This window comes from Trematomus bernacchii, unplaced genomic scaffold (genome assembly GCF_902827165.1).
Source record: "Trematomus bernacchii unplaced genomic scaffold, fTreBer1.1, whole genome shotgun sequence".
Taxonomy (NCBI): domain Eukaryota; kingdom Metazoa; phylum Chordata; class Actinopteri; order Perciformes; family Nototheniidae; genus Trematomus; species Trematomus bernacchii.
Window position 1 is genome coordinate 3,772,570 of NW_022987720.1, and position 144,179 is coordinate 3,916,748.

A 144,179-nucleotide genomic window follows, 5' to 3' on the forward strand; every position below is an offset into this window, starting at 1 on the left:
AACGTTTTTTCTTTTGAAAACCAGCTACATTTTTTATGTTTGACTATGGTTGTGGCCAAACATGTTTGAGTTTCTATTATCAAAGGCCAGATTTAGCACTGCTAAATGTTCATAGTAAGAAATATGGACCCCTTTATGTACAGCGGTACATAAACAAATATTAAATAAATTGTTTGACTGCTGTCTTTTGCCTTTATTGTAAGCTATACCCATAGGAATAATGGGCACTTAGCAGCCTGTGTGATCATTTCAGAGAAAGCACAAGCTGCAAACATGCCAAGTGTCTGTGGTTTCATGAAAGAAATTCTAGGCTTATCATTACTCATCATCTCCAGCTGTGTGAACCGTGAAGCCACAAAATGTCTTTCAAGAAATGTAACACACATAGTACAGTTTCCAACAAGCATCATTTAAATCGATGTTACATGGCATGATAAAAGCAGGTGTAAAATAAATTAGGAGGTGGAGAGCTTGAAGAACAATGCCAGCTTCAAAGAAGTGTAAATTATGTTCTTCAAACTTAAAGGTGGGGTAGGTCATTTTGGAGAAACCGGCTCGAGTGCGCTAGAATTTGAAAATACACAGCCGGAAAAAATCTGCCACTTCCTTACAGAGCCCCTCCTCCAACACACACGAACGCGCACATGACCAATGAGGGCACGAGATAAGTTTGTGCACAGATGGAAGGCTGACAGGCAGGTAGGCCATCCAGTTACTTTAGCCGGGCCGGCTAAAATGATTGGTCGTGCTTTTTACAGTATTACAGCTTCCACAGATGAAATGTTTTAATGTATTTATTGTCAAAGCATTTAATATATTCATTGCTATCGGGATGTTAAGAGCATTCCATGGAATATAAAACAAAGTGTATAAATTACATACCCCACCTTTAACCACTTTTAGATACAATAATAAAAAACTGACAGCCAAATAACATTAAAAAAAAAATGGAAATCACAGACACCTGCCAAGCAAATGATTTACTGGTCGTTCATTGCATGTATGTGTATCGTGTGTCTCAGCTTCTCTTTTCATGATCCAACACAACGTTTATGTACGTTTTATTAGACCATTACGTTGAACCTTTTTTTGTGCAAGAACTAACTTGTGATCTAAACTTCTAATTGAAGGAAACAGCATCAATTATTCTGCATGCTTTCCTGCTTCCTAGCTATTGCCTTCCCATCTTCCCAGAGCTTGAGGCACTGTAGCATAACCTTTGAAACGTGCTGGAAGAGGGAAGACGAGTATTTCAGTCAAATACAGTGGATCATTGTTTTCGAAATACACAGTCTATGTTCTCAACCCATCTTACTTCGCGTCATTCAAACACACACATACACACAAAGTTGAGACTGAGTGGGAGGTTTTCTCACTTTCTTTCAAGAAGATTTATGAGATACAAGTCACCTCGTAAATTTCCGGGGTGTCACCCTGTCCTGTCTACTTGCAGTATCCGTATCAAAAGACTTCGCTGTGGTGTTGGTGTTCCTGTTAAGCATATTTGTATAAGAACAAAGTCATGTTTCAGTTCATGTGTATATGACATCATCAGAATGTGCCTGAGTGTGAAAGAAACGTGGTGATGCTAATGAGCATGCGCAGATGCAATAAGCGGTCAGTTCTCCAGGCCAAACTCAGTGCGATGTGGTCGTGTGTTTTTTCTGTCCGTTACAACTAGTAAGATGATGCTTACAAACTACTTTGGTTGACTGCAAACGTGGAGACGTCTGCTGAATATAATTGATTGATTGATTGAAAAGTTTATTAACAGCTTGTATATTGGGTACAGTACAGTACAGCTCAAAACATACAATTGTTAAGGGGATGCAGACCAGAGAAAGACTTTCGTCTTGTTTACATCAGGGTCCCCCATTTCCAATTCATCATATCATTTAAGACATATAAGACATATTTGACATACAGATGGCTTATTTACAATTTACATACAGGTGGTTTTTTACATACAGATGGCTTATTTACAATTTTCATTTTAGATTTCGTTCTAATACATCCTAACCGGACATTTAAGACATACCAAGTCTACAGATATACAGTTAGTAACAGAGTCTAAAATGCGAGTATATACATAGATGGGGGGGGGAAGCTGTCCATTGTACGACAGGTTGAGATTTGTACCATTACCGGGGCCAGTTTTGCAATGCTTTCCCCCGAAGGTGCTCTTTAAGAGTGTAATATGTCTCACGCAACAGTTCCACTTTGCACTTAAAAGCAGAATTGAGATACACCTAAGACCAAAACAATAATTCAAGGGAGTTCACCAAAGACGTGCAGTGTCATGTAGGAATTTAAGGGGGGGAACAGGAATTGATTTACTTCAGTTGCAGAGGAAGTGTTGTGAAATTCTGTTTTGAAACAAAAGCATCTTTATTCAGCATGCAACAGATGGTTCCTACCTTCCTACCCAAATTACAGTGGTTGATTTTGTTAGTGGTGTCTTCAGCTTGTTGAAGTTTCCTCAAATTAGTTTTCACTGCAATCGCCAACGATCAGGCATAATTGAATGAGCTTTAGGCCCTAGCCACACGGAAACGAAAACGAAAACTAACCGAATTCGATATCAAAAAAGTCTTCCATCCACACGCAATAGGCACCAGAAACGTGTCCTTCCACACGAGACCGCTCGAGGTGGGGAGAGGCAGGGCTCTGGCTCTTTTTCTCCCTCCCCGAGGCAAGCGTGTGCTCCTGCTGTAAATCTCTCCGGTAGTCCACCAGCAGATGAAAAACACCCACCTCTCCGCCTCTTCCAAGGGACGAGGGAGCCATGCGGCAGAGTTTCCGTTAGAATTTATTTTCGCCGGTCAACATGTCCGTTAAAGTTTAAATCTTCCGGACAAAATTATAAAAGTGCCGGTCAAAGTTCTTCTTTGTTATTTATTGAGCTTTAAAACAAATGAATAACAACTCTATATAATAATATAAGAATAATACACGGAGCCTCTCTTTTCCTCCCCCTCTCCTGACAGCCCATCAGTATTTTCGTTATCAGGAAATGATCGTATAGGGCGTAATCACGGAGCCGTTTGGCCCCCCAGAGCCTCGTGTGGCCGAACCGTCTATAACAGCGGTTTTCAAAGTGTGAGGCGCGCCTCCCTGGGGGGGGGGGCGCCAGAGAGCTTCAGGGGAGGCGCAGCGTGAGAAAAAAATTACGAGAAAAAGACGAGTAAAGTGTCACTTGCACACTTTTGGCTGTCTGTGGAGACCGAGTTCACCCACCTCGCCACACCTTCTGTGTGTTCTGGAGAATCACAGAAGTTTATTCCTGTCTACATTGCATCCCCGCATCCTCCGCCTGTGCGCATCAAAGACGCAGACTCATTGTTCCCACTAAAGTAGGGCTGAGTGTAATAAGGAGGCAAAGTTGACGTTCAGTGTGTTGCCGGGAGCATATATGGATTTATCCACGATGTTGAAAATGTTAAAAATGTTTAAAAAAAAATGTTTAAAACACAAAGATAAAAAGGTTTCAAAAAGTTATTGTTTAATATTTTAAGGAGGTGACGCTACTCAGCCAATCAAATCGGTGCAGTCAGTGAGTCAGCACGATGGATTCAAACACACACACACAGAGACGAGACAAGAGGAGAGAAACAGCAGTGAGTAATTTCAAATGGCGTGCACAAAAAAGAGAAAGGTAGACAGCGAAAACAGAGCATTTAATTACATTTTCTCTTACTGGACCTCTTTGAAATGCATTTGAATACCCCTGCATTATAACAACAACAACAACAATAATAATAATAATAATAGCAATAATAATTGGGAGGGGGCGCGGCTGTTCTTATGTTCTCTGAGGGGAGGCTCACCTTCCCACACTTTGAAAACCCCTGGTCTATAAGATACAGTAGAGAACTGTAGCGGATACCACCCGTTTCGTCACCGTGTGGCTAGGGCATTATACACTGTGTTAACTGTAGCCCCGACTGCACAACACAGAGTAATATGAGATATCTACGAATGTAACATCAAAGATAAACTTAACACAAAAAGTAAAGAAATGTGTGTTTGGTAGATGTTCTATGTTGTAACAATGCTTTTTGGCAATACATCTTATACCATTGGAAAGCCTGTTTTCTTACCTTTCCAATTGTTAGGAACATGCATTTGTGGGAAGAGCAGCAGACCTGAGTATGTGGGGTGCGCCCATGAAAAATGTGACAAATCTCCTCTGCCAATGCCTAACAGCTTTTTTCTGTTGACTGTTGTTTGGTGGATAGGATGATTAAAGTCTGATGAAACAAGACATATTGGCAACAATTTATTTATTAACAATTGATTCATTTAACAAGCAGCCTCAGTAGTGTGTGGAAGAACCAAACACAGCCACAACAGCCTCTCCTCCTCATGTATGGTCACCAGCCTGGTCACACTCTGCTGTGGGATGGCCTCCCATTCTTCAACCAGCATTTGTCCCAAGTCAGCCAACATGGTTGTGTTGGTCACTCTGGCACGGACAGCAGGGCCAAGTTGATCCCAAAATGGGGTTCAATGGGGTTGAGGTCAGGACTGCAGGCTATCCCATCCTCTCCACTCCTACTCTATTGGTGCAGCAATCAGCACGGCGCTCTCTGCGTCTTCTCTACATTGTGACCCTACGATCCATGTGCCGTAGGCAGATTTTGGGCTCATCGTTGAACATAATGTTCCTCCACATGTTGAGGCTCCTGGCAGCCGTACGAGACCGGAGAGTGGCTGCTGTTTGGCAGAGGACATTTGTCACATTTTTCATGACCGCACCCCACATACTCAGCTCTGCAAGTTCCTCACAAATGTGGCGTTTGAAAGGTAAGAAAACAGGCTTTCTACCGGTATAAGATGTATTGCCAAGAAGCATTGTTACAATAAAGAAATAATCTACCAAACACAAATTTCCTTACTTTTTGTGTTAAGTTTATATTGCACAGCTGTATCAGGATCAAACCTGTCGTCGCGCTGAGCAATAATCACAATTTGATTCATACCAGCGTACACATAATAATACCTGGCTTTAATCTACTAGCTCTCAGAGTAACTACTGTAACATCTGCAAGACCGTCAATAAAACTAAACTCAACAAAAACTGCATCACTGCAACTATTTTCCTATTATCCAAAGAATCATGCAATAAAAGTATAGTATAATCAGCTGTTACATTAGAGAAAACCGCCAACACATGTTGAATGAGATCTTCTATAAATTACCTTTTAGAGTGTTTTTGCAGGCCAAGCATAATATCCGTAAAGCAATGGTTTTCTTAAGAAATGGGATTTTCTTTCTGAGATTTGATTATTACAGAAAATAAAGTCTGTGGCAAATAAAAGTTTACGATACATGCATGTTTTTTGAGGAAGATAATCATCTCAAACGAAAACCAGTTTTATGAGTTTTGAAGCATAAATGTCCATTATAAAAAGCTACCGTTAGGCTATGAACAAACTACATCATGCATGAATTCAACTTAACCACCAAATCAATTCAAAGATTTCAGATAATCATGAGGAAACCCCCAACCACATAGATGTGCGTGTGTGTGTGTGTGTGTGTGTGTGTGTGTGTGTGTGTGTGTGTGTGTGTGTGTGTGTGTGTGTGTGTGTGTGTGTGTGTGTGTGTGTGTGTGTGTGTGTGTGTGTGTGTGTGTGTGTGTGTGTGTTACTCTCCTAGGTGTCTGAATGCTAGCCCTCAGAAAAAATCTGAAAAGTTAAGAAGTCTTAAAATAGCCGAACATATCTTGATTCTTTATTTACCATGGAGCCATTCTAAAAAATATATATATGTTTGCAAATGTACGTTTTGGGGCTGGAGTATTCAGACAGGAATTCAGAGTAACAGACTCTTTCAGGCATTTAACCAAAAAACATTCAAAAAACATTTATTTATTTCCAGGTTTCAGGACTAATTCCTGCAGCTCTCTACATACGACTTATTTCCAACAGAAAATGTGTTTGCTAAACCTGCCCAGAAGCAGGACTTTTATATGTTATTACCAGAAGAAAAGGTTGTTTGAGGCCTTTATCTTAAATCTTCCGGCCCAGGCACTAACCTGACTGACATCCGATGCTAATGTATCTCCTGTCCTGATGATATGTGCTGATGGACGGAGATGAAAGGAGTACCGTTATCAGTCTACGGCCCAAAGGCGATGATGTGCTTTGACACAAATTGATAAATGTCTGACCTGATCTGACACTGATCAAGCATTCTCTGCAACTTAAGCCTTCTTTCAGGACCCTGCAAGCTGTTATTTTAGATGTTTATATTAGTTAAAATCATCAACACCCACATTTGTCTTGGTAGTTACAGATTTGAACTCAAGTATGATAGGATGGGATGGGAGCTTTACTGTTTTATTTGTTTTGGCTAGTACTATCCCTAAAGTATTTATCAAATGTTCCAAAGGAAATAAGATCTTCTTAGTTTCGGTATGGGTGTCAGAGAAGTAGAAAGACAGATCTAACAGCCACTCAAATATTTTTATTGAGTGTGTGAGTGTATTTTAACAGAGATGGCAAAAGTACACACATCCTTTACTCAAGTAGAAGTACAGATACTCGTGTTTAAAAATACTCTGGTAAAAGTATAAGTACTGACTAAACGTAAAAGTAAAGAAGTATGGGCTTCAAAATGTACTTAAGTAAAAAGTACCCATAACTACCAGCTGTTTTATAGAGTAACTGACCTCACTTTATATTAATAGAACAATAATGTCATTGTTAGCTAATGAATGTTTCGATGCTGAACAACGGCAACATGACAACGTTTTCATTGGTCCCTCCTCTTTAGAGAAGACCAGGAAATGATGGATACACGGATCGTGTTCAAATCAATAGGCACGCAATGTCTCTAAATAATAATGATCACGCCACCAAACACACATTCAAACTAAAGTAACGAGCCTGTTTTGAAAATGTAAGAAGTAGAAAGTAAAAAGTAGTCAGACAAATAAGAAGTGGAGTAAAGTATTGATACCAGAAAAATGTACTTAAGTACAGTAACGAAGTATTTGTACTCCACTACTTCACACCTCTGGTCCAGAGTCACACATTCACCTTTCCAAGTATATGTTATAAGAAGCAAAATACTGAGATCTTGACACTTTTTTTACATCATTGACAAACGCCTAGACAGGGGGCCATTCAGAGGGCTGTTCAACTGTTGTTAGGCGTTTTGCCAATAATAGATAGTGATCTATTTCGTATATGTATTCTGAGTTTAGAGTCTAGGGTTCCTCTGTTCTTCTCATTATCTGTCTGTCATTGTGCGAGCTGACGTCAGAGAACAACACTGCAATGTGCCCTGTAATCCCCACCAGTGCAAGCCCCATGAAATGCCTCATTATATATTGATGAACAGGAGAAAAAGAGAAAAAAGGGAAGACCACAAACATTTCACCTCAGGAAGTCGGGTAAATGGCAACTGTTATGAGAAAATAAATTATGCAATGCAACAACAAAGAAGTAAAAAATGCATTGCTTGGAACAGAAATATCTCACTAGGCTGTCTTTAGAGCTTTCTTTTGTGTTGAGTGCTTTCTATATCATAAAGAAAATGGACAAAACTCAAATACAATACACACACAAACACAATCAATTGTATTATGCTACATATGTTTGTATAAAAGTACATCAAAACGACGTATTAAGTTGGTTTTGGCAGATATGAGTGAGATGTTAGCAGTGGTGTCATTTATTTAAAAGATATAGTCTTTAAAATTATAATATTTTGTATAGTAGAATATTACAAAAACAACAATCCTAAGATACTAAGATAAAACCATTCATTTAAAAAATAAATGGTTAGGCACAGGTCTGCAGTGTCCCCATGTTTTCAGTCCTTGCTATGCTAGCTGGCTTAGGGTAACAATTGAATTGAGCAAAGTTTGTTTTTTATTTGATTTGATTATTCAACGTTTCATTTGTAACAGGGCAATAATATGATTTTTTGTCTTTTACAAGTTGCAAAGTCTTGCTTTAAAGGTCAAAGACTGGTGAAGAACGGATGCCCTTGTGTGTTCAGGTCTTCATATTAATTCCCAACTTTTGGTCAACAATAGCAGATTTCTGGGTCAATATTAACTTTTTCTTTTGGAGCCAGTTCAATCTGCTGCAGATATTTGTACAAATGTTGCAATATGTATTCCCTTCTCCCCTGTATTTCCTTTCCATCTAGGTCAATCCGTCAAGTCTAGCTGAGCTGAGTCATGTTGAGCTTATAGATTAGAGGCCCTCTTATTATTGATCTGAATAAAAAATCAAGAGAAATTATGAAAAAAAACTTTTTTAAGAGAAGGCCCTCTTTCTCATAGTAGCATAGTAGCCTCTGATTTATCAATAATACTAATCAAGTTTAATCTGGATACTTTTAGCCGAATTGATTCTTGCCATTTGTTTAAACCGTTTTACCTGCAGTTTATCTGTTGGATAAATGACACACTTTATATATTGTAAAACAGAAGATGTACACTCAGATATTAACAAACAATGTTGATCCCATTGTGGCTTGAATCCAACATTTAAAGTAGTTCATTATTAATAATTCATACTGGTTAAAGTACAAGTCAACAAAATGCACCTATAGTGTAACGCATACTCTCAAGGCTGTGGTATGGAGAATCACTAAATGAAATTAAATGAGCAACAAACTCCTAGGTCTGGTTTATTCTTGCATTTCTAATGGAGGTCAGAGTGGTAGCAAGTACCCGGACTGCTTAAACACATGTTTTCATGTTTAACATATGAGGGGAATGTGCGTTTGTGTGTTTGTTTCTCTACAGTCACGACTTCTTCTCGCTTAACTCGGTCTGACTCTTCATATGAAAGGTTGCACAGTATCAAGATAACTTTGGCTTATCGCATTTGCAATGACATCATTCCTACTGCGTACATTCGTCCAAATTTGGAAAGAAATGTAAGGTCTCCGTTTTCCCACAAATGCTATTATCTTTGAAATTCTATTATACAGTAGTATCCGGAGGGGGTGAAGCACACAACCAATACTTGTCTTTTCCTCAAATGCTATTTATCAGAGTAAAAGTGTGTGAGTCTGTGTGTGTGTGTCTGTGTGTGTGTGTGTGTGTGTGTGTGTGTGTGTGTGTGTGTGTGTGTGTGTGTGTGTGTGTGTGTGTGTGTGTGTGTGTGTGTGTGTGTGTCTTTCATATACTGAGCATTTAATATTGCAACAAATCAGTCTTTCAGTAAATAGTTTTTTTTAATTTTATATATTTATTGAATTTTCACAGGGTAACACAATCAAGAAGGAGCATGATACAAATATGTACCCCCTTTTTTTCCACTTATCCCAAACACAGAACACATTCTCCACACATGCAATAAATTAATAGAAAGTATAAATAAATAAATGACGTCAAGGAGAAAAAATAAATACATTTATATAAAGAATTTACAAAGACAGCACAACAGTAGAAGGAATAAACAGATGTGTACACTGAGGGTGATAAGACACAACAATTACATAAAGGCTTGTTAGACATTGTAAACTATATAGAAATAAGCCTTGAAATCTCCGTCCATGCTAGTCCGTAGAGACCACTTCGGAGGGCTTGGGCCCCCTCATCTCCAATATAGTCCAGAAAAGGGTTCCATATGTGAAAAAAAGTTAAATGGTTTGTCCTTGAGCCAGAAGCTTATAGCCTCTAAAGCAGGGGTGTCAAACTCAAATACACAGTGGGCCAAAATAAAAAAATCGGTACTAGTCGAGGGTTCAATGTTTATTGCAAAACTTATTGAAATGAACTTATTGCACATATTAAACCTGGAACTAACAAAGCTTAAATTATTGCCTATAAAAACAACATTAAACATTAAAGGTAGGGGAGGTAAGTTTGAGAAACCGGCTCGAGATACACTTTTTGTTATATTCCATGGAATGCTCTTAACATCCCGATAGCAATGAATATCTTAAGTGCTTTGACAAAAAATCCATAAAAAAATGTCATCTGTGGAAGCCGTGGTACTGTAAAAAGCACGACCAATCATTTTAGCTGGCCCGGCTAAAATAACTGAGGCCTACCTGCCTGTCAGCCTTCCATCTGTGCACAAACTTATCTCGTGCCCTCATTGGTCATGTGCGCGTTCGTGTGTGTTGGAGGAGGGGCTCTGTAAGGAAGTGGCAGATTTTCTCCGGTTGTGTATTTTCAAATTCTAGCGATCTCGAGCCGGTTTCTCAAACTTACCTACCCCACCTTTAAATAATCAGTTGCATTCATTTCTTATGGCTCTATCTGCAGCTTCTCCGGAGTCATTTCTTATGATTACATTTTTCCACAGGCCAACAACAGCTTCAAAAAAACAATTTCCCTCAAAGAAAAAAACAAACATGCCCTGTTGTCGCAAGAAAAAAAGTGCAAGAGGAAACATCCATTGAAACTCAGTGTGCTGCTCTGTGATGCACACTAAGCCAGATACTTGGCATCTCATCTTGGGTGCAAGTTCATCAATGTTTGGGCTCAGGCTCTGAGCTGAGGAAGGTGTGCGTGCAATATACCGGCGGGCCAGATCTAATAGTAATTAGAAATTATCCTGCGGGCCGAAATTAAATCCACCAAGGGCCTGATTTGGCCCCCGGGCCTTGAGTTTGACACGTGTAATCTAAAGGAATAAGTTCCATAACACTTCGAATCCAACAAATCAGTCTTTAATAGGATTGATGTTATTTGGTGGTATTTTCTATCTTGCCTCAGAGGTCCCAACATCCCCCTCTCATCCGTGCCTTCATCTCCGTCTCCTGCCGGTGAACACCCTTTGTGTTTTCAGGAGGTGTTGTAGGTTATGTGTGTTTGTGTGACCAACAACACGTTGTCTGGTTGTGGGAAATTACCCCGGCGACAGAAATGTCTTTGCAGGGGAGGCGTCAGGAAGAGAAAGCCTCCTCATCTCAGACGGAAACCTCAGCAAACATGGCCGCTGACGCATGGAAGGAAGGAAAGACAGGGCTTCACGATTATTTTCAGACCAAAGTAAAAAAAAATCTCTTGTCAGACCTCTTGATGCTCCATCATTTGGATTTCAAGCAGAGGAGATTGGAACATGAATGAATTGATGGCAAAGGGCGAGAAGAGACACGGTGTCACCTCTCAGAGACCTGAATTGAATCTCAACAGTGATCCCCTCTGTGCCCAGACGTTACCTAGACATGTGGGGGTGTGGTAGAATATGTGAATAGAGTTTGTCTCCTATTCAGTGATGGACTGGCTAACTGGCCAAAGTTTAAGCTTGGCGTATTCTTAATATGTCTGGCTCATAAGGCAAGGCAAGTTTATTTATATAGCACCTTTCAACACAAGGCAATTCAAAGTGCTTTACGAAAATGAAGAGCATTAAGAAACTAATTTAACACTCATTTAAAAGAAAAGATAGTAAAACATGAATAACAAAGGTACATGAATAAAAGTTACAGTGCAGTGTGAGATACACACATCTGAAATGTTTAGGTCTGCATTGCTAACTTTTTAGCAGAAATAGTTTTCTATGACCTCACTTTCTTTCTACTTTCTTTCTTAACTTATCCTCTAGTTATTTCAAGTGTTTCGTGCTAAATGAACCCCCCTTTGGAACATTCTAATCTGACCCCATGGTACCTTTTAGTTTTTGCCGAAACTATTCTTCTTTTTTAAATGCACATTAGTTAAAGGTGGGGTAGGTAAGTTTGAGAAACCGGCTCGAGATACACTTGTTGTTATATTCCATGGAATGCTCTTAACATCCCGATAGCAATGAATATCTTAAGTGCTTTGACAAAAAATCCATAAAAGAATTTCATCTGTGGAAGCCGTAGTACTGTAAAAAGCACGACCAATCAAATGCTAAAATGATTGGATGGCCCACCTGCCTGTCAGCCTTCCATCTGTGCACAAACTTATCTCGTGCCCTCATTGGTCATGTGCGTGTTCGTGTGTGTTGGAGGAGGGGCTCTATAAGGAAGTGGCAGATTTTCTCCGGTTGTGTATTTTCAAATTCTAGCGATCTCGAGCCGGTTTCTCAAACTTACCTACCCTACCTTTAAGTTTACTTTGTCTTTCTAGGACTTTTTTGGAATCCTCCGCGAACCACGGTCTTGAAACCAAAACGGATTCCTGTACCCCATGGTACCTTTTAGTTTTCACCCAAACTATTCCTCTTTTTTAAATGCACATTATTTAAGTTGACCTTATCTTAAACAGAATGACTGACTGTCATGGATGGATTATTAAACAGACTAGCAGGCACTAGAGATGGGCTCCTCTGACCTTCACCTACACATTCTCATTCAAAGAGACACATACCAACCACATAGATCTACAAAAAGAAGACATTAAGTCGGAAATCCATACAAAGATACAGAAAACAACCAAAAAGACACATCACAAAAATACCCATAACCTCAATAAGAGGAAAAAGTACAACAAAGTCTGTTTCTTGCTCTTACGTTGGGGAGATGGAGGGGTCTTTTTCAATAATGAACCAAATCCAATTGGTAAAGATTGACAGTATTGTGGGATGAAGTGACCCCTCTCTCTGATCCCAACATCCCAAGATTATATTTGCTCTCTATTTCTGATGCTCAAACAAAGACGGCAGATGGAGCTTAGTGTTTTTTAGCACAGATCCTTGGAATAGTTTTCAAAAAGAACTAAAACTAATCTATGGAATACTTTAGATACAGTCGGAAAGAGCAGCCAGTAAGCTTACTTTATTAAAGGACAGAGGGTGTGGTTTTCTCATACTGATATTCTGCACAAACTGTGCTGTTATATTTGCTGTAAAGTGTCCTTACTGTAAGGTCATTATTATATGTGCAGCACTTTGGCTCGACCAAAAATCGTTTTAAAAATGTGCTATGTAAATTAAACTTGATTTGATTTGATTTGATTATAAAAAAGGAAAAAGCTAAATCTTGTTTGTTTAATAAATAAAAAATGGATTGAACCTTGACTTCTGTACTTACTGTAGCTTATAGTTTATATTTTGGATTTTGGATATTTAGGTCTGTCAGTTACTGATGTTTAAGTGTATTTACGATTGCTTTGTCTTATAAGGAAGAACAGCAGAAACTCTCCATATCTTCCGGCGCAAACTGAAAGCACTTAAACAGTTAGTTAAAAACGGTTAGTTTAGGCCTAGTAACTATTTCACCAGCATTTACAATGGCATGACTTGCTTGAAGTGAATATATCTGCACTTTCCTTGTTGTCAGAAGTTTGAATCTTTATGGTTTTTGCTCTTATATTAAGTCGCTTTGAATGAAAGCGTCAGCCAAATGAAATGCTATGAAGCCTATTTCTTTGTCTGTCCTGGCCAGGTCTTCTGGTTTAGCAGCTTCTAAAGGAAAGTACCATCTCAATGATGTTTATATCCGGGTGCTGTTTGACTACGGCCATTTAGCAAAACACATGTGACCAATTTTAATTAAGGATCCTGGTTCCCGTAATACCTTTTTTTTTTTTAAAGACAATGGCCACAGGTTTATTAGTAAATTGAATTGCTCCGAATACTTAGGACACAATTACATGAAATGGAAAACAGATGGAATGTGTAATCAAAAATGAAAAAGAAGGAAAATTATCAGGATAGGATATATGATCAATATTTTTACATAATTCTTTTTTCGATTACACGTACGCATCTCTGGGTAAAATACACCTTTTATAAAATGAGATCCGAGGGTCCCGTGTCCACACAACGTGCAATGAACAATACGGCCTGCCCTGAGAGGGTCATGGTGATCTGTATGTGAAGATCAAACATCGTGACAAGGTCCTGCTGGCTATCCCTGGTGATCAGTGGGGGGCATTCAGCTTTAATTCAGCAGTGACGGAGAATGTAATCAGACAGCACTGTGCATTACTCTTTTATGGGGAGAAGAAGAGCAGGCATCCAGCAGTCTCTGCCTGCGGTGTGGAAGAAAGGTCGTGTTGTGAAAGAGCATCCTGCCTTGATCTTGTTTTCTCCAAGCAGCCAATCATAGTGGTTGTACACGTTGTAAGATACTGAATTAAAAAGAAGAGTGACAAGATCATAGAAGAGACAGAACAGCATTTAGTTGTAAGCAACTGTTTTATATTAATATGTGCGTAGAATGAGTGCATCTGGAGACGTCCTGTCTGCTGCAAAGTGGCCTGAACATGATTAAGAATCCATTTGATTGTTTTTTTTAGTCATGTGCGCGCAGATCATAATTTAATATGATGCAGATAATACATATATTGTTTTTGTAATGCTAAATAAAGTGTGCATATTACCATTAAATGTGCTAATGCTCAACACAATGAAGGGACTGCAGGCTGTCGGCCCAGGTGCAAAAATGTGAAGTCGGTTTACAGAGTTAGTTTGTGGCATTTTGATGGAATACAACTTTTTTTAACCAGCATGCACAGTTTAAACTAAAATGTTAAAGTTGGCAAAACTGGAACTTTTGACAGAGGGCCGCTCTTCAAGACAAGGCCTGTTCCATCATATTAATAGCATCAGAAAGTAACAAAAGGAAACTGTTTTGCATTAACGTGTTTGTAGAATTGGTCTGTCACACATTTTAAACCTTTTTATATGAAGGCATGTAACATATGTTGTATATGATTTCTACATGAAGAGGTTAGTGTGAAATCCTCTTTCATTAATGATTTAGCCTGCGTACAGAGGCCATTGTGATAAACATCAGGTGCATTCAAGTACAAGTATTTGAGGTCCTATGAGGTTCTAAAAACACAAAAACTATACTTGGGAGGATGGGAAGGTGAAATAAGGAATGGCAGATGGGAGTATCTCGGTTCACAGTACAGTTTTACTGCTTGTGACATCTTTGGCAAGTTTTCTTTGAGTCTTTTAAACCATGATAAAGTCCACAGAACAGAATTGATAGGGCGCTAATCTCGCTAACCTGACAAATGTAATAATTTAACTTTAAGTGCTTTTGCAAGTATTTTTCGGATTTGGGATTTTGAAACATCAGAACACGGAGATATCTGTGAGTAATGAACCACAGCAGACTGCCAACTTTGATGCATCACCTCTGCATCTGTTTCACATTCACAAATGGATTTTTGCACAATATTAGAGGCAATATTTTAAAGTCTATGTGGGGAAAAGGAAGAACCACAAAGTATTTGATTAACATATACTTGACATGACACATTTTGATTTAGAGTTCCTCTGTAAATGTCACCTGAGGAGAACATGGATCAAATCGTAGGGGTTGAGAGGGATGTGAGAATTTGCTGGTGGGAGCGCCCTGACACGGCCATGGAGATGAAGATGATTATTCATTTGTCTAGTCAGATATACTGTAGGAGACATTTCTCAACATTACAGGCAAAGAAAAAAAAGCGAATTTGACATTTTAATAGAAAACGAGACACATTCTGACCCGGCTCCACCATCGACACCACCCTCTCTTTCTCCGTGTTACATCTTCAGCCAGATGTTATCCTTCCCAGCGCAATCAGTCACAGAAAGTCATTTTTTCCATCTCTCAAAGAGTTGAATGCATTAGTGAGAGCGTGTGTGTTCTTTGGCCTGTTTCATGGATAATTGTGATTTAATGATATTTGAACAATGGGGAGCAACATTTGGTTGTTGCCACACACACACACACACACACACACACACACACACACACACACACACACACACACACACACACACACACACACACACACACACACACACACACACACACACACACACACACACACACACACACACACACACACACACACCATGTCCCTGTCAAACATTGGCTTTTCTCAGCACATCTTCATTCATTCCTCTTAAATCAACACCACCACTTAAAATATCACTCTAAAACCACAACATCTTATTTAATAAATGCTGTCTTGCAAGTGTAAATGTAGGCAGGCTTGTAAAGCTAAACATATTCAGAATACAATAGTAAACCAAACCAAATCAGGTACATGTAACGTAGTATGTGTACGTCCCTCAATCAGCTGAGGAGAAAAGTGTGAAACATCACTTTTGAAGGCTTGGGGAAATATGTTTACTTTGTAAAATGATATTTCCATTCAATGTGAAGCTATGCGAGGAGATGCTTGGCATAAAGACGGCAGGTTTGTGCTAAGCTAACTGGCTGCAGACAACAGCTTCATGTTTCAGACATGATAGTAGTATCAAAATCTTCTGCTAATTCTTGACAACAAAGAGTTGAGTGAATTTTCCAAAATGTTGAAACTATAAAAAGTTTTTTAATGAAGAATTGTAATTTTATCCAAGTTGCTTTCCGTTGGCAGATTAAAAAGATAAATCTCTCAGGGTAAACAGTTGAAGATGCCAACACTTAGCTATAGTGATCTTTTCCCAGTAAAGTATCTTATTTGGCATAGGGCCTACAGTATGACTTTACTTGGAATATGAAAAAGGTAATGATGTACAATTTCCTCTGTGATGTTAAAAGTATGCAGTTTTCCTAACATCTGTGTGCAGTTGCGTGATTAGTTCCTAACATTAACATATTGTGTATACCAGAGTTCCCGTTAGAATATTTTTTTGCCGGTCAACATGTCCGTTAAAGTTGAAATCTTCCGGACAAAATTAGATAAGTGCCGGTTAAAGGTCTTCTTTGTTATTTATTGAGCTTTAAAACAAATTGATATGATTCGACATTAAACAAACTAATTATAGTAGATTAACTACATTATTCAAAAGTGTACAGTAATTTACAAAAACGCGGGAATAATAAACGGAGCGCTCTCTCCTTCTCCTGACAGCCCGTCAGTATCATGCAGCTCGCGGATCCAGTAATGAGTGACCCGACAGTAAAACTAAACATATCTATAACTAGTTTAGGTAGTTTGAGAGGTAATTAAAATAGCTACGTGTGATTTTCTAACCTGAAGTGTGTTTTGCTCTGCTCGCCGCTGCAGGGGATCATGCAGAGCTGCGTGTCGACTCGTCAGCAGCAGCCGATCTCTCTCTCCTGTCAGATTAGACTTTACTCGCATTTATGTCCATATCGATCAGATCTAGCTAGTTCTAGCTAATGATATGACTACCTGCTTGTTAAAAGACACCTAAACAATAAGCGTCGCTATGCAACCGGATGAGGCCACAAAGTATAGCGCAGCATTATGCATTTGTTTACATGCCCACCGGAACCCCGAGGCATTACCAACAGATCAACGCACAATCAACCCATACAGGACATCTCTTTCTCCACATTAAGTGTTAGACATTAGAATTGACAATTTTTGTCTGTCACATACTCTTTTGTCTGTCACATACTATTCTTGTCTGTCACATAAGTGGCGCAACTGATGCGGTATTGCGCTAAGGGAAAATTATTTTGACCGGACATTTTGACCGGAGAGATTTAGATTTGCCGGACTTCAGCATATTTTACCGGTCATTGTCCGGTAATTACCGGCTAACGGGAACTCTGGTGTATACCAACAAATAATATACAGAAACCTGGATAAAGTGTTTTTGCACAATTTTTTTAATTGTTTATTTGTACCTTTATTTCACCAAGAATCTTCCCATCGAGTTTTAAATCTCTTTTACAAGGGAGTCCTGGTCAAGAGAGCAGCATTAAACATGTCCTATTGATGATCAAACAACAGACTATAATAAAACAGGACACTGGAGGGGGAGAACAATAATTGAAAACAAACCCAATTAAAACAAATCAGATAAAAGAAACAAACAACAGACAGTGTATTTCATCAGACAATAAAAAAATCAGTTTTCAGTAAAAGAACATGTCGTCATTCATGTTTTTATTCTTATTATTTTTCCTATTTTATTAGGCGTATTTCAAAATGTCCAACACAAGGCTTACCGGGGAAACAGATCAACATGTAAACAATAATAACATAACAGACCTGTCAGTTAGCATTTATCAGCATGGCTATTTAAAATGTATGCAAAGACGCAATGGGGGCTACTGTATGTATCTCTCTACAGTCAAGACAACAAACACCACCTAAGGGTTTCATTCATAGCAACCCACAGTGCTACTGTCCTATCCCATTGGGCCTCATCGTGACATTCTGCAGTAAAGCGTTGCAGTATGCTGGGATGACCCCACTCAGCTCCTCTCTCTGCATAAGGGACGATGAGTCATAGCATGAACAGGAAGTGAGATGGTCATTAAATCAAAAGCATGTATATGCAGGAAGAATCTAGTTTTTCATACATGATATGAAAACACTGATCTATCAACAAAGGTTCGGAGGAAAGGTGAACTGGGGAGGTTTGTAAAGTGATGGATTCAACCTGTGTTTCCTGCACAGAGAAAATGAGGCATCTCACTCCAAGTGACAAAGTCCTAAAATTCATCCCAGTAATGGGCTATGATTCATGCGTTACAGATCGGAGCTCCAAATTGGCGTAAGTGACAATGGAGACACTGTCCCTCGAGTGTACACGCTGTCCAGACAGACGGATATGTGTGAGGATGGACATTAATAAGCGTATTTCATTCAGCAGACCCTCCATCCATGGCTCCATTTTTATGCACTCATGCTTTTATTCTACTTTAGGCCGGACAGGATTGCATGTGAAGACTGCCTTTAATTTTCCTTTGATAAATTCACTGCAGTTAATGACCTCAGATATTTGTACATGTTTATATAAGGGTGTTTGTATGTGTCCACCCTTTGATTTATGACATAATGTTGGGAGTGTCACACACTTGGCAGAATCTCATTGGGAAGATATTCAACTAAACGCCAATCTGCCTGTTTTGATAAAGTGCTGTTGAACCCAGTGCCTTGCTCTATGAACTTATTAATATCTAAACATTCACATCTTAAATTCTTACGATTATGAAAAGATATTTGAAAAATAACCCCTTTCCTCCAGTTCTCTATCACTTCATCCACATCAACTCAACACCCTTGTTTTTTTTTTGGCTCAGTCATATTTCCCTCCTCAGCACCTATCTGTAAGAGCCTGTTTTTAGGCGAGTGGTGGTTTTGGTTTGGAGTTCTGGTTCTTTTCTTTGGGACCAAACCCTTTTGTCTAGAGACACCATTAAATCAATGATTTGGCTTGATCCATGGGAAGTCTGGTTGATTTAATTTGGTGTAAAAATGGAAAGACAAGATGAAAAACAAGAAATGACTAGGTAGGCGAGCGAAGAGCACTGACTTCAAACGCAAAGGCAGTTTCCATTCGTAAAAGTGAGTAATGCTCCCACCCCCACACCCCCAAATGTAGATGTTACACCCTTGTACCAAGTTCCATACACCAAGAAGTGGCTCAGTAGTTTTCCCTAAATCCTGTTGACAAACACGTCTTCAGGCATAACATTTAACTTCATTGAATTAAGTTTAATGATGTTTGTTTCGTTTACTTTTTATCAAATGAGCTTTTCATTAAAGAAAATCAAGCTATTTTCCCATTAGTTATTATTATTACCAGATTACATTGGTGTTTGCAGGGTATTTCTAGGTGAAATTATTATCTTGACTATTAAGTTAACTTTCTTGGGAACCTTAAAATGATTTCTATAACACATCTGGCTTAAATAAACCAAAACGCATTTGCAGATTTTATTCACCTGGCTCTATCTAACGGCTCTTATTGGCTGTTGTAACCCGCATTGAGGAGATGAACGTTGTTTTATGTTCGAAGTGGACAAAGGTAGAAGGTTGTTTATGGATGTCCCATGGACCTGCAGCACAATGGCACCGACCGGCGCTGGCACAGACTATCTGTAACAGAGAGAGACCAGTCGCTGTGAGAATGCCAGAATGTTCATTAACAGGAAATAGTGAGTACGTCGAGGACCATGATTTTGATAATGATCTCACCTGAAACATAAATCTACTTTTATTGATTGTAGTTTACTTTTTTTTCTACATCTGGCTTTCCCAGAAAAGAATGAACCGTAGTACATAAAAGTTCTTTCCAATAGACCCATCTGCTTACAAATTATTTTGCATGCACTTCTTAAATCTAATTACTTAGGTGCAAACTCACATGATTTATTTCCTTTGTTTATTACATTTGAACTTGCTTTGACATGCTTCATAAAGCACTTGATTCTCAGCACTCATGTAAGTTCCCAACAACATTACCAAGTTATTGACTGGTACAGCTTTTTCAATTTGTTAAGTTCCTTGTTGTCATGTTGGAATTAAAATGTTTTAAACATTTAGGAGCTACTTCTAAAGTAAAGGATGTTGAAAGAAGGTGATCATCATCAGACATCGATACAGGTTCATCGATGACTCACTGAGTGAGCCACTGAGTTTACTCTTTGATGCTTTTAGTCCTGCACACACATTGTATTTCATAAATACTTTAAAATAATGTATATTAAATTAAGATCAGAGGTGAGAGGATGTGTGTGTGGGAGTGAGAGGGTCGGACATGATAGTACATTTTGAAGAAATCTATCATGGAATGAAAGGATTATATGTAATCCTCATCAGACCAGGCTTTACACATCACCAGTATGCAGAATATTTCTAATAAAATACATCTATATAATCATGGATATCACAGTGACTCATTCACAAGCACACACCGAGTGAGTCATCCATCAATCTGTATCACTTACTCGTTTTCTTTTCTCCCTCCCTCTCTTTGGCGTTTATTGTATTACAAAGCACCCCAGTCACCGTGAGTCAAGCTGCAGTGAAACCACCGTGGAGCTAAAGTATGCTGCCTTCAACTTGTAAATCTACAGGGGAACATTTTACTTAATTTCAACCTCGACACCCCCATTAAGTGTTTATAAGTACTATATAAACACTTCTTTAAACACACTTTAATTTTGTTGAAAGAACAAGGATATTTGAGGTTTATTAATTTGTGTAAAGTGTTAAGGATCTATTACAAAGTAGTGTTGTAAACGTGGATTGATAGTTAATGCATGCTGATATATGAGCGTTTGACACTTAGCAATCTACGCTTGATTTGTTTTCATGCAACTTTGGGCATTATTACATAGCTGTCTTTGGCTCTTTTCTGCTGTAACAATGTACATTTCCCCTCTGTGGGACTAATAAAGGTATTCTGATTCTCATACAGATGTTCACTTCTATGTCTAATGGGTACGTTCCTAGTATCACAGTGGACTGTTGCTTATTTATGGATCCAGCCATTAAATAGCAACATAAGTATTCCTTGGACAAATGTGGACAAATTGAAGTCCAAGTCTAGCTCTGTTTTTGTTCTCTACCAACTGCTGAGGGAAATGTTTTGTTCTGTAGCTGCCAGATGCTCCACTCTGTTCAGCAACTAGATGCTTAATTCATGTGTGTGTTGTTTGGTGCTGGGATGGTTGTGTGCAGGGGTTTTATTTTTCACTTGAAACAGCTGCCTGCTACAGCTGGAAACAAAGTTGGAAGAGCAGTGAAAGTGAACCAAAATAATAATGTTTTGGACTGGACCACTAAAGAAGAGGCTGAAACTCAATATGAAGCTTCAGAGGGTAGCTTCAGATTCAGATGATTATTCTCTGTAGGTTCATCACTCAAGCAACCCCTTTCACTTTGTTATTATTAAAATATCAATAATTTACTAATTAAATATGTTGATGGACTAACTTAGAATAAACTCACCCCCTTTTAAATATATTCATCGTACTTTATTTTCAACTTTTATATATTCAGCTTGAATTTCAAGTAAAGAAATCTATGAGAAGAGTGCATTTTATGATAACTATATAATATATATGTAAATATGATATGGAAGAGAAAATTGGTTTGAATATTCAAGATGCTGCCGTGCAGGAATGTATTTTTTACAAATGTATCGAGATTTGTGGAAAGTTGTTAAAAGGGTTCTTATCAGGATAATGTTGTAATACACACACACACACACACACACACACACACACACACACACACACACACACACACACACACACACACACACACACACACACACACACACACACACACACACACACACACACACACACACACACACAAACAAACAAAGGCCTGGCCAAACATATTTACCAGTAAATTATACTCCACAGATGTTGAGAACCACAGCAGCGGCCAACATAAACTGTATAGAAGCAGTGAGAGAGAACATTGTGACAGGCGGCAAAAACATAATTTGAACTCATTTCCTTTCTGTGCTTGAGATATAAACTCAAAGCACCCATGGCTGTTTCTAGCCAATACAACGTATGCCTGCTCACACTCTTGTATATGCAATAAAGAATCTACTTGAGGCTTTAAAATGGACCCTGACAGAGACACACTGTCAGGAGGTGGGTCTGTGGATCCATGCCGGAAATGTTTGAGTTGTGAGGGTGGCTTACAGGTGAATAGTTGAAATGTTTTTCTTTCAAATTTTACATAAATGTGGATGTCAAATGACATGAATATTGTTGTAATTTCTAGTTTTGATACCACAGTTACCAAAGATACCAAATATCTCAGGCTGGATTAGGGGGATTTGGATGTGATGCAATGCATGGTAAGAGAGCTCCAACAACATTTGGAATACAAATTGACCTTTTTTCAAATTCAAAAATACACTACATAATAACAAGGTGATATAGTATGGGGTAGAATAGTTTTAAAGTTTTTTTTTTAACTCCATTGGATTGTGCTATTATCCGAGGGGGACTTCAGTAAACGTAATAATACCACAGTGCAGAAGTTCTAACTTAAAATGTACTTAAGTAAAATATACTTAAAGGACCAAAAGTCAAGTACTAATTCTATGAAACAACCCATTCAAGAACAACAAATATTATGTTATCGGCAATTCATGCACTATTTAGTACATCACTTAAATGTTGTAGTTGTTTTTTAACTGTATATTGCTAGGTAGTAAAGTTGATCTTAACTTATAATGGTACATTAAACATAATGTATTCATGAATTAACTAGAGTTGTCAAATAAATACAGTAAAGTAAAAAAAAAGTAGAATGTATCTAAAAAAGTACATGAGGACACATCATGAGTAAACGTCCATAGTTTCTGTCAACCACTTGCTCTCATAATTGATTACATGAATATTCGCACGTTTGTACAGATCAGACAATATACAGCAAACGCATAACTCTGCATCCCACAGTTCCACATCTGTTGGATATAAGACCTGTGGGAAGCTCAGCCTCAGCTCACATGCCACAAAGTATTGACATGATTCATCCATGATCAGCATGTCAGTTTCTGGGCAACAATCTCCAAATGTTTCTTACAGCTCTGTTGGAGCATTCCATCAGCAATAACCAGCTTCAGTCTACTACACTTATTGGCAACTTTATCAGTTAGGATTGACTTGTTTTTGGCTAACGTGATAACTAAGTACCCACTCACACTTAATCTACTTGTTCTATCAATCTCGCAGCTCATCTGTCTCCAGGTTCAACGAGTTTGTGTTGTTCTCAAATTCACTTCAGAGTGTTTTATCTTTTCTTTGTCACGTTAACGGTTCCCCACCTTTCCGCCTGAACACTTTGGTCATCCCTTCCTCAACTCCATCTTTCTAACAGGTGTTTCTTTCTTTGATCAAGTGTTTTCCCCCAAAGGACTGCAGCTGACTGGATGTTGTGCAATGTTCTGCATGTCAAAGCAGAGGAAAGCAGCCATATCTGAGATACATGAACTGGTGGATTTGGCCTGAACTCATATCGGAGGATAGTGTCCACTCCAATCTTTCATTTTCATTTCACAAACAGTAGTGGGTGCTTTTATTCATTTGGATATGATTCTAGTGTGAGGAGAAGTTGAGTTGGTTGCATCAATAAAGTGGGAACCTTCCTAACGGAGTGAAATGACCCGGAAGTCCCTCAGTGGCAGCCATGATAATTAAGTGCCGTTCGAATTCTCTAAATGAAAGGAAAGGAGGTTTCAAACTTCCTTTATAACCTCCTTTAGCTTAGGAACCACTGGACCTCCCTAACCGAAAGGAGAGGAGAAAATGCTGCCCCACAATGCCTTGCGGCCGCGGCATTTGCCGTCACACAACAGTCGGCCGTTCACGGAAACAACCGATTATGAACGAGAAATGATATCATGAAAGTTACGGTGCTTATTAAGCATTTTAAAACGTATGTGGTAAGTTGCCAAAGTGCTTTGTTTTGAACGTTCATCAGTATTATAATCAAAAAGAGAAATATGAACGTTAGTTTTTACTGAAAAGATCAAATAAAGTCAACATTTCACAGTCTTTACTAAGCTGTGTGGGGTTTGTTCAACTTTTAAAAGATGTTTGAATGGTGATATACACCGTGATAGATGTTAAGGACTAACACTAACACACACACACACACACACACACACACCTGGACAAATACAACACACCCTTTTCTCTTCCTCCCCATTCACTCTCAGATAAACACCACGATGACAGCAATTCAATTAATCATCTACATATCTAATATATCCTGACGGCTGAATGCAACCATGATTTAATGACACACTGTGTATGAGATGCATCTGGCAAAGTAAAAAGGAGTGATATGAATAAAATAAAAACAACTGTTAGCTTAAAGAGAGATATCCTATCAGCTCTCTGCAGAGGCAAAACAAGTTTAGGTCGTTAAATCCATACTGCCCTCTAGTGGTGCAATAACATGTATTTAAATCAAGAGGTCTAGATTTGGCAACATAAAATTACACTTTAAAATTGCCGCAAAATAAAATATCTTTAATGCCTTTGTCTGTCTATATTTCTAATCACTCTGATCTATTAGTGAAAACATATTCAAAATATGTTATAAATCAATGATTTTTGATAATAAAACATGTGTGATAAGCCTTCCCAATGACAATGGAGACTTTTAATGTTCCTGCAGTGACATTTGTTGATCTAAAGTCTTTTTTACTAGCAGGAACTATGACATGCCACCATAGGAAACGCACAGGTGTAAATAATAAAACTGATCAGCTTCAGGCTGCTAGTGTCCTGGATGCTGTCACACTGTCATGGCTTCAATGAAACAGAGCCATCGTTAATGTGATTACTAACACCGGTGCTTTACTGACTGTTGTGCTGTTTACACGAGAACTCTGCTGTGAGAAAGGTCCATTGTTTTGCAGAAAGAGGTTGGCCCAGTATCATGAAACAGCCCCCCCCCCTCTCACGTGGAGGACTGTGCCGGGTCATAAGACCTTACTTCCCCCCTCCCAACTCCCCCTGTGTAAAAGCTGTCAAGAATGTTTAAAACCTGTCTGGGACATAAAGCCAGTTAAACTAGTTAAGAAAGTAAAAAGTATTTGTCTTGTTGATGAGCTTGGAGATATATATAAATATACATAAAGAGTAAAAACTCAATATCAGTGTAATGTTTTTGATATGAGCTCTACTAGTCTAAGTCAATGGATTGTTAATGATCAGTCACAGATTACTATTAACCATCCACTTCACACAAATGAGGATGACGGCATGATTACACCTTTAATTTGAGTTATATCATGTTTAAAGGTTTCATTTGTGTTGTGTTAATGCATATACTGTAGCTGGCATTTTTGGCAAGGGTGTGATATGTTTTTTTATGGATTTTGGGTGTTCAACTTCAGGTTTTATGAGTCTATAATTGAACGTTGAGGCCAAAATACAGACATACATTATTGACCCGTAAGGACGATATTGTCCCTATTGAAACACACTGCACTTTCTATGTTCAAAATCGTTTTTGCTAATAATTGACATATCCAAGACTGTAAAAAGGAAAAAACGTAGCATATAGTATTAAAAAAACAAAACAATGGAACGTTTGTGTTAGAATTTGAAAATGAATTCATGTTCGGTAGTTATGATCAGGACTGATGTTAATTTTGAGACATTTAAAAATAATATTAAAATACATAATTTTAATAGCAGTTTAGTTGATTTTTCTCTTAGGATAGGGGGATATCTTGGGGGTTAAATTAAACTAAAGCGTTTTTCTCTGAAAAATAAATCAACAGTCACATCAGAGTTGTTCAAAAATCTTTTATCTCTCTTTGTGCGGGTCAACACACTTTAAAACAACATTAAATATAAAACAGTAAATGTCTATTGGTCCTCATATATCTCATAGTGTAAAGTACATTCAGCGGCATCTTTCAACAGCCGTTACCAGAAAAAGACACCCAGTCCAGAAACCGTTACCAATGAAGAATCCTTTTTACGGACACAAGAAAGTATCTGCCTTTCTGTTCCAAAGTTCCGGATTAGCATGGCAGAGAAAAGTATCCCTAATTCCTTGCAATGAAGTCCATGTTTGGACAGAAGAAAATGGATCAGTCGTTCTTCTCTCTTTTCTGTCTGCGGGCCTGTCGCTTGAGCTGGAGGGTCTTCAGCTCAGTCATAGTGGAAAAGGTCCTGTACACCCACACCATCTGTCAATGCACAACACAAACATTCAGGGGTCAAGTGGGGATTTTAGAACTGTATATGCTGCGTCAAATATAATGATAAACAATGAAGCTTACCACGATGATGATTGTATTCAGCAGAATAGGAATAGAGTAGACCAAAGATATGAACATGCCCTTCGAATCAAAGTACTGGAAGCTAGAGAAGGACCTGAAAGAACAATAACATATAATGAGATTCCTTAATAACCAAAAAGCATGACCTCAATACACATAATTTCTCACCCAATAGTAACAAAAATACTGCAAAAAAAAAGGCTTTACCTCCAGTTCATGGCTGCCAGCTCATTGAGATATTCAGCACTATACACCAGGCCAACTGTAAAAGACAGGTAGTCAGTCAGCATACAGTACAATAAAACACACAGACTAATAAAAGCTGTTGTTGAAAAAAATCTAAATTAGCTATACAATATTAACTGATATAGTCATCTGGTTTTGAGAAATCAAAAATATCTTATTTAGCCTTAGATGGTAACACACACATCAATAAGGAGTTGTCCTAACTCTATATTTGAATGATACAGTATGATTGTTACTGTATGTTAGTGTTAGCTGTAAGCCCTGATATATTAGTAATTGTATGGTTGCTGTTCAGTTCAGTTCAGTTCAGATGTTTGGAAAATGTTTACCCATTACCATTTAAAAATCTTATCTTTTAAAAATTAACTCATTTTTGGAAGAATGCCTTACATGCTGAATGTAAGTTTTGATTACAAAATTAACCTCATTAACATATTTAGCTAGTTTCTGCTTGCTAGCATGTAGGCTTAAGCTTGATTGAGCATGCTAATTGATGTGTTATTGTAATTAATTTAAGAAGTTTGAGTCACTTCTTTATTGCATTTTGTATATTAAATTTAGTTTTACACTTTAAACCCGAAGTTTTCAGACAGCACAAGTACCTTTCCTTATTAACTTGCTAGCTTATTTACATATAACATGGTAAAAGCAGCCGCAGACATGTTTCAATTGTATGCCCATTATTTCCCTTACATTGCGGTGGAAAGTTCACACCTTGAATGATTGTTGAATTTTGCAAAATTTTCCCAGGAAACAGTATCAAGAGGTAGCATTGTAGTTAATGTTAGATGGTTTAAAACTAAGCTATGAGTACATTTTAGTAAGTCAGTCTTGCACCATAAACGTATTTAGATGTATGGGAACAGGTAGGATTTGTTATGCACTTTTACTTTACTTATCAACAGTAAGGCTAATTGTTGTATGGTTCTGATTCACTTACCCATGAGCAGGAAGTGACATATCTGAGCTCTGTAGTACCTGCACGTCACCACGGTCAGAGACAAACACACAACATGAAACACCATCAGCCCCATCAGCCAGGGCTCCGACCACTGCACCTACACACAGTAAAACAAAGCAAACATTAGGCAGCTGTCACTTCAACTCACATACAAATGCTCCAAAATGGTATCGTTTGTTAATTAAAGGGGATCTATCAATTTGCCGGGATAGCTAACTCGTAGCTAGCTGGCACTGACTGGCATCTCGAGTCAGACAATACAATGTAACTTACAGACATGAGAAACGTCCATATCGATGTTATTCTTAACTTGCTGAACTCATCGATTGGGATAGAGCTGATATTATCTGCCTTTTGGTCCGTCATCCTCAAAAAACCCTGTTCAGACGAGGCTCATGTAAACAAGCCAAGACTACGGAAGAGAGAGCATTTCTTCTTCTTCTTGGGTGAACAACCAAAACGAGACATTACCGCCACCTAGTGGGGTGGAGCTGCTGGTATTTGATTACAATCATAACAACATATTAAATATAAGATAAACAAGAACACAAAACTATAATATTATTTCAATAAGAGTTAACAATTTATTAATTTCCCATTAATGTACAGATATGGAAGGTCCAAACAATTGGTCAATAATTCAAAAAAAGTGAAATATTTTCCTTGCTTCCGGGAATGCTAGGTACTAGCCTCCTACAGCCAACTTTCCCTTCTTTCATACTTTATTATAGGCTTCAAGTAAGAAGTCTTTAGATGTCTCACTAAAATGATTTATGATCACCTAACATCTTTTTTCATCTTTTTTTTCCTAAAGGCAATATTACGTTCTTGCTTTGTAAATGACATAGCCTACTGTGATATCTTCATTTTGTTTTATCATAATCCTCATCCTTATCATCGCCCCTCCCTACAAATGTTATCTGAACTATAATCTTCAACACATGTTTGTGTAAGCATCTCAAATGTTTTCTTCATTTGAGATGAGTAATTTCACCATTTGTTAGGGTTGGATATCTTCCCTTCTGAAGTCTCCCTTTCCTCTGATTCACTAAACTGTTTTCTGTACATTAGCTTTTATCATTTCATATTTGGTGAGGTTCTCAAAATATGTAGTTCCTTACTTCAAATGTGATGTATTGAGGCTTTATTGCTTGTTCACACTTCCTTGTCAACCACAAATAATTAAGTTTGTCTTACAGTTTATTAACATTTTATCAAACTTCAACTTACAAATATCAAGACTTGCAAAACCTTAATCAGACTCGCACACATACAGTTACTCTGAAATGTTCAGATGACAATGACTACCTTCAATAGTCTCACAAATACATTCTGATCAACTTAACATGTCTTTTCAGAAAGTGATGATCACATTCCTGTAAGGGTATCTCCCACATTATCCCTCTGCACAGCTGCCAACACCAGCTTGATGCTTGATATCAAATTAAAAAAAAGTTGAAAAAGGCAGTCAATACATGCATGAGAAATATGTAACTTAGGCACTACATAAAGCATTATATCTATACACAGAGCAATTGTTTCTGACAATTTAACTAAATACACTATCATGTGCACATTTTGCAAAGCTTAGTGTGCCATATTATGACCAACAGTAGGACATTAGGATTGTTAACACCAACATGTCACACATGTACAGGTGTAAATAAAGAAATACATGACAGTTGATTAGTGCACTGAGTCTTATTAAAACACCTGTTTTTTTCCAATGTGGTAAAAAAAAGGTCTGTCTTACAAAAGTGTTTTTTTCAGTTCCTACAGCAAACAAGCTTATTGTAATTAAAATGTTTAGTAACAAAATACATTCTCATACACAAATATTATACACATATGAAAAGTCTTGTGTCCGTTGGTTCACTGGTATGTACAGCTAGAAAAAGGAGGAGGTATCACTAGCTCAGGGCTTGTTCCTGCCGTGGTGGAAATCAGGGACAAAAGTAGCAGCCACTGTGATCGGAGTAGAGTAGCCCAGGGCAAAATTGTACAGACCGAGCATTAGACACTTCCAGGTGGAGCGCAGAGCCTTGCCAACATTCTGAAAGACAAACATACAGCCAACGATTAATCATTATTCTGTAGATTTAAAGTAACCTGTGCCTTCATTCAAATGAGGGTTCAAAGATAAATAAAACTACACAACCATGTCAGAATTATTTCAATGACGTAATTGTTTAGATTATTATTCCGTCTTTTGTATTAAAATAGGACTCATACTTAATTTCCAAACACTTGTCATACAATGACAAATATACTTATTTGTAATGATACTTTGTGTTACAAAGCCCTATCAGTGGTTTTGACAGAATTTGGGAATAAAAAGACCTGTAATCAGTCAGAAGCTGGAGAACACATGTGGTGTGGTCAGAACAATAGCGACATGAGGAGAGCTGCAGTCTGTATTTAACCCTGAAATGTAAACAAAAAGCCCTGTGAACACTATTGTCTCCTGAGCTCTGATCAGGAAAAGGCCGACCGGATACAGGAAGTCAGCTGTTTTAGTAAACTAAAGTACAAATAATTGTACTTCCTTCCTCCTTGGCTGAACTTATTATCAAAACTGGTACACATAAAGCAATCCAAACTGTAACCTGTATATTAAATGTGATTTTAGTGTAAAAGCAGTTACTATCTTGACTTAAATTCAGATGAATATTCAGTTACTGTAGATCAGATCAATCTTCAAATAAGACATGCATTGTATTACTTAATGTTCCCTAAACATAGACAACATGTTACATAGTACTTGAACTTAAAGTATATTGTACTTTTGTATTGTAGTGTCAATGTGACAGTACCCTCTAGTTAAAGATTTTTGATCTTTTATACATATATTATATTTTGTTTATTTAAACAAAAAACATATATATTTTTTTAATTCCAATTAATCTGTTCAATCATTTGGATTGAGGCTGATTTTGCCCAATAGTGTTCACATTTGCCTTGGATAAACATGTTGTAGTTTTAACAAATCCACAATTTAGAGGTACTAGATTTATTTTTAAAGTATCGCAATAATCAGACAAAAGATAAAAAATAGGTTAACTGCAACTTTCTATCGGATCAAGATTTTCATTACGCTTTGCCAAATCTTTCCAACAAAGCAGAACAAGACACACACACCCATCAGCAGGCGGTTGCAGTTCATCTTCATGAGAAGATCAGATATCCGGAACACAGTCAACTTAAATGTGTAATTTGCCTTTAGTACCAACAGTTTTCAGTACATTAACAGAACACCAACCTTCCTGACTTTTTTGTACTTTTCTTTCTTCCTTTTCTTCTTCTCTTCTTTTGCCTCGTCTTGCTCCTCATCTACCAGCAGCTCGTACGTCTCTGGCAGAAATGCAAAATGAACTCCTCGATGGCTCTTCTCATTTTGTCTGTTGTCGCCCACTGTTCGGCTGTCGTTGTGTCCAGAGTGATCCGGGCTCTCCTGGTGATCCATATGTCGCTGATATTTTGCTGCTTGAACATTGAGAGTGTCTCCTGAGGCTGAATTTCTATCAAACAACCTCAATGGAACAGATATGGCCTTCATGTTGTCCGCTTATCGCAGTGCTCAGGGATGTCATAAAAAGTACCACTTGCCTCAGGAGGTCAGATATGTTGTCAGCAGATGTTATGTGCATGAGTGGAAGTGCATTCCAATGGACCGCCTTGTGTGGAGGATTTGGCACAGAGCTCTTAAAGGTGCAAAGCATTCCTCCTCAAAAGACTGACCCCAAAAGCGTTTCATGTTTTAAAGCAGATTCAAATCACACTGACTTTTATCCAGAGAATGGGCTGAAGAGGACAGCAGGATTATGTGTGTACTGTGAGATGAACTTGAATTATGACTTCTACTTAGCGAGACAAGTACAGAAATGGTCCTGACATATGCATAAAAAACACCAACACTGTATTTTTCCTAACTTGTTTGCTTTCATTTAGATAACACAACATTAGCTTAGAAATGTGCCAGTTATAACAAAATGTCCCATCCTTCCCCCTCTATACAACAGAACTTAAAACATTATATACCCGGTTCAGTGTTACAAAACATTTAACATTGCTTAGTATACAGAACTACTACTCATTAGCTTAGAGATGTGCCAGTTATAATAACAAATATTTTGGCAAGGTATAAACAAACTTCCCATCCTTCCCCCTCAATACAACAGAACTTACAACATAATGTAACCGGTTCAGTGTTACAAAACATTTAACATTGCTAGGTATACAGAACTACTACTCGTCGTCTTGACTGCTTTGTTCATTTATGCCACGATCTGGGTCTTTGAGACGGAGGATGCGGATATTTTTGCTCTGTGGAAGAGAGCTGAAACAAAAAAAACAAACATGACAATGTGACCGTGACTTGGAGATAAAGTGTCTGGTGCTCTTTCCCAGAGAAACTAGGCAGCATACTGAAATCACATGACCTTTACTCCTGAACGGATTTACTCAATCAAAGCTCATTTATTAAGAATATATAAACAGTAACCAAGTCAATAAATCACATTTGGGTGGTCCTACTGCTTTGATATACAAATATATAAACATGTAATCAGTGAATACCTCATGCTCTGTGGTGTGAGGAAGATGAACTGTCTGTAGCGCTGACCGGAAGCCACCTTTAGCATCATGTCCATTGAGATCCTCCTGTTCACCATGTCCTAAAGAAAACCAAGACTCTTATCTTTTGATAAATAAGGCTATAGAGACCATTTCATGTAATGCCAAGACCTTGCATAGGAACTTTCTCCAAACTCCTTCCTAAAATAGTCATTCCATGCTATTATTTTTTAAGATGCCATTTAGACACGGTGCAACCTTATCTAGAGAAACTTGCAATATCAACAAAATAGGTTTCGTATTACCATGAAAACATCAAACTCGTCAAGACAGCGGAAAGGCGCCTCTGTGATGGCCCAAAGGGAGAGCACAAAGCACACGGTGGAGAAGGAGCGCTCGCCTCCGGACAGAGAGCGCATGTCACTCAACTCCACACTGCTTCCCTGGCCTGGCTGCACCTACCGAGGAAAGAAGCCAAACAAAAACATTTGACCTAAGCCAAACTTTTTTTCACCGAGGGCCACATACAGAAAAATAATTCGAAGGGCTGGGCCACTCACTAGAGGTGAGGTTTATTGCCTCATAAGTGAAGTGATAAGTTAGCTAAATCAATCAAATGTAAGAAGATCGTGCTTGATACAACAGCCTACATCACAGCTTTCCATAGGGTTTCATTTATTTTGTTAGCAGCTCATTCCTTAAAACAGGAGCCTCAGATTGCTGATCATAAGAGGAAATAGGAAGGGTATATTTCAAGGTTGTTATGTAAATAAGTTATTGGGTTTTTTTTTTTTTTTTTTTTTATCAACTTAGATCATATTTTCAACTTTAATTGACTGAAAGTGGGCTTATTAACACATGAACACTACTGTGTAATATATGTTTACAGATATATTTAGGAAGTACAAGACACGCTCAAGTTTCATTTGTGGGCCATATTCCATTATACTTTTGAATTGGCTGAGGGCCGATTCAAAATGGCCTGCGGGCCGCATTTGGCCCCCGGGCCGTATTTTGGACACCCCATTTGACATCACATGGTTTAAAAACTGTAGCAGTAATGTCCCATGTTTTTGACAATCAAATAAAAAGATCAATGTGGTCTCATTTAGACTTTAGCCATGCTGCTATATTGTTTAGTTGCTCTAATGTGAACCGAGTGATGAACTTACTGAGATGGAGAGGGTTTCACTCTTGTGATTAAAGGTCATACTTCCAGTGTAGCCTCTCTGGGCCAGTGTGCTGTTAAAGTAATATTTACAACGGGCCGAGAGGAACCTAGAGGACGCAGAGGAAAAACTTGAGCAAATGGACAAAGAAGGAAAGATGGCAGCATGATAATAAATCTAGGAACCAAGAAACAGTGAGGGTGAAGAGAAACATGAAATAAATGTATACGCTTTTAAGTTAAGCGTAACATTCTTTTTCCTGGACACGATTTGTTTCCAACTGACCTCCTGAGCTCAGAGTACACCTGGAGTCTCTGTTTCATGACACTATCGAGACATTTGATGAAGCCGTTTAGGTTTTTCATTTGCAGTGCCATGTTCTTGTAGTTCTGCAGAGCCTCATGATACTGCCTAGTGATTGGAGAGAAAGACAAGCGGAAGAAATCAACAGAGATTGAATTGATTTGATTTAATGCAAGACAAGACAACAGCCAGTCGTGTTAAAGTAATAAAGTGGCATGACACTACATCATTGCATTTGAATGATCAGAGTGTTCTTCACATACCTCACTACCTCGTCACGGTTCCCCTGCTGCTCCTGCTGGGTGCTGATCTTCACTTTGAGACGGCTGATCTCGTTGTCCAGACTCTTGGCTGTCCTTCGTACCTCCACTCGCTCCGCAGAGATTTTGGTGGCTTTGGCCACAGATGTCTGAAATCACAGGGTGAACAACAAAATATTGTTCTGAGATTCAATGCAGAAGATACTAGAAGGAACAAAATCTATAAGATTCAGAAATGCATAGCTATTCAACATTGCATTAAAAAACAAAGTGTAAAACAGATGAACCCGTCAGAATTTAAATTAAAAAGTATTTTGATTTTGTCTGAGAATTGCAAATGCTTTCCACAGTTTTGATAAGCCAAGTGTGCTTAAGATGGAGACATATTTATCTGATCTAATTCCTGGACCCACTCTATAATGTCTACTGAAAACCGACAAAAAAAACCATTACATTTTGTTAAAAATCGTATTTAAATGTCTGCCTCTGTCTCAAGTTGCTCTTTGTGTCTCAGTCTAGTGTACCTGTAGTTCCTGCTCCTTGCTCTCTAGGTTGCCTTCGAGCGCCTGTATGCTGCGGAGATGTACAGTGCGTTTCTCGTCGTAGTGTTTCTTGTGATGCTTGCACTTGCCCACGTCCTGATCGGTCTTACTCAGCTCCTCCTGTAAAAGGGACCAAGGGAAGAGCACAGAAAGAAGAACGCATGAGATTCACCCAGTACACAAGGATGGTGTTACGATAAAACCTCATTTGAATTGAGTAATAATACAAGGACACTTTTGACTTAATACACACGTTTCACAAGTTTGACATGATTTGGGCATTCCACAAGTTAAGGTTGAAGGATTCCGATCACTTGTTTATCTTTGTCACCCGATCTTGGTCTTAAGTATTACCTTGACATGCTCGGCATCCTCTGCGGCCGTGAAGATCTGCTCTTTGTGCTGCTTGTACTCCTGCTCTGCCTTCTCATAGGCCGCCTTGCAATCAGCCATCTGAGCCTGTGCCTCGTCGTACTCTGCACGCTTTGACGAGATCTTAGATACGATCTCTTGAAGCTCTTCTTCCTGTGAAAGTGTGCCAAAAGTGATGACCGAATTATGACTTGAATACCCATTCTCAGTCATAATTCCATATGGTCTTTGCTTTGTTTATCAACTGAGATGGAGTACGACGTAAGCTAATCGGATTATTGTACTGCATTGTGTCTGTACAAACCAGGGGATTGAGGTCCTCTGACTGAGGCTCTTCCACATTCTGTAGCTCCGACAGCTCCAGCTGGATCTTTGCAGCCTTGTTCTGAAGAAAATACAGAGATTCATTCAAACATTGGGAATGCTACTGATTTGATTTAGAAGTGTTTTTATTATTTATATACACACGCACAAATACTTACTTTGATAGTCCTCTCCTCCACTTGAGCCCTTCTCAGCAGCCCATCGTTCTGTTTGACGTCGTCATCCAACTTCCTCATCTGCTGCTGGAAACGTGTTGCCTGAGCTTTCTGGTTCTCCAACTCCTTCTGCAAGTGCCTGAGAGAGAAGAGAGGATCCAAGAGACAAAGAAGGTGTTAAGGCAGAAGTTAAACACAACTACTCACAGTGTGTATATCACAATAGTTGTAGATAAAGAAATCCATCATCTACTCTGGCTTTCTAAATACAACAAGCCCCATGGGACCAAATATATCTACAGCTGGACTCATCAGGTACATTCTGTCTCACTACACACACACACCTGATCTCCTCCTCTACATCTCCAGAGAGGTAGTTGGCTCTGGTCTGCTCAGCAGAGTAACTGCGGTTATTGAAGACCTGATCTCCGTCCTTTGAAAAGGCCTGGGAACAGTTCCGAGGAGGGGCTCCGCCCTGCATCACTCGCCGAGCGTCTGTTTGATTCTACACAACCACACACACACACACACACAATTAAAAACAAAACTCATGTCAACTTACCAGGGCTCGACATTAACGACTGCCCGAGGCAATCTAGTATTTAGCTCGGGCAATGAAGCCTCACCTGCTGGTTGCCCGATCGGGCAACCAGCAGGTCGATGAAAAAGTTGCCAAAAGTCGGTAAACCAGTCTTTCTTCATGGACGTCGCCATTTTGTGTGCTTCGCGGATGCGCTCGGCTCCTCTCGACTGCTGCTCGGGTCTGCTCGGTCAGCTTCCGGATGAGGAGGCATTCGTTCGACCAACTTCGCGATGTTCGGGCTGGCCCGGTCAATACGATTTCTATACAATGAATACTACCCGGACAATGAATCGAATGCAACCACATTTTCGCATTTTTCAGGGCAATCTCTATTGGGCTCAGGGCCATCTGTAAATTAGCTTAGATGGCCCACAGGGCCATCTCCCAAAATCCTTAATGTCATGCACTGCTTACCATGTATACTGAACAATAAAATGTTGTTCATTAGGTGTCTTACAATATCAGCCAGAAATGCTGCATATGTACTCGGGTTATAGGGGTAATGATCTAGGATCAACTACTAAGCACACACGTCTTAAATAGCTTAAAATAACATCATAAAGAAACATTATCAAAACGTTCTTTGTAGATCGTTCATATCAGCATCAAGTACATGGCTAAATACTGAAGAATCTTAGGTTATTGGGACTTTCTAATGGTTCCACTGGGAATTTGGTCACCTTAATGAGCAGGATGCTCTCTATGCCCCGTTGATCAATCAGACAGTTGGCAACGACTGGGTCCTCAATTTCTAGAGAGTGAAGCACGGACGGGTACTCGGGGTGATTCACGGCCCTGACACAAAGACAAAACAAACCACTGTTGATTAAAAGTGATACTTCATGTTAATTAACACACATCCAATCAGTTTCTCTTTGCGTTTAATAATGTCATTCTATTTCCGCAAACATTGCTAGATACAGTGCACTGCCTTCCTGTCTGTCGCTCTGGTGTAGACCTGTTGTGTTTGTTAGGAATATGTGTATTACAGGAGAACATTGTGACTACCTTTACTTCAAGCTGACTAACACTCTATTCTCTGGGTAGGAGGATCCTCATTGTATTGTTTTCTTGGCGTTTAATGTATGTTTTTGTACATAACCTCACCTTGATCTTGTGTCATGGACACGTGGGAGGAAATGGCTGGTGATGATGGCAGGTCTACGGGCATTTGGGCAAACTCTGGACATGAGGCCTTGCAGCACCTTCTCGTCGTCGTGGTTATCACATGTGAAGGCCTGCAGCTGGCCTTTCAGACACACTTCCACAGCCAGAGCCAAATCCGGGTCTTTCAGGCGGATAAGGTGACCTGGAGAAGGACATTTGAAAAGAGAAGCAAAGTCAGAATGGTCCACCTGGTGGGTATATGTAACCATAGATCTATGATGCCATAGATCTATGATGCCATAGATCTCGGCCTCCGTTACGTATTATATAGCGTTCTTATTGGCGAAGTGTATTGATTTGTTCCGTGCCCTGGAAAGTGTTGCGATCTGTCTGTGGTTTAGTTTGTCTGTCTCTGTTTGCTGGTTTTATTCTGAAAAGTGTTCCCCTTCCCCCATGTCTGTTGCTGCTGATTGTGTGCACCTGGTGCCCTGTGTTGTGTTGTCTCCTCCCCCCTCACCTGTGTCTTGTTGATTGATTAGTCTGTGGGTATTTAGGCTCTGGGTGTTTCTCAATCGCGAGTAAAGCTGCTTCAGAGCCACTATTTCAAGCATACTACGTCATCGAGTGCCGCCGAAGTACTGTTCCAATCTCCAGCATACTTGGAAATCTACCGAGCCCGGCGTACTCCGTTTGGAGAAATATCGAGGCTGCACACGAGTAGACTCCGCGGTCTTAAAATCCCCACAATGCTTTGCGCACGGACCAATTTCCCCAAATCTGTGGCGGAAGATGTAAGGCGGGGCCTCTCATATGACGCACACCTGCACACTTGCTAGCCTGTTCCACTCTTTGTTTTCCAAATGTCAGGAAGTATTCTTGCCTCGCTTCTGAAGCAAGATGCTCGGCAGACATGTGCTACCAAGCAAGCGTACTCGCGATTGAGAAACACCCTCTGTTTCCTGTTTGTGGGGGATGTGAGGTCCTTGTTGCTGGTGACTGTGTTCAGGGGAGACAGTCATATTGAGGCTGTGTATCCATAATAAAAGAGGAATAAATGCCCACACCGGGTTATATTTGAACTCTTTGCCTCCTTACTTGCTCGGGCCGCTCAACTTCACAGTATATGACTGAGAAATGAAACAGTCCTGGAACATTTATGCCCATTAACAACTGGGACCAAAGTCTTACCCAGAGGTCCTCTGGGTTTTTGCCTGAGCTGTCCATTTCTGCCAGCCTCATCGATGGCGGTCAAGAGTGCGGGCATGTGCTCTCCAAAACGCCGCAGGCGATTGGAGCGACTGCTCTCCATGTTCTGCAGGTTCCTTCTGTTGGCGTCAATGGACCTCTGAAACACATCTTGCTCTCTCCTGGAGACAAAAGGAGACCATTATGTTAGGCTGTTACCACTTCACAAATGTTACTCCAGGGCCAGAGGGAGCTAACATTTTTATTATCATTATTTATCAGAAGCATTGACAGAACCGAAGGGCTAATGGATGGATTCACATAATAGTATGATTTGCAAAATATATCCTATTCCAAAATGTATATATATTTACTCCAGCTTTAAAATAAACTGACAGACACAGTGCCAGGGGCTTATTTAGCTACCACTGGAACCAACACAACTGTACTGACATCATGTAGTGTTTGTTCCCCTACTTCATTTTCCCTTGCTCCTCTGTGGCGCGGCTGCATGCCTGCCGATACTGGTCGATCTGCTGTTCGAGAGTGGAGGTCTGGTGGCTCATGTTTTCCAGCTCGGCCTGAAGCTGCTCCACACGCTCCGTTCTGGCCTGGCTCTCTGCTCCTGATGTCTGAGTAATGCTGGAGGGATAAGAAGGAGGAAAAAAAGATGGCCATGATATTTTAAGGAGCAAATAAAAACCCATGTTTTGACTTGAACGCAGCACAGAAGATCCTTTTACAAGATGAGGTCGTACCTCAGCTTGAGATCCTTTATTCTTGAGGACAGCTGAACTTTGTCCTTTTCCAGGTCCCTTAAGTGAGCCCTGCATCTGTGAACAGTGACCTAGCACAATCACAGAATCCAGAAGTAGAAACACTGGTCAGTTTACAAGTCACGATGATAATACTCAACTTTTGATGGTGGGAGACATCTTCACAATGTTTTAAGTTGAGTCCATCTGGACCACATTACACAAATGAAACATGTCAGTAACTGGAATTGTGAGCTGTTGATTAAAATGTCGGGCTTTGCCATAGTACTTTAACGATAAACCGTTCCCCTACTTTCTTGTTCACAACTACCTTATTTGCCGGGGAATGACCATTGCTGCTATGGATATATATTTCAGCACTGTTTAACCACTTTAAATCACTTCCAGTACTGGTATGAAAGTGAATGTACCAATTGTCAGTACAGTCTTTTGTCTGAACTCTTACCTCCCTAGAGTTGAGCACGGCATTTTTTTCCCGGGCCTCAGACTTGAGCTGAGCAGATTCGGGCTGGAGCTCCTGGACTTGTTGTGTGATTCCCTCCAACCTTTCCTCGATCTGTCTGTATTTCCCCTCAGCCTCTTCGACCTTATTCTGCATCATGACATAAAAACAGATCAGAGAAGTAGGGCGGTTAAAAAGTGAGAGGACAGAAGATTGCTATGCATGGACAAGTACAAAGTTGCGGTGTTCATGTTTAAACAGAAGCTTTTTAATTGAAATCACTCAACTAATTCTGCGGTGAATACAGAAATATCCTACCTTCCATTCTTCCACCTTCGCATCGTATTTCTCCGTAGAATGTCTGTCTGATTGCAGCTTCTCCTTCAATGGCTTCAACTCGTTCTCCATATCGTGCACCTGCAAAATGAAGTCACTCCAAAATATTAGCTAGATGAATTACCCTTTAAAAAAAATGATTGCTTTTATCCCAGAGTCCTGGGAAACTGAATAAAGGGGGTTGGGAATTCAAAACTGGGAGAAATGATCTCACCAAAACCCAAGCCATTTGTTTCTGCAACTCCTCTAGTTTGGTCTCCATTTCATCCAATGATGACAGGTTCTTGAAACGGTCCTCTTTCTCCAGGTACTTCTGCTTCAAGTCTTTCATGTACTGTAACAGTCATGTAACAATATAAATGGTAATATATATATATTGCTGGTAAAATAGAGTAGTAGACCAACCAAACAAAGTTGTACAAATTATTAACAGTATAGGACTGCATCAATATAGTCAACTCCTCTCACATGGTCCTTTGAGACATTGTGAATTATTGGTTATAGCTGCATATTATACGAGTTAATCAAACTTTTCCTTACTTGACCATGTTGCTCAATTTTTTCTTCTGTGATATGCTTGGTGGTTTTGATGTGCACAAAGTCCTCTTTCATCTGGTCCAATTGGGTAGATTTCATGAAAAACTGAAAGAGGAATGAAATAAAAGTGGAGAAATCAAGATCACAAAAACGATAAAACATTGTCATTTAAAAATGAAAAATCGTATTTATTACCTTATACTTGTCCCCTTCCCCTTTGGAATGTAGGAAGTGTTTGCTCATCTCTTGAGTGAGAACAGAGACAGGGTTGTTGACCTTTTGAAAGACCCAGTAACATGATTATCGTACAGGATTTGCATTTTGTTGAAGTTCAACAACATTGCATTGTGAAAGATTTGCATAGCTCCTACCTGTATGTTGAAATTGTCCAGGATAGACAGCAACTCTTCCTTTTTGGTTGAGACAATTTGACCTGTAAGAGGAAAAATAATCTTTATGAATACCTTATATTATAAGGTATTCATTATAAGGCTTATAATATAAACTGAAGCTGCTTATGGTAGTATTTTACTTGATAATATTGAAACACGTTTTCCTGTTTTTGCACCTTGTTCCTAAATATGTTGTTTTGCAGATCAATGTACAGTAGCAGCAGTCTCTTCAAAAAAAAAAATACAATTTTTTTTTAGAATGAGTAATCTTTACCAGATTTGCTCCTCAGTTTATAGCTTCTCAACCCCTCGCGTGTTATTCGCAGGTCTACTGTGATAGCTGAGCCGTACACCTCAGATTTGAAGGCGTCCCTTCCTTTGTTTCGCAGGGTGATCGAAACATCAGCCGAACTGAGGAAAGATAGTAACGGACATTACACCTACGTGAATCAAGTGATGCAACTTTTAATTAAGGGTACTTTTGCATGCGACGTTATGAAAAATGTCATATGTATGACATGAGTAGTAGACAAAAGACATTTGATGTGGTATGATGTGTGGTGCTATAGAGCAAATTCATGGAATATTTTGTTTATACTAGAATTTCTGGACGTTGGGGGATGCAGGTGAGAAGAGTCACTTGCGTTCATAGTAGACACTGTAAATGATTTGTACCTTTCTCCTTCCTTTACAAATCCTTTGAGGGACAATCCTCTGTTGGTGGCATGTGCATTACCGCCTAGGGTAACTATGAGAGCTGTCAGAACGGCACTCTTTCCACCTGTCACACAAGCAGTAAAAAATGTTTTAGACACTTTCAAAAAACAAGAACATAAGTAAGGGATAATGTGCAGCGACGCGGTCATTATGGGGAAAAGAACACCGACAGGCTGATCAGGAGCCCGACGCGAAGCGGAGGGATCTAGATCGGCATGAAGGTGTTATTTTCCCCATAATGACCAAGTTCTCAACAAAGTAACGATATGACTCCCAATATTAATTGAAATGCTTTTATGGATTTAGAAAATGATTTTATTGATTTAAAAAAAATAGTTGTATGTATTGATTTAAATTGACATGCATCCGCTAAGAAAAATAGTCCATTGTTACCGTTTGAACTAACGTAGCAATGGCAGGAACTGTTTCGATAGCGTTTTGATTACAGATTTGAAAACATCGTTGCTTGCTTTAAAAGTAGCACAATTCATTATGTCAAACCTTGGAAATTATCTAGATATCCCTGCCCTAAAGCCAAAGTAACTGGCAACTGAATATGTGTCACCGTTTGATGTCTATGTCTGGACCGCTGCGTAAAAAGGAGGGTTTCTGCCCAGTTACTTCTCCGCTGTTTTCTTGTCGCTCTTGTCTTGTCAGTTGCAAGCTGCATGCAGTTTGCTTTTCGGCCAAACTGTATACAGTTCAATCGAACGGACTTGTTTGTGCAGATGTGAGCGTCCTTAACAACGGTCAATAAGTCCTTGACAGCGGTCTGTCTGTTCTGGATTAACAACGTGTCACATGTTCTGAATTGACCAATCAGAATCGAGTATTCAACTAAGCCATGTAATAATGGAAGACAAGACACAAGAGAACAGAGTGTGTTGCTTGAGTTGAAGTTGAATACATGATTTAGGTTCAAGCCATTACAAAGATTTAGGGCAAAGTAGATCATTCATTATATGCACTTGCACATCATAGGTTTACAGAAATACGTCTGATTTTCATGAATACAAGAGAGCAGACAATGTTAAACATATCATATTATTATTGTACAGAAAGACAAACTACATCCACCACAAACGATTATAGTAAACTGTTTAATATCGATTAGTGTGGAGATGATGCAACTCAATTCACTTGCTCATCTTTCATAATCTTGCTGTGTCTGGTATGATTGTGAACTACATAAACAAATGTAAAGTATTCCAACTAAATTATAGATGAGTCAAGATAGTCAGCACTTCTTGGCAACTAATAAACAGTTCACAACAATGAGTATGTAACTTGTATTTCACTTACTTCCATTGTTGCCAACAACAAAGTTCACATTTGAACCAAAAGTGAATGGGCCGAGGTGAGAGTGGCACATGAAGTTCTTCAGTGTGATGCTCTCCACAATCCCTGCATCACTTGCCACCTCTCTCACACCCTGCACCTAAACACAGGGGAGCTGGGCATGTCACTTCCCACTAATACATCTCATACATAGTCATATATCTACTCTGTAAGTTCCTTCTCGATTTCTAAACTTATCAGGATATCATTTAAGACAAACCAGAAAAATATATTATGTCATGTCAGTCACTGTGGATATAAACCTGATTGGATTAACATATTGTAAAGCTTGACAGTGACGGTACAAACCTGTCTATTCTGTGGATGATCTTCCGGGTCACTGTCACGCTCATCTTCCACGTCTTTCTCCTCCGCAGTGACCCGCTTTGGAGGCCCCCCAATTGCTGAGCTGCTTTTCCTCTTGGGCATCTTGGACAGCTAGTTTACATCCGGGGAGAAACTGAAACTGAAACTGAAAGCAAGCAAACAATATACTTTACTAGCATAGTCGAGCTAATGCCTGAACTTGAACAGCAACTCTTCTGCTACTAAAACGCTGTGGTTAGCTTGTGTAGAAGAATGCATTTCGCAAACCTTCAGTAATAATTGATGTGGTTTAACAAGTTAAACGACAACAGTGACAGCACGTTAGTAACGTTGTTTAGTTACATCAAATTAGCAACGTTACAAAGCTAGCTTAGCTGGCTAACTCAGGTTACTTGTTAAACATTACAACCATTAAGCCAGACAGCAGCTGGGAATGTTGTGGTTGTTATAGTGAATTAGAACGGCTGGTAACGGTGCATGCTTACCTAGTTTGCTGCTGCTGCTGCAGCCGCACAAACAATTCCGACACAACTTGGAGAACACCACTCTTGTCGAATTCGCGCCTTCTATATCCGGTAAAGTATCGCGTTGAAAAACGAGATCACATGCACGGGATGACGTATTTCCATTTCCGGTTCATTGAGTGTGCGCTTGTAAACATTTTTTTCAGCCATGGAACAACACATTCGGCTGGAGTGATGATTTTATTTAACAGGTTACCTGGAAATATAATTGACCACAGGAGTGATACAAACGGTCATTGGCTAATGGTTGTGACTGATGTTAATGGGTCTAATTACATATTGGTGTGTGTTTATGGGTATAACAGAAAGATTCAAAACAATAATTTTCTTTCAATCTTGTGCCAAAGATTAGAGGAATGGAAAGTACTTTATATGACTGATAAGATTATAATCGGAGGGGATTTCAATGTAGTTCCTGATGAGTGGTTAGATCGTCTTCCTTTAAGGGGACAATGTCATAATTTTAATGATTCTATTATTGACTTGGCCTCTAAACTTAATTTAACTGATGTTTGGAGAATAAATAATCCCTCAAAGTCACAATATACCTGGTTTAACTCTTCTAACAATGGTCAGTGTTCTAGGCTCGATTATTGGTTAATCTCTACTAGTTTAACTAATAATGTCTCAAAGTGTGACATTTCAGCATCACCTCTGACTGATCACTGTGTCATCTCTTTGTCCTTTTTACTATGCAACTTCAGTCCCAATCTTAAACCTATATGGAAATTCAATAATAGTCTTTTGGAGAATGCAGATTTTTGTAGAGAGATCAAACAACTGATAAAAGAAACTCTGGCTTTGGATATGTCATCTCTCAGTAAATGGGAATGGTTTAAATTTAGTGTGAGACAGATTGCGATAAAATCCTGTAAATACTCTTCTAGATTAAAGAAACAAAAACAACAAGAGATGACAAGGGAAATTAATAATTTATGCCTTAAAGCTGAGTTATCATTGGATGAGCAAATTAAACTGAACAATTTACAAACTCAATTAGACAACATGTATTTGGAAAAATCAAAGGGAGCTTTTATTCGTTCGAGAGCCCGATGGATTGAGCAAGGAGAGAAAAACACTTCTTATTTCTTCAATCTTGAAAAGCAAAGACAAGTGAAAAAGAAAATCCAAAAACGGATTATTAATGATGTCACTATTGAAAATCAAGACCAGATAAATGAAGAAATTAGACTTTTTTATAGCAATTTATATAACTCAAAGTTTTCTAAAGAAAATTGTGATAACTTTTTTAATAAAATTACAGAATTCAAAAAGACAATAGATGATTCTTTTAAACAGTATATGGACGATGGACTAAAAATTGAAGAATTAGATAGTGCATTACTGCAAATGTCTGGTGGCAAATCACCAGGGCTGGATGGTTTAACCATAGAGTTTTATAAATGTTTTTGGTCAGATGTGCGAGAAATGCTTTATAAAGGCGTTCACAGATTGCATTTCAGCAGGAAACCTTTCGCCAACCATGAAACATGGCCTTATTACCTTAATTCCAAAACCAAATAAAAATAATCTTTTGTTGGATAATTGGAGACCAATTACCCTGTTATGTAATGATTACAAACTTTTAGCACATGTTTATGCTAACAGGTTAAACTCGGGTCTGAATCAACTAATAGATGAATGTCAATCAGCCTTTATAAAGGGCAGAAGTATTCATAACCATACCAGACTGATATTGGATATGCTTGATTACCAGGAGTTTATTGATACTGAAGGTCTCGTACTATTTCTGGATTTTTATAAGGCTTTTGATACTGTTGAACATTCCTTTTTAATGGAAACTCTGACATTTCTGGGTTTTGGTGAACATTTCTGCAACATAATTAGGATGCTCTACTCGGACATTTATAGTTCTGTATCTTTGAACCCTGGAATGAGCCCTAGGTTTAAGGTTTTACGTGGTATTCGACAGGGTTGCCCTATTTCCCCAAAATTATTTATTCTGACCACCCAAGTATTAACAACGCTTATTATAAAGAATCACAAAATATTAGGCATTACCCTCTTTGACAAAGAGTTCAAAATTAGTCAATTTGCAGATGACACATCCATTTTCCTAAAGAATAAATCCAAGGTAAAAGAAACTCTTAACACAATTTCAATTTTTTCAAAAGCATCAGGGTTATCTCTTAATCTTTCAAAATGTGAATTACTCCCTATCCATTCATGTGATGATTCCACTATTGACTCTATTAGAGTGGTACCTGAGGTGAAATATTTGGGAATAACATTATCTAAAAATTATATCAGGAGAGAAGATCTTAATATGTGTAACCGTATCACAGATATGAAGAAATCTCTCAGTCGTTGGTTAACTAGAGATCTTACTATTTTTGGCAGAGTTCTTCTTACTAAAGCAGAAGGTATATCTAAACTTATTTATCCATGCCACTCATGTTTTGTCTCTTCGGCTAATATAAAAAAAGCCAACTCAATTATTTTCCAATTCTTGTGGAGAAATAAAACTCACTACATTAAAAAGTCACAGCTTGTTAAAGAATATGATAAAGGCGGAATTAAAGCTTTAGACTTTGAATCGATGATTGGAACAATTAAAATAAAATGGTTGAAAGCTTTTTTGTCCCAGCCAGAATCCATGTGGTTCCATATTCCAAAGGCCATAATTAAACGTCTAGGAGGGTTTGATTGTCTTTTCAAATGTGATTTTGAGGTTAATAAGATTCCGACCAAATTGTCAAATTTTCATAAGCAGATACTTCATTATTGGAAGATGATATTTACCCACAATTTTTCTCCTCATGGATCTACTTTATGGAACAATAGAGTGATTATCATAAACAGAAAATCCTTGTTTAGGAGTGATTGGCATGAGAGGGGTACTTTGTTTGTTAATGATTTACTAGATTGCAATGGTAAACTGCTAGATTTTTTGGCCTTTTCAACAAAATACAATATAACGTGTACTGCTAAAGATTATAACAAAATCTGTAAAGCAATTCCTGTACCACTTATTGGAATGATTCATAATACTTTACTGTACTCAAATGTTGTATCAGTTTTACCTAATTTGGAAATTATTGGCGATACTCTTAAGAATAACAAATCTATTAATGCTTCCCTGAAATCCCACATTTTTCACAATTTTAACAGAGGCTTATTTCCTCAAGTGACCGATTTAGACACTTTATCTGTAATGGAAAAAGCTCTATCTTATTTTATAAAATGGCCTATTTTCCCTAAAGCAAAAGAAACTCATTTTAAAATTGTTCATAAAATCTACCCGGTTTCTACTTTTTTAAATTCAAGATTTAAAGGGGACCTATCATGCAAAATGCACTTTTGTACGTCTTTTATACATGAATATGTGTCCCCGGTGTTCCAGGGAACTCACCAAGTGTCAGAAAACACAACCCTCTCTATTTTCCTCCATACCCAAATCTCTAAAAAAAAGGGGCTGCAACGGATCTGATAAAAACTGATCCAGATTTGAACACTGTCCTGACGTCAGGACAGTGGCGCTACGGCTATTGGGCCAACTCCACCAATCAGGAGGAGACAGCCACTGCCATTGCCGTTCGAAAGCGCTAGAGACGCTGTAGTACATATGCCAGGCCTGTAGGTGGTGGTGTTTTCACATAATCAGCCCTTGCGAAAACAGGGGTAAAAAAGTGCAAATTGAGCAAAATGAGGCATGGCTAAAATGCATGATCTGTTTGGTATTTTGAAAAAGAAAAAGTATAAATATGCCTTATATAGGTATGGTCCTACACTATATTATTATAATATAGCATGATAGGTCCACTTTAAATTTGAAGTGGAATCATGTTCCTTTTGTAATTTATCTGATGAATCGTTGAAACATTTATTTTTCTCATGCCCTTTTTCTGAATTGTTTTGGTCGAATGTGAGACATTGGTTGTTACTTAAATTAACAAATATTCCGGCCTTCAAAATATATCACATTTTATATTATATTGATAATTTGGACTCTCCCATTTCTGATTTGGTAAATATAATTATTATTTTGGGTAAATACCATTTACATTGTAGTAAATGGAGAGGAGGCAAGCCCTCCTTTCCCTGTTTCATAAATGAGTTCAAGTCCTTTTTTCTGTCCCTTAGAAAAATACAATCTTGTAACCTGTCTATAAAGATTTGCAATGACATTTCCAAATGGTTATTATTTTAAGTAAGCTTAATGCCTCTTAAATGTTGTTGTGCCTTTATGCTTTTTTCTTTCCCCCTGGCTCTTATTGGATGTATTATTTATGTTTTTTTTTGTCTTATTGTGAATGAATGTCTTGAACTTATGTTGATAAGTTGATGATATCCTCACCGAGCTTTTGTATGTTTAAAAAATGTTCAATAAAACATTTATAAAAAGATAAAAAAATAAAAAAGCTTGTAAACTTCCGGTCTACGGTAGAGCGGTAGAGCGGGTAGATAGCGATATAGATAGCGATAGAGAGATAGAGATACAGATAGCAAGATAGAGATATAGAGAGAGAGATAGAGAGAGAGATAGATAGATAGATAGATAGAGAGATAGAGAGATAGAGATACAGATAGCAAGATAGATAGCATACAGATAGCGGTAGAGCAAAGTGTGGATCAGAAACAGGTCTGGTGTGGATCATTCATACACACCTTAACGAATCTACAAACTGTCTGAAAACACGATCTGTCAACATAAAAGAGAATTCATTCAATAAAATAACAAACGTAAGACCCTACGTTTTTGACATATTTGTATTTAATTCTTTATTTAAGTATCTTAACAGTTAATTAAGAGTCTCTTACATTGTATTCACATATTATATATTGCTGTAAAATCCATACCTAATCTTGATCTCATAACACTGACATCCTTTTGTTAATTTCATTTTTTGGTTTTGTAAAATGTGAGGCAAAAAAAGTAATGCACAAGGTCTACTAGACAGAGTATACCAGCTACATACAAGCAAGGTTTATGAGCCAGGCCAAACATATTTTTCAGCCATGACACAGAGAATAATAGTTTATAACATGAAGAAATAAAATAAACTTTTATAGCAGTTGGTTTTCAAATGACCTTTTTGTCACACAATTCTACCACTATATGTAATAGCAGGCAATAGTCAAGCTTTGAAAGCAGGGACAGCTACAGCACACTATTGGCACCCGGCAAGTGTCCCAAGGCAAGGAACCTATTCAATTTGAACTCAAAGTCAAGGGGACGTTCACTGGGAGGCTGGTAGTTCCCTCTCATCGTTGAGGTCAGGTAGGGAATGAGCGCACAGTTTTCTTCATACAAGGCCAGCTTCTTTTTGTACTTCTGGCGGCTGTAATCTGTGCTCTTGTGATTAAAAGCTGTACAAATATGACATATAATTCATTAGTTGGATACATTTCTATGCAGGTTTTTGAGCAATAGTACATAGATAAATAAAATATTACAAATCAGAAACAACATTATCCTTTTTAAGTTCAAGCAATTCCTTTGTGTCTTGCCTACCTTTCAGATATAAGGCCACATAGAGGAGTGATGATCTTTGTATACTGAGGAAGGGATACTTTGGTTTGAGACACCCAACAGCTGTCATGGCCTTGATTACTGATACTGCCACACCCTATAAAAATACAGACTCAACTCAAAGCAGGGCAAATAAATGTCAACCAGACTTAAAAAACATATATTTAACAAATGATGTGCTTAAGTGCTTGTCTGACCTGTTCCAGGTAGCCCAACGTTGGAAGGGAGGTGAGGGGTACAGGTTCACAAAGAGGAGGAACTTTACTGGGCAGCTTCTGGTTCCAGTACGTTTCAGGAGTCCTTAAAAAAGGTAAAATATCCACACCAATTTTCACTCAATAGACTATTTGCAATGGCTAAATAATACCACAGTGTCTTTTTGTTATATATGCACAACTTAATGAACAGTGGGAAAAGAAAACATCAAAAGAATAATTGTGAAATCTACAAAGAGATAGATCGGCACCTCAAAAACTTGTCCTGTTTCCGCTTTGTCTCAAAAATGTAGATTTGTTCTCTGTATTCAACAGCAAATTCCATCTTTCCTCGAACAAGAGCTTCATACCTGAGGACAAATACATTAATAGAGCAGTACGGTAAAGAGTTAAAGGCTGTTATAAGAAATCTGATACAAAAAAAGAACCTCTTGACATATTTGTTATGTTTGTTGGGATTTAGTTTTACATTCAGTTTTTCTCCGATACTGCAGTTTTATGAATGTTTGTTTTTAAATATTTCTTGTCATTATTATTTACATATTGTAGCGGCACAAACTCCCTAAGAGTTATGCCGCTGAGAGGCTAAAATGTGCTCTTTGCTGTGACGCGTTCCATATAAGAGTCCGAAGTCATTCATAGTCCATAGTGTTTAATAAAACGCAAACAAACAATGTACTGTACAACTCCCGACCTGACGGTCAACAGAAAGTATCGGAGCAAATTCACCCTCTTCCTACATCATGTCCTCCAAACCGGCATCCAACAGGTGACCTAAATAACAATAAACCACACCCACGTGACCATTGCCGGAAGTGATAAACAATAAGAATTCAACGTGAAGCAAACAGAAATGAAGATAATGATAGAAGTAATAAGTAACGGCAAAACAAGCATTTTGGCTCCTACACATATTGTGCTTTCAAAATGCAAGTAATGCAAGTATTACTTGTTTCTAGTGAGATTATAATCAGCTACATGCCTGTTTATTTCTCTACAAACACAGGAATCCCTTTGGGCTGACATATATCGTTTTGTGTCTTAGAAATGCATTCTCAAGACATGACAAAAAGGAGCTTATCGTACTTGAAATATTTAGATTTGAACATTATATGGGTGAGTACCTTTGCTTTCCATCCACATAAGTTACCGAGCAGAAGCCCTTCATCTCCACCTGCTGTGGGAACCTGTTCTTCACCTGGCTCTCAGTGAGCTTTTGTGGCAGCAGGTGGGATTGTGGGAGAGGGTGTGGGCATTGTGGAGTCACAAACTGATCTGGAGTTGTAAGGAATTGCTGGTGGAGAAAGACCATTGGAAAATCTTAAAATGATCTCATGTCTTTGCATCTTAAACCTTCTATTATACACACAATTGGAAATAAATGAAATGTCAGATGAATTGGTCCTGAAACCTTTTCCATACTTAATTGTGCAGACTCCACTACACTCACCTCCAAATGGTCTTCGCCACACAACTTGTAATACTTTCCCTTGTACTCAGCTGCGTGAGTTAAGGCTGCGATGTCTGAGCGGTCCACCAGGTGTTGACATAGAGCCAGGCAGACAGGGCAGTACTGATCAAACTCTCCAAGCCGATGCTGCAGCTCCCTGGGCGTGATGCACAGTCTGTTGATGCAGGCTGCATTCCCTGCAAAATTAAATAAAAAAGTGTTTTGTGACATAACACATGCTATATTACTTTAGGTGTAAACAACCTTGATGAACTGATGCCTGTAAGCCTTTAGTACTTACCACTGCATGTTCTCTCCAAGTAGCTGTGGATATATTTCATGCTGAAGCTGACCTCCTTTAAAATGCTTTGCCAGATCCACCATTTGCTCTTCAGGCCATCGAGCAGTATCCAGTTCTGATATTGTTGTTGGAAGTGTTGCCTTACATGCTCCATCTCCTGCTTGTAACAGGAGTTATTAATGTGAAGGATCTCTGAGCTGTCGTGCATCAGGTGAGGCCTGCAGTTGCACAAAAGAAGTGTGACAGAATGCATTTTCACATTAACTTTCAAGGATGGTGATTTAAAAACAGCTGTCATACTTGTGGTTTCTGGTGTGTATTTATAATTGCAATTGATGTGTGTTCTCTCACTTGTCGGGCTTCATTTTGTCCAGTAGGCCTCTCTTCAGCACCTCCACTGTGTCCAGCCCCAGCTCAACCACTATCATAGGGATGATGCTCCGAGACCCCATCAGCTCTGTCTGCTTAAGTGTCTTCGGGAAGCCATCAAACACATACCTGAGATGCAAATAAACATTGTATTCACAAACACCATAAAAAGGTAATAACAAAGAAGCGATCAAAGTAAGAATAGATAGTCTTTGTATTGTTATGTTAAGGTAAACGTTAGGACCTTGAGTTTATGAATGTACTTCCCCCAGCCCCGGCCTTGATTTACCCAAGAGTGCTGCAGACGGAGCTCATGAGCGCCACCTCCAGACACTGAATGGCCAGTTCATCAGGCACAGTTAGTCCCTGGGAGAGATGCTTTTTCATCTGGACAGCCAAATCAGTGTGCTCATGCTTGTGAAGCACCATACGCATAACACCACCAATAGACAGGCAGGCCAAGCCATATCTTTGAGCAAACATCTTTGCCACTGGAGAATTAAAGCAAAGTAAGAAGAAAAAGATAAGCGGTTAAGTATATAAGATAAACCCAACTCGATTTTCCAGCTGTCTTAAGCCTTACCTGTGGTTTTCCCAGATTTCGGTGGTCCAACAACAGCAATTTTAACAGGAAGGGACAGATTGGGTTTAGACTCCCTTAAGTATTTCAAGGGGTTCAGCATAAATATGTTGCGATTCTCCTTAGATGCAAAGAAGTAGATATACTGATGGAAGATCAGGGGATATGTAGTGTTGAGGGGCCACTGCAGAGGCTGGATCAAATCTTTCTCTTTGTATCGCTGTAGAAGTGGGATAAGTGTGTCAAAAACAATATGTCATAATTATACATAGGAAATGTCACACAGTTCTGCAGGTTAACATATCAGCACTAAAGAGAAAAGGTGGACCAGTATTTTTTTTAAAATGGCTAGAAGGACATAGAGTAGTGGTCCAATCCAATCCACTTTATTTCTAAAGCACATTTAAAAACAACAGAGTTGAACAAAGTGCTGTACATCAACAACAGTATAAAAACATAGCATAAATACATAAAAAACAGACAGGACATGAAACAAATGTAAAACAGGAGACAATGAAACCAGATCAGAAGCCACAGACTGAATAACTCTCCTACATGACGTAAAAACAATACAAAACACTAGTAAGATAAAAACCCACATTTAAAAGCACAAGTGTCACCTGGTCTGTAAATTCAAGGGAAAATAAATGAGTTTTTAAACGAGATTTAAAAACAGGCAGAGTCGGAGCAAGTCTAACCTGGAGGGGCAATTCTCAAATGACTCCTACCTTTATGGGATCCCAGCAGCCAAAGGCACTGTGGAGCTTATAAGAGGAGAGCAACAGCTTATGTGCCAGGCTGTATAAGATGGGTTGACATTTTTGGAAGAGTGACTCCCTGTTGGTCAGCAGCGGTTGGATTTTCTGGAGCATTTGTTGTCGCACGATCCGGAGCTTTCGAGATGCACTAATTGACACTTTGGGAATGTTTAGTTCACTCAAGAGCTCCTGACGTTAGAAAAGCACAAAGCAAAAGACATGAGCATAAGTAAAGTACAATATGGTAACGTATTATAACGTGCAAATAATGTCACATTTCGTCCAACTTGAAATGTTCTTCATGTACAAAATGTCACTTGTTGTAGTCACAGTTAGCCATAATACTCAATGATGAGCATTTGTTTGTCTAGTTAATTTCCTCAATTGTGTTTTTGTACCGTTACAGTAGCGAGGCCGGTTTCATCTGTCATATAGCGCTCTGCTATCTCCATCTCCAGCCTCTCAGACGCTGCCTCCTGAGTCTCCCCATTCTCCTCCATGTCTTCGTTATCTTCTTCTAAAGGAAACTCCTCTTCAAGCGTGGCCTCTATCTCATCCTCTATGTTGCCTGCATCTCCATCCTCTTCTTCGTTTTCTTCCTCCTCATCATTTCTGGACTGATGAGTAAGAGACAGAAAGAAAGGGGTTAACCCATGATGGATAGGGGGATGATGGTGGCTATAATTCGTTTTCTTACCTTTGATTTGGCCGCCTCTGTGAGTTCAGCCTTTCTTTTGGCAATGTTTTCCTCCTGTGCCAGAGAGGAGGTCATTATCAGGACAGACTGGAGGAATTATGCTTCATATTGAACTTAACAGAATAATGATATTGTATCTAGTGATCACTTGCTTACCCGGCTCTTTTTACGTAAATCCCGAAGTAGATTCAGCTGTGCTTCACGGTGGTTGCGGCGCTCGCACCAGCTCTCCAGGTATGTCGGCAACAGGCGTTTTTGAACGTCCGTGATGTCCACTGACATTATTACGACAAGGTCAGGGAAAAGCTGGCGCTGTGACATGTACTGCACCTCATCAGAATCGAAAGGGAAGCCTTCCAAAATAAAACCTGTAGACCTGTAGAAGTGGAGAATGTTTGGGTCCAAAAATACCTTGTTGTGTCTGGTGTGCAACACATTTAAGAGATTATTTATTTCTTGTTTGGGAAGCACACTTTTTCTTCTTTTTGTAGAAAGTAACTATTAATGTACATTGCATTAGTAACAGTAAATAGGAAGCAAGCACCAGCAACCACGGAGATTAAACAAACAATATACAATGATGTAATCGAACAATCGTGTGTGTGTGTGTGTGTGTGTGTGTGTGTGTGTGTGTGTGTGTGTGTGTGTGTGTGTGTGTGTGTGTGTGTGTGTGTGTGTGTGTGTGTGTGTGTGTGTGTGTGTGTGTGTGTGTGTGTGTGTGTGTGTGTGAGAGAGTGTGTGCACCTACTTGTATGGTTCCTGTTTCCAGTACGGTGCAATAACTGTGTCCAAGATCTGTAAAGGTAATGGATCTCCTTCAGAGAGATAGGCTTTGATGTCTTTTTCCTCCTCAGTAAGGACCACTTCCGGCTGTACACACAAAAGCAAATATACAATAATCACCACAATTTAGGCTCAGTACTACTGGAAATCGTGCGACAGGGAAAGCAGCCGACCTCAATGTCATTCTCGTTGATGGAGGTCTCCTCTGTCTCCTTCTCATGCTCCCCTCTGGCCTCCTCTATGAGTGCTTCCAAGTCCTCAGGAGATTCTTCTGAAGACTCTTTCTCATCCGCATAAAGTACAGGCTTCTTTGTCTTGGCCTTAATGAGCATTTGGAGTTGCTCCCTGAACTGAATATGGAAGAGGCCAAGCTGCTGGGCGAGCCACTCACCATTACTGGTCTTGCCTGAACCTCTCGTGCCAAGCAAAAAGATCCGCGGGGCAGGAGGCTTAGAGAGAAGAACATAATAAACTTGTTAGGGATCTTTTTTGTATTCTCTTACAATGACTTTTTCTTCCATTTTTATGTCAGCTTGTACCTTGAGTGGCGACGTCTGTGCAACAAAATTAGCAGGGTTTTGAAGAAAGTAGTCCCTGGCTTCTTCGTTTGAGAAGTAGAAGGTCTTATCGCGGTACTTGGCTGCAATTTCATCCGTACATGGCAACAGGATGTTGGAGTTCTTCAAGGCCACTGGGCAGAAATGAAGGGAATCGCCTAATAATCTCTTGACTGTTGTGTCCGCCTGCTATGATTGAGAGGAAGGATACAGTATACTGTTAAATATTTGTTTATATTATCAATCAACAACAAAGCAGTAAAACTAGCCTGTATCTTCAGCATCTTCAATTTTAAAGTCAAAAAAGACATCTGTGTGAACTGACTTCATCCTCATCCTCTGCTGCGTCATTGTCACTGCTTCCTTCGTCGGCTCTCTCCAGCTCAGCTAAGGCCTCCATATCTTCTGCCTCCTTTTCCAGGTCCATTGCTGATAGTTCACAGGACACATACTCAAAGGGTTCTGAAAAATATTGTGCATAAACCAGACTAAATTAGGAGTTTTTCTTATCAAACTTGGCATCTGTTAGTCGTATAATTCACCTTATGGGTCAAATCCTTCAAAATCCAAAATCTATTTAAAGTAAATGATATTTATAGTTAATCTACTTGAAACATTTAGGAATTTCATAACACTTACTCTCCATTTGAAGCACAATTTCTTGAAGCAGGTCCTCAGGGCTTTTGTCACCTATCTCTAGTACTGAGTGGGTGACAGTTGAAGCGGACTGCATTTGGTTCCATTCGGACAAAAACTGATTGAGTTTCATTTTGTAGTCATTCACATCAGGGCCATCTGGATAACCTGAGTCCCAATGAGCAACACAAAAAGGAGAAGGAGTTGAAGAACAAAAGTGTGTTTTACGTCAATGCGCTTAAATACAATAAGGTCGATGGGGTTTGACATAACACAATATAATAAAAGTGCCTCACCTTCCTTTTTGACTATTTCAGTATTTGCAGGGCTGGTGATGTCAGGTTGTTCAGGACTTTCTACAAAGGAAATGAATGAATGCTTTGAAAAAGTTCTGGCCAAACTACAGGTTCAGGGAGGCTTTGTGAATGTAGGCTTCGCAGACAGATGTATGATACCTTCAGTGCCTTCACTAACTGTCTCTAGATGTGTTTGCAGCCCTGCAGGCATGGCCTCTTCCTCTTCTGGCTGTTTATTGGTTCTAACATTGAGAGAAATGAAGAACAAAAGCTGCATGAACAGTCCATTTCAGATAAAACATCAAACTTGACATGCACCTGTACTCACAAGGCCGGTTTCTCCTTCTCAGATTGTTCGTCCTGCAATCTCGTCCCGAATGCTTCGTCCACGCTTTGCTTGTTCGCCTCATACAATCGCTTAAAAACTGTAAAACAATGAAGTGCAATGGTACATAAACACTGATGGTATTGATATGGACTCAAGTCTAATGAAACTCGTTTGTGATGCATTGTGTCTGTGCCTTGTACCCTGACTGCCATCACTGTCTTTGAGACAGAAGAGGAGGTCTGGCAGTATTCCAGCATGCTGTAAGGCATTCATTTGGGACACGTTCTTGGGAAAGTTGTCAAGCACCCATCCAGTCCTGACATCCGTACTAGCGCCAGCCTCTTCAATCTGCAACATCAGAGATATTAACAACACCACTGCAAACTTTATTCAGATGTTTAATCAATTATTAGTGCTATGGTTTGAACCGTTACATCATTTATATTAATGGTTAACATTTATATTAAATATATCTCTTACAAATAACTTAAATATATTTGACAACATTCACAGAAATATAAAGAAGGCATGGCCATAGTTTAAAACCAAAAGCTGTAATTGCAGCTGCTATGTTTGAGATGACATACCTCATTTATGCGCTTCTCCAGAACCTCACCATACAGACTCAAGGGAGATGTGCTCATATGTTTGGCTTCTTCCAGCGCAGTGAGAACCAAGGCTTGTACCTCTGGATGATCCTCTGTCACTGGGAACAGCAGAAAACATTTGCAAACTTAATCTCTCAAACTGAGATCCAAAACACACAACACATTTACCAGACCACCAATTGTGATGTGTACAGTTCTTATTAAGATTTTAAAATGCACAAGTTATCCATGTTTATTTGTCTGCATGTGAGAAAGATCATCTTACCTTCAGTAGAATTGGTTTCAACTGATGAAATAAAAATATTTAAAACATTAACATGACAAGTCTCAACAACTACAAATATTTAAATAACGATTTATACTTTCAAGAGCTGATGTGTGAAATAATATTTGTAAGTAAAATAGTTTAAAAAATATGATGATGATAGCGAAAAACCTCAGTATCAAGGCACACAACTTGCCTGAATTCTGCTCCATCTTCATCTTGATTTTCTCTAGAGCGACCTGTGTTGTTTCCTCTTTGATTTTATCAAGCCTCTCTTGCTCAACCTTAGCCAGAACCGGTTGCACCAAAGCCTCCATATCAAGCACCAATGCATTGTAGTGCTGAGCTAAAAGCTTACATAGAGTGCTTTTCCCTGCCAGGGGAGGACCAATTATAGAAACTCTGCAAGGGGGCCTTGGCATCGGAGGAAGTAAGTACCGTCGGGGGTTCTTTAAAAACTTCTGGTAAGCCTCCTGAGATGAGAGGACGTACATTTTGTCCTGGAAGCTGCACAGGAGTTAAATGAGAGTTGGTTGAAATGGACAGTGTTTCTTGTAGATATTGGGTAGATTCCCAACTGGCTAGTGCCTAAAAAAGATCCCTTACCCCACACATAAATCAGGCTTGCCAAGAATGACCTTGCCTTCACTCAGAGCAACAGGACAAGTTTGGCCCCAACGACTTCTTCTCCATCTGAAGCCAGGGGCCACTGTCTGGGTAGAGGACATCATTCTAAATAGGTCCTCCTGGAAAATCATGTGTCATTATTGCCCGTGTGTTAATAGCTCAAATGTAGATTGTATAAAATAAATTAAATTAAATTATGAATATGATCAACAATGCCGGACCGTGTCAACCTGCTCCGGTATTTCTTCATCATCAGCCTGATGGAGGAGTACTGGAATTGAGACATTCTTGATTGCCATGGATCCAAGACGCGACATCACAGACTAGACACAAAAACAATTTAGCCAACAATATACATGGTGAGTTCAACATGGACATTTATGCTTAGACAAACACAACACAGGCACTTTACAAACTCAGATTCAAGACAGCACCGACTGACATTGCCTGCTATTAAAAAACACACAATCAGTAAAAGAGCGTATGGATATGCATATTTGTTCTTGCTATTTATTTTGTTTGTGATATTGTAGCTGCAGATGATATATTTATCATTTGTGGTATTACCAAGTGCAGCTCTTCAGATTTGTTTTGTCCATCCAGCTCCAACAGGTAGAGAGGGTTGTGTTCTGTCATGTAGTCCTTAAAAAGAAATCAATTTTATATCAGGTTTTCTTTTTATCAGAAATTATATCTAGGATAATACCTCACACATTACCGTTCTGATTTCAACAAAACATGATATGACAGGCTTTAATGGTATACATCATTAATAAATGCTTGTTGCCCCACCAGAGCTGTCTTAAATGTATCTTGTAAAATGCACATAATCAAAGAAAGATAAGTGACATTCTGTTAGAAATGGATGTGACCCATTGGGAAAACTGGGAGCCCTGGCTAACTTACCTCCAGTGGTCTGAGCATCGTATCTTTGTACATGTTGATTCTATGTAAAGCATTTTTGTCCAAATTCTCGGGTGTCCACACCATGTTGTCAATAATATCCTTTTGAAGTTCTTCACTCCCTGCCTGCAAGCAAACAAAAACAACATATTTGAGTAATAGGAAATTATGAAAACGTTCTTTTTTAAGGTTTGAACATAATAGTGTTTTCCCTGAAGTCACACCTGCTTTTCATCCTCCTCATCCTCCCCTTCCTCATCGTTGTTCACATCCTCACGCATCCACTGATCCCTGTTGTACAGCTGCCCTGTCTCCGGGTGCTGCTTCAGACCTGACAGCCGTCGGGCAAGGTCTTTGTCTGCACACTGGTGGAATATTGAAGTGTGATACAAATCTCATATACAAAACATTTTCAGAAAACAAGTGAAAGGTTTATTAAAATGTGTACAAATTGTTGCTTCATGCATGAACAACTCAAAGTAGAAAACATGTGGATAACCTTGATGTTGATGATGAAATCAGGAGTAAGCTTGAGGTTTTTGATCAGCTCAAGCTGCTCATGAATCTTCAGACACTCTTCTGACATGAATGGCAGGCAGCTCAGGACATAACCTGTATCACAACACTTGTTATCAGGTGATAGAGCTCAAAGAATGGGGTTTTGAATGACATGCTGCTGTGAAAAATGTGCAATTTGCATTTAGTGACCACCATTACCATAGTGCTCAACATCTGCTGAGTTAAGCCTGGTGAGAAGCAGCTGGAGCACCATGTCTTCTGGCACATTTCTCCCCTCAGATAAGATATTTAAGAGCTAAGACAGTCAGAAGAAAATCGATTCATATTATAGACCATACAAAAATGTAAATGAAAAACACATGACATTGGAAAGATCAGTTTTCCTTTCTGTCTTATGACTGAGAAAGTTATACTTACCTCTATGCCTTCATTTGTTTTATTTATAATGTGTGTGTTGAGCAGATCTGTATCTGAAATATTAGAAAAGCTGGTGATATCTTAACTCTTTTGGGACAAAGACCAGAAATGGTATCAAGCAATTGTACTTACCATCTATCAAGATGCATTTCCAGGATTCTGCTATTCTTCTGGCTAAAGATGATTTGCCAACACCCTGTCACAGAGAAAGGCACATAATTGAAGTCACTGGTTTATGTGACACTGTATGTGTGTGTGTGTGTGTGTGTGTGTGTGTGTGTGTGTGTGTGTGTGTGTGTGTGTGTGTGTGTGTGTGTGTGTGTGTGTGTGTGTGTGTGTGTGTGTGTGTCAGTGTGTGTGTGTGTGTGTGTGTGTGTGTGTGTGTGTGTGTGTGTGTGTGTGTGTGTATGTTTAAGTATTGGTGTGTTTGTGTGCATGTCAGTAAAAATAAGGGGAAATTACCGGTCTTCCAACTATGATAAAGCAGGTAGGTTTTGCAAGAAGTGTCTCTCTCTCAGCTTCATCTTCTATCAGGTTGTCCACCAGACGGTCAACTTCAACGTAGTAAATATCGATGCACGGTTAATTAAGTCATAAACAACAGTCAGCTTCTCCTTAAACCTAGATATTGGGTCGTTAACCTGTCATGTTTCGACAGATGAGGCTGCTACTTACCATGTTTTTGTGGCATTCTGATATCCACTTTTCCTGTTTATCTGTTTAAACTTGTATCATCTACATTACCTTTTACGTTTGCTATCCAAGGTTAATAGTCAACGGTCGGTAACCCTAGTAACCGTTAACAAACTACTTGGGAGAAGGGGGGTTGACTTTCTACATTGTAAGGAGCTAATGCTAGCTACTTTATGGTTACTTCAAAGTACGTTTTGTCGATTTAGGGGTTTGTGTATTTACAGTTAGAAACATTTATAAACAAGTAGGTGCTATCTGCGCATTGAACAACACAAAGGCAAAAACGAGGACTTTCATTTAATAATCGCATTTTCAGACATTTAAGTATTTGTTACTCTGCGGGCCACCGTATCAGTTGACTGAACTATGTCACGACAGTCACCTGACTCAAACAACTCATGTTCTCTTATGTGCTAGCCGTAAATATTGGAGTTTACATTACAAATTAACGAACTAAAAACCTTTAAAATAGTTATATGTTCTACCAGAGGGTATGCGTGTTTGTCATCTTATCTGGCGAGGATTTGTGGCGAACGCAACTACTTAGCTAGCTAGATTAGTTGGTGAGTACTGAGTGACACGCCACTTAGCCACAAAACAGCTCGAAAATATGATACATACAGTGGCTGGCAGTATGAGGTTTACTTGTGTACACATTGTCTCTTTTGTATTTTATGAAGTGAAGCAAGTGTAGTTTTATATTCGGTTTCCTTTGCCTTGCAGCTCTTCAGTTGTTCCTCCTGGATTGTGATTGGAGAAAACAGGGATAACAATGCCTCAGTCGGCGGCTACCTCGATCAGTGGGATCCAGAAGATGGTTCTGTATGAAACCAGAGCTGTAAGTCTGTCATGATCTCTATGCTGTGTTTATCACTGTTTCCTCATGACTTGCTAAATGTCTGATCAGTCTGTTCTTTGGTTACACCTGCTAGTAGCCAACAACAACATCTCTCTAAATTACATCACATGTCCATCAAGTGTTTCCGTCTCTTGGTGCTTCCTGATAATGTTAGAACATAAACCAAGAGCTGAATGTGAAAATGTGTTGGTCAAAGGATTGTTACCCTAACACGCCACTTCCTAATGTGCAGCTTCACTCTTTTTAATCATTCAGGTCTACACATTTGTCCTTTGAACTACCTAACCCCAGTTAGTCCCCCTCATGTTTCATCCTGTAGAAGCACGAGCTGGGGTTAGGAACAACCCAGCACAACCACAGTCATTCCCATCTCTGATGGGAGGCCTTGCTAAGGACACTGTTGCACAGTTATTCATTAGGACAGACACTATTCTGGACATTTGGATGTTTAAATTGCTCAAACAACCAGACATTCATCACTTGTTATAGGAATCTATCGATCCTGCTGAAAATGTGGACTCTAGTGATGGATGACGTTATTTCACTGATGTAATACAGACATGATTGCATTTTTTTGTAGCTTTTTGGAAAAGGTTATATTGCAGAGTGTATAATACCTTTTTGTTTTTTGAATACACATGCATATATGTATTTGTACTTATACTGGTTTAACACAACTACACACAACACCAACACATTTGCATGTATGCAGCCTACATATTTATGTGTGTTTCTGACTCCATATGCCAGCTATTTTCGTATGACAACTTTGTTACAGTCTTCCCAAACCCTATACAAAAGTATTTATAAACATGAGAACCAGGGGAGCTTACATGTATATTTTACCATCAAGAAGAGGAAAGGAGCATAAGCTTGCATTAGGGTAATACATTTGATCCGTTTATTACAAATGTGTTAGAATTTGTCTTTTGTATCCTTAAAGTTTTTTATATTTAAACTATTTTAAAAAGTATCCTGTACCAATCTTCCAACGTAGGTGGTTCTTCTTAAGCCTCTCTCTAAATATTGATGTTTTACTTTCTGCCAAAAGAGCAATTCATTTTTAAAGATGCAAGTCTTACCTTTGAGTGTAATCACCTGTCAGCAAACACTAGATGGCAGCAACATATTTGCTTGCTAGTATACTTGAGTCTACTTTGATTTCCCATGACTTTAATAGTGTCAATTATAGGGTCTAGAGACTCTTGACAGTCCGAATGATTATCACATTTTTGAAAGACAAAATGACCTCCAAATATTTATTTAGTTTCTGACAAGTTAAAATGTATCCTGCTTTCCCTCTTTTCTAATTTGCTGTTGTTTTGTTGGCCAATCCCTTTTTCATAAAAGGTTTCAACAACTTAAAATGATAGAAGGGTTAAATAATGATGTGGTATAATGGTGTGATTGATGGCTTATCAATGGTCGCAAACATGAGACGGTAATAGGAAAACATTTGTCACAGTTGAGCTATCATCATTTCTTAGTGCACCTCTTGTCAGCCCATTTTATTTAACAGTGGACAAACTGACTGTCTAACTATTCTGGATAAAGAGGGTTCCATAGGATAGTGGGAACAGGACAAAATGGCTTTAATGGTTGCAGACTGTACTGATACATGGTGTATCGTTGCAGACTGTGCTAACACATATCAATACAGAATTTAATGTTCTTTAGAGGACAGCAAATCATAAGCTATCCAACAGACAAAGTGTGAGAAAAATAATGACTTCAGAAAGTCATACACTAGTAAGACACAAATATCAAGATTGAACATATTAGAATGTAGCCCTATGATCAAATATGTTCCCAAATGTTTTCACAAATGTAGTTGCTATAATCATGGTATATTTTCTCATATATTATTATATGATGCGTATCTATCTTGGAGTCCTTTTATATATAATTTCACAGGCTTTTTAAACATTAATTTCAACCTGGGTGGCTCGTTGTAGAGAGAAAATGCTGAACATTATAGGAAAAAAAGGCCTAAAGAATGGTTTGTAATAACATATGTAAAAACATATTTTGTTCAATGTTCCGAGAAGCAGCTGCTGTAGGTAGGCTATATGGCAAACATCAGCTCTGCAATAATTTATCGTAGTTATAGTGAATTCACGCATTCATGTTTCTCTTTTCAGAGGTATTTTTTGGTAGGGACCAATCAGGCCCAGACCAAACACAGAGTCCTGAAGATTGACCGCACAGAACCCAAGGACCTGGTCCTAATTGATGATAAGGTAAGTGCTGTGTTTCCACCAGAATTAGCACAGTGCTAATGTATATGCTTATGTAATACAGTACAGCACGCTTGAGGTACAATTGTACAATCACTCAGCCTTTCCCAAGTGTATTATGGATGACAGAAAAGTTGATTAATGCTGCATGCTTCTCCTTTTCTTTTCTACAACTCATTACCAGGATCTATGAGCTGAGATTTGATTTGTTTATTCGTGTTGTTCGGTGATTATAATTTTGATGTGTTTGTTATTATGAAGCATCCATGAATAAATATCCATCACCCCATGCTCTCATTGCTGCAGATATAATACTGACCTACAGAAACCCTGTTAGTTTGCATTTGATTGGCATAGCAGAGTGTTTTATAAACAGTGTGTGGAAGCTTGAGATTGTGATTGAGTAGTCGAGGTGAGCAGGTTCAAAACGCAGCCTCGTCTATCACTCTCTCTCAGTTCATGTGTGGAAAGCTAGCACTCATAATGAACAGGGTGCATGCATAGAACCCTTTGCATTACTGAGATGGATAAAGATTATATGGCTAGCTGAATGTCAAATAACTTATTTTGTTTTGCATTCATATGACTCATTGCATATTGCAGATGAATGCATTTAGTTCCATATAAAAAACATACACAAATACATTTCGTTTTTTTAGTATAGTGCATGTATAGTTAATGTTTCTGTTGCACTTGTGCTAGAATTATAATTATTATATTATTTTTATAACACAGATGTTGTTTAATTAGTGCAATATTACAGGAATCATTTGGTTAATCTATATGTGACTTAATTGCATCTCTTAGGATCAATCTTCTAGAAAATGTGGGATCATTGATTGTACAAGGCCTGCTCGTGATTTACTTAAAATGGAGAGGAACCACAAACTTAATTCAGAGCCAGTAACACTTGTAATTACAAATGCTTTATGTGTGTATTTGTTTATGTGTTTGTTTGTAGCATGTGTACAGCCAGCAAGAGGTTCGAGAGTTGCTTGGCCGCCTGGACCTGGGCAACCGCACCAAGATCGGCCAAAAGGGGTCCTCGGGCCTGTCCAGAGCTGTCTCAGCCTTTGGGATTGTGGGTGAGTACAATCCCCCGACCCTCTACTTCACAGTCATAGCAACAGCGCTTCCAAGACAATTTATGGCAACAAATACCTCATTTATAGCATTGGTTCTTCTTTGTGTATCGTCCTGGTTAGGTGTACAATAAGTGCTGGACACTGGGGAAAAACTAAATAAAAGAAACACCTGGCAGTGCATTGTATTTCACTACAATTTAGCCCCTCTACAACTACTGCCTTTGTGAAGCTTATAATGTGTTTTTTTTCAATGTATTCAATTTTCAGGGTTCAAATCATAACCATTGATGGGGTATTCAGAAATAACAAGAAGCCTTTTTCACATGTCAGTGCTTTCCCTTGCCTTTTGTTGAAGGTCATGTCAAATTAAATAACAAATATTATTTGAAAGAGTTATTTTAAAAACACATTGGTGATAAACAGTGCTTATTTAAAACATATTTTATGTTATTTTCTTTTAAATAACTTATATTATTATGATCTGTTTTACTTGGGCTCAAAAGTGTATTTTTCTGTTGTTCAAAACAACAACATAAAATACCCTCTTATTTCCAAGTGGGCTACATAAATATCTTATCACATATAACACTTTTTATTTTCAACACTTCTGTTAAGACATTTCATTTGAAACCTGTTAATAGCTTTGGAAAAACTGTTGAATTACAGTATCATACATCAGTCTTAATTTGTTTTGAAAGGAAAAATTGCTCATCTCCTATTTGCCTCTTTGTCATCACTTTGGTCATTGCCCTACAGACTCTGTTCCACTCTCAATGCTTAGGTTTATTTAAAGCTTTATTTTGTAGGTCAACTCGTTCTACCTGTCTGCTCCAAGTCAAGGTTTGTTACCTGAGAAGTGTGTGCAACTGATCACACTCTGTACAGCCCGCCCCAGTGGCTTTCTACAGAGTAATTGGTGTGACTGAGCTGTTCGATTATGTCATTAAGTCATGACCTACATTTTGTGTTATTGAGAACCTTATTGGTGAAATAAGAACCAGGCTTTCATATTTTTATATTTCTGCACTTTTTCTCACCCAAAATGACCCTGATTAAAAAAAAAAAAAAAAATCAATCAATTGTTTATTCAGATAATGGAAACAACATTTTAGCCCAACAATCACATGTGAACTCCTCTAACTCTAACTGGAGCCAGGCAGCAAGAATGAAAAAAGACAAGAGAAAATCAAATCTAATATACGCATATTGGTAACTGAGTTAATGAGTACAAAATGCATGAACAAAAAGGAGAAGAACAAAAGAAAGAAAGAGAATACACAAATAAATGGGCCCCAAAACCTAAAGAATAATGTTAAAATCACTCAAGAAAAAGTCAGGGGCATACTAAAGTTCTGCGGTTTCTTCCTTGGGAGAGCATAAATGTCTGTAAAAAGGTAATGGCAATCACAGTCTACCAAAGTGGTGGACACACTGACTGACCTAGCCCTCCATTAGCCACACTGGTAGTTCGGCTAAAAATAAAATACTAATGCAACAGTCTTGAATTCAACTTTACCGTTCATTTTGTGTGTGTGTTTATCGGCAAGGGCAAGGCACTTCCGCTATTTGCCAAAGGCCCTGCGTCATATGGAATAAAAGTGTCTCAGCCATGTGGCTACAGTCTTTCCTGAGAGACCCTATTTCTGGCACTACTATATTACTGTATAGCAACTACCATTACTGCAAGTAGAATGTGCCATTTTGCCAGTCTGACCCATCTCTGCCAGAAAGACACACAAAAGCCACAATTAAAAAAAGTAATATTAAGTTCAAGGCTATAGTTCACAAGGTTCATTTATTGTTAGTGCACCGTGAAAGATACCTCATAATGGAACATTTGAACACAAACCCATAATTAGTGTAAATCCTTCCGATTTACCCTCACTAGCCACTCTCAGTTCATATTTAATATGTTAAAGTCTGCAAAGGAGGAATCGTTTAAGCACTTGGATTGAATTAATATGGATTTATTTTTAAATAGGTTTCAGTCAAGTCAAAACTGTATATAAAACAATGCTATAAAGCCACATTATGTGTTTTTTTGTAAATTGACCATACTGCTTTTCATTGCTCGTTATAAACTTTGTGGAAACCTAAGTATTATGGCTAAAAATGTTATTCAGTAACTTACACAATGTACAGTATAGCATGAGTGTGGGAATTAGAATAAGAAAGATGCCCAATTTAGCATTTTAAGACACCTCAAGACATGATGGGAACTTGGCTTGGGTCACAAAGAGCATTTATTTATTACGCAACAGTAAAGTAAAGTAAATCCATATAGAAGTTTGCTACTTGTGTAACACACTTTAGTTTATAAAACATCTTCATTATTTGTTGTTGAGACTTACTCCCAGTGGAGAGTCCATTTTAAGCCTGGTGGGATGTGGAGCTTGCTATTCACCGGTGGAAACCATACGCTGAGTAGTAATCCCAGTTACTAGTAAATGTACCTTTCACATGAAAAATCATCAGTTTTATTTTCTTTATCACTTCTTGTTATACTGGAGCACAAACTGTCAATTTGATGCATAATCTACTCAACACTGTTCCACTAATTGAAGATGTTGATCAAAATGTACAAGCATAATATTTGATGACATAATGTTGAGCCATGTGTTTGAGCTTATTTATTAGTTTATGTAATTGGTTGTTTCTTTGTCCACCGATTTACATCACACTGCATGCGCCTTTATTCTGTTTGTGAGCTGCAACATATTACCATCATTTATTTCACTAGTAATCTCTCAGCACAATGATAGAGCATCTGTGATTCAAATGATATCTAATTCAAGGACATCTTATTCACTTGCAAAATTGCATCTGTGACACACAATAAAGAAGGTGTGTGTTGCATGCTCAATTACATAAGCTTGTTGCCTTGATGGGGCTAATATTACTATTAATATTCAGGCTATTAAAAAACCACTCAACCATCCCCATGCACTGAATGTCAACAAAGAGACCTCATCAAAAGCTGAAAGTCCTTTACTATGTTACGTGATACTTTCTTGGTCGATTCCAATTATGTAAGACTTCATGGTTTGGAACAGATAGATAATATATATTGAAGTAGAGTATGACACACACACACTCATGATTCATCTCTGCAAATGAAGGTGTTCTCTTGTTTTTATTGTCAAAGCTGTTGTAGATGATTTGCTGGCAGCAGAAAGGTTGACCTTTCAAAAGTCACTTGTGTAATATAAATTACTCAAGTTATGTCATGACCATAGGCTGTTATCTTGTGTCCAGACTGTTTCTCTGGAAGACAGTCCACATTAACTCATTGGATGTTAATATATAAAGTCGTTAGAACAATGCATTTTCCTAGGTGACATATCAAGGCAAGGTAAGGCAAGTTTATTTATATACCACCTTTCAACAGAAGGCAATTCAAAGTGCTTTACAAAAATGAAAGACATTAAGAAAATGGCATTTAAAAACAGTCATTAAAAAGCTAAGATAATAAAATAAACATAAAAATACATGGATAAAAGTTACAGTGCAGTTTAAGATAAGAATAGTTCAATTAAAAGCAGCGGCAAAAAGTAAAGTCTTCAGCCTGGATTTAAAAGTAGTCAGAGTTGCAGCGGACCTGCAGGTTTCTGGTAGTTTGTTCCAGATATTTGGAGCATAGTAATTGGTCCAACGAGCCTCATCTGTATTGGACAAACATGTTTGGAAAAAACAAATACAACTTTATCTGTAACAGTTGAAGGACTGTCTAACATTTGATGCAGCCTGCTTTTCCCACGTGGTTTCACCCTTTTTGTTTATCAGTGACTAAACCCCTAGTAATAATCCTATAAAAAAAACTAAAACTTGGACAACCATGTTCCTCCACCTCCTCCTGGTGCTCTAATGGCATTTGCAAGATTTAACTGAGCCCACATTTCCCCCAGATTATCTGTCTCATGCGCTGCTGACAATTTCATTTAAAAGATTTTGAATGTATACTTCTTCTTTTTTTTTGCAGGGTTTGTACGTTTCCTCGAGGGCTACTACATTGTGTTGATCACCAAGCGCAGAAAGATGGCGGACATCGGCGGCCACTCCATCTACAAAATTGAAGACACCAGCATGATCTACATCCCCAATGACTCGGTCAGGGTTTCACACCCTGATGAAGCAAGGTACTTTTTTTTTATTATCTCCCATATATTCATTCATACACTAGTACCTTCTTTTTACACTCACATATTTGTTGGATGATCTTTGCTATTTTGCTAAATCACGCTTTATTTTCATGTGCTGTGATTGTCTTCCTAAGTGTTTGTGCTCGCGTCTTGCTCCCCTTTACTTTAATCTGCTAGATATTTAATATGTTGTTCTTATATTTAAATAAGAACCACTTTTACATAGATGTTGCAGCAGAAATGTTACAATGTTGGATCCACTAAGATTTCTGTAACACTTTCAACTACAAATCAGATTTCAATGCCTTCAGATGAATGAAGCAGCAGCAGCAGCACATAAAACAAGCAGAGAAAGATCTGGTTGCATATATTATCTCAATCATTACAATTATACCTATAGATTCGCTATACAGATGCTTTTTTCTCCTACTTTTTTAGATGTGTGCACGACTGACATCGTTTTTGCTCTCCTAGATATGTGCGGATCTTTCAGAACGTGGATTTATCCAGCAACTTCTACTTCAGGTAAGACACATACTCAGTCCATACAGTATTTGTTATTAATAATAATAATAATGGGTTCCATTTCTAAAGCACTTCATATTCGAATTCAAATCCCGAAGTGCTACAAGCAGTGAGCATGAACAGTATAAATAGACATGACACAACACGGTAGAATTTAATAAAAAGCAATACAAAATAAATAAAAAATAAAAGGGTGGTAAAAAGGTCTAGGCAAAGGCTCTTTTGAAGAGATGGGTTTTGAGGCCTTTTTTAAAAGCCTCCACGGTCTGTGGTGCTCTCATGTGGTCGGGGAGAGCATTCCACAGACTGGGAGCAGCCGAGCAGAAGGCCCGATCTCCCATAGTACGGAGCTTAGTCCTGGGGGGTTTGAGCAGGTAGGAGTTGCTGGAGCGGGTGGTCCGCAAGGAGGTATGGGTGGTGAGGAGTTCCTTGAGGTAGGGAGGGGCAGTTCCATGGACACACTGGTGGGTGAGGACGGAGACCTTGAATTCGATACTCAGTTCCACGGGTAGCCAGTGTAGTGCTTTAAGGATGGGGGTGATGTGGTCATATTTGCGCACCCTAGTTATTATCACTAACTCATTAATATACATAAAATAAAAGGTTTTGAAGGATATACCACCTGCCCGCCTCCATAAGTTAATGTATTACCTATATTTTGGAGAAGGATTTTTGATGTCCAGATCTCAGATAAATACTAGCAATATTTAAAAATTGCTTTCATTTTCCTGTTTCCTCTCTAGAAGCGTGCCCTTTTGTTGTATTTATAGGAGTCTATTTTAGTATAAAATTGTGAAGTGGTGCAAAAATAACCTTGTATTGATCGGAAAATGAGGAAAATGACATTTTAGACTTTTTGTTCCATTTTTAGATTAAGTTGTCATCTTGTACATGCGTATTTCTTCTAACAAAAGCTAGCACAATTTGTCACAACTCAGTCTGGTCTGACATACATATCTCCAGTGTTTCTCCTAGGTTTACTGCTTTGGGGGGGTGCATTGGGATATATATGTTTTAAATCCTCTGGAGCAGAGAGAGGAGCTGTGGATTATTGTTATTGATTACTGCATCAGTGTTTCTTAGGGTCAAAAACACTAAACTCACAACTTAAAATGAAAGCGTTTAGTTTATTTAATAAAAGAGCACATGTTTGATGTGAAAAGTGACAGTAGATATAGATTATTTGCAATTTGGTGCTATATATATATATATATATTTAAAAAAAAAAAAAAAAGAAAACACCTTGAATTTCAGGGGGGGGCGCGGGGCTCCGTTGGCAGGGCGCAGCGCCCCTCCAAGACAATGGTAGGGGAAACACTGCATCTCTGTAGCGTTGCTCAGTGTTAAATTCACCCTTGGACAGACTGTACACTTTAAATGATATACTGTTGTGCCCTGCAGCTACAGCTATGACCTGAGCCATTCGCTGCAGTACAACCTGACTCTGCTGCAGAGGCCTTATGAACTGTGGACGTCACCAACTCTCCCCGCTGAGGAAGAGGTTCAGACCCAGAGCAAGAACGACGGCTTTGACATATTTGAAGATGAGGGTCTGCCTACTCAAGGTGAGTGGCTGTAAAGGAATAGCCCTTATATTCGTTGACATTTATCTGTTTACTGCAGATTCGCCTGTTTTATTGTCATTGAAGTCCATTGAAAATAACTTGATTTGTGGCTTATGTGTTATTCCATTATTACATATCTATTGTAATACCTTAACCAGGGTGTCCGCGGGGTCTTAAAAAGTATTAAAAGTTGATAAATCAATTTAGCGAAAATTAAGGCTATTAAAAAGTATTAAACGGCATCTTCCAAGGTATTACATTTTGTAGCTTGTTTTCAATAAGTATATCTATTGTCCAAAGAGGTAGTATTCTACAGTTTGCCTGAATGTAATCATTGCGTAGGTGTGTAGTGTGATTCTGTGTAGTTTATTTATGGCATCCCGTTGGATTTGACGTCATCTGAACAGGACATCGCACGCTCACTGCTTGATAGCACGCAAAGGTCCGTTTACGCCGGTTGTTAAACAACATCGTTATGGGGAAATGCAAGTTTGCGTCCAAATGGTTGGAAGATAAGGAGGAAGGACAATCAATATTGTATATAGTAAATGTGAGGTAAAGTGTGTCGCCAATGTAACCGGTTAAAACTCCAAGTGGCGATGAGGTCTTAAAATGTATGGAAAGGGTCTTAAAAAAGGTCTTAAAAGGTATTACATGTGACTTCAGGATTCCTGCATATACCATGTTAACACAAACTTAATACAAATTATTCTAAATAGATCTTGTTCCACTTCCTGTGTCAACTCAGCTTTTTTTTAATTTTTCACTTTCTAACAGATTATTTGTTCTGACCCCTTTTCAGTAAAATAATGCTGAGGTCTTTTGTGTTCCTTTTCTTCCTCCACAGTGGTTTATGGCCTCCAGAACGAGCCGTACTACAAGTACGTGTGGAACGGAAAGCTGCTGGAACGAGTCAAGGACATCGTGCATCATGACTGGCTCATGTATATTATCCACGGCTTTTGTGGCCAGTCCAGTATCCTTTGAGCATTGCAGAATTGTTCAGCTGTTGATTTTATGTGCATGGTTTTTTTAATTGCCATGATCAACTTGTTTCTTTGGGTTTTAAAAGAAACTAAAACAAATTAGCAAAACTAACTGCCTGTATCTTGTTAGGACTCAGCTATCTCTCACATTGTTGTTATTTGTCGGCACTCCCCCTCATCTCGTAGCCTCAGCATCACTTGTTGAACTGCAATCGGCCTCTTTCAAAGCACGTGGGTTACACTCTGAGAGTGTGTGATTCACCACTAAACTGCAGAAGCAATTTGTGTTTGTTCTTAGGGCTTTATCAAAGCAAGTGTTATAATCAAGCAATGGTTTTGGTCATCAGGTGTGTAAAGACTGGCAGTTTTATAATCACTTCTGTTAATAATTAATCAGATAAACCACATGGTATTTTTATCAAAAACAAATCCTGTGTTTGTACATGCATACACAAATTATTTTGGTGTCTTTCAATTCGGTGCTTCTATGGATCTAAGAAAATCTGCATACCTTGGTTATTAGTATTACGCTCCAAGTGAATAATATCCTCTGCTTTTTGAGAAGCTGTTGTAGTATTGATGCATGGGTTACTGCTGCAGAGTGGCTTAAGGCTAGACTAGAACTGAGTCAACAGTTTGATTTATTATAGTCTGCCTTAGGTTTCAGTTCCTAATCATTTACCTTCAAGTCTCCTTTGCATAAATCACATTAGGAGTGTAAAATATGTAGTTTTTTTCAGGTCTCAGGTCAAAACAAGTTAGTCTTTCAGCAGTTTATTTTAATGAGTTTATATTATAATTGCAGTTTTTGAGCTGCAGTAGCCAGATAATCCAAACTGCATTTACAGTCAGTACTGCTATCAACAATTGTCAGGCAGCATGCTGCCACTGAGACATTGTGTGGGCGCTTTACAGTGGAGATGGTTCCTGGAAACTGTTTGGCCTTCATTGCGTTTTTTCTGAGCATGAGAGAAAGGATGTGTGCAATAAGAGGAGACTTGGCGAATAGATACAAACAATTCGACAGGATTTCTTTAATTTTTTAGGAAAAAGTGCCAATAAGGAACAAAGGGAGACATTGGGCCTCGTTAAATATCACTCAGCAATTGTCAGGCTGATAAAAAACGTTGTATGATTTGTTTTTTCCTAAATGTTCATCGAGTAGATAAGAATGCTACTTATGTGTGCACATGAAACACAACTAATAAAAAAGTGGATATTCCACAAAAGTAGATAAATTATCGCTATTATTGTTTATTTTCATTTTACTTAAATGTACTTTGTGCATACGTTTAGTTTATATTGATTTAAGATGCACAACAAATATTTTTAAAAGAGGTAAAGCCAAAAGTGATAAGGGGAATAGAAAAATAAAGGCATTTAGAATGATTAGACCTGATGATGTGAATATAAAGTATGTGTGTTTTTAAAAGAGAAGTGATTGCGTCATGCTGTCAGTGGTGTATTGTTATTAATATTCCTTTATCCACCAACCATAGAGCTTCTGATATATGGCCGACCGGTTCACATCACCCTCATTGCCAGGCGTTCCAGTAAATTTGCCGGGACCCGCTTCCTCAAAAGAGGAGCCAACTGCGAGGTACAGCGGTTGCCGAGGCAACAGGGAAGAATAGATAGCGGAGCCGGGCTGAGATCCAACGGGATGATTGAGATGACTCAGGGTGATCACAGGGGGTTAATTTGACCCGCTGCCTTGAGTACGAGTACGAGTGCCTGTGTGGGTGTGCTGTGGGAGGGACTTAATGCACTAAAACATACAATTCCTGCTATCCTGATATATGCTTGGGCGCAATGTTTACTGTTTCCTACTATTCTGTTCAATGCCATATAAGTACAGTAGCTCTTATCCAAATGGAAATTGCCTTTCATTATAGCATATATATATATCATCATCATAATGTTCAACTTTCCTTCATCACAACAGACAGTTTGACATGTATAGTGCAGGAAAAGCACATGCGTAGTTAATATTGTGAGGGATGTTCCATTCCCCAGGAAGATCCACAGGCTTTGAAGCAAATATTCGTAGTCTTTGGGCCCAAACATACTTCCATGACCAGTGGCCATTTTGTCAATGTTTGTTTAAAAGCTGAAGTTAAAAGAAGCAGAAGTTTATTAAATGTTCGGGTGTTTTTGATAGTCCCACATCATCTTCTTCCAAAGATCAAGATTCAGATAGCCAGGATTCTTTGAGTAAATCTAAAATTCTGTGGTTAGCGCCATCTGCCGATGAAGTCATGTAATTTAAAGGAAAGCTCCTAATGACCTTGGTTTTTGGTGCTATTGTTTACTCAACCTTGGGCTTTGTTTTCTTAGTTTTTTTCTTTTTGCTTCCAGGGGGATGTGGCAAACGAAGTTGAGACAGAGCAGATCGTCAATGACGCGGCGGTTATGTCTTTCACCGCAGGAAGTTACTCCTCCTATGTCCAGGTGCGAGGTTCAGTCCCGCTCTACTGGTCACAGGACATTTCCACCATGATGCCAAAACCCCCAATACGATGTAAGACTCCTGCATTTACCCATTCAATTGTATATTTTCCTAAATATTTGTATCATGGCTTGGTTTGTTTATTGGCTTTTTGGACTGTTTGTAGTGGGGTGGTACTAATCCAAAGGCATGTATAATGACCTAAAGTCAGCGCAGAGAGGAGTACACCCACAGAAGCTAAACAATGTAATGTGCTGTGGATAAGGGAGAAGCTAAACATATTTAAGATGACTTATATAATACATTGCAATGTAATTACACACTATATTAAGAGAGCCCTTACGAATGGGACCTGAAACCATTATATTTCAAGGTAAAAAAGTACAGATATTCAAATTATAGTGTACACTTTAGCTGTTATTATGATATGGATTGTATTTATTTTGGTTCTAGTTGGCCAAAAAACAGTTGTGCTGCTGCCCCCATTCACAGTATTACATCGCTATGCTTCTGTGCAGTCACTCCTGTCTACTTTTCTAAACTAGGGGTTAGCTGAACTCCATCTACTGAACCTTGAACAACCCTACTTCAAACAATCCAAACCACCTCTTTAAGGTGCACATCATCTGCTCTTTAATGGAGAATGTGGAGAGTTGGCAAAGCTGCTCAGGCTTTAAAGGAAAATCTTTCTCTTATCCACTTTTCTCTGTAGCATAAAGAAAGATTATAGGTATATGTTCTAAGAGAGAGTAGGTATTTAACTGTTTAAGTTGATAATGCACATTGTAAATATTCTATCAGCAGCCCAAGACCAGAAATAACCCTGTGGGGACAAAGAAAAAGTGTAATTGGAAAAAACTGGAGATTGGCCTTATATCAGGGCCATCCTTTTCTCCAACAGGGCTATTGATAAAATAAAAATGAGAATAAAACAGGTGAAGGCAGGACGCCCCCCCCCCCGACCGGTTCATTTCTTTGTGTCCATTCCCTTCTCACAATATGAGCTGGATACAAACACAAATCCAGGGCCAGAGGGGGGTGAACAGGTTAGTGATTACATATAATTTGACACAGTTTTTCATTGGTATTGGTATACTCATTGGCAATTCATTTTTTTATTATGTTTTGCATGCGATCAGTATCGATCTCCTCATCTAATCCTTGACAAGAAAACAAATGGACGTATTTCCCATAACGCGTATTTTATTTTGACACACAATCTAAAGCTAAATAAAACGCATGTCTGATTTTTCCTCAAAGACCTTTGGAGCTTTAAAAATTAAAAAACAGATGCAGACAGGTTATGTGATACTACCTGGATTGACTTACATCTGTTAAGATGAATCTAGGTCAGTGTGTGAATTCGACCTCATCCCATCTTGTGTCACCCTCTTGGTGCCTGAGATAGCTCATTATTATACAAGTGTATAAACTATATGTATAATGTCTTCATGGTGGCCCTGAAGTGCTCAAATGTCCTGGTCGTGCAGGAGATGACCTGGGGCCTCATTTATAAAGCCTTGCGTAGGATTCACGTGGGAAGGTTGCATACGTAGGACAAAGCAAATAAATAAGCACATACATTTTCCGATTCATAAAACACTGCGTACCGGCGTAGGACTTGCCTGCGGCACGTCCTACGCTGGTTTCCCTTTTTATAAATCACAATCAACTCGAAATGCGGCGCAGCTTTTGCGGGCTTCACGTAACGCCCATATTTGCCTATAGATAGTCAAAGAAACGACCCGTATTAATATTCATTTTGACTGGCTGCATGAAGAAGATCGCAGGAAATGACGACAGAACAGCTAAAAAAGACATTTCACACCGTGTCAGATTTTGGTTCTTTTGGGGAGGTGGAGACAAATCACATTGTTTGGTGGATGCAGTTTGAACCAGAGTAGCAGCATGGAGCTCGTCACCAAAATAAATAAGTGGTCCGAAAAAAGTGAACGACAAAATACACATAACCTTCCTCAGGCAGTGTGTTTGTGCCGGGGACAGGAGACCCCCCCCCCATGATGAGAAACTGTAAGAAAGTATCGGGGGATCCCTGCGGAGTGGAGTCAATTAATGTTTATTTTTTTATTTGGTGGTTTGTGTTCCAGCATCAGCTGTGCGCAGCGTCTCCACTGCAGCAACTCTATATCCACCAGTTAAAGGAAATAAAACTAATGTGTTGAGTTATATCAGCTGCCAAATCTACCAAATATTTGGTGTTCTTAGTTTCCATACCTCCTGTGTTTTATGAGCGTCTTAGCAAACGGCATGAAACATGATTAAACATGATAGTATATAAAACCATGCTCGTATCTATACAACCTATAGAAATACAAAACGGCCTCAGTTTAGACGTAATTCTGTCCTCCTGCTTACCGCATCATTTATGAGAATACATGTCATAACATTAAGACAACATATTCGAGGTGGTTTTCAATAACATATCCGTATATATATTTATTTCTCCAAGTTAGGTTTTTGTGTGCACTGAGGAGTCTCAAACAGGCGTTTGTTTAATCATTTTAAGATTGGCTTCAATCAATGTTTGCAAATGAATTCTTCATATATGATAAATGAGAGGTAACATTTTATTTATGGTATTATTTTCACATATTTCTCTCCATTCTTCCTTCTGCCAACGGTGTCGCAGTTTCTCGTCTCTCCCGTTTTTGTGCTTAGTGCGTACGCATGGGTCAGAGTTTGCGTGGAGGACCGCACATTTCCCCATCAAGTTTGTTTTTTATAAATCGCAAACATTGCTTAGAAACTGGCGTACGCCATCTTTTGAGCGTACGCACCGTTTATAAATGAGGCCCCTGAACTTGGTTACTCTTCTTCTTTAGATACCAGTGAGCCAGTCTGCCCTATTTCCTTTCTGTCTTCTGGCTGCTCCACTGGTCCAACTTGGCTGCTGGCTGCAGGTGTTGGGCTCCACAAGAGGCATTAAACATGATGTTAAAATAAAGAAAACCATTAACGATAAGCAGGATCAACAACAGGGGGGAGGAAATACATTCGTTTGCTCAGTCTGTAGTTAAGTGTGCTGTTTCTTGAATTTCTCATATTCAGCAGACATCCAGACACAATACAATGGCATAAGATATTTCCATTTGTTTAACTATTTTATACCATGCAATATCATGAGTGCCCTATACATATTTAACACTCTCTGTGATTTCTCTTTCAGTGGACCAAGCCGACCCATACGCCCATGTAGCTGCCCTCCATTTTGACCAGATGCTGCAGCGGTTTGGCTCTCCTATCATCATCCTCAACCTGGTCAAGGTAACATGCAAAGTTATTATTAAGTATATTCTTAATAAAACTAATATATATACTTACATCACTCTAAGAGAGATGTGATGAACATTTAAATATATAACTTACTTTTAATTCGGGAATGACAATGGATCACTAAAATAAATCATGCCAAGAGAAGGGGAATGGCTTTCAAAGAAAACATTTTTTTTATTGGGGAATTGTTTCCTTGGTAACTGAAACTAAAACATGGGGTACTCACTATTGTCATTGGAGCGATGGCAAGCAAAAGTTCGATTAATAAGATCCAGGTAGTGAGATATTTAAGTTTTCTTCAGAAAGACTGGCTTTTAAGTGTGAGTATTATGTAAGATATATTTTGTATATATTTGATATATTTGTAAAATCACCGAAAAGGTAGATATCTAGGGGGTTGTGAATATGCAATCAGTCAAGCACTGGAATTTTACTGGGAGGTAAGGTGTTTCTGTGGAGACTTTGATAATAATGCCAGATTTTCCCGGTTTACCTGGCGTTGACATGGTAACGTTTAATAATCTTGGTCTGCTTTGCCCTTAAAACACATGCAGCATTGCTGAAAGGGAAGAAAACACTGCACACACTCTTACAGGACACACACACAGCATACAACTTCACTGCTTATGAATTACGAAATTACAATGCAAGGTATCACTAATAAGTTACTATACGCTAATAAAATGTCATCTTATTTAAATATATATGTTTTTATACTGAGTACAACTCCACAAGAAGAGTTGCTTGAATGCATTATTCATAAGGAATAATCGCGTCTTTACATTGTTTTTATCCTCTTATCCATGTGTGCAAAACTGTTAGCAATGTTCTCTCATGAACCAGTGCGCTACTACTCATTTTTGCCTTTTCTTATTCACCAGCATGGACACACTCATGCAAACAGCTATTCACTCTTGGGTTTCAAGCTCACGTTGTATCACAGACTTTAGAGGTCTACACAAGCTGCGGCCATGTGATATGTGCTGGCTGGATATATACAATACACCCTCTCTCTTGTCCCATGAGACAGTAGGAGGAAGGATTTGTTAAGTAAGCATGAAACCATGACAGCCCTTCTCTCAACAGTGTTGACTTGGGTCAGCATGCTGTGTCAACTCTTGGATGTTTGCGTGGTTTCCTGATGGGTCCGAATGATAACAGAGGAAGAAAACACATGGCCGAGCATGTGAATCGCCTTTCCTATCAGACAACTTAATTAGATTAGATTTGTTGTGACTGCCGGAGAAAATCTCTACTCTCCCCACCTACAAATATTCATTTTTATTCAGCACCTAATCAATTAATTTTTCGAATTAATCAATAAAACATTTTTGTGAGAGAATCCATTCATATTTTGGAGCAACCACCAAACATAGAACCTGCCCACACAAAAGGAAGAGGAATTAAGATGAGAAAAAATAATAGCAACACCAAATGTTACTATAAAGACGTATAAAAAAAAAAAAAAATACACATCGCACATTTGATTTTTACGGTGTCCATGACCAGCTCCCCCCCCCCCCCATATGTATAGCGTGACTGTACCTTCTCACACATACAACTTTAATTATTTCTGTGAACAGCACATACATGTAGTACATGTGCACATGTTTCCTAGTCTTTCTTCTGTGCCTCATAAAGTGCGTAGAGAGTGTGTGTTTGTGTGTGTGTTTGTCAGACAGTATGACACACCCATGCCAAACGAATGAGGAAATGCATCGTTAATGTGAGTGTGTTGCTTTGCCACGGCTGGATGTGTGCATGTGCAAGCTGCTAAATGATGCTTCCAAGCCCATTATCACCCAGGGTGATCAGTCATAAAGACACAATGTGACGAGACATAACTTAATGGACTGTGTGACCACAGGTCAAAGAGACAAACAGGGGGTGTGTGAATGCATTAACAAAAAAAGTCTTATTTCTTTACAAATATTTTCTATGAATTCATTAAACATCTAAAGCTCAGAAACTATTATGGATGCCCTGATGTAAACTCATTAAACATTTTTGAATGAAATATAGAAAAAGGGTCGTCTCAGCCATACATCGGAAAATAATTAGCACTTTTTACTGTAATAAGATTCTAAATGAAACTATGAATTCACCTCCTAATCCCTCTCTTTGCGGCATACAATTCAATTTGCACCAATATCCCCTACAGTTACACTTATTATATTACAGTATATTCCCCGTCTATCTGCATTGTCTCTCCTCAGTTCTGTGCTTTACATTTCACATAAGTCGTAGTCTGAATGGATTCTGCAAATTGTTTCTCGCAGCTCTATTTTTCAGGGTTATTGTGGAGAAGACCTGAAAGGATCTCTGTGAATGCGTTTATTACAACCAACAGATTTCTCATGTTGATCTATGCTGGTGTCCTTGTTGGACCGGCTTTGGTTGTTCTTTGTGGGTAGATTAAATCATACATGCGATACACATATATGCGTCTCTTTGTTGTGCTACAGAAACGGGAAAAAAGGAAACATGAGAGGATCCTGAGTGAAGAGCTGTACCCAGCTGTGATCAACCTAAATCAGTTTCTCCCTCCAGAAAACTGCATCGACTACATCGCCTGGGACATGGCCCGCTACACCAAGAGGTGGGGACTATAGATGAGCCGAAGTTTGCTTAAAACACAGCTTTTTTGATGTGTTAATGTTTGTTATTGTTACCCCAAAAAATGATTTGCCCTGCCGTTAGCCAGCAACACTCTAACTAAATGAAATATACAAGAAACTAGATATTTATTTGTGTATGTATTAGACATAATACAATCTTTAAAGTCCAACAGCAGATAGGATCCTTTTTACTGAGATTTTAAAGGTTGGGAGGTTAATGCAGTATAATAACTCGTGGTGGTGTCAAACTAAATGTGTGAGAGCAAAGCTGTTTGCCCGAGCTAGTGTGGAGAATGATGAGCAGCACAAAATGGCTACATTTAATCTAAATGTAAATGATTTTAGTTTTCATTTTCAATATGGTATTGTTATCTGATATTTTCTGCCATTTTAAAACTTCCTTGAATCCTGTTAGGATCAAAGACTAAAGTTATGTCATACTCTGTCTGAACTCAGACATTTTTTTACTTTTCCAAAAATGTTTCTCTACAGCAAAGTATTTAAAATATTCTCTTCTGATCAGTGACATAATCACTAACTAAAAAAACAAAAAATCTGATGGAAAATCAGTCATCTACATTGAAAGTAATGGCCACGCCCCCTGTATACAGAAGCATTACTGTTCCACAGCTCCAGAAACAAATTCAAATTCCTCATTTCTATTTCTCTTAGTAAGTTGTGCAATGTTCTGGACCGTCTGAGTATGATAGCCGAGAACGTGGTGAAGCGAACAGGTTTCTACATCAACCGCTCCGACTTCTACTGTCACACCGTCAGACCCGATGACAGGTGAGCCATTTCAGACTTCTAGCTTCAATTCAATTCAATTCAAATGACTGCATTACAATTCCATATAAAAGAGTGAGAAAGAGAAGGTGGCAAATGATGTGCCATGACATACCAGTGATATGAGAAAAAAGAAGAACAAACCATGTGCTAAACCATGCCACCATCTTTTTTCTATTTGCGTATCAGGGAAGGAAAGCTACATTTTCCATATATTACCCTATGCCCTGTAAGGTGTCCTTGGGTGCTATGAAAGGCGCCCCCCAAATACAATGTATTATTATTATTAAATGTTTCTATTCCTATAATTCTGACCCCCACACTTATTAAGGCTGTTTAATTTGAAAAATGTACTCCTATGAATTCTTAATGGGAATGACGCCTAATGACCATTTTGTCCCAGAGAGTTTTCTAGATTTCCATCTGTGTACTTAGTGTTGGCCATTGCTTGCATTTCTTAATCACTTCCCCCTAACATTACCATTCTGTTACATAACCCAACGACCTCTCCATGGTAACTATGTATTACCCTTTCTTCTGCAGTCCCCAACGCTATCTCACATTCTTTGTTATACACACACGCACCTCACACTCATGCACATGACCTCTCACATACACACAAATAAACATAACTCTTGTAAGTTGATGCAGTTTAATAATTATGGCACCTCTAGGCTTCATCACATCCATAAATGAGCTCATGAATTATAAGGATAATCAGATTAGATTAGAGTTTACATTTATGCAGTTTATATTTAATTGATTTATCAGTAAATTATAATAAATATGCAGGATTGACAAGTGCACTTTAATGCAAAGTATTAATGATTTTTTCTTGGTCAAGTTCATTAAAATGTATTTTGTTTCAGGTGGGGAGATTTAGGTGGACATATCACAGCCAGTGGACGGGTGCAGGTACGTCACATGGCGGCATTGAGGGGTTTGCTGTAACTTTGTGTCAGAATTCAGTTTGTCACTTAATATTCTACCCAAATTATAAAAATTCATACTCAACAAACTAATTAAGAGCAGTGAGATGTCTTGCCAAAAAACATAGCTTTTCATATGATGTTTATATGAAAAAGGGGCTCAGCATTCATTTAGTTGCAAAACTAGGCCAAAGCATATCGTTGCATAATGACAGTTTTTCTTAGAAACCTTGATCACATATGCAGCGATGTTCTTGGAATTATCTGAGCTGTTTTCCGCAATTTAATGACCACCATTTACAGAGGGTTAATACATGGAGATGGCTACAGCTGATGCTGTGATTTCACTAATATAATTACCTTATTATTTAGTTTGTGTCTGACTATATAATGAACATACATACATTAAGTACGTTTAATGAGTCTTTGTTGTTGTAGACCGGCGTGTTGAGGACCAACTGTGTGGACTGTCTGGATCGGACCAACACCGCTCAGTTCATGGTGGGGAAGTGTGCGCTGGCCTATCAGCTTTTTGCACTGGGAATGATCGACAAACCCAGACTCCAGTTTGATACGGACTGTGTGAGGTAAAGCTCCTTTCGGTAGCATATATTATGCCAGAGCCAATGAAAAAAGTTGGTCAGTTCAGCAATATGTCAATTTTGTCTGAAAACCTAGGCTACATTATGGATTTTAATTCTCACTTATTAGGATCCCCAGTAGACGAAATCACACTTTTTGCAGTAAAAAAATCCAGAGTTACACACGACTACCCCCGTTGTCATGTATAGGGTTGCTTCTAATGATTATTTTCATTATTGATTAATCTGCAGATTCATTTGTTTGATCAATACAAATAAAAAGGTTTATAAAAAGTATTACATTTGACTGTGGAGATGTTTCATGGACTCATATGCATCGGGGAGAAGAATCATCAGTCACATGTCTAACTTGACTTCTTTAACTGGAATTCTGATCTACTTGTACCTCTACATTAACACCCCATAATACGTTTATTTAGATCTTTGCTCATGAAACAGGAGTTTTATAAGTGTTACACACCTCTGTTGTTTTGCAGAAGCAGAAGAAATGCATACAGCAATCACACAAACGCCACATTTTGTATAAGAATCTCTCAAAATCAAGAGAAGATGACCTTATCTAGCCTGTCTACTTGTTGTGTGTTGACTTGTGTTTTGTGGCGTTATGTGTTTGTGTGTGTGGCCCAGGTTGTTTGAGGAGCTGTATGAGGACCATGGAGACACGTTGTCACTGCAGTACGGCGGCTCCCAGCTGGTCCACAGAGTCAAGACCTACCGCAAGATCGCTCCCTGGACACAACACTCCAAAGACATCATGCAGACCCTGTCGCGCTACTACAGCAATGCTTTCTCAGGTGCGTTACACAGACACATTACACAGGTGCATAACAATGCTTTATTACACACCAGCACAGAAGTAATTAAGAAGGGACTGGAGGATTATGCATGTTACTTATCTCTTATATATGTTGTGTTACTCAATACAACCATTTTATGCTGTTGTGTTACACCTCATTTTGCATATCTAACATGACAAAGTGTGAACGTATGTTGCACACACAGTCATATTCAGCATAGTTCCCTAATGACTGTTGGCACAGTCACAGGGTGTTCAAAGAAATTTCTATGACAACTGCAAAAAGTGTTAGATTAAGGGCATTTGATTTCCGATATTGTTATCTGGAGAATTATTTTAATTATCTGGTGAGATGTTTTCTCTTTTTCAATTTGCCACTTGCATCTAATGTCTAAAAAGTCTGGATGTGTTGCTTTCTGGTGCCTGCAATTAGATTTTCTAATAACTATAAATGACACCCTTGTGTATATGTAGTCACAGTGCATCTATGGAAATGTGCGTGGGTGTACACAACTCTCTAGTGACTGTTCGTGGCATCTGTAGCCCTAGAAATGGAAAAGGAAGGTTGTGTGCTTTGTATTAAGTCGAGAGGGATGGCGCTGTGCTGCTTGACCTACCAAGTTAACCTCCTGTTGCTTCTCTGGCTAAGATATGCCTCAGCACTCTCTGCAAAGCACCAAAGTAGTCTATAGTAGGACAAAGACAAGCAATAGAAAATTGTAATCCAGTAGGATAAGGTAGCTGTGACCTTCCCTTCAACCATAACAACCATTTGTATACATTTGCAAATAATGTCATTTTCAAGTGCTATGAAAAACCAATTTGCTACCAAATTGAAACACTCAAAATACGGCCTTGTATCACTCTTTAAAAGTGTTTTTTATTAAATTGAAATCAAATTAAATTGTGTTTTCATAGCGCAATGTCGCATTATTGAGTGATGGCCATAGCACCACCATGAAACACTGTATCTTTTGAAAAAAAAAAAAAAGTATATTAGCAATATCATTTGAGTCATTTGTTATGCTTATCAGAGCATACACAGCAATCATTCGTCAGTAAATTAATGACATACACTTTAACATCCCTGCCAAACACTTTTCTTTCTCACATAAACATTTTTGACACACAAACATACAGTACGCACTGAGACCAGTAAAAAGTCTGCTGAAATGTATTTTTTACTTTGTGCATATCATTCATAATACATTTTGTGAGACATTGCTTCTGTTAATTACAGTGGCGAGCCGTGAGCTTTATACCTAGGCCCTCTGACCCCCACCCCTTCCCTCGAAAAAAAGAAAAAAAAAGAGTTATTACGTCACAGCGTATACTTCAGCGGAATATCAAAACAACGGCCCAGGGTGCAAAACGCATCAATGACAGCGACCCTCTACCACACAAAACAACACCTGTGAACCCAATTTGTGTTCTTTGACATTGAAAATGATATTGCATTGTGGTTGTTACTTTCGTTGCAGTTGTATGTCTTAAGTGTAATTTGGCATGCTTTTATTTTGAAGGCGAGTTCACGCTGTTGACAGGAAGTTGTTGTTGCTATGGAAACAAGAAAAGTTTCACAGCGGGCGGAACTCGTCATAAAGTCCGCGATAATAAAACCCACCCATTTAGAGGGAAGATATGATTGGTCAATTGTTGTGTCATTTGACATTACTCTCTCGTTCAGTTACTATAGCGGGCCCTCTGTGAATCGCAGAGAGGCCCGCTATAGTAACTGACATTCAAACAGAGACTGAACAGGCAGATTCGAAGGATTTATTTATTTGGAAATGTTATTTTATTAAATCAAGTTTTTTTTCGGTAAAACTAATGAAAAATATAACAAAAATAATATTAAAAAAATATATATTTAAAAAAAAAATATATATTTTTAATGTTTTTAAATATTATTTTTTGGAATATCTTAGGCCCTCACAGAGGGCCTAGAGGGCCCTGACGGCTCGCCACTGGTTAATTACTTCTGATGCATGTGTACATTTAAGTTAAAATCTCATCCATAACTTCTATCTAATGACGTATTAAATAAATCTCAGGCTGACAATCGCCAAGAGGAAAGGCTAGGTATCAGGCTTTAATACAGTAGAAGCCAATTTAGTTTTTAATTATTTTAATTATATTTGAGCAGCACAGGGCTTCACAGGGGATGGATGGCACTCAAAGTAGGCAACATTGAAAACACGTGCCATGTGCTGAACAACAAATGAAACATTACACAGAACAGAATTTTATTAATACAAGCCCATTGTCCAGAAGTGGTTCGGAGAGATTTTACTGACAATGCATTCAATACTTTTTTATTTTGAAGATTTCATACATAATGACATTCAACACAATGTGCTCAAGAGAAAAAAATCATAAAACAAGTATAAACTCTCTGGAAATAATTGCTTTTTAACAAACAATAGGGCTTACGAATGTTTGGTATTTCTGCTTGAACAATGACTAAACCATGACTCAAGTAATCCCTCATCTGCATTTAGTTTTATAAATTCTCTTTTGTAGATTAACTAATCATTATGTTTTATTTGTTATTATTATGTCCTTCTTGCACCTCCAGATGCTGACAGACAGGATGCCATCAACCTGTTTCTCCAAGTCTACCAGCCATCAGAGTCCAAGCTTCACCTGTGGGAGCTGCCCACCGACTTCTACCTGCATCATAAGAACACCATGGCCCTCCCCCAAGACAGACGCAGGTAACAAACACATCTGTACACTAACAAACACACTTGCTGTACTAAAATGCACATTTATAAATAAGAACCTTGGATAACATGTTTGCATCTGCCACAAAACCTCTTTCAATGGCTTCTGAATGTTTGTGGGTCTTTGCTTTTACACTAATTGAATATCTCGGTGGGAAATCACTCGCAATAGATTAGCGCTGCTATTGAAAATGAATCTTTTAACCCCAGGATGTACAAGTCTGCCTTGGATGTTGTTCACATGAGCAGTTTTATTTTATTTTGCTCTCTTAATCTGGCAAAAAATACTCTTTGTCTCTGGTGTTATTGCTTCATGGCTTATCGCCACATTACTGCAATACAGTTACTTTGGTTTCTCCGTAGGGTGCAGTATGTTCAAGGCCATGGTTTAATCCTATATACACCCTTTGTCATGGGTATAAGATACATGAACAATGGGAAATAGACAATTTTTGAGGTTGCAATTTGCTGTTGTCTGGGACTCTAAGAGACATTTGTAGCTACAGTTCTGTAGTTCTGCAAGCTACTTTTATTGGAAAACTGATTTCAACACTGCATTTTGTTTGCCATGGCTGTGTTGTAAATCAAGCCTTTTTCCCAGGTAATTGTACCCATTTCAACACGTGTGTATCTTGTCTGTCTGCAGCTACACACTGTGGTGGACTGCAGGGATCTTGTCCTACCTTCCTGTGCCCTATGATGAAGGTCAGTATCTCTTCAGTACATGATAATTGGAATAATGCCTGCAGCATCTGTAATAGGTAACAGAGGCAGCTGCAGATTAGTTCCTTGATCTTTTTTTATGAAAATCTAATCAAAATAGTTTATCGTCATCCAGTTTCAAGACGGAGGAATAACGACTTGTCTTAGCTATGTAGGCACATATCTCCGGTTTTCCTAAATAAATTACTGTGCAACAGTGTTTGTAAGATCATAAAAATGAAATATAATGTCACCAGATGCGATGTTTTGTCTCACTGGTGTTTTTTTTACACGTTTTTGAACAACAATGGAGCTCAAGGGCACAGACAATTAAACTTTATCTGGCATTAGTTACACAGATGGGACATGTTTGGAGGTTACATTCATTGTTGTAATGGTTTTTTCATGGGCATTGCTGACATCATATCAACAGGACTTTCTTTATTGTTTTCTTGTGATAATTGATTTTTCTGCACGTTTGATTTGCGCTCCTGTGTGGATGCAGTCCCCTGTGAGGACAACATGAAGAAGGTAAAAGTGAAGAGAGTGAACCGCTTTGAGGAGAGCATAGACATCTACACAGAGTTCTTCAGACCCTATGAACTGACCTCCTTTGACGACACATTCTGCATTGCCATGACCAACTCTGCAAGGTAAATACACTCGCAACTCTTTAGACACTTAAAGATACATTTGAAACGTAAAACTAAATCAAAATGGACTGAGTGATAATCTACAATCCACTATATTTTCTAGCTAACTACAGTGTAACAGTTATTGCTTAAACATTGTGAAATTAAATGAAAGCGTCCCTGTTGTTTTGATGGTAAACACTTTGGATTTAAACTGTAACAAATACTCATTATTTGTAATTGTGATGGGTTTCCTTATAATTTGTGTTCATAAAGGGAATTTATGCCCAAGACCGTTGGAGTTGATCCAAGCCCCTTCACAGTTCGCAAGCCGGAGGAAACGGGAAAGTCAGTGCTGGGGTGAGTGCAGCTCGAGCTCGTTACATGTTCACATTTGTGATGTTCTGTTTATGTAATGAATCCCATGTCACCGTGCCCTCATTCATATGGCTTCATTTGACACTGTGTTATCAAAAACAAGGCCTTGTCCTTTTGTGTGTGTGTGTGTGTGTGTGTGTGTGTGTGTGTGTGTGTGTGTGTGTGTGTGTGTGTGTGTGTGTGTGTGTGTGTGTGTGTGTGTGTGTGTGTGTGTGTGTGTGTGTGTGTGTGTGTGTGTGTGTGTGTGTGTGTGTGTGTGTGTGTGTGTGTGTGTGTGTGTGTGTGTGTGTGTGTGTGTGTGTGTGTGTGTGTGTGTGTGTGTGTGTGTGTGTGTGTGTGTGTGTGTGTGTGTGTGTGTGTGTGTGTGTGTGTGTGTGTGTGTGTGTGTGTGTGTGTGTGTGTGTGTGTGTGTGTGTGTGTGTGTGTGTGTGTGTGTGTGTGTGTGTGTGTGTGTGTGTGTGTGTGTGTGTGTGTGTGTGTGTGTGTGTGTGTGTGTGTGTGTGTGTGTGTGTGTTACTGAGAAAAATATTTAGAGCTACTCCATAATTATAAAACTAATGTACCGATAGCTCAGCTCATTGTCTCCACATTATCGCAGCCTGCCTCTGATGTTCTGTGCTGCTTCGATGTTTATGCTTATCTACCACAATGTGGAATAGAGTTCTTCTTGGCGTCAACATAAAAAACATACAGTACAATAATTAAAAACATCACTCAGTTTTGAGTAAAACAAGAAAAGTCAAATTTAGGTGAGAAAAAAAAGTGAAATTACTCTATAAATGAAAACTGACAAAACCTACTATCATAACAGAAACAAAACATTTGCAAAAAAGCATCAAAAAAGAAATCCAACTAATGATGGAGAAGCACAACACAAAGAATCAGAGTCATAAATCCTTTATTTGTCCTGCAACGGGGAAATATACATGATTACAACAGCAGATACAGTGAGGGATTGTTTTTTTAAATGGCTAAGTATACATATGTTATTAATAATAATTAATAATGACTAAGAAACAAAATACTAAATAGCAGATATATACAGTACATCATGGGAAAAAAAAAAGGTATCAATATATTAGTTTTTAAGAAAAGTCCCCATATTGAATTTAAGAGCTAGCTGGTACAAAGTTGAGTCATTTCCATACCACCGTGATATTAACACCGTCCATGGTTCAAGAAATGTCATAAAGGTTGAGTCACAGCCTGGGTAAGATGCAAACATCCGCCTCAGCAATCAGCTTCTTATGTAATGGCCCATTTCATAAGACCAGTCAATAATCAGTTCATCCAGTTGGAAGGTCTCATTTTTTTGTATCTGTCAATAAATCTTTAGTTTCTCATTATTCTATCAAATCACTTCACGTTAGAACTGAGTGGTCTCTAACAACAACTTACTTAAACTGACTTACAGTGTAGACGTTTAATCTGTAGCTACTTAATTTAAATGTCATTACATAATATTCTTCCGAAGCACATGACAACAACAATCTGTATTTTGAGAAGCTAAAAAGTCTTAAAAAAGTCCTAACTTTTTTTTTTAGAGAAGATAATCTGACATTTGTTGTGTTTGCTGTTTTCCTATTTTCCACAGGAGGTTAAAGTGCACAACTACCCTATGTATTAATTTTAACTAGTTTTAATCTTCCATGCACGTATGTATATATATTGTGTGCTTTTAACATAAGGACCTGAAAGAAAACATGAATGCTATTAACTTTATTTAAAGCTCCCCTATTATATTCTTTTTCAACAATATATTATAGGTCTCAGATATATACAAAACATATCTCTGAATCTTTGGCTCGAAATACCAAACAGATTGCTCATTGTAGCATGCCATATACCCCTACCTGGTTGTAAATATTTGAGTGATGTCAAACTCCACAAAATTATAATTGCAGAATCAAGGGGCACTTTAGACTTAGAGTCTGAACTCTTTATTTTTCTTTGTGACTCGAAGGTTTATTCCCGGTATAAGTCAGTATTTCTGCTGTGACTGGAAATATAGTCTATTAAAACAAGTCCTCTAAACATGACAGTGATTTACAAGTCCTTCTGCATGTGTGTTTTCACTCAAATCCAGCACCAGACACTTTTTACGCTGCTATGGACAATCTGGCAATAATGCACATTCTATGGACAATTTTGCACTAATGTACATTCTCAAATATTGAAGTTTTATTGATTGTTGTGTTTTTATTAAGGTCTTAATGTGTGCACATGTAAACATGTGTCTTTGATTCTGTGTATATATATATATATACATACATATTTGCACACATCATTTTATATACATTTGTTTTTATATTCGGGATTGTGGGAAAAGGCATTTCGATCGCTCTGTCTGTACACACAAACTGGAAGATTGACAATAAAGTTGACTTTGACTTTGTGCATATGTTAATCATTGTCAGTCCCCTCCTGCTCCCTGGCTAAATGACGCACTGCGTGCTAATAGAACCATCCTTCGGGCAGTTGAGCGGAAATGGTGGAAATCCAAACACCCTGACAACCTCCTAACCTGTCAGGCTCTCCTCTCCTCTTTCTCTGCTTCGATCTCTCAGGCAAAAAGCACTTTCTTTCAAGATAAGATCCATTCTTCCTCCCAAAAGACTATTTTCCACTATTATCTTTTCCACCCTCTTAGAACCCCCCAAAGCCCCTTCTCCCTCCTCCCTTCTGTCAAGCAACTTTGTTAACTACTTTGAAAAAAAGGTTGATGATATTCGTTCTTCTTTTTCTGACTCACCGCTGGGTCACCAGTCCCACCGTTCACCCACACACTAACCTCCTTTTCCCCTCTCTCTCCAAGTGAGGTTCTTACCCTCATTACCTCTGCCCGTCCTACCACTTGTCCTCTGGACCCTATCCTCTCAAACCTCCTTCAGACTATTGCTCCTGATATTCTACCGTTTCTTACCCATTTCATCAACACTTCTCTAACTTCTGGTCACTTTCCAAACAGTCTCAAGGAGGCAAGAGTAAACCCTCTCCTAAAGAAACCCACTCTCAACCCGTCCGATGTTATAAACTACAAGCCTGTCTCTCTCCTCCCGTTCCTGTCTAAAACACTTGAACGCGCTGTCTTTAAACAACTCTCCTGTTATCTCCATCAGAACAACCTTCTGGATCCGCACCCGTCTGGTTTCAAGGCAGGTCACTCAACAGAAACTGCCCTCCTCGCTGTCTCTGAGGAACTGCACACAGCTAAAGCAGCCTCCCTCTCCTCTGTCATCATCCTTTTGGACCTGTCTGCTCCATTTGACACGGTGAATCATCAGATCCTCCTTCACACTCTCCAAGAATTTGGAGTTTCAGGCTCTGCACTTTCCCTCCTCACCTCATACCTCAAAGACCGCTCCTACAGGGTAACTTGGAGAGGGTCCGAGTCCGACCCTTGTCAATTAACTACAGGGGTCCCTCAGGGCTCTGTTCTCGGTCCCCTCCTCTTCTCTCTGTACACAAACTCGCTCGGATCAGTCATTAGCCCGCATGGTTTTTCATATCACTGCTACGCTGACGACACTCAATTAATTCTGTCCTTTCCCCGCTCAGAGACCCAGGTTGTCGCACGCATCTCTGCTTGTCTAGCAGACATCTCTCAGTGGATATCTGCTCACCACCTCAAGCTCAACCTTGACAAGACTGAACTGCTTTTCCTTCCGGGAAAAGATTGTCCCACTCTTGACCTAACAATCAACATCGGCACCTCTGTTGTTTCCCCGACTCAGACCGCAAGGAATCTGGGTGTGACCCTAGATAACAAACTGTCCTTCACTACAAACATCGCTGCTACAACCCGCTGCTGCAGATACACTCTTTACAACATCAGGAGGATACGTCCCCTCCTGACCCAGAAAGCGACACAACTTCTGGTCCAGGCTCTCGTCATCTCACGCCTAGACTACTGCAACTCCCTCCTGGGTGGTCTACCTGCATGTGTCATCCGACCTCTGCAGCTCATCCAGAATGCAGCGGCTCGTCTGGTCTTCAACCTTCCTAAATTCTCCCACACCACACCGCTCCTCCGCTCCCTTCACTGGCTTCCAGTAACTGCTAGAATCCACTTCAAGACAATGGTACTTGCGTACCATGCTGTGAATGGATCTGGCCCTTCCTACATCCAGGACATGGTTAAACTGTACACCCCAGCACGTGCACTCCGCTCTGCATCAGCCAAATGGCTCGCTGCACCCTCACTGCGAGGGGGACCCAAGTTCCCATCAGCAAAAACACGTCAGTTTGCTATCCTGGCTCCAAAATGGTGGAATGAGCTCCCCATTGACATCAGGACAGCAGAAAGCCTACACATCTTCCGGCGCAGACTGAAAACTTTTCTCTTTCGACTCCACTTCGAGCGATAGAATTACTAACAAAGAATTTCTATCAAAGCACTTATATACTAACAAAGGACTGGCTTATCTAAAGCCAGTTGAGTAGCACTTGAAATGTTTTGGCTCTATGAAACCTGATGTACTTATATGATTCTGTTTTCTTCAAGTTTGTATCTTCCTGGTCGAATGCACTTATTGTAAGTCGCTTTGGATAAAAGCGTCGGCTAAATGCAATGTAATGTAATTGTGGCTGTTTGTGGATCTTTGCAGCAACAAGAGCAGTAAGGAGGAGACGCTGCTCCAGAGGAAGACTGCAGCCAGCGCTCCTCCCCCCCCGAGTGAGGAGGCCATCAGCAGCACCTCAGAGGACGACTCCGAGGACGACCGCGACGACGACGGGTCCGTGTCTCAGCGCTCGACCCCCATCAAGCTACTCACAGAATCAGGAGAGAGCACTCGCACACAGGAGGTACTAAAAGTCATCTCATCAACAATGTCTGCAGATAGACGAGATTATATTTAGTAAGCGTATGCACAGTCAAATTAAGATCACTTCAAGGGTAAACACAAGTATGAATAATTCTAATGGTATTAATTGTTAAGGAGGAAACAAAGCTGCCTACCTAACATAATAATGTAATGGTTAAAGGATATGCAATCTCCTCTAAGTACCTCAGGGAAATGTCCTTGCAGTTCATCCACATGCTTTATTTTGGGCCTTTAAAGCTTTCTGCTTTCCAATTTGAGTGTATCACCCTAATTATATTTCTTCATTTCCCCCTGAGTCCCCAGAAGAAATGAGTTCAGTGTTTCTGTTTGCGTCACTCGGTAGAGTAAATATTGACTTAATCAGCCTGTGGCATTAACTCCCAGAGATGAGGGTGTAAACGGCTTGTGTTATTGTTTATTTTATGGGAAAATAAAGAGAGGTGGCACTGTCAAACTTTATCTCATGAAGTTTAAATGAGCTAAAAGTCACTTTATAGAGCTAATGGGAACTGCACAATTTGGTTATAATTCTTTATGTTCATCACTACAAGCGACACCTTGCGCAGTATGCATAGTTGTTTGATCATTTGGTCATACTAACATATATAGTAATGCAGCTTTAAAGTTTTCTGCATCACAGATTTAGATACAAATCTGACCTTATTGCTGCTTTATATGAACCTCTCACTATATCGTTCACCCTATTCTATAACAGATTCCCAGAATGCGTCATTATCTTACAGTATCAGTATCTGATTGAATTCCCCAGGTGAACATCACACATTGAAAAATCCAATTTCCCCTTGTGGGATCAGTGAAATATATTTCTTGACCCAGATTCCATAATTCAGCAGAGCACATAATCAGCCCAGGTAGGGGTCAGTGTGGAAAGGATGAATCAGAAACACCAGAACATGAGTATGTGTGGTTTGGTGACTACCTTCTGTTCTAAACCCAAGTAGCTCTATGAAATGACTTTTTTCAACCGTCAAACCCCAGGCCCAATTGCCTGAGGATTGTGGGTAATTCAGTTATGAGTGGATCAGAAGTTTGAGCAGCGATAGAGATGTCGAACATTGCTCCACTCTCATCCTCTGACAGCAAGATAAATTAAAGTTTTTTTAAGCTCAAATCAGTATCACATTTTTTAAATCACATATTGTGAAACTTCCACACAATTGAATGGGTTATGGATTATTAAAGGTTAACTTGTACCAGTATTGAGAGAGAGCTACAGATGGTAAAAGCTAAATGGCTCCTACTGTAGCTACAGTAATTGCTTGTGGATTTAGCTGATAGTTACCGTACGTCCACCAAAATTGCTTGTTTTTGCCTCGAATAGGCCATCATTGTGCCTGAACTCATGATTGAAAGGACCCTACATTGAACATTCACAGTTGCCGATTAACACCTTCAATCTCATTTGTTTTAATCAGTGGACAAACAGAAATGTAAAACCAATGTGTTTTGCTAGTTGCCATTCATCAGATCACACAAGATGCTACAAAATTGCCCCCCAAAAAAAGAATTAACAAAAAGAAATGGAGATAGTTCAACAGGACCAGACTTGGAGGCAAAGTCTTCAGACTCCTGCTTCGTCCGTCTCTTTCCTCGACTGGTTTATGGTGTTTCTTTCTGAAGCTTTTCTCTGCTCTTCTCTGGGTTTTGAGCAGTGAGCTAGTCATGAATATTTTCGGCCAGCCGTCCATGAGAATGGATTGCCATAGTGCCAGCATAGAAGGACACTGTTGAAATATTTAAACATTAGATCATTACTATATGTTTTCCATGTAATTGCATATGTTCATTTCATATACCCCTCAATATGGGCGTGCATGCATGAACATGAATAGATTTACAATATGTTTTTGTGCGTTTGCATAAACAAGTATGTGTTTACACACTCGTCTGTGCCCTCACACACCATATGAATGCTGCATTAGGTGTGTGTTTCCGTGTGTTTGTGTGTTCACAGCTGTTGTTCACTAGACATGGTCCCTCATTCGTTCTCGCCTCCCTGCAGCTTGGATCAATACACATACAGTGGAAATGTAATGCATTATGTTGCAGTCATACAGTCAAAGAAATGAATGGCCTCTTCTGTGCATGCTGTTACATAATAATAATAATAATAGCTTCGATTTATATAGCGCCTTTCAAGGGACCCAGGGTCGCTTTACAAGTAATAGGGCAAGAACAAACATAACAAAACAAAAGTCAGACAGACAAAACAACAGATCGATTAGGGGCCGAAAGCGAGCTTCTCTCTGTCTTATAGAACCTTGATAGTAAAAATGTTTGTCTTTGTTAAATCATACTTGAAATACTGATAGCTTGGTTAGTCCAAAGCTACAAATCCCAGAAATGAGCAGAGACCTGCTTTACGACAATATTACCTTTACATCGTTTTGGCTCATTGTCATGAAGTATCTCAACTTTTCACTTATTATCATTAAAACCACACGAGTCTTCCCAGGTTTTATTCTTATATTCACTTTATTACAGAATGTTTTGGCTTTGTTGCTTACATATGGGTCAGCAGTCATGACTGATAAATCACAGTAGATACAAAATATACAAAACATAATTTCCATCGTCATTGCCACACTTATTGTTAATTCCAGCCAGAATGGTTAATACATGCTTTGTGAAATACATATTTTACAACACTTTCCACATATCACAATATACATTATATATATATACAAGGACCCAGGCTTTTTTGCAAAAGAGTGCTTTTGTACCTTTCTATTATTTTGTTTTATTATTATCACCTACAAAAGATCACCTCAATGGCACTTCTGTGTTTTAAAAAATAAATAAATAACAAAAGCCATAATATATAAGATCAGTTTTTACACTGCAGGAGTCAAACATGCTTAGTTGATCTGAATACTGCCAAGAAAAAGCTCCCAACCCCCAAATATAACGCCATCCACGCAATCTCACACCGCACCACAAGGTATGTATGTATTCATGCTGTTTACACAAGTTTCCCGCCCTCCCACCCGAGAACGGAAACTAATAATAATCCCACCATACAACGTTTTCTCACCTCTACGATCCTCTGGTTTTGGTGAGCACGTGTCCACTAGCCTCATGGTCCTTTGGATCCGTTCTGTAAATCGCTCTGTGTTCCTAACGGATGCACTGAGCTGTAATCATATCACAACTCGCCTTGTATTTCATAGGAAGGCTTAATGGATAACGGCAGTACTTAATACAAATGCAGTTTCGATTGGGATTCTTGGTAAACTTTAATTAAACGTAATGCTAAAATCATCTTCTATAATTTTTTCTAAGTTACTGAAAAGCTTAACATAAATGATATTATGTCCGGATGAGGAAAAACTCCAAAGAATATTTTGTGTTTTGATGTTGTACTTCCCTGGTATCATACAATTGTGTAATATCCTTAGCACACCAGACATTTTTTATCAAATGTTGTCATAGTTTTGGTGATTTTGCAACATTATACTAATTGGTTAACTTCAATGTTTAATCTTAAAGGTCACTTATTATGCAAAATCTACTTTTTCAAGTATTTTATACATAAACACGTATCCCCTCTCTGTAAAGCAGTGGTTCTCAAACTTTTTCTGTCAGGCCTCCCCTTTGGAGAAAAAAAAAAGTCGGGCCCCCCAACACAAATAGTCACGTAATGGGCCAAGTTAACATTTATTAAAATACATCAATATGAACGTGAGCATTCCTTTCAAAAAAATAAAAAAATCACTTTGCTAGAACAGTGATAATAAAACAATGCTCCATAATTCTGTGTGGTCAAAAAAATAAATTGATAATACAATTGTGCAATCCCTTTGCTAGAACAATAAGTTATAATACTTTGCCACTTTGCAATCTGTGCAAAGAAATGAAAAGAAAGAAAATGCTGATATTTGGTAAAGAAAAGTGTGTCTTATCACAGCATTAGTGTCTGCATGAGCCTGTTTTGCACTGCACATTTCTTCAAAACGGGGTTGCAGGCTCAGTGGCGGCGCCAGAGATTTCTTTTGGGGGTGCTGTGGGGTAGCTTGACGTTTCATAGAGGGTGCTCAAACATTTAGGGTTTCCCATTAATGTACCGGTCGCTACAGTGGAATTTTCTACTGCAACAATCCCCACGCACTGTTACAATGAAGGCTCGATAATCAGCTCACGGCATATAGGTGTAAGCAGGGGTAAAGTGCTATTTTTATATGTGGTGTGTGGACCTCACATAGGGGGGTCCGTGGGCATGCTCCTCCGGGAAGATTTATTTTTAAATATTGAAGTTAAATGCATCAATCTGGTGCACTTTGAGAGCAAAATGAAGAGATCTATGGATACCTCTCCCAACACCCATATGAAACAGAACTGTAAACAGATTTACTTTTTCTTTATGGATATTTTACAAATCACCCTTTTAAACTTTATTCTTTTTTTACTGTCATATAGTATTTCAAACCTGTTTTTCATTTATTTTCTTATTTTTTTATAACTATAATGATCATATAAACGTGTGCCTCGGATATAATTGTTTACATTAATCGTGACCTAAACGTTTGAGACCCACTGAGATAACTTAGACTAAAGTTAACTATCTGAACAATCAGAGTCCTTTAGTTCACTGAGCCTCAGTCTGACAGGATAATAAATTAATTAATTGCCTACATTTAGGGTGGCAACTAGGGTTGCAAGGCATTTTTCTGAGGTGGCAGCTGCCACCCCGTAGAACCGCCACTGCCAACAGTGCAACACAATAAAACAGATAAACAGACAAATATAGTGCAAGTAAATAGTAATACAAAAATAAAAATAGTTTAAAAAAGTGAAATTGTGAAATAGTGCAATAAGAGTCTATATGCAAGTCATTGAAATATGATATATTAGATAAATAGATAAATAATTTCTAAGTAGCAGCCAGATGAATATTATGGATGTTGTTTCAACAGTTCAGGTGTTTAACAGTCTTATTGCCTGTGGGATGAAACTGTCCCTGAGTCTGGTGGTTTAATAGGGGACCTTTAAGATCTAGTTTAATTCATTGTGCAATAATGTATTTCCTACCAGAGCATAGCCTCATGATCAATGCCCCGTTTACAATAAATGTATGTGTTTTTATTTTATTTTATGCGGTAATGACGGCAATTTCTGATAACACATTACTTTGCATATAAAAGCCTCAGCTTGAACCGGTCTGACCTTTTTAATCTGATTTCCTGTTTGTTATGTTTAATATGTCCGTACGAAGACCCCCAGGAGGGCACTGTCCCCGAACACGAAGCCACCTCATCAGACACCAACAATCAGAGGACATTCATAGATGCTCTAATGACACTCCTTGGCTCTTCCTAAGTAGAGGATCAGTTGTAGAGAAGCGGCTGAACCTGATTACCTTGTCTGTGCGATGTTATATGTCGAGTTGCGGTCAATTTGATTTGCGCTCAGCAAGCAGCTTCCCCCGCTGATGAGTTCTTTGTATTTCACTAACTATCCTTCTGAATTTGTTTGTGCTTTAGTCACATGCGCATAGCTTCTCACCCTACCCTCTTCTCACCTTTTCAGGAGACGCTGCAGCCGTCAGCTAAGGAGCCATATGGACTCAATCTGTCTGGGCTTCCTGCTGAAAAAGACCTGCTCATTTACGAAAGGTAATGATCACAACGATACTGGACTTTATTTCAAACCTATACAAATGTCTAGTTGTTTTCCAAAGCTCCAACACTACACATTTACAGTATGTTTAATGTCTATACAACATGGTCAATCACAATTTATACGTGTGTTTTTTTTACAATTTCTAAACAATGGACATTTCTAAACGTTGGGTTTTATTCAAATTGAATGATAGTTAGTGTCAAAAAACACGTTATTATTGACTAATTTCTGTGGTTAGCACCTTTTAAAAGTTGCTCCAGATTTCCCTTAGAACAGAAAATTAGTGTCTATAAATCTTTTTAAGTTATGAAATGTAATTCACCATTAGAAAATAATGTTGTACTAGTTGAGTTGTAGGTGCATGATGAATGTAGAGACACAATCCAACACTACAGCTCAGGCATGTATTCTGCCTTTACATAGATAATAAGGTTCAGTGTTGATTGACAGAGAGGCATCCATTTAACATTGAATGTTTATCGTGTCTCATACCTAAGTACTCCAACTGCCTGTCTGTTCATGTGTTTGTTTGGCCTTCAGCGCTCAGTGTGAAGCATGTTTTTTGACACCATGCTAAAGCATACATCTTGATCTTGGTACTGAGGAAAGTGCTTTCTCTTTATTGCAACGTGCCTTGAACTCAGAGCGGGGGTCGGGGCTGTCAGCTTCAGCAGCCAACATTGTCTACTCTGACCTGCTGTTTGCATCTCATCTCTGACATTTCTGCTTGCTGTCCGCCTCTCTCTTCCTTCACCTTAGTTTTCTTTTCTTTTCCCCTGTCCTTTCTGACGCATTTTGTAATTTCTCCCTGTTTGTTCCCAACCTTGTTGATGCTATTGAGCTTTTGATCCACAGTGAAATGCTGTCGTCAGGCTCTGAACATGAACACACAACTATCTGTTCTGTGCAAGCAAACGCCACATCTGTTACAGTGTGATGCATTTGATGGTGCTGAAATAGCTTCAACACACTGAAGATAATTGGTCCAGGGAATTATTTTGGTACTCGCTGTATGACCCTGTTATCGAAGCAATATCAACAAGATGAATTGTGCACATGCACGTTTCAGCAAATACATGCACATATTATAAATGAATTATAAAGCATGGCAAACTTTTTATATTAAACATTCTTGTTTGCGATACAAACAAATACAAAAAAATGCTTTTGATCCCTTAAAAGGAAGTTTTCCTTTCTGTGTCGGTTTCTGGAAGATTGTTTTTTTTCTGTATCTTTTTAACTTTAATTATGACCCCTTGGACTTTGCTGACATCTTTTGGGGGGGGGTTGTCCAGACCCCACACATAGGGTTTTCATGACTAATATAGAGAGTTGGAATGCACTTTTGAAAAGAAACCGGTCTATCGATAAACACCAGACATGGAGCATACGTCTCAATGCTTTGCATAAAGTGTCCTTGCTCTCTAAGCTATTATGTCTACAAATGTACTGAAGGCTTCTAGTTGTGTAGAGATGTAAGAGATCAGATATGAAAGAGCAAAGACAGGCAGGTAAACAAATAGATAAACTAACATTCCCACATTTAAAAAAGTTTAACTAACGTCTGTAATGTCAGGCTCAATTGGGTAGCGTGATTGAAGCAGGGACATTAGCCCAAATAAATCACATCCAAATTGCCATGGAGAATATTGTTCATGTCTTCCTTCCACATAATGAGAATGAAAACACATTTATTATTGAGGCACGCAGTTGGAATGGCTCCAAAGATGTTAGCTGCTGCAGCCAAAGCTCTGCTAATCAGCGCATTAATATTAAAAAAGCATAACCAAGAGCCAGAGGGGAACTCTCAACTGTTGCATATTATTGTGTGTTTGCGAGGGAAATAACCTGCGGGGTAATTTAAGATTTAATGACTCCAAGATCTTGACAAATACGTTTGTCTGAGTATTTTTTTATTGAAAAATTGATATTATAAACCTAAATGAAAGGGTCATTCAGAGATGAATTACACTGTTGCCTAATTACATTTTGTAATGGCTTTTTGATAAAGCAAATGCGAACTTGACACGTGATCAGTTTGTGCATAAACTCTTTTTGCAGTAATATTTGTCCTTTTTTCATTTTGCAGGTTTGCACATCTGGGCGAGAGCCAGCACAGGGTGGAGAGAACAGAACAAATAAACCCAGCAAACATCATCAGCTTGTGAGTAAAACATGTGACAAATGAACCCAAACACACCTATCACAGTCATTTATCCTCACTCACGTGTGATGTCAAGCCTTATGTTGCATTATGGGCTTGTTGTTATCCAACTCTTTTTCAAATATCACTCAACATTCCTAGCAGGCAAGTCAATTTGATCTATATGGCCCAATATCACAAATTCACAAAGGGGGCTTTACATCAGTACAGCAAACTGACACCCTCTGGTCTTTTCTACACTTGCTTAGGATGAGCATTTTCAAGCATTTTGACTACTTACAGTATGTTGTAAATGTATTATCTTTTCAATTTACACACGGCATCTATTGCAGGTGTGTCCGTCCTGGGAGAGGGATACCTCCTCTGTTGCTCTCATCGAGGTTTCTTCCATTTTCCCCCATTATCTGTGGGGTTTCTTTGGAAGTTTTTTTCTTGTCCGATGTGAGGGTCCAAGGACAGAGAGTGTCATATTCATGATCTGTACAAACTGTAAAGTCCACTGAGACAAATGTAACATTTGTGATGTTGGGCTATATAAATAACCATTAATTAATTGATTGATTGATTGATTGATTGATTCAAATCAAATCAAGTTTTATTTATATAGCACATTTTTAAACGATTTTTGGTCGAGCCAAAGTGCTGTACATATAATAAAAATACCCTACAGTAAAGACACTTTACAGCAAATACAACAGCACAGTTTGTGCAGAATATCAGTATGAGAAAACGACACCCTCTGTCCTTAGATTGATGAGGAGAAACATTTGAATAGGGAAGAAAAGCTCAGGAGCAACAGTGGAGGGATCCTTCTCCTTCGATGTCCAGGGCAATAGATGTGTGTACAGAGAAGACAAACAAATACATTACAATCAAGAAATTATAAATAACGTATTAAACGTATACCAAAAAAGGTTCTTCAAGGAGGATGTCAAGCAGCAGAGATCCAAATTCAACATGTTGAATGAGGCACTGCCAGCCAGGAGAGACAGAGAGTTCCCAGGATGTCCCATCAGCCTTACAGCATGTTAAACACAATTGATGCACTGAGTGATCTCCGAGGAGCCGTCTAGTCGTGCACTTTTGTATCTCCATCTCTGCATCCATGCTGCAGCCGTGTCACAGCCAGCATTATTTCCTCCACCGGTTGCACAACCCAACCACAGGTGCCATGGCGATGTGCAGCCACACAGATGCATTAGTCATGTCCCTCTTTGTCTTGCTCTCTTTCTTTCCAGCTCCCACTCTCACTAACATATTCCCAGAAAGCATTCAAATTGCAAAAAATGGCTCTTCAGAATATATAGACTTTAGTATGTATTTAAATCACAGGCTTTCACGAGAAGATTCAGAAGGAGGTGGTTTAAGTGTTTGGTTCGAAAGAATACATCCAGAAGGCAAGATGTGCTGGTGAATTGTTGAAATGTTACCTGTACAGAGTTTAAAAATGGTATGGAGAGAAGGCAATGATATACCTGTGGGTTCTTCATGTTGTGCTGCACTTTGCTACGTGAATGCACAGTTAGAGACAGTGTTTAGAGGTGAGGAGAAGATTTCTTGAAGAGGACAACTATGTCTAGAAAGCCAGATAGAGCAAATGATCACTATTGGTGATGGTCATGTGAAATTGACACTAACTGGGCGGAGAACACTTGGTCAAAACTGTCCAGGAGTTCACAGGAGGTCAAGTGACTTTTAAAAGTGTGTTTGGCTTTCATTTTCTTTACATAATATGTTTGCGCAAAGGAAATGCCATTTACAGTATAATTTAGTTTTGTATGCATGTCACACAGGAGGCAGACTGAGAGTAGGGCTTAGTGTTCACCAGTTACCTCGGTCAGCAGGGACTCGTAACGTCTCTTCATCCTTTTACATCTCTCCTGGTCCGCCTATATGTTTACCTTTCATCTCTCTGGCCGTTCATTGGTCCGTTTCTCTGATCCTCGTGTCAGGCCCACTGGGTCCACGAGCCAGGTGTTTCTTCTGTTGTGCAACAGTGCTATTCTAAGACTGTTATGACACCCTATTCCCTTTTTTTTTTTACCTTTTGGAGCCCTCTGGTCCGACACCTCCCTCTGTGTGGTTCCTCTATTGAGGACAGATAGGCAAAGCTGGAGATAAAGCGGAAGTGTTCGGAATACAGATTCCTGTTGAGAGCCTCAGTGAGCTGTGCTAATTTGTTCCCGCTTCAAATTATAATCAGCTTATAAGTCACAGTTCCAGATGAATGGACAGCCGACTAATATAGTGTTTTCACGCGTGATAAAAGTGCTATCAAATATGTTACGCAACCTGTATTCATTATTAGACTTATGTTACCTAATTAGACTTATGTTACCTCATTTAATTCAGCCGACACCCTAACCAGCCGTTCTGCCATCTTCTGACCTTGTTAGAACTTTAATAAACATTAAAGGAATACTTAACGAAATGACCATTTGTATATCATTTAGTCAGCCCCATGTACTGTAAGAGTTGTATGAGAGTTTGTTGATGGATGTTTAGACTGCCCCCCATTTATGTCAATTCATCGGAACTTCTCTCATGTTTCTCTCATGACCGTGGATTCAAGCATTTTCTTCAAGAGATGAGTAAATGATGTATAAATGATCCTTTACGGGGGTGAAGTACTCCTTTTAAAAATCACTCGAGGACTCAATAATGATACTTACTGTGTTAGTAATTTATGTCAAGGCCTCTTTGATTTACCAGAGCTTGTGTTGTGGATTTATTACAGCCCATAATGAGGGGGGGTTCATTTGAAATGCAGCGGTGTGTCTGAGCAGCTGCTGCACTGAGTGGATAACTTGACCAGCTAATAATCCACCCTACAGAGGATGAGACATGCTTTCTAGTTTCTGCAAGGAATATCAGTAATTCTCCTGCAAAAGCAGCCATTGACTCACTCTCTCCAGCTGCTTTACACAAGATGTTGTTAGATTAAAACATTTTTCCAGTCCTTGGTACTCTTTTTGACCAGCAACAACTGTAGGTTACCATGGCTTCGTGCTCCACCACCACCACCACTTGAATTGTCCAAATTGAGTTATTCACTAAATCCATTTTTTTTTTAAATTCCCCTGTCCCTGTCTCTCAGAGAGCCGGTGTCCTGCTTCCCGGAAGACAGCATCTACAGCGTGTCCCCCCCCCAGGTGGTCAGGGACAGCCGCGATGAGTTTGAGAGCCATGTGATGACGGGGGAGGGCCAGGTGAGGGTGCTGTGCAGGGAGGACATGATGATGTACAGGGAGTACGTCAAGAACAGATACATGTGAGACACAGACAATATGCAGATCATCAAGTCCAATCAGAGCGCGTAGGAACATTTTTGACACAACGGTAAGTTTGTAAAGAAGGCGAAAGAGATTTCTCGCACTTCTTCGGTTGTTTCTGCAGGGAGTAGACTGTCCATAGTGAAGACAATGGCGCATGTACAGCCTAGGTGTCATGTACAAGTACGAAACCATGCAGGTTTATTTTTATTTGTAATCTAAGTAATGTGTTTTAATAGCTTCATTATGTGCCTCAACAAGCTGCCTACAGTATATGGTGCTTTTCTTTTGTTCTGTGTGTCATTTTCCTTTATTTACATTTTAGTTACAATTCTTTTTTTTAATTCTATTCAATTATATGTATATTTTGAACATGTCAAAATAATTTGAATTGTTTTGACTCTATCAGTATTATGATTTTTTTAATGCTGAATCCATCCCTTCATATTATAATGCTTTAAATTCCACCTCAGAGATGTTTTTGTATTAATTCTGTTCAAACATAGCGCCATGCCTGGGTTGTATTTTGTTGTCAAAAACTCTCAAAAACTATGTGGATCAACAAATGTCATTATGCGAGTCATACATGTCATGTAAATGTGTATCCAGGTCATTTGCCTTTTTCTTTTGTCTGCCTTTTATATTGTGTGTTTTATCTAACCTCATCCTTAGTTTACAAAACCGCACACTGATTTTGTTTTGTCTAAATGCATTTGGACATGTCAGAGGATATTTTGTACAGTAGTTCTAAATTAAACATTTATTTATTAACAAAATGTGACAGATTTGATTCCTTTTGGCACTTTTCTCCTCATGTTTGTGCTCGATTTTGTTCACTAAAATGTATTATTATTCCTTTCCTGCGTCTTTGTAATTGTCCTCATCACTCCCGCCCACCTCTTCTGTCTCCCTCACGTTTGTTTTACACTCATTACTCACCCTTTTTCCCATTGTTCTGTCGATCACACTTTCTCTCTGCGCTGTCACACTCTTAGCGCTCCGCTTTCAACCACAGGTGTCAGAAGATGGGAAATGTGAGGAATACTGTCTTTCCTGTAATGCACAAACACATTCAACACAATGGCTGAACATTGGTTTCTGCTTCAGTGCCTTTTGGACAGAATGTGTACAACAGGGAATTAAAAAAACACTCTCACTGAATTTTGTAAACCTAATGAACTCAAGGGAGTATGGAGAAAACGGGACATGAATTCATTTTCAAATCCTGCAGCACTGTTGGAGTGCTGGGAAAAGACTGCAATACAGATAGCTGAAATGTAAAGAGAAGTGAGTGTCTATCCTCTCGATATGTGTGCTTTAGGCCCGAAGAAAGGTGTAGTTAATGTGAGTGTGTCAATGTTTTATGTACACAGCATATATAAGGGATGGCATTTTCTTTCCTTTATCTATATTCTATTGGTTTCCCACCACCCTTACATATTGGATACAGGTACAGATCTTTATTAAAGGGGACCTATCATGCAAAATGCACTTTTGTACGTCTTTTATACATGAATATGTGTCCCCGGTGTTCCAGGGAACTCACCAAGTGTCAGAAAACACAACCCTCTCTATTTTCCTCCATACCCAAATCTCTAAAAAAGGGGCTGCAGCGGATCTGATAAAAACTGATCCAGATTTGAACACTGTCCTGACGTCAGGACGGTGGCGCTACGGCTATTGGGCCAACTCCACCAATCAGGAGGAGACAGCCACGGCCATTGCCGTTCGAAAGCGCTGGAGACGCTGTAGTACATATGCCAGGCCTGTAGGTGGTGATGTTCTCACAGAATCAACCCTTGCTAAAACAGATCTAAAAAATGTCAAATTGAGCGAAATGAGGCATGGCTAAAATGCATGATCTGTTTGGTATTTTGAAAAAGAAAAAGTATAAATATGCCTTATATAGGTATGGTCCTACACTATATTATTCAAATATAGCATGATAAATCCACTTTAAATCAAAACTAAGGACATTTTAAAGATGGATTAGAGATTTTGGGAGGGGGATTTTGCCTCTTTATTGATACAGGGTTGCTTGTTAGTAATGTTTGTTCAAATATTAGAACAAAGGTTTGTGACATTAAGATTGTAATGAATTTGTATGCCTCTAACGGTTGTAGTCCAACGTAGATATCATGGTAATCATTTTTGTCAAATAATGTCTGTAGTACATCTCCCTTCATATACTGTAGCTCCAAATGCTGTGTTCTTATTTGTTTTAATTTTCCTAATCATATTTACAGACATTGACTAAGTAACATCTGTGTAACTGTTGAACATTGTTGAACACAAACTTACCTTAACTTCATACCAAACATAACAACAATGGATTCAATGGTAGCCCTGCAAGTGAGCAAAAGAAACACAAACAAAATCACTTGAATATGACATTTTGAATGTAAATGTCAATGCCTCTGCTTAATTTCTCAACACTATTAGCGTTCAGTTGTGTGATTACAAAATTATTATAATATTATTAGTATGCAGAGGCAGTATAACGCTACAGTAGTTAAAGTGCAGTGGGTCAGACACTTCTATCAGATTATGTGACTACTCTTTTTGTGAGCAATCCACTCTCCACCCTTTTCAGAAGTAATGTGTGTAGGTGTTTCTAAATGGTTCAAACGACTTATCTTGAGAGAAAAGTAGACGTTTGTCAGCAAATTGAAGCTTTTACAGTAAATGTGTCCCTGCCATGTTCTCGTCAGCTTTCACAGATACTTTTAATCTGGTTTTCCTCCTCTTCTCTCCTTCCGCCCAGCGTTTTACCGCCTTTCAAACCACATCCATCTCCTTTCCCTTACCATCTTCCATAACAAGTATTTTCTTTGTTTCTTCTGCTTATCAAAATACCTTTTCTCCAGCGTCTCTACAAGGGTATTAAAGTAAAGGTTTGTTTGTGAACGAGCACGTGAGCGCATGTGAAAATGAGAGCAGTGTTGTCTCTGTTTGCCGGTCAGGGGGACTGTAGGCGGTTGGGGGCTGTGTTGGTCTTTTATGTAAGATCCTGTTTTTCTCATGTTTTTATATTCCTAATGGCAGGTGTCTCATTACATTGAAACCTCTCGGCTCACATGGGTATGAATGAATAAATGCATCTGGTCACTGATATATTTTTGGGTGCAGCTTTGTTTTTGGTCGTGCTCACAAAAATAACTGAATGTTTGTGTGGTGCATCGCTTCTGTTCAGGTGGAAAATGTAATTAGTTTGGTTTAACCCATCATGGAAAACAATCACAAATTATTCTAAGATGTGTTTTGGTCCTCAGCGGTTTGACTAGGTCCCTGAAATTAGTCACTTGGCACTTATTGTGACCCCTTAGCTTGTGAATTAAGACAACCTGTTCTCCACTGACAAAGGTGGCCAAACAGCTGTTGCCTGGAAACCAAAACTGGTTACCATATTGCTGCTTTGAATCTCCCCCTACCTCCTTCTATCTCAACATCTCATCCATTGTCATATGACATTTCATTTACCTGGTGTTTCAGACTTACGTTACATGCTGCTTTTATGGTTCAACAAGATGGCAACCATCTATATTTCATAACATTGACATGAATGTATTTAAAGGTATACATTGAAGTTGTCAGTTTGCTTATTTCAGTCTTTGTATCATTATTGTTGCTCTTTTAGGCAATTATAGAGATCCTTCTCATAATATAGTTTTACATTCAGGGACCAAAATCGTTAAAGGAGCTTAACGACATTCAGAGTCGTATAAGCGCCGTGCACATTGGCCCTTTCAGCTGGCCAGTTGTAAATAAAGGGAATGTTTCCCATGAGCATCCTCTGCTCAAAATGCCATTATTCCATAATATATTTAAATACCAAATACCTTTTTAATGCTCTGAATGTTGTTTAATGTCTGTTAAACTCTGAAGTCCAACTGCTATTGAAGATGCCAGTTGAATTTGCAAATAAGCCCCCAGTGGCCAAAAGGGTTGAATTACAACTACCCTTCTTACTACTTCTTCTTATGAGTAAATGAATTCCATAAAGCATCTAAATATCCCCCTTTTATAAAACATTTAGTTCCTACATTAAGATCAGTGCCTAAACCAGAGTAAATTCCCTCTGCACAACGAACTGCTGCTCAGAAAACCAGCTTTAACTGACTCTAGCCGCCTGGATGCGAAACATACTGGTATAACATTTTATACCTGGCAATAAAACTGTGTCTCAGTGCCAGTGAGCAACTCATAGGACTGAACAGGAGCCGCTGTATCCAGCCCTCTTTATGCATCCCAAGTTGCTATAGCAACAGCATGTTAATCTGAGACTTGTTGCTGATCACAAAAATGTGAAGGTTGATATTGGTTATTCCTGCCAATAACTCATGTTTAATGGCTTTATTTTTTAAGAATTTTACTTTTCACTGTAAGGAAAAGAGCAAACCACACATGGAAAACTGTGTGGCACTAACTCTCTTCACTAAAATCCCACTCTTGTAGTGAAATAAAATTTAAAAAACTTGAATCCTGGCACTGATTCAGTGTGAAAACTATGTGTTAATTAAAAAACATATGGAGAACTTTACAGCTGGCTTGTTTACATTTTTCTATTGAAGCTCAGATTCTGCCTTGAAATTAGCCAACCTTATCTTTATTTTTGCTCCACCTATTCAGTATGAAACTGGGATAGGCTTTGAAAGTATTGATCTAAAGCAAAGTGCATGATTGAAAAATGACTAAAAACTGACTTAAAAATAAGAAAGTTTCGCTTTTAAAGTAGTGAATGGCTTGTTTTAACCCTTTATTCCCCCAAACCTGATGCCAATAACTAGGACTTGTTTTGTTGGCTTTTTTCCTCAAAAAGTGGCCATAGATAGAACGTGGTAAGTAACCCAAGATCAAAAATGACCAGGAGAGAACTGAAGGCAACTGAGGAAGAAGCCGGAGTTATTGTTTCATTTTCCAAGTTCCAAAGAAATCGAGATCACTGATACCAGGGAGAGAGAGAGAAAAATAGAGAGACATCAAAAGTCTCCATCTCTCTCTCTCTTCTCTCTCTCGCGCGCTTTCTCTCGTGACGTAAGGCGGATTTAAAGCTTCCCTCGCGCTTCTCCCGTCGGTCCCTTCTCGCGCTCCTCACATTCACCTCCCTCTCCGAGCAGAACACCGGCCAATGCTTGACACTGCCGCTGCCCTGCGTGTCTGTCCCCTGCGTGGGAAGCACAACAAAACCAAGGGCTTCACTTGAGAAGGTGCACAGGAGCGAGATAAAAAAGAGACGGCAGTCCTTCTGCAATTCATTTTACACTTTCACTGTCTGCCACCGGACGAGGTTTCAGCGTAATTCTCGGAGGTACGTAACTTTTCTGAGACAAAATCCTAAAGTCTCATTTGACTTTGCATTGCTTCTGCTTTGGTAGAAGTCCTTGGAGTATTAGCCTCCTAATCAATTCATATCATTTTGAAGAAAACAACAGACATCTCACACATTTGTATTTTACTTATTTGTGAATAAAAGTACCAATACTTACATAGTTATGTTCAGTTTTTAACTCAAGTATTACAAATCATTTGTTGGTACGAATGTTATGTTGTTTTTTATCAGTGTTTAGTTTGAGTTGATGGCATTTCAGAACCACGGACAGCTCCTCTTGCTGCCACTTCACTATTACAATAATATAATATAATTTAAATAGAATACAAATTGTTTAGTGTTTTGAATGGTAAAGTCACTATCTAGGCAGCTGTTTGAATATGCAAAAATCTGAGTTTGTTTGGGATAGTTCCATTTAAATGATCATACTGTAGGTGTTAGTAAATTATGTGCGTCGATATATGCGCTTTTCCCTAGGCGATTGTGTATTTGAGTAAGAAGACTTGTAGGAAATGGCAAGAAAACAGCCTGTCAAGTGTGATTGAGTAATCCACTGAAACATTAACAAATCCCCATAAAAAGACCTCAAGAGAACGTGTCTTCACATTATCATTAACAAACCAATCTGCTTATTCTCCTCACAGGACAAAGAGACGACCGCTCGGAGATATGAACGAGTCTCTGGTGCTGAACAACTCCTCTGCGACTCTCTTGGCTGGAGAAGCTCTCCCATGGATGGAGGCTGATTCTCCGGAGCTGAACAGCAGCCTGCAGTTCTCCACCGCCCCTGCAGATTTCGCCATCAACCCGTGGGACATTATGCTCTGCATGTCAGGCACCGTCATCGCCTGTGAGAACGCCATCGTGGTAGCAATCATCTTCTACACGCCGACCCTCAGGACTCCCATGTTTGTGCTGATCGGGAGCCTGGCCACAGCGGACCTTCTAGCCGGCATGGGATTAATCCTGAACTTTGTGTTTCAGTACGTGATCTCCTCTGAGACTATCAGCCTCATCACGGTGGGCTTCTTGGTGACCTCCTTCACTGCGTCCATCAGCAGCCTTTTGGCCATAACAGTGGACCGTTACTTCTCCCTCTACAACGCCCTGACTTACTTCTCAGAGAAGACGCTGCAGTACGTTCACTTGATGTTACTGGGGACCTGGGGGGGTGTCTCTGTTTTTGGGCTTGCTGCCTGTGCTCGGCTGGAACTGCCTGGACGACCCGGCCTCCTGCAGCATCGTCCGCCCTTTGACCAGGATCAACGTCACGCTCCTTGCCACCTCCTTCTTCGTCATCTTCGTGCTCATGCTGGCCCTCTATTTCAAGATTTGCAAGATTGTGTGCCACCACGCCCACCAGATCGCCCTCCAGCAGCACTTTTTCGCCACGCCGCACTATGTCGCCACTAAGAAGGGGGTGTCCACGTTGGCTATCATCTTAGGGACATTTGGTGCCAGCTGGCTGCCCTTCGCCATCTACTGCCTGGTCGGAGAGAGGGAGTATCCTTCAGTGTACACCTATGCTACACTGCTGCCAGCCACCTACAACTCCATGATCAACCCCATCATCTACGCCTACAGAAACGCAGAGATCCAGCGCTCCCTCTACGTGCTCCTCTGTGGCTGCTTTCAGACCAACAAGTCCTACCGGTCCAGGTCACCAAGTGAAGTCTAAAAAAAATGTGCTAGGGCTCCTTTTGTGTAAATGTATTTGTGATTAAAAGACAGAGCAAAAAAGACAAAGCGTCCTTTGACCGCTGACAATCTGCTTTCAGTTGCCAGTGAATGCTTTACAAACACAAAGTGGATGTGATGCTAGAATCGTGTCTACTGTATCTGCACTTTACGATGTCTCCACACAAGTTAGGATGAGATTTGTAAAAGATTCTGTGAACAAAAACCTGTGAAAAAGAAAAAACAAACCTGTGAATGTAGTCAACTGAGAAAAGGAATGGGAAATATTGCACTTTAGTACATGTTTTTTGAAATGCCAAAGCAGTATTGTACAGCCGTTGTTGTGTTTAAACGTATAAACGTGTGAGTACTGTGAGCCATTTTTCTATTTCGTATGGTATTGTCTTTGATGTACATTTTCTACAAGAGTAATAAAGAAATGAAATCCAGCCGTGACTCTTATCACATGTTTTTTGACTGAAGCACATTTTTCCAAGGACTTCTTATGTTACAGCTGACCTGCTATTGTTAGTTTGAACATCCTCTTCGCTTAGCCTCTTACTCAGGAGCGAAGATGGGTCTGTTGAAGAAAGCATAAAGCAATTGAATAGAAAAATAGCTTACATTTACACATTTGAACCCAATTCTCTCAGTCTGAGTGTTGGTGCATGTATAAGAGAGAGGGAGGGAGGGACATATATATAGAGCTGCCACAAGTGTGCAAAAACATGTGCTGTGTAGTCAAGTGTACTCAGCAGCTTTGATTACCACCCCCCCCCCCCAGGGTTGTGCAGGTGTTACGTAACCTGACATACCCCCCACGGTAAAGAACATTAAGTACCTGTATAACTCCCTAATGGCCTGGTTGCATTGATGTGTGACTGTGTGACAGGAGAGTGATCATGATAATAGTCTGTCTACTCTCCCTGAGTGACCTGGCAGCTTCTGCAGCCACAAACACAGCAGTTTATCTGATGGGATGTTTAAACAGGACTCCTGTCTGCATGTTTGGATACATACACAGATATAATCCCATAAGCACTTCTACACATCAAGCTGTTACTGCTTTCATAATAAATCAGCCTACCAAATGTTTCATCGTTTTCTTTTTAATCAAATGATGTTTCTAATTGGAAAAGGATTGTAATTTTTTTCAGCATACACTTTGTTCATTATTAATACATGTTTACTTTCATTACTAAAAGTCAAAAAGTCTATTGTAAAAATGGCATATTTGTTAGTGTTTCATGTAAGCCAACTATAAAAATCAAGTTAGCACAGAGCGAATCCCTCCCTCTTCCTATGCAAATGTGTACTATAAATGGTGTTTTGCCCCTGCTTGCAATATCTTCTCCACTCCCAAGTCTAACCTCTGAACTTTGAACACGGCCCTTGCATCGCCCACGGGTGAAGGCTCTTCATTGTTATTGGAATGAGAGTTCAGGACCAATCCACATGTATAGCTGAATTCACTGTTAATGGTCATTTTGCAAACTATACAACTACACACTGAAACAACATTGACTGTAATGAAATGCATCATGTCAACACATTTCATATAACTGTATTATGTTAGTTAAAAGCAATACTATTAAGTTTAAATACAAAATATTCGGTTCAACTTCATATTAATGCTTTCAACTAACCTAATACAGTTATGTGAACATGTGTGACGTTATACGTGTATTTCAAGTCAATGTTTCAGTTTTCTCAGTGTATAATTACTAAAAAGATTATAAACAAATAAATCAGATAAAAACTTTATTTGTTTCCAAAGGAGAATCTCCTATGTTGTAACAAGTTTCCATTCATACATAAAAATACTTAAAATATGATAACTTGTGTCATTTTGCACACAAATATTTGTATATATATATATATACTGTATACATACATTACTTATATTTAAATATTTTGAATCACAGATTATGTATTTACAAAAAATTTGAATATCACATGCACTACAAATGTATTTTAACCATAATGTCACGGTATAGCAAGAGATGGAAGTCTCCATACGATTTGCTACATGTAGACTGTACTGTACATGAAATTGCTTTTGCAGGTTATTTTTCCATGTACCATACCTTTGGTCCTTTACAGACAATAATGATGATGGCCTGCTTTTCACGAGTCACATGGCACAGGTACATGTGCTCTTCAAGTGGGCTTTTATCACAACATTTTCACACTTTTTTATGACTCTTGTTAAGTCTCCCTTCAGGCGGCTCCATCTCACTGATGTCTCAACAACAGCTCTCGCACAACAGCAAATCGGGAGTCACTGCACTTCCTCCTCGTGTGGACTATCATCTGTAATAATCTGCTGTTTTGAAAGCTGTGAAGCCCTCAGTCAGTTGCTCACAAAGTGGGGGAAAGGTGAAGGATGCTTGAAGCCACTAATGGACATGCACACGAGGCCTGGTGGCTGCTGTTTGTTCACCTTGTTGTATTCTCCACCTCAGCAGATGTTGCTGTTGGTCACCTGTCATTTTAGGGAGCCGCCTGTTCCTTCATAGCACTCAGGAAGTGAAACATAGGCAACAGTAGTAGTGTTAAAGCTTACATATGGTAAATAGACACATATTTTATTCCTGTGAATAAGCATTCAACAATTCATATATCCTCCAAGTAGCATTTCAATTTCATCAGTTTGTTATATTCACATATTCTGGAAACTATTCACGGATTGTACATAATTCAGGAATTCAAAGATCTCCTAAAACATAATAAGTAATATATTCTGAATACACAATTAGGTCCATACATCTGTTTGGAATTGGCATCGATTATTAAATGAACGTATTAATCAACTGCACATAATGGATAACGCTTCATGTCTCAGTTTATTGTGCTTTCACATCCTTTTTCTTCCGTCGGATATATTCACCCGTCAATGATAACACGTCAATTTAATTATTTTTTCTGTTGAAGAAACTCAATAAACTCTCTTTTTTTCATCAGGCAAAGGTGGTCCCACACACACTGCTTAGCCGGGGTTCTACTTCTGGTTACTGTGAGATGTCCCACCTGTAGGCGCCCATCACAAAGCTTACTGCTTCTTACCAGCAAAGGTAATCAAAAAATGCATGTCTGACATCTGATTGCAGCTAAACGTCCAAAAAAACAACAAAAGCTTATCCCATAAAGAAAAATACATGAATCTCTTCCTAGCAGCAACGTACTTATTAATTGTTCCATAGGTTAATATTAACAACACTGGAATTTGCTTCCACTTTGATATCACATCCAGACTAACCAGGGGCTGGTAGCAGTGTTTGAATTATGTAAAGCTTGATCAGTGCAGACCAGAGCAGCTCTCCAGGCAACTACCAATGATTCTCTCATTAATAACATTAATAACAGCGGTGTAGCAAATGCTCTCCATAGGCACATTACCTCAGTAAGACATTAGCATGGGGAGGAAAGGGCTTTGGTGTTATTAATTACTTCATCACCCAAAATGCTGATTTCTTTCCTCGTGGGTTGTCCTTTTATAATCATACGAAAGTGGTGACACGGCCCACATCAGAAACGTAAAATCAGCTTTGCCATAAAAAGCTATCGTCATTTGCTTTCGTCCCACTGCATGTGGCCTGTTCAAACACCAGTGTGTGGGTTGGTGTGTGTCTGAGAGAGAGAGAGAGAGAGAGAGAGAGAGAGAGAGAGAGAGAGAGAGAGAGAGAGAGAGAGAGAGAGAGAGAGAGAGAGAGAGATCTAGAGAGAGTAGAGATCGAGAGAGAGCTCTCTCTATCTCGCGCTCTCTCTCTCTCGCTCTATCTGACTCTCTCTCTCTCTCTCTCTCGCTCCCTCTCTCTCCTCTCTCTCTCTCTCTCTCTCTCGCTCTCGCTCTCTCTCTTCTCTCCTCTCTCATCTATCAGCGGCCCAATGTTGGCACAGGATTGTACTCTATGGGTGTGCTTGTTAGTGGCCTGGAACCTGTAAGGATTTGTCATGGGTAATTTACCAGAGCTCCCTTTATGTTGGCTAAAGTGTGTGTCTGCCGTGTGTGTGTGTGTGTGTGTGTGTGCCTGATGCGTGTGTGTCTGCTGTGTGTATGTGTGTGTCTACCCGGTGTGTGTGTGTGTGTGTGTGTCTGCCCGGTGTGTGTGTGTGTCTGCCCGGTGTGTGTGTGTGCCTGATGCGTGTGTGTCTGCTGTGTGTATGTGTGTGTCTACCCGGTGTGTGTGTGTGTCTACCCGGTGTGTGTGTGTGTGTGTGTGTGTTTGTTGAGATCAAGAGTGCAGCATAAACCTTACACTGGGTAGCAGGGGGTGTGTGTGTCAAGGAGTCTAATGAGTGTTGTGGACAGCCACACACTTTCAGGGTTAATTTAACTTTGTTCTCAAACTAATAATTTGTACTTTAAAGTTACGTGAAAAGGGCAGGGTGCCCCCTCTTTATGGAGACATATTTAATATGCAACAAGCTGACAAAATGATCTTGAAGAAACACATTTCCAGGGAGGAGTTCCCTACTGGTTTGTTGATAACCTCTCTTAAAAATGTACTTAGTTGTGTCATGTTCATGGTACATAGTTCAACATCTTATATACATTGTATGAGAAACAAACTGACAGAATGTACAGTATAACACCCACTGCATACTCAAATCAATATTTAAGCTACTGGGCTAGAGTACATGTCCTCAAAATGATCATATTCATTTATATAGCAGCAAAACTAAATAATATATTAGCTGCCATCTAATTTCACTAAATCTAACTATTCAATTCACAAACAATGAGTAATTATTCAATTTGAATTATGCAAGACATGGTATGAATAAGTTTGATTGTCTTCTGTCACATTGTCTTTCTTCCAGTGCTCTGACGTGGTCAACAGGCGGTTACGTTCTACAACTCCAGGTCCTTCTGCTCCGCCCTTGCAGAATGCAGGTGAGTATTATAACGTTTCTCACACTTCAAGGGGTAAGTCGGAGGGGATGAAAGGTAGTCTCCTGCTGCACAACAAGAGCTTTGAGGATTCCGTGATGTTCTGTGAAAGTCTCTGTGAATGTCCCTGTGAAAAAAGAAAATCACAGTAAGCCACTCAAAGATACAAGACATTCTGGCTTAATTCTTCACAATTTAACTCTTCTTCAGCCTCAATTTCTGCAACCATGTCAAAGTGACCGGTAATAATTAAGGATTCATATTATTTTTTTGGCAAGCCAGGGGCCCTTGCTTATTATTATTTATTTCAGATTCATTGCAACAGCTCTGGCAAGGGGGGAATAAATGTCCCTAATACCTTCCTGTGTGAAACAGGTCAATTTGACCTAGAAGATAATAAGAAATTAGATAAACTGTTTTGTAAACTCTCCACAGGCTCTACATTACTCACCCCTTCATCAGCCTCATTACTTACCATTAGCTTCCCTTGTTTGGTACTGCTCTTATTCTCACGTAAAATGACCTTCCCACCTCCATCAGAAAGATAGAGACCAGAGTATCCATATCTTAGGAAGCACTTCTGTGACAAATGACCTTCCCCCATGACATCCGCCCTCCCATCATCCCCCTCTTGACTCTTCTCCCAACTTATTTCTTCACTAGGACTACAGCGATGATGTAGAAATTAGGAGAGGAAACAAATTCAGCCATGACAAAGCCTTAGGACTCAAGACGATGACTTGCATTATTACCTGAGCAAGATGACTCGATTAGCTGCTCTTAATGCTGGAAATTACGATGAAATTAGCTTAAGATTCATTTACAAGTCCCTTTTTATGTCATCTGGGTTAATGTAAAAAATGCAACAAGACAAATGGTGCCTGAGCACCACAGCATGTGCGCATTTCAATCAAAAAATATAGGTCAGCTAGGACAAAATGACGTGTTATTCAAGTATGAGTATGTAAGACTCAGTGTGTAAAAGTTATATACTGTGCATTGTAGTCACTAAAGTAAAATCCAATTACAGTAGGAATTAGAATGGACAAAACACAGTTTCAAAAAGTAACAAATCAACACAAATGATTTCATAGATATTCACATTGGGTGGTGAAGTACAAGTAGATAACCCCTCTGAAGAGGTGGAGAGATTACATTTCATTTCATTTGAAGTGTATTTACTCAAATACGGAACTGAAGCACAAGTTTAAGGTTTCTTTAGCTGAGTACTTTATGCTTCATCTCCACTACATTTCAATGACAGACATTGTATTTTTAATCCAATAAATTAATCTGACAGCCATAGTTAGTGGTTATTAAAATGTTATACTCATGACACTACAACAAACTAAAAGGGTAAACAGCTGCTTACATTCATTCCTCTGAAATAGTTAACGAAATAGCTTCACTGAGTTTCATTTTCTCTCAAACTCTTATGTTGGCTTGATACTGAAGACGTTTTGCCTGATCTTAATGGCACAAACCTGATTCCATGCTCGAGGCCACTGAGCATCATCTACCACATAATTCATTAATTCCATCATTTTGCAGAGATTTTGAAAATTGAAATATGAGCAAATATTTAAAACATATGAAACCTTTTTGATAAATTGTACTGGCATAAGAAAATAAGGGCAGCAAGAAAACTTCTTTACCTGAAGAAAAAATAAAACGTACAAAATGACGGCTGACCCGAGTGCAGACACTGAACCCCCCCCGCTGCAGCAGGTGAGCTCAAACAGCCCCCTGCCTCTAAAGCAGGGGTGTCAAACTCAAATACACAGTGGGCCAAAATGAAAAAATGGGTACTAGTCGAGGGCCGGACTGGTTAAATGTGTATTGCAAAACTTATTGAAATGAACTTATTGCACGTATTAAACCTGGAACTAACAAAGCTTAAATTATTGCCTATAAAAACAACATTAAACATTAAATAATCAGTTGCATTCATTTCTTATGGCTCTATCTGCAGCTTTTCCGGAGTCATTTCTTATGATTACATTTTTCCACAGGCCAACAACAGCTTCAAAAAAACAATTTCCCTCAAAGAAAAAAACAAACATGCCCTGTTGTCGCAAGAAAGAAAGTGCAAAAGGAAACATCCATTGAACTCAGTGTGCTGCTCTGTGATGCTAGTTTAAGCCAGATACTTGGCATCTCATCTTGGGTGCAAGTTCATCAATGTTTGGGCTCAGGCTCTGAGCTGAGGAAGGTGTTCGTGCAATATACCAGCGGGCCAGATCTAATAATAATTAGAAATTATTCTGCGGGCCGAAATTAAATCCACCACGGGCCGGATTTGGCTCATGTGCTCTAAACCAAAATAATTAAAAGTGACATTTGGCATTTTGGTGCTCAGACAGACCTATCCTACAATATATATATGTTTAAGTCGTGTTCTTATATAACTTGAGGACACACTACAAGTTCAGCATCTGACTGCTCAACACAGCCAATTAACCAATTCACAGAAAGGCTACAGTGTTTTGCTTTGTTTAGGTTTTTCAGTTATCAATTGTTCTTTGAGAAATATCAGTGAAATGTATTACATCTAAGAGTTAACATTCTAAAGTCAAGTCCAGACTGTAACAAAAGCACAACAAAGCTATGTAATTCACCAAAAATATACAGACTGATATGTGACTATGATACATTTGAAATGGTTTTAATGAACTATACTATTAACAACAATGTGAACATTTAACATATTCTGTAGCCATAATCATCTTTTAAATCCCACAGTAAGGTTGCATAATGGGTTTGTTTACATTTGTTTAATCTGGGGATGAGAGATTGAGAGTGTGTGGGTGTGCTGTGGACTGTGTTGGTGATAATAGAATGTGTAGGAGGGAGGGCAAACAAACATTATTTGCTGGGCTGTGCTGTCATACATTTTACTGGTTTCCCACCCAAACCAAAGATCTATCCATTGCATCCAAAGCAGAGAGTCTAACACCATTTTGAATTCGTGTTTTTTTCTCTATCTCTATCTTTCTTAATCTTTTAAATAGGAAACTTAGCCGAGAATTGGTACACTAGAAGGCTACACTTGGGCCAAAACTGAAAAATGTATGGAATATGTAGAAAAGGCATATCACTGCAACCTTATAGTACAATTTTAAGTACATTTCAAAACTTGACAATATACTTATGTGTTACAGTCTAGGAGAAGGGTTTAGTGACAGGAGAGTCAAGAAAATACAATAGTTGAAAGAACCATAGTCATCATGTCACCCTAATTCTATTTGGGTCTTGCTAATGATGTCTTTACAAGAATAATTTCATATATTTCAGATCATTATTCAATTATTTATACTCAAAACAGAGAGAAGGCTTTCAGATGTTCTTGTCCTGAGACAGCCCCTCAGCACTATTCACACCATGGCTGTGTCACTGGGTGAGGAATAACGCCTCCTCTTCATCGGGTGTCAAACAATACACTTTGTGATCAGAACACATCTCCCCCACTGAGTGGTGATGTCCTTCAGTCTTCCATTATACTATTTGAGTTCTAGTTCGATGGAAGAAAAGATACATCTCACTTAAAAACAATCCAACTGTGACAATGGACCTCTTTTAAAGCTAGCAGTTATGGAATAAACTCTACATGCAAAATCATTTTATAAATATTTGTAATACTAAACCACTGCAGTGCACATAGTAACCAAGGAAATACAAACACAAGACGATAAATCATTTTCCAATTTTTTTATTGTTTAATTTATAAATGAAAAAATATATAATACCAACTAACAAAATTAAAATCAGTTATAAGACCAAACCCAATTCTCATACCCCAAACCTTCATATGGTTATTTCTTTTTTTAAAGAGAGAGATTTGTGCACATGTTTTGCATTATAAGTGAAAGGTCAGCATGGCCAGCATGAGTATTAAAACAAAAAATGGCATTCTTTAGGTTTTATTCACTGTAACGAGAAAACATTCTGTATCAAATATTTCTATCATTAACTGCACACGTGAAATGCAACCTCCGTTATCACACACGTGTTTACATGTGACTGAAAAGCTAAATCAGACTTAAATCGGCACAATTTTGTGAAGCATGTCTTTGACATATTGTATAAAAGCATTATTACTTTGGTGTTTATTTGTGGCATTAACTTTATATTTGATAAGTTATTTATGTGACAAAATGTTGTATATAGATAAAAAATTACAAGTGTACATGCTGAGGAAAATACAAAACTGATCGCTCACTTCACTATTACCATAATGTGTTGCTTTAGTCCAAGAAGCTGTGGTGGGTTCTGACTGCTCAGGATGAATAAAGTATGACGACCAGAAAAGTTTAAGACAATGATGCCATCTAGAGGCAGAACAGAGGAGTTTCCTCAACACAGAAAGTCTGTACACAATCATGACCTCATCACAACACTGTCCCGAGGTTTTTAAGAGCAAAAAGTCCCTTTATGACAGCATTTAGTATCATGAGTCCTCTTCATTGTAGAAAAACACTAAGTAGAAGAGAGCAGTGATGACCAGCAGAGAGACTGACATCAGCATGTTCCTCCGATTCTCTCCTCTTAACGTCTGCAGCTCCTTGTCTGGAAATAAAAAACTAATGTGAATCAACTAATGTGTGGCAGCCATACATTTTCACCAAAACTGAAACATCATGAAGCAGCAAAAACTGCTTATTTATATTAATGCACCGTAATAACATCAAACACGGTTGCAATCATAGCACGGATAAAACTTTAATGTGCTTAATGAGTCAATCAGATCACAACAATGACTATTTATCTCAGATGTCTGTGTTTTTATATATATTTAGGAATGACCAACTATGAAGCAACTGTCCAAAAGAAGACTGATTCACATAATCCAAAGCTGTGTTTTGTCCATAATCATTCATAGTGTGTTTGATTGTAATTGAGATATCTCTAAAAGTATTCAAATGTCAAGTCCACATAAAGTGAAGTTAGATATGTAAACACATTTGTGAAACTGCTTATTACATTTGAATGGCACATGTTTTTTGTAGGAGTGTTTCCTTACCTAACTTTAGCACCCTCTCATTAATGATGGTCATTTCATCTTCCAGGTCCTGCCTATGGAGCAGTGAGGGTGAGAGAGAGAGACAGCACCATAAGGAGGGTTTTCACTTCATGGACAAGCCTTATAGGGAACAACTGTATCAATTCAAGTTAGGTTTCATCTCTGAAAGTACGTTTTAACATCTCTATGACCATCATCATCCTCACCTGTCCTTCTCAGAGAGCTTCTCCTTTCTGCTCCTGAACTCAACCCTGTCCAGGTTGTCTTTGCATCGCGTCCGCCGCTCCTCCAAACGGTCTATCTAGAATATTTACAGGTCAGAGATAATAGTGAGTTTAGTTAAGATTGGTTGGATTGAAAATACTTAACCATGAACAGAGGCCGGCGTAAGAAGTACTCTTGTGCCCAGGGTTGTAAGCGTAGAAGAACCAGAGTGTAGTAATACTCTGTTACAAGTAAAAGTCCTGCAATCAAAATGTTACTAAAGTAAAAGTACAAAAGTATTACAAAAGATACTTAAAGTAACAAAAGTAAAAGGACTCATTCTGCAGATTGGTCCATTTCAGAATGATATACACTTGATATGTTTTAAATATAATTAGTGATGCATTAAAGTGTTATCACAGCTGGTAAAGGTGCAACTAGTTTTTGTATACTGCAGGGTAGATTGTGAATGTTAATTCAGGTGTAACTAAAGTCCTATTTAAGTGTTGATTATATAGAGTAAAAGTGCACAATTTACCTCAAAGTACCATATGATTAAAATAAGTACCTCAAACTTGTACAAGTACTTGAGTAAATCTACTTAGTTACTTTGCACCATTGACCATAAAGGCTACAAACAATGCAGAGACGAATTGAATGTGTGCATATTAGAGATGTGAGGATGCAGAAGCAGACACGAGCTAACATGCTAACCCCCTATCCAGCAAGCTGGAGGAGGAAAACGCGTCTTTCACCGTCTTACCTCAGTGGCGACACTGGTTTTCTCACGTCTTTTGTCTTTAATTTTAGTCATTTTCTGGCTGAATCTAGCTACTTCAGAGAGCCTGGCTGTTAGACTGACTGTACGGAAGTGTTTCCTTCTTCTTCATGTTGACACATCACTCCTCCTTGAAGGCGGTGCTGCCCCCTATCTGTGTAACACGGCCATAGCGGTCAGGCTAATTAATGTCACCTGTGCTAATAGTGACCTAAAGTTTAAACTATGCTATTTGACGCTATTCTGACACATAATATAGTCCCAGGAGAACAAAACAATGGGGGGTTTCAGCAGCAGCAGCCCCTTTGAATTAGTCAAACTAAAGTGAAAGTTATTAACTTTATTTCGCTCTTATAAAACACATAAATATCATATAATATGACGTTATACCATTGGACTGTACATGAACAAATTAGATTTGATTCAGCTTTATTGTCATTGCATTATGACAGCGATATGCAGTTAGCATTCGACCAAAAGTGCAAAACAAGTAGAAAGTGGAGTGTTATTCATGGTATATTAAATACATGATCTGGCATAAACTTAAGTATTTGAAGTATAAATGGCTATAGGAACAGCGACCGAAAACTGTCTTCTGTCTCTGCTACAAAGCAGAAAGGTGTGTGTGCTAGTTGAGAGAGTTGTTAATCGGATTAAAGGACCTGAGAGGACAATCAGCTGAGAGAGAAAAGGAACGACGCCATGCATTTTCTTCTCTACTAGCTCCGTTTCATTTAGGAAAAATGCCTCTCTTTATAAACCGGGACCAAATATTTGCACATCAGGTACACCTGCTGGAGCACAAACTGAGGGTAAATCACTGCTAGAGTGTCATGCCAAATGTGGGATATATGATCAGAGATTGTTAATGGATTTGAGGTTTATGCATTGATTGTTTTCCATTTAGTAGCCGACGCACAAAACCAAGATTGTGTCTTATGTCTTTGTGTTTTTAGAGTAAAGAGGAACGAATACTGGAACTGGAGACAGAGAATGCTATTCTTCATTTAAGACTTTCCGAGGTAAGAAGATTCCTGCCATCATTACTTACAGGCTTAAACCTTTTAGGCCTAAGGGAATCCCAGATCACTGTTACAGTATTTTCTTTAATAGCATGATTGGAATACATTATGTATTTTATCTGTCATCTCACTGCCATTGAATTCAGGTGTAGCTTTGTATTGTACAGTAGGCTATGTCTCTGTTATATAATGAGAATATGGATACCAAAAATAATCCCGGTAGACTGTCGCTTCACATGCTCAATTTATTTAAACTCAAACTAGTTGTAAACAGGCAACTAGTATTACCTAAAATAGCCTAACATGTTTTATTGGGTTTTATAGACCTTACAAATAATTACATAATACTTAAAAATGTGCAATGTAATGAAAACTGTTTAAAATAAGCTCTCTGAGAAGAGTGTCTTTTGTTTTCTAGCATTTAACATTTTCTCTTCCAATGCTGTTTATTTATTCATCTTTCACTGATCATTGAAACAGAATGCGATCATTTAGCACCAGAGCTTTTACTGTGGGTTTTGGGAAACACATAGTTCCCTACTAAACCTCAACATTTTGCCAATGTATGCCACTTTTACATCTATTAGGGTAAATGTGTTGCTTAATAAGTTATCAACAACAGTTGACCAACAAGTCTCTCGAAGACGTGTGTTGTATTACAATTCTGTTAAATTCGAACAAGCACGATACAAGGGGGGTTATTTAATTTAGCTGTAACTGCCAGTTGAGCTGTTGCTTGGCATAAAGTGAGTATAAAACGGTACAGTGGTGCAGAATAAGTATGTTGATGTCATATCCTTTAGTGTCTGGGGAAGCTCCGTCGAGACCATGAAAAGGAGACCAAGGCCCTGAAGCATCATCTGCAGCAGAGGAACGCTCAGAAGATCACCCAGTCAGCCCTCGCCAAACTCCTCTCTGAGGTCCAGGTACACATGCACCAGAATGAATGTCTTTGTGCACATGGTAGCTTGTTAATAGTTTTTTTATCTGATCTTTTGAAATGTTTCACTAAATACCATCCAAAGGCAAGAAAGGAAAGTCATTTAGGAACTTAGAAAGACACACAAACAAAAGACAAACAGCAGAACCACACACACACGCACGCACGCACGCATGCACGCACGCACACACACACACACACACACATCCGCACTGCCCTTCACACTTCATGTCTCCTCTCTGTGTTGGTTGCAGGCCGTGAAGCAGGATTTTAGTGAACTTTTCGCAGTGTATTTGAGTTTTTCCACTGAGCTGGAAGAGCAGAGCAAGCAGCTGCTGGACAAAGTACAGCAGGCCAGCTGTTCTCTAAAGGGTGACCGTGGAGACGAGGTTCAGGGTAAGTGTCTCAGTGTGTAGCATAACAATTGATCAGAAATGCAGCATCTTTTACCCCATTTTCCTTAGCAAATTATTTTTTTGTTGGCTTCTAGGTGTACTGTTCGGCACCATTTTGGCCATTTTTTTTTTTAAAGTTATGGTGGAGCCTGGGTGCTGTGAGCTGGAGTGAGCATGCAGCTTTACGAAGAGCAGCTTCTCAAGGCACTCTGACATTAACCTATGATAGATTCAAATTCAAAGGGTCAATGTGTAAGGCCTGGTAATAAAGAAATATTGGCGGCATTTTAAGTTCTGCTACTTGGTCAATACACACAAAATTGATAGGCATGAATTATATTAAAAAGATTAATAAAATAAATCAGGGCAAGAATACGTACATTTTGCTGCCACATGCTCTCCTTCTGGAAGAGTATAGTGTTGTAGCACGTATACCATGTTGGCATTTTCTTGTTTCTGCCATTTTGGATTTATACCAAAAAGCTATTATAGCTGAGGGGACTGTGTGTAGAAGTCATAATGTAAATCACAGGGGAGGTTTCAAACCGTCAGAAGTTAATTTACCATTCGTTGAATATTTTATTAAGGAACATTTTTATGCCTTCCTTCGGGTCTGACATTTTCTACCTTCCACTTTTATTAACGCTTTTTGTTTTGCCAACTCATTCCTCCTCTCTGTGTTTCTCACTACTCTAAAGTGGTTTACAGGTTCTGTGCTGGCTGTTTCTTGATCAGGCTGTTTGCTGATAATCCTCTCACACTGCCCCTCCCCTCCTCTCTCTCACCCCGCCCTGCGAGGTTACCCAGGGTTCACTATCTTGCTTTAATTCAGTCCCACAAGTCAGCTACTCACCATGGCTCTGAAGATTTGTGACAACTGATCTCCCTGAGAACATGCTGTGCAAAATGCTGCAAACTTCACCTACTTACCTGCACTAAATAAAGAGTACTCTCCTTTCTATTAGTATCAAACTATCTGGAGACTTCTCTTACATTACATTTATTTTGCAATTTATTTGCTAGTTTGATTATAATACTTTTTTATATTGTAGGGCTGTTAATTGTTTTTTTGACTTCTATTTCAATATTTATAAAGGGATCAATCTGAAATCAGACACAAATATGCATCGATACAGAACCTTGCAAATCTAATAACTATCTCATTAGTAAAAATGTAAATGACTTATATGATTAACAAACTATGAATTTGGATGCAGCAACAACACCAAGGCACTTTAAAAAATGTTTTTTGTGGTAAAATGCCAATGAAATGCATCTATAAATAACCAAATGACAGGTTTGCGCAGCCAATTTGTGTTCTTAAGGCCTTTAAGTACAGAAATATATGTACATTAAAATAAAAGCACTTTAGCTGCTGTTTTGGGGAGGATTTTTTAAAGAATAATTTGCATTTGAAATCATCTTTAAAGATACAAAAATAAAGATTTTGTTATATTTGCGTTCAACTAAGCCTATCCTTAAAGTTCTCAGAGTGAATGGAGTTGTTTAGTGCCGGGTTAACAGCACTAACATGTGTGCTCCAGGATTACAGACCTGGCCTGAGTTCAAAGATTTAAACCAGAGAACAGATGGTGTCTGTCCTTTTCCTTATTTGTTTGTTGTATCAAAACTAACACAATAATAAGCTTGAACCTCTTTTCTCTAATTTATCTCTCTGCTCTCCATGACCAGACCTACAAGCTGTGGTCTCAGCTCTAGAGCGCTCTCTGGAGGAGGAGCGGGAGAGGTGCCGGGCGGAGAGGCAGAGGAGGAAAGAGCTCCATAACACACTGGTGGTGAGGACAGATTATTGTCTGAAGATAATGGGTTATAGTCTGGGTTCATAGAAACCTTAAGCATATCTGATATTTTGCTTTGTTATTCTTAAATGTGTACAGGAGCTGAGAGGCAACATCAGGGTTCACTGCAGGGTGCGACCAGTTTTACCCTTTGACCACGTCCCGTCTTCCACCCCTGGATCATGGTGGGGCATTACAGGATCCATCATGACAATATGAAATACTTTATGATCATTAAGAGTTTTTTTGCACTTGAAAAGCTAAAAATATCAAATATAATGTGTTGTTTTTTTCTGTCAGGCCTGCATTATCAGAGGAAGTGGTATCTACAGTCAGTGATGTGAGTTTTACATTTTCTTAACATTTACAATATTTAATTGCTGCTAGCAGCCTCAGTGTCCTCACCCTATTTTTGTTTTGCCCCATTTGTTGTTTTTTAGGACACAGTGATGGTGAATTGCATAAAAACAGGAATGCCAGTGCACAACAAGATGTATGAGTTTGAGAGGTAAAAACAAACACCGTCATGGCGCAATTACTCTAGTTGGTTTCAAAAGTATCAATGATTCCTCTGTGTTTCTTCCAGAGTGCATGGACCAGAGGAATCCCAGGATGCAGTGTTCGAGGAAGTCAAGCCGCTCCTCACATCTCTGTTGGACGGGTGAGTACGGAAGCATTAAAAAAAAAAGGCTATATCAAATCACATGCCATTCAAATGTTCATTCAGCTATATTAATTGAAAAACCACCCTGCGGGGATGAAGAACTAACAATTAAAAATGGGACAAATGGCATAATGTGACTGCATGTCTTGAATGTCATCTCCTGCCCTGCAGCTACAATGTGTGTATCATGGCGTACGGGCAGACAGGAAGTGGGAAGACTCACACCATGATGGGCTCCCAGCTGCTGGAGGAGCACTCGGGGGGGCAGCAGGGCATCATCCCCAAGGCGGCTGCTGAACTCTTTCGGTAAGGAAGAAAAGCATTTGTTTGATATTTACAGTCTATAATGACTAAACTCTGCGAGATGTGTTTTTTTATGACATGCTGAATCCAAAGTAGATCTGGTCTGATTTACTGTGTAGAGATAAAGTTGATCCATTAGTGTGTCAAAATAGAATATATTCGAACTTTGTCTTTTCTTTCATGTATGTGGTTTTGTACCTATTCCTGTGTGTGTGCAGGATGATCTCTGAGAAGCCAGCAGACAGCCACACAGTGGAGGTGTCAGTGATGGAGGTGTACAACAACGAGGTGCTCGACCTTCTGGCCAAAGATGCGCAGGGCAACCCGGTGGAGCAGCGCTGCGACGTCATCACCACCTCCAATGGGGCCAGCCAGGTCATCGCCCTCAAATACCAGTGAGTACAGCCGCAGCTGAGGAGACACAATGATTTTCTAAGTGAGGAAGAACCAGAATATAAGATTGTGTTTCTATTTATTATTATTTTATATCTCTATTGAACAGGTACCATGCATACAAATACATTAATCTCAAACAGAGAAAAAATGCTATATGCCAGATTATAGCTAAAAGCACATTTCCATCTGCAGTCCTTGGACAGGTATACACTTAACAGTCAACACACTAATTAAAATAATTTCATATTGCCTATAACCCTAACAAATAAAACAGCTCAAATACAGATGAATCAAATATAAATACTAGTACCTTTGTCAAATATAATTTATTAAAACCAACCAAATCAAATGTTTGCACTATGGCAAAAAGCCTGCCCGTTTGTTTTGTATTCCTATAATCAATGCTTTTTGACATGTAAAATGTATCAAATGATGTGTAATGGGAAAGGGCTGAAAATGACGCTATCAGGGTGGGGCGGGTGAACCAAACAGTAAAGTTGAATGCAGTAAAACTATAAGATAAAACCAATACAGGCTGCACTGGGTCGTAATTTGGTCACTGAGTTATATTGTTCCCATAGACATAGTCACTTCATCCATGTTCAATACTGATTTGAACAGCTATCACTTCATGTCGGATGTGTTTCATATGTCCTCCAGGCCCGTGCGGGATGCCTCTGAGGTGATGCAGATCCTCAGCAGGGTTTTGAAGCTCAGGGCTCACTGTCCCACCCTCGTCCACCCCGACTCCTCTCGCTCTCACCTCATTGTCACCCTCACCATTTCCTCCAAAAGCCCCAACGCACTGGCCCTGGGTGAGACGCACTCACACACACACACTCACACACACGTTAGCATTGATGACACCTGTTGGCCACACACTCATACACTGTTTGTTTCCATTCAGCCCGCAGGCTCCAGAGTGCCAAGAAGGACATGCAGCTGGCCGCTCAGAAGGAATGGTGGAGCCCACGCTGTCGCCGTGCCAACCTCGCCGCGCGCAAATCATCTGAGGACCATTTCTTCGCGAGCACGGCCTCCTCTCCCAGCCGCTCCCCCTCACACTCCCCCTGTCCCTCCCCCAGGCCCAGCGTCTCCCAGGCTCTGTTCAAAACCAAGCTGCAGCTGGTGGACCTGGCAGGGAGCGAGAGTGTCGGTGAGAGGGGCTCAAGGATGTGAATTTAGTTTAGTGTCGTGGGAAATTTGGTCTGTGATTGTTTAAAGATGCATCTGGCCACATTTAACCTGGAAAACATACATTTTTTTATGTAAATAATTGAAAAACAGTCATGTGGCATGTCTCATTCAGATGCTGGGGATAATATGCTGCTTTGTGCAGATTTCAACCTGCTCATGTACAGCCTGTACAAACACAGCTGAGGATGCAGGTGTTGGTAATGAACCTGTATTTACACAGAAAAAAGGTCAGAATAAGAATCAGAATACCTTAATTCATCCCACAGAGGGGACATTTGAATTTGTTACAGCAAGAAAAGAGCCAAAGACAGCTTAATGATAACCAAGAAGCATGCATAAAAAATATTAAACAACACCATTTACAAAATACACATCCTGTAACAGTTCTGAGAGATATAGCAGCCAGGTATATATTGCACAGCTATTAACGGCATATATATATTGCACGTAATTGGTATTACACAACAAGGGGTGTTATAGTATAGTCTTTGTTGTTATATGTGTATGGGTCACTGTCACTGAACCAAGTAGAACGGATGCTTGTTCATTATGCATATCAATCAGCTTCCGTGCAGACTGTTAAAAAATGTGTGTGTGTGTGTCAGGTATGTCTGGAGTTTCGGGCGCCGCTCTGTGGGAGGTGTCCTGTATAAACCGCAGTCTCTCTGCTCTGTCCGATGTCCTGGGAGCTCTGGCCGAGCAGAGACCACACGTCCCCTACAGGAACAGCAAACTCACCCATCTGCTACAGGACGCCATAGGTGAGGCGCACACACGCTTACACACTCACACTCTCTTTTTCTAACACCTGTGATTCATATCTTCTGGGTTTGCATTTCCTGGGAAAGAGTCACTGACACCAACATGTCTTCACCTAGCTGAGAGATTCCACATACCAGTACTGTCTGTAACTCAGACAACACTGAATCATCCAAAACACTACGCCAAGATATGTCTGTATAATGTATTTGTCCTTGCCCTAAAAAGGAAAAGAAAAGTATGACACATGTAATTAAATTGTATTTTGTCATTTTTAGTGTAATCTTTTGGTATATCTATATTTCCTGTGAATAATTGTCTTTATCTTAATGTCATACATTTACAGAGCTAAATCCCAGATCAAATGCACGCTAAAGGCTCTTTGAGCATGTTTTCTCACAGTGAATATGCTGTTGTGTTAAATGTTTGTTGTTCATGTATTGTGTCTTGATATTTGTCTATGTTGATGTTACACATGGAGCTGCTGTGATGCAAGTCAAATTTCAGACCATTAAAGTATTAGCTTATCGTATCGTCATAATAGTTTTTATTTAAATCGTGTTTTATGATTGGTGTTATTTTTCTCAGATTTTCTTACAATGTATCTTCTTCAGCTGTGTTTATGTATGCAGCATATACACTAAGGCAACATCCTCATATGTGTAAACCTACTTGTTTCTGAATTGAACTCTAATGTAATTTTTGGGTGGTGTTTAATATGTCAGTCTTGAACATCCCCTCTTGTCTCCATCCCCTCCACCAGGCGGAGATGCCAAGCTGCTGGTGATGCTGTGCGTCTCCCCCACGCAGCGCTACGTCACAGAGTCCCTGCAGTCCCTGGGCTTCGGGACCCGGGCCCGTCAGGTCCAGAAGGAGCTGCCGCGAAGGAAGGGGAACCCTCTCAAAGTAAAGTGACGAGACAGACAGAGAGATTTTCTCCTTTGCAATACGGCAGCAAAATAAGTCCTGAATCAGTCATGCCAACAGATACATTTTGACGGTATAAGATCAATACCTGCAAATCTGTTATTTTAGTTTATAGTGTGTGTGAGCCCTTCTTTCTCTCAGTAGTTACTTTAAAGGTAGGGTAGGTAAGTTTGAGAAACCGGCTCGAGATACACTTTTTGTTATATTCCATGGAATGCTCTTAACATCCCGATAGCAATGAATATCTTAAGTGCTTTGACAAAAAATCCATTAAATGTCATCTGTGGAAGCCGTAATACTGTAAAAAGTACGACCAATCATTTTAGCCGGCCCGGCTAAAATAACTGGATGGCCTACCTGCCTGTCAGCCTTCCATCGGGGCACAAACTTATCTCGTGCCCTCATTGGTCATGTGCGCGTTCGTGTGTGTTGGAGGAGGGGCTCTATAAGGAAGTGGCAGATTTTCTCCGGTTGTGTATTTTCAAATTCTAGCGATCTCGAGCCGGTTTCTCAAACTTACCTACCCTACCTTTAACTAAGAAATGTGTTGATTTTGCAAGAAATGTTTATATATTTTCCTTTTTTAGATATATTTTAATAGACTAAAGGGCTTTCTGAAGTACTTGTATAATGTGTTCATGTTTAACTCTGGCAAATAAAGGGTGCTTAGTAGTTATGGATGAAGATACTCAAAGTTGGGGTAATGATTCAATTTAGTATAAAATCACTGTATTTCACCTTTATTTATTCAATTTCTCATATCATTAGACTTGTTGATAGTCGTCAGTCCTGTATAAGAAAATGCTTCCTGACTGAAGTAGTCTTCCATGAATTCTGTTGTAAATACATTTCAGTGTTTCTGCTCATGCCTTCTCTTTTTTAGAGTTGTGGGTGCAGTTATGTTTCTACACATGTTGTATTCTGTATCTGTATTCATCCCCCTTTTTTGAAGACTTGAACAATTCTTTGATAGATTAGTCTCAGTAGAAAGTAGTGCCAATATTACAAAACAAAATGAAACAGCTGATGTGCAGATATGTGTATTTTGTGTTTCAGTCTGTTCCCGAAAACACTGTACAGAGAAAGTAAAAATAAGGGCATTAAACAGTTTGTGCAGTCCCTCAGAACAATTATTCATATAAAGTTTATTTCTCACAAAAGGCTTTCTATTCTACGCAAACTACTTCCACTGAGGGGGATTGTTCCAATAAACTGTCTGCTGCTGTGTAGATTACAGCAAAGAGGAACACATATAATCACTTTAGAGCAGGACGGTATTATTTTTAGCTTTTGTTTTACAGTCAATTACTGCAGGCAGGTGGAATATTCTGCATAAGCACAATTCTGAACAGCTGAACAATTGATTGCCCAATGTGACAAAACCCATCGGGGTGATAACAAAGTACACCAGCTGATGATTCTTTTTACAAAAGCTATTTAAGGTTTGTTGACTATATGTTGGAAGAAAACAAATCAGGTAATTTCCCCCGTGGTGAAACAGTGGGACATCTTCCAAGCATGGGGAAAATAATACTATCTGGTATGTACAGCCCCCATATACACAGTCACACACTGACACTCGTCCTCCTCCCAGCATGCTTGTCATCTGCAATGAGAGCACTTCACGATGTAGGCCTATTGAAGTTAAAATCCACCCGGTCACAAAGCTGACATGAATTTGAGACGCAGTTGTCATGTGACACCCTGACACAAAAGCTCGAATGCCCAACGCGTCTTTGAAAGCGCAGGATAAAGAGTGACGCTGACAGGATAATAAATATGAAAACTCCAGGAACAACATATTTCTCTTTCTTCTCAGTACTCTCTATAAACAGGGGGAGAGGTGAGAAGACGAGGAGAGGGAGGAGACATGATGAGTGTAGGGGAGAAGACATGATCAATATGGGAACAGAGGGAGGTGAGAGTGAGATGGCACATGTAATTGTGAGCTTTTAATTATAACCGTTAGTCTTTATCCACACCGGACAAACACATTTCCCTTCAGGACGGTTCTCCTCCAAAAGTCAAGATGTGGATCATTTGGGATAAACTCACGGCACTATTCCTTCTAATATGGATAAGTGAGTTAGCTTTATTTGATTGAAAGGGATTTCTCCGTTCTTCATAGCTGGCTTAAAATGACCCAGAGCTGTTCTGTTACGTGGATCATGGCCAAGACATTATAAGGCTAAACTGCTTATTCGGATAAAATGATCCTCTTAATTCTCATTAGCTAACTTTGAGTGCCTGGCAGACTTCCTTATAAAGCAGATTCATCTTTTGATATTAATTATATGACAAAATGCCCAGCAAATAAATCATCCTCGGATTTGATGTTAATTATAACTGATCCAGAGTTATTGAATTGTTTTAAGGCAGCTGCACAGATAGATGATGCCACATTTCAAAGAGACATCATTTATTATGATATGCTTGCAGCAATCAGGAATATTAACTTGAACATATTTATTTTGCTTATAGTACCCCAAAACTAAACTAGGATTGGTTATTTTTCTTAGCTGAACAGATGTTTGATTATTACACATCACAGATTTGGACAATTTCTAAACATGATCTCATGTAGTATAATTATATCAACAAGATGTTGCTAATGGCCATAATGAAAGGAGTAATGAATGCCTTTAATTGATTTTATGTCTTGGTGATGTTCCATATAACACTTTTGTTGGCTGTGGAGACAAACTCAACAACAACAACAACAGACCCATAACATTTAGGGCTAAAACATAACATTAGATTTTTATTAATTCAAGCAAACTGTTACAGTCAACAGTTACATAAGTTACATGGTATACAGTATTGATCTAATTTTTTTCTGTTTTAAACCAGGGTTACTGTACCCTCCCGTCACCCCCCCCCTCCCCAAACATAGAAACAGCAAATCCATACAAGCGCAGGCAAGTAAGTAGTAACAGCACAATACATTCATCAACTCAACGATACGTTTTGTACGAACAATAAGGCAAGTAGAAGAAAGAACGAACGAACGACGAACAGAAAAGGATGGCAGACATTTTCTTTGAAATGAGCCAAAACAAGGCATAATGTATCCTTCTCTTTCATGCCTGAAAGGGCAGTCTCGTAGAACATGTATTATTGTGTTTGTTGCTGCAGAACCAAAGGAGGTAAGGCTTCTTGTTATTGGGCAGGGACTCAGTAACAGGGGATCTGAGGGAAGAGCTGCCTTCAGTGCTGTTCAGTGGGTTTACCTGGTGTCGGTCAGACTCTGTTGAGTGGGTTCCTTTTTGAAATTCACACTTTTCTTCTCTGCACACTGAAAATGTATCAGGAACAGTAAACAGGCAGGAGATCTGACGTACATGTACAGCATCTAACCACTTCCAGTGTCCATTTCTATGGCAAAGAACTTGAAAAATGATGGGAGCTCGATATGCAGAAAGCCGATGGCTCAGTGTTTCTCTTCCACATGAGGGCTCTGTAGAACCTTGACAGACAAAAAGCTCAATCTCTTGGCATACATTTCCCTGGGGTAAAAGTTGGATGTAAGTGAATGGATATGCACAAGCTTCCCCTTCTTCATTTTCACCTATATAGCAAACATCACATGACATACCAACACAATCTTTAGCTTGTTCTAAGTGGTGAAGTCAGTCCTGATGACAAGTAACAAAAAAGCTGAGTTCATGTAGTGGTCAGTATCAGCAACTACTGTCCCGTTACAACGGCAAATGTGTCCGCAGAAAAATGTAAAGAAAAGACCATAAAATAAACCAGCATCCACTCAATGCCATGTTGTGCCACCGGGTGGCAAAATGGTGCTGGAGAACTAAGGAGAATGCAACATGCCTTCATTTTTCCTTTTCTTGTTTTTTTTTTTACATCGACGTACAGATAAGAAACAAAACAAGTGGTTCTTCAAAAAGTTATTTTCATGTATAACAATAGTAAACATGGGGGACTTCATCACAAGAAATCCAGAAGAAACAATGTCATGTGGTAGTGCAGAAAAGAATAAATGCAAAAACTTCTCTTGGAACACTAGAGAGACAGACCAGGACATGGAGATTCTCCTCCGAAGACAAAGCACAAGACAGAGATTTGAGAAAGAATGAAGCGCGACAGAGGAAGAGTGGGCAACAACAATGTTTTGCTTCTTCCCAGAGTAGAAAGGACTGTGATGGCGAGGTGTGGAGTGCACCTGAACACATTCCTCCTCTGCCTCCTCTCCCCCCCCTTCCATCTGTTGATCTCCATCACTCCATCCAGTCTCCTTCGTCAAACTCGGACTCATCCTCGGAGTCGGAGTACTCCACAGCGATGCGGCGGGACAGGATGGTTGCCACGTCGTTGCCGACGCGCTCGTGCTTAGCCTCTTGCTCTCGCTGCTCCTCCACTTTCCGAAGCTGTATGCCTGGAAGAAGCAGCAGAGAAAGAGAGGTTATGATGACATAATAGCATGTCTGTCCATCAGTTCAAAACCCCCAGAAACATCACATTTTATTCACTATGAGATCACCGAATATTACAATTTCAGAAGCTGGAATACATTTCATAATTGTTTGCTTAAAATTGGCTTTTAAAATTAATCATTTTTCTGTCAATTAATTACCCTTCCTCCATCAATTGACACATTTTTCGGAAATTGTGGGTTATCTGTCGCCACTTTTTTTACCCTTGTCGCCAATTTTAATTTAGTTTTCCAACTTATTCACAAATACAGATGTGTGTTATCATATAGCCATTTTCTCAAAAATATACTATCCCTAACCCTCTCTAAAAAAGTGCGTATTTAGAGTCTGAAAAAATTGTATAGGTTATTTTTCTAAAAATAATTACAATTCAATAACAAAGACACACTTCTCCCTAAAAAAGTAATTGTGTGCTTTGTCCAGAGAAAGCATGACTCCTCACTGTTTACTGGGGAACCTTCCCACATTTCTGGAAAAACACAACCCACCTTTTCTGATGGCTTCCAGCAGGACACTGCGAGCGTCGCTGATGGGGGGCAGGCTGGCTGCTTGGTGCCTCTTGCTGCCCTGGGGGGGCGGAGTGGCCATGGCTCCTGCTGAGGGGAAGGCCGGCACGGGTGGGGGGCCTGAGAGACAGGGCGAGGAGCTCCGTCCTCCAGTGAGGGGCAGAGGGGGAGGCGGCGGGGGGGGAGGCAGGATGCTGCCGTCCGACTGGGTGCCAGAGCCCGAGGGCAGCCCCCTCTCCAGGACCTGCTGGAGACGGGCCGGGGAGCAGTGGAGGGGCGGGGCGATGGGCGGCGGGGCCGGGTGCAGCACACCGGGGGCGATCTGGAGAGGAGCCGGAGGGGGGGGGATGGGCGGGGGATGCTGATGCACTGGAAGAGGAGGAATGGGAGGAGGAGGAGTGCCCCGTAGGCCTGAGGAGGGTAACGGGGGAGGCGGAGGAGGGAGAGGGGGGGGGCGGTGGAGGGGGAGTGTTGGAGTTGAACCCTGATGTCCGTGCTGGAGACTGGGGTCTGCTGTCGGAAAAACCTGAACTGGAACTGAAAGGAAAAAAAGAGAGAGAAGGAAAGAAAAGAAGGTCATGACGAGGACGAGTGCTGAGCAGTGAGAAAACAGTCTGAATCAGAAGTCTGAGAGAGAGAGGGTGACACCTTAATACATGGGTAACATTGGAGCAGCCTCAAATATAAATATGCTTTTAAAATAATAACATGTAGCTACCAATTTGCTTTTATGGATCCGCTTCGGCATACTTTAACTATCATGTTTACAAAGACTGACACAAGTCTAGAGATTTAGAGACAATTGAAATCTTCCTGGCTGTAGACCTGCTGCAGCTCGTACATTAAAGTCAGAATGTTTTTACTATAGGACATGAACTGCAGCTGAAGCTGTGTGGCAGGATCAGGACATCACAACACAAAGATCGACATGTTCACAATCAATTTTCTTCCTACGGAGAAAATTGCAGCACACAAAAAGCACAGCGAGGATGAAGGGGGGGGGGGGGGGGGGGGGGGGGGGGGGGGTATTTCCTCTAAGTGCTACATTAAAGCGGCAGGGAAGGGGTATAGTGTGAAAGTTGGACATAGAAGTTGATAACAATAACTTTTTAAAGAAAGTAACCATGAGATACCAGAATCAAAAGGTCACACAAAGGCTAGAAGTAAATCAAATCTAGAATCAAAGAAGATCGCTGCAAAGACTCAATGAGATTTGTTTTGCAACCACATCCTTAATCATTCCCTCTCATCTCTCCATTCCTTCAAAACAACCTGTAATGCGCTCAGTGGCCTTAACACTTTATTGATCCTGCCCTTCTCTGAGACTTTTCCTTTTTTCTTCAGCTTTGGTCCACAAACCCTCCGTCTATCCATCCATCCTTTCTTTTTTTTTGCTCAAACAGAGTGAAAAATCCTCGTCCTCTCAGGCAGAATCAAAAGGAAAGTAATGTAACTCACCAGGAAGAGGGAAACAAACCTAAAAGAGACTCAGTGAATGACTTTCTCTGCACCAGATGAGTAGCACTCCCTTTTCAGGTAAGTTAGAAATCAGAGCTACAACTTCCTGGGTGAGCAACTATCACCTTTTTGCAATTTCTATGCAAAGTATATGATTTAAGGTTTCCGTGGGGGTCGTAAATCTGAGGTTATGTGTGGTCTACTCTCCCACCTGATCACAGAGGGTGGCTTGATCTCTCCCAGTGGGTGCATGAGGGGTGGAGGCGGTGGAGGGTCGTGGGGCCGCGAATACATTCTGTCCCCGGTACGGTTCAGCAGCTCGTTCATCTGGCTGTAGGGCAGCGCCGCCAGAGAGAAGGGCCCCTCCATATCTTCCAAGTACATGGGAGCCCTGAGCAGAGAGAGGCGTTGTCCTTAACTCACAAACTTTGAATTTACCTCGCTGATTTTTTTGCTTTAATCCAGCCTCTATTGTCCATTGTATTCTTATTACCAATTACTTTCTGCTGAAAGAGCTTAAACATAGTCATGCTACATAGAGAATTGACCCAGTTTTCCCTACCTTTTTCACTTATGGCCCATTGAGAAACAACTGTTGATCAATTATTATTATTTATGTTACTCCCCAATTATCCCACACATTTATTGCACAAGCTTTTTTTTCAAGTGACCCCTACCATCCAGCAAAGTCTTCCTGTGAGCCCTTTTTACTGTTCACTCAGGAAGAACCATTTTCTCTCATAAGAAGAATAAGAATAACCATTTTCTCTCATAACCTTTCTGGATTCATTTGAATACAGTTTGGAGGCATGAAGAGATAAAACAGCCACTTCACAAAAAACAAACATGCAAGAAAAAAATGAATATGATTTTGCTTGTGTTCTTCCTATCCTGTAATCATCTGATAGGAAGAGGATGATCTACCCCCAGGTTGGGAACTATCATAATCGATTTGATGTAAATGTAAAAGGGTACAACAGTCTGCCTACTCTAAATCGAAAAATGTCTTAATAAGTTAAGAAATACCCCTTTTCCTGATCAATCCTGTATTTACGAAGCAGAGTGGTAATAAGGAAACATGTTGCAGCCTGTATTCATATTTTTTAGTATTCATGTTAACAACATTCCACCCTCTCATCTGTTATATAAATAAGATCAGAAATGCAATGAGTAGACCCATCTGATGTAGATATTTGAACACATTCAAAATGTAATTAACTACAGGAAGAAGCATCAATGGAGGCTGTATTACACTCTACTTTGGCTCAGGTCAAGCCTTTAAATCCCTCTTTCCACATTGAATTAAGTTACTTCTAGAAACAACTATTTATCGGCGTCTTTCAGCATCTTGCACCAGTTTTATATTTTATTTATGAGCGAAAAAAGCTAACGTGCCTCAGCTACAAAAAGACGACGTTTCATCAGCACACTGTCCATTTCATCACACTGTGGATATTTAGTTAATAACCTCTAAGAGTGTGCATTCAAACCATCTATATGTGCCGACACTGCACTTGATTGCTTGGGAAAGAAATACTGTCAGCTATTCATGGCACTCTAAAATCAAAGCAAAGCAGTACTTTGCAAAAATGTTTTTCTTATTAATCACATTGACCTGCAGGGAAATGATTGAATATGAGTGGCGCCGGAGCTTTGAGGAACAATAAACGCAACCATAACCTTAATAGTGGCCGTCGCAGCTCAAGTGTAAATTGCAACATCTTGCTCTCTCTGTGGAGTAGGCGCAATTTATTTTTGTAGATTACATCATGCTGACAAATAAGTGAACCAATCAGGACTTTTCAAACGCATATATACTTTAAATTAGAAGTTATACATGCTGTATTTCCATGGTTACCGTGTATGTAAAGCCGAGCATTTGACTAAGGCCAGGTAGTACTTACTTTCCAACAATAATAAATGATAACTTATGTGAATTGAAATGTTTGTCTGCTCTTGAGGTGCATGAAGCCATCCCACATACCTGTTGTCGTGGTAACCTGCAGATCCGTTAGCCTCTCTGTGTTTGTCCTCAGGTATGTCCTGGGCGAGCTCAGCGCCCAGTGCCTGTCTCTGCCACTCCTTCTTACGGTCGTGAGGCGCCCGCGGGATCTTCTCTTGCTCGTGGGGACGGTCTAGCGTCTTCATCTTCAGCGGCAAGGAGGGTGATGGTGGTAAGGGGGGGGGGTTAGAGGGAAGGGACAAATCAGGAGATGTGGGAGAGGGAGGAGGAATCCGTAAAGGATGGTTTGTGGATGGAGAAAAACAAAAGGTGAGGAGAGAGGGTGAGAGAGAAAACATAACAGATTAGCTGCTGTTACATTTATTTATTTAACATCTTATAAAACAAAACGAAAATCACAACAGGCACAGGTGGCAGATTTATAGGTACAAAGAGTAAGCTGAGTAAACGAAGCATTTTATTACCGTTCAGACACACATAAACAAATCCACATTTTAAAAATGTATCTATGTTGGACATCTTTTCTGATGCTACACCTTCTTTATTTAACTGAACACGTGCCACATAAATATCCATATAATTACATAGCAGCTACTGTCAAAACATGTATCCGTTTTAAACTAGGTGATGAAGACTTGAATGAATTAGCTTCTAAAGAGTAATCACAGATATTTATCCAAATACCGTCGTACTAGCTGGGGAACAGGGAGTGCTCTGACTGATTTGGACCAAATCATATTATCCATATTTACTGCAGAAAATGACTGAGAAAGTCATTTTCAAATGGACATTTGGTTTAGTCTTTTACATATTTAATCTGGTCCATCAACAAACAGCACTTCCTGCCACCTAAACATAGCATGACTGACTTTCAACACATAGACATATCCGTAAAGAATCGGAGCATAGAGCTGCTGTGGCAGAAATCACACAATTGTTTTAAGATTGAAATCGCTGTATTTTCACATACCTGCCCTGGAAGGTCTAGGTACCTATAGACCTGATCATACATGCGGGGGTCCTGCAACTATAAGAAGAAAAACAAAAACCACACGAGAAGCACCGGGTGTGAGGGGAGGAGGGTCAACAAATCAATACGGCGGCACAGGATTGAGCAAAACACCGCTGAGTAACAGTCAACGGGGACAAAAACAGAGTGGGCGGTGAGAGAAGGTGGGACAAAAGGGAAAGAAAAGTGCTGTTAAACAGAAAATGACAACACATGGCACAGCTCTCGGGGGGGGGGGGGGGGGGGGGGGGGGGGGTGGTCACAATGAAGGTGGCACGCACACACACACACACACACACACACAACACACACACACAACACACACACACACACACACACACACACAACACACACACACACACAAACACACACACACACAACACACCACACACACACACACACACACACACACACACACACACACACACACACACACACACACACACACACACACACACACCACACACACACACACACACACCACACACACACACACACACACACACACACACACAACCACACACACACACACACACCACACACCACACACACACACACACTAACACACACACACACACACACACACACACACACACACACACACACACACACACACACACACACACACACACACACACACACACACACACACACACAGACAGAAAGAGAGAGATCTCACTGGAAAAGGAGGACAAACTACACAGGTGTTTTTCTAAAAGTGAGGAAAACTAAACACCTCACATTGAAGACTGACATGTAAACAAACACAGAATAATAGATACAATGGTAAAAACACAACAACACAAACATGGGGAAGATAACATGTCACAGTTTAACAAAATATTGATGTGATGATTCAGTGTGGTGAACACTTTATGCATTCATGTTCGAAAATAGTAGGCAAATACTGACACAAACAACTCAATTCAAAACTAAATATTTATACCGTTGTGGGTGAATAGTTGTAGGCAGTCTGGTGTTATTTTGTTTTTTTAATGTCAACAAATCTCATGAAAAGACGGCAACCTTCTGACTTCCCCACCCTGCTTGCAACACTTAGCTTTAAGCCCTCTCGTTTCATACCTAAGATATCAATCTAATAGGTCACAAATGTATGGTTTGATATTTTAAAATAGGATCTGTAATTACAAATTATTTTCATAATCGTATAAAAATCAAGGACATTTCTTTCTTTTAGTCTAAAAACAGCATTTTCTGCCATGTTTTTCATGAAGAATCATTTCATCCATTGATGGATTATCAAAAGAAGTTCTTTTTCTAACAGTGCCTTTGCTGGGAAATATTTCTTAGCTGTACTGTAGGAGGGATTCATTTAACAATACATATAGATTTTCATTGTAATGGAGCAACATGTCCCCTTGGCACATTGTGCATTTTCACACAAAAAGATACAATAGGCTTTGGGTACACAGGCACAGAAGGATACGATAAGGTTTCAGTCTTTTTGTGGGATCTTTTTAACAAAAGTAAACAGAATATCGCCAGACGTGTCTTAAAGTGTAGGTCATTCAAATCAGGTTATAAGCAAGCTGCAGTACAACAAGTGAACACATTCAGCAAACTGCCTTCACAAGCACATCACATTTCCCCAGTTATTGGCTTCAAAACAATCATTCAGATCCTATTTAGCGGCAGAAACACATTACAGGTGGTTTGTGAGATTACTTATTTGTGCTTATATGGTGGTGAATAGACCCCTAACAAATAATCACCTCAGCATTAAAGCCAATACTAATCAATATCTTTTATGCGACTTGGACACTGCTCTAGACGTTGTTTATATGTGTGATTGTGCTGGTCTTTAAATCAAAACATGCTGGTTGATTCGGCTCAGTGTGGGTAGCGTGCAGAATATCCTCTGCCTGGGCTGAGTGATGATGATTTTGTCCGTCCACTGCTGTGGGCAGGCCGCTCAGAGCGAGCATGGGAATAAATCCTAATGCTAATGCACATTGATTAGGATCTGATTCAGCATGGCCCATTACTCCTGATGAGGCATTGGCCGAGGGGGAGGCCTCTGCGCTCTAACACACACACGCAGCACATTTATATATCTGGGCTGACAAACTGAATATCATTTACTCCAAACATGAAACAACAACGCTCCCTGACAGCTCTGTCTGCTGAGGCAGAAGGAGCGGCATTAGAAGGTTGAATATTTTAACCTATCGTCCTCCGGTTTTCCAAACACTGTCGAGCTTCGCTTTGCAATTTCTGCTGGAAGATTAGTTTTGGTGCAACTAACCTCTGACTTCCTAAAAGGTTTGCAGTTATCGCGTCTTGGCAATATTTAAAGAAGCATTAAAGAGCACATTTGCAAACTAAAACGGCACTCTGAGAGCAAACGTCTGGCAAGGCTGCTTCCCTGACTTTGATCCAGTTTAAACTGTAATGGGTTTTTCAGTCTGGCCCATAAACAATGGGGCCAGTAGATTTTTTTCTGTAATTGCTTACAAACCCTCCTTGGCAGAGTCAAAAATGATGCGGATTTGATTGTATTGATATTACTATGGTGAATGACAGGCAGATATAAAGGAGAATAAATACATAACACATAATGCCAGCAGACGACCATCTGTCCAATAGAAAGCATCACAGAGTGACGGTGGTAATGCAGCAACGTAAATGTGAAGACAGAGTGAACAAGGAGGGAGGTACACTGTGTTTGCATATGAGAGAAAATGAGAAACAGTGCAAGTGTGTGTGCACGTGTTCATCACAGTTATTATAAATGCAGCTAATTTCACGTAAATCTGACCGGAGAGAAATCCTGCGTTAGCCCTGCTGTGTGTGTAATGCAGCAGTTATAAATGTATGTGATTTATGTGCAGAGTGTGTTCTGTCCGTACACATCCCTTCACACGCGCATGTGCCTTTCTGTGTGTGCACCTGTGTGTCTCTGCATGTTTTTGTGCATGTTCAATGTGACAGACTCAGCAGAATTATGGCTGTGTAACACTGTAAATGACCCCCGCAGGGAGGCCCGCAGACCACCCTGCTGCTGACAATAACACAAGCCCCTCACACAATACACACATTTCTGCTGCGGCTAATCTATAGGAGGTGGGTTGTACACACTGTACAGTAATAATCCTTGTACATTTAAACAATGCAATATTTTATCTATAGCTATTATGATTTGATAACTGCAACAAAGTGAAGGACATCTCTGCTCAAACTTGTGTCAGGAAGAGTTAGTTCAACCACAAAAACCCAACGCCAGCAGGGCAAACCATTTATCTAAAGAGGATCCCATTCCAAAAATGTTTCAGTTAATTCCTCGATCATCGTGTGACTGAGGTGACTTGCTGTTAGTGAAATAATACTCCATGTCTGTTTCCCAAATTCAACCTTTTTCCCTTTGGTTGGAACTGCATGTACACGTTTATATTTTGCTGTTGACACTGAAATACAATCCATCCTCAAATATGATGTGAACATTATAACATAATGCCGGTATTACATTTACAATCTCGATAATATACTCGAGCACATCGAGACTTGCCCACCAATTTTCCTCGTTTTCAGAGGACTATTGACTCCTAATCTTCTATCCCTACAGTAGAACTGGGATGCAGTCAGGCAGGTTAATAGTGGAGGCTGGTTAGTTGTTAGGGTGGAGGTGGGGAGCTCACTTGTCCACAGCAAACCAGAGGGAGAGTGGATAGAGGGAGGAGAGTGGTGGTGGGGGGGTGTGATTGAGGGAGGGCTGCAGGCTGCCAGCTGGGGAGCAGATGCTCTGGAGGACGAGGGGAAAAAGCTCTTACCTCTGGGGCAGTGAGGAAGGGAGGAGGGGTTTCAGAGAGGACTCTTATAAGGCCATTGGGACACACAAGATAAGGCATTTCCAGCTGCAGAGTCCGACAAGAGTTAGACCGGGATTCACAAAAGAGAACGTGAGGCAGAGAGGGGACAGAGATCCTAAAGCAGTATTTTACAACATTTTTACTACACAATTTTAGGACATTAAACTGATCCAATGAAAAACGGTCAAAGCACACACAGAGGTTTTATCATGTTGTCAAGGCAAGTCAGTGTTCTAGTAAAAAGTGGGGGCAATATTACATTACATTACATTACATGTCACTTGTTAGACGCTTTTATCCAAAGCGACTTACATACTCAGTACTGTGGGCAATCCCCACAGGAGGAATTTGGGGTGAAGTGTCTTGCCCAGGGACACAACGACATGCTGACTGCAGTGGGGTTTGAACCGGTGACCCCCTGATCCGAACACCAACGCACAACCCACTGCACCACACGCCTCAATACTGCGAATGCGCTGTCTGTAATAGCAGACTTGTTTCTAAACCAGGCAAAAGTTAGAGAATTGCTGTTCTACGTCACGTTCCTGAGCTCCTCTTGCACCTGCAAAGACAAGCTAACAAACTAGCACTAGCTTGCAAACAGCTGCAAAGAGACAACTAGGTCTCCTTAGGCTGAGAAGTGTCTGTCGTAAAGTGTGCAAATGTAGAAACCTTCTTAGCGAATAAGAAACCATTTGGCACATGTACATTTAGTAGTATTTAGCAGATTTATGGAATCAATGCTTCTTCATACATGACCCTTGGAGCAAAGCATCCAAGATGTGCAGACCCTTCAGCATGTATCGTATCAGTGTTGATCGTATGTGCAAAGACTTCCTATATCCTGTTTATACGTTTTTGATGCACCCACCTCTCTTCCTATTATTAGCTGGCCTGATAATGTATGATAGGCTTGAACTTTTTGCAATTTAAATCAGGGTCAGTAACCTGTGACAATGTGGGCAAAACCCTTTTTACTGGCTCGTTATTTAACCAAGCAGTTTATTTAAGATGTAGCAGTGGACTGTAGCAAGGACTATATTTTGAACAAATCCAGAAAATATCTCCTTACTTCTGGAACTGGACAATATAACAAAAAAGGCAGAAAATGATTTGCCTTTATATATTATATTACAATGTAAAGGCATTTCCAGCTGCCCATGGCTATAATGAGACAGGAGTAGGCAGGCATAGCCGAAGGGGGCTTCTCCAGAGGGGGTCCAAATGCTAGGGACAAACTTTGATGTAGTGTAAAACTCACACACTGACATCAAAGAGCAGCTGCAATGCTTTCTTTCTCCCTCTTGCTCCTCAATCCCTGGGACTCTCTTCCCACTCCCTCTGTCTCCTTGTGACTGGCTCAGCACAAAGTCTTCTAATCCACTGAGAGCGAAGCTAACACAGGAGCTGATGAGATTAGCACACTGTCGGCTTCTTTTCCCTTC

General features: G+C 39.3%; 9 protein-coding genes across 9 annotated transcripts in view; 3 read left to right on the forward strand and 6 right to left on the reverse strand.

Moving 5' to 3' along the window:
- Positions 1-25,845: 25,845 nt before the first annotated feature.
- tmem18 (transmembrane protein 18) lies at positions 25,846-27,994 on the reverse strand. The gene is made up of 5 exons (XM_034143133.1): positions 27,823-27,994; positions 27,529-27,646; positions 26,550-26,604; positions 26,343-26,436; positions 25,846-26,249 (listed from the first exon to the last, which is right to left on the reverse strand). The coding sequence occupies exons 1-5, from the start codon at positions 27,913-27,915 to the stop codon at positions 26,151-26,153; spliced, it is 459 nt and encodes a 152-aa protein (XP_033999024.1). The 5' UTR covers positions 27,916-27,994; the 3' UTR covers positions 25,846-26,150.
- A 737-nt stretch (positions 27,995-28,731) lies between these two features.
- Positions 28,732-31,170, reverse strand: LOC117493066 (uncharacterized protein C1orf115-like). Its single transcript, XM_034143455.1, has 2 exons — positions 30,809-31,170; positions 28,732-29,602 (listed from the first exon to the last, which is right to left on the reverse strand). Exons 1-2 carry the CDS (start codon positions 31,103-31,105, stop codon positions 29,465-29,467), a joined length of 435 nt encoding a protein of 144 aa, XP_033999346.1. The 5' UTR covers positions 31,106-31,170; the 3' UTR covers positions 28,732-29,464.
- A 278-nt stretch (positions 31,171-31,448) lies between these two features.
- Positions 31,449-43,558, reverse strand: si:dkey-119f1.1 (uncharacterized protein LOC557127 homolog). Its single transcript, XM_034143454.1, has 27 exons — positions 43,472-43,558; positions 42,969-43,131; positions 42,624-42,759; positions 41,280-41,385; positions 40,879-41,015; positions 40,584-40,645; positions 40,408-40,488; positions 40,216-40,317; positions 39,890-40,009; positions 39,658-39,756; positions 39,343-39,489; positions 38,880-38,968; positions 38,599-38,763; positions 38,125-38,303; positions 36,937-37,138; positions 36,510-36,624; positions 35,591-35,751; positions 35,250-35,385; positions 35,072-35,152; positions 34,750-34,920; positions 34,378-34,515; positions 33,857-34,002; positions 33,576-33,701; positions 33,294-33,399; positions 32,427-32,579; positions 32,125-32,222; positions 31,449-31,885 (listed from the first exon to the last, which is right to left on the reverse strand). The coding sequence occupies exons 2-27, from the start codon at positions 43,086-43,088 to the stop codon at positions 31,795-31,797; spliced, it is 3,267 nt and encodes a 1,088-aa protein (XP_033999345.1). The 5' UTR covers positions 43,089-43,131; positions 43,472-43,558; the 3' UTR covers positions 31,449-31,794.
- Positions 43,559-48,632: 5,074 nt separating this feature from the next.
- Positions 48,633-60,039, reverse strand: ak9 (adenylate kinase 9). Its single transcript, XM_034143737.1, has 35 exons — positions 59,989-60,039; positions 59,776-59,867; positions 59,446-59,509; positions 59,314-59,366; positions 59,095-59,191; positions 58,877-58,989; positions 58,602-58,742; positions 58,381-58,503; positions 58,042-58,116; positions 57,696-57,797; positions 57,454-57,593; positions 57,044-57,354; positions 56,562-56,680; positions 56,175-56,322; positions 55,975-56,071; positions 55,800-55,888; positions 55,354-55,542; positions 55,040-55,176; positions 54,697-54,900; positions 54,331-54,606; positions 54,123-54,244; positions 53,531-53,750; positions 53,375-53,428; positions 53,076-53,294; positions 52,648-52,866; positions 51,923-52,139; positions 51,629-51,830; positions 51,322-51,468; positions 50,971-51,188; positions 50,670-50,866; positions 50,344-50,513; positions 49,471-49,569; positions 49,202-49,304; positions 48,987-49,101; positions 48,633-48,841 (listed from the first exon to the last, which is right to left on the reverse strand). Exons 1-35 carry the CDS (start codon positions 60,002-60,004, stop codon positions 48,633-48,635), a joined length of 5,097 nt encoding a protein of 1,698 aa, XP_033999628.1. The 5' UTR covers positions 60,005-60,039.
- Positions 60,040-60,374: 335 nt separating this feature from the next.
- fig4a (FIG4 phosphoinositide 5-phosphatase a) lies at positions 60,375-103,992 on the forward strand. Its single transcript, XM_034143498.1, has 24 exons — positions 60,375-60,569; positions 60,730-60,844; positions 63,007-63,105; positions 64,064-64,187; positions 68,167-68,323; positions 68,801-68,851; positions 70,253-70,416; positions 71,264-71,392; positions 72,902-73,002; positions 73,761-73,923; positions 77,039-77,136; positions 79,611-79,744; positions 80,436-80,552; positions 81,419-81,464; positions 81,917-82,065; positions 82,708-82,874; positions 85,455-85,593; positions 86,249-86,307; positions 86,810-86,957; positions 87,213-87,296; positions 91,922-92,120; positions 97,688-97,773; positions 99,870-99,944; positions 103,042-103,992. Exons 2-24 carry the CDS (start codon positions 60,779-60,781, stop codon positions 103,217-103,219), a joined length of 2,733 nt encoding a protein of 910 aa, XP_033999389.1. The 5' UTR covers positions 60,375-60,569; positions 60,730-60,778; the 3' UTR covers positions 103,220-103,992.
- A 4,360-nt stretch (positions 103,993-108,352) lies between these two features.
- Positions 108,353-110,630, forward strand: LOC117493197 (G-protein coupled receptor 6). Its single transcript, XM_034143647.1, is given in 3 exon segments — positions 108,353-108,524; positions 109,190-109,712; positions 109,714-110,630. Coding segments are annotated over 2 exon segments (1,008 nt in total). The 5' UTR covers positions 108,353-108,524; positions 109,190-109,214; the 3' UTR covers positions 110,224-110,630.
- Positions 110,631-118,961: 8,331 nt separating this feature from the next.
- On the reverse strand, positions 118,962-121,243 carry ccdc167 (coiled-coil domain containing 167). The gene is made up of 4 exons (XM_034143053.1): positions 121,104-121,243; positions 120,343-120,437; positions 120,137-120,189; positions 118,962-119,682 (listed from the first exon to the last, which is right to left on the reverse strand). Exons 1-4 carry the CDS (start codon positions 121,152-121,154, stop codon positions 119,564-119,566), a joined length of 318 nt encoding a protein of 105 aa, XP_033998944.1. The 5' UTR covers positions 121,155-121,243; the 3' UTR covers positions 118,962-119,563.
- A 618-nt stretch (positions 121,244-121,861) lies between these two features.
- kif25 (kinesin family member 25) lies at positions 121,862-129,639 on the forward strand. Its single transcript, XM_034143054.1, has 15 exons — positions 121,862-121,930; positions 122,075-122,140; positions 122,944-123,066; positions 123,335-123,476; positions 125,168-125,271; positions 125,374-125,459; positions 125,575-125,614; positions 125,715-125,782; positions 125,861-125,935; positions 126,110-126,244; positions 126,460-126,636; positions 127,298-127,452; positions 127,545-127,793; positions 128,440-128,595; positions 129,357-129,639. The coding sequence occupies exons 1-15, from the start codon at positions 121,862-121,864 to the stop codon at positions 129,506-129,508; spliced, it is 1,797 nt and encodes a 598-aa protein (XP_033998945.1). The 3' UTR covers positions 129,509-129,639.
- A 2,609-nt stretch (positions 129,640-132,248) lies between these two features.
- The window catches only part of wasf1 (WASP family member 1), a 53,460-nt gene continuing 41,529 nt past the window's right edge, over positions 132,249-144,179 (reverse strand). The window contains 7 exon segments of the mRNA XM_034143055.1: positions 132,249-133,913; positions 134,460-134,893; positions 134,895-135,014; positions 136,147-136,326; positions 137,920-138,083; positions 138,869-138,925; positions 142,696-142,779. Coding sequence (XP_033998946.1) covers positions 133,756-133,913; positions 134,460-134,893; positions 134,895-135,014; positions 136,147-136,326; positions 137,920-138,083; positions 138,869-138,925; positions 142,696-142,779 — 1,197 coding nt within the window. The 3' untranslated portion in view covers positions 132,249-133,755.

Excerpts from the sequence above, each read along its gene's own strand:
- tmem18 (XM_034143133.1), bottom strand. The coding sequence starts at position 27,915 with ATGACGGACCAAAAGGCAGATAATATCAGCTCTATCCCAATCGATGAG. Across the intron at positions 26,605-27,528 it reads ATGTCACTTCCTGCTCATGG|TTGGCCTGGTGTATAGTGCT; the intron begins GTAAGTGAATCA and ends TGTCTTTTACAG. Across the intron at positions 26,437-26,549 it reads CTGGCAGCCATGAACTGGAG|GTCCTTCTCTAGCTTCCAGT; the intron begins GTAAAGCCTTTT and ends TTGTTCTTTCAG.
- LOC117493066 (XM_034143455.1), bottom strand. The coding sequence starts at position 31,105 with ATGAAGGCCATATCTGTTCCATTGAGGTTGTTTGATAGAAATTCAGCC. Across the intron at positions 29,603-30,808 it reads AGTACAAAAAAGTCAGGAAG|AATGTTGGCAAGGCTCTGCG; the intron begins GTTGGTGTTCTG and ends TTTGTCTTTCAG.
- si:dkey-119f1.1 (XM_034143454.1), bottom strand. The coding sequence starts at position 43,088 with ATGCCCAAGAGGAAAAGCAGCTCAGCAATTGGGGGGCCTCCAAAGCGG. Across the intron at positions 40,010-40,215 it reads AAATTGAGCAACATGGTCAA|TACATGAAAGACTTGAAGCA; the intron begins GTAAGGAAAAGT and ends TGACTGTTACAG. Across the intron at positions 36,625-36,936 it reads GTCCATGACACAAGATCAAG|GGCCGTGAATCACCCCGAGT; the intron begins GTGAGGTTATGT and ends TCTTTGTGTCAG.
- ak9 (XM_034143737.1), bottom strand. Across the intron at positions 55,543-55,799 it reads TGAAGGCACTGAAGGTATCA|TTTGTGTTGCTCATTGGGAC; the intron begins TACATCTGTCTG and ends CTCCTTCTCCTT. Across the intron at positions 53,429-53,530 it reads ATTTACGTAAAAAGAGCCGG|GAGGAAAACATTGCCAAAAG; the intron begins GTAAGCAAGTGA and ends TCTCTGGCACAG.
- fig4a (XM_034143498.1), top strand. The coding sequence starts at position 60,779 with ATGCCTCAGTCGGCGGCTACCTCGATCAGTGGGATCCAGAAGATGGTT. Across the intron at positions 81,465-81,916 it reads CAGCCAGTGGACGGGTGCAG|ACCGGCGTGTTGAGGACCAA; the intron begins GTACGTCACATG and ends TTGTTGTTGTAG. Across the intron at positions 82,875-85,454 it reads CTACAGCAATGCTTTCTCAG|ATGCTGACAGACAGGATGCC; the intron begins GTGCGTTACACA and ends TTGCACCTCCAG.
- ccdc167 (XM_034143053.1), bottom strand. The coding sequence starts at position 121,154 with ATGACTAAAATTAAAGACAAAAGACGTGAGAAAACCAGTGTCGCCACT. Across the intron at positions 120,190-120,342 it reads AAGCTCTCTGAGAAGGACAG|GCAGGACCTGGAAGATGAAA; the intron begins GTGAGGATGATG and ends ACTGCTCCATAG. Across the intron at positions 119,683-120,136 it reads TGAGAGGGTGCTAAAGTTAG|ACAAGGAGCTGCAGACGTTA; the intron begins GTAAGGAAACAC and ends TTTTATTTCCAG.
- kif25 (XM_034143054.1), top strand. The coding sequence starts at position 121,862 with ATGCCTCTCTTTATAAACCGGGACCAAATATTTGCACATCAGGTACAC. Across the intron at positions 126,637-127,297 it reads GTCATCGCCCTCAAATACCA|GCCCGTGCGGGATGCCTCTG; the intron begins GTGAGTACAGCC and ends TATGTCCTCCAG. Across the intron at positions 128,596-129,356 it reads TCTGCTACAGGACGCCATAG|GCGGAGATGCCAAGCTGCTG; the intron begins GTGAGGCGCACA and ends CCCCTCCACCAG.